This window comes from Condylostylus longicornis, unplaced genomic scaffold, assembly GCF_029603195.1.
Source record: "Condylostylus longicornis isolate FDR11 unplaced genomic scaffold, ASM2960319v2 ptg000017l, whole genome shotgun sequence".
Taxonomy (NCBI): Eukaryota; Metazoa; Arthropoda; class Insecta; order Diptera; family Dolichopodidae; genus Condylostylus; species Condylostylus longicornis.
This window is the reverse complement of record NW_026577986.1, coordinates 1,231,690-1,375,868: the sequence shown is the minus strand read 5'-3', so window position 1 is coordinate 1,375,868 and position 144,179 is coordinate 1,231,690. Positions and strand designations below refer to the sequence as shown.

The 144,179-nt window shown below is 24.5% G+C and overlaps 1 protein-coding gene and 2 non-coding genes across 3 annotated transcripts; 1 reads left to right on the top strand and 2 right to left on the bottom strand.

The window, feature by feature from the left end:
* Window positions 1–49,478: 49,478 nt before the first annotated feature.
* Window positions 49,479–137,735, bottom strand: LOC129606019 (probable serine/threonine-protein kinase DDB_G0282963). Its single transcript, XM_055516069.1, has 2 exons — window positions 134,153–137,735; window positions 49,479–49,531 (listed from the first exon to the last, which is right to left on the bottom strand). Exons 1-2 carry the CDS (start codon window positions 137,733–137,735, stop codon window positions 49,479–49,481), a joined length of 3,636 nt encoding a protein of 1,211 aa, XP_055372044.1.
* LOC129606165 (small nucleolar RNA U3) lies at window positions 110,439–110,636 on the bottom strand. Its single transcript, XR_008696753.1, has one exon. It is a non-coding gene; the product is annotated as a small nucleolar RNA U3 (small nucleolar RNA).
* LOC129606167 (U6 spliceosomal RNA) lies at window positions 112,616–112,722 on the top strand. The gene has a single exon (XR_008696755.1). It is a non-coding gene; the product is annotated as a U6 spliceosomal RNA (small nuclear RNA).
* Window positions 137,736–144,179: the final 6,444 nt, after the last annotated feature.

Here is a 144,179-nt window from a genome sequence, read left to right as displayed (position 1 = left end):
TATATGAAATAATTTTAAAAGAACAAAATAGTTAGTTGTAAGAGAGTAGTTAAGAGTGCTAGTTTTTGATACAGATTTCCAAATTCAAATGTACTAGCATGAAAACTACCCTTTTTAATTGTCCATAAATATTATCGATTCAATTTCCTTTTAAAAAATATTTCATTAATAAAATTTTTTTAGTATTTATTTAACAACACTTTATTATGCGACATCGATATGCATAAATTGCATAGCTTTTATATTGTAAATTTTACCTTCCCACTGAAAGGCTTTTCCTGTATTTGTACACAATTGCATACAAAATTATACCCATACTAATGTTGATATACGAATTAATAATAAAACAGGAATTTATTTATTCAATAAAAACAGTAATCCTGTACATTCTTTATTATTTTGTGTTTATAATATAATTTAAACAAATTTCATAATATAATGTACCGAATGTTATACAAATATAATTTATAAACTCAATTATTATTACTTTTTTTTTTATTATCCCCAAAAATTCATTTTTAAGGATAATGCACACAGGATATTGTGTACGTCAATATAAATGTGTATACAATTTGATAATTCATTCTAGTGTTGATTTACTACAAATAATATGAATACATATATATATATATGTATTTAAAACATGCACCCATACATGTATACGAGATTTACTGTTTGATTCTTATATAGATCCTTTCATACATAGTTTTCATTTCCAATCCCTTATGATGCTATTTATTTTTAACATTTTGTATTGATTTTAATCGAAAACGTGTCCTGTTTTGATATCATGATTTCTGTCATTTTGAATTGACGATGATGACGATGACAACCTTAAAATAATGTTATAATATAAAATTCATTACTTTTAGTATACGAAGAAAAAAAAATAAAAACCAAAAAGCAAAGCGTATAAAATCGTCAGACGCGTATTCTTTTTTTATTTTTTATGCTCCTTAATATATGCAATCAGCGTATACATGTGTGGAATAAGATCTAAAAAGAACTATTATTCAGGTTGCTTGTAATTTTCTCATTTTTTTTTTTATTTTTTTGGAATTATACGTAAAATTTTTGTGATTTTAAAATTATTGGCTTTTGTTCATAAGCTACTGTGACCGGATGTTCTCATGTTTGATTTTTCACATTGGATTTCTATTTGTGTTTTTTTTTTATTATTTTGTTTTCTTCCACAGGACATTATACTTTTTGGTTTTTTGTATAATATTTTTCGCACAAATATAAATACTGTAATGCATACTTTTTTGATGGGTAACGCTTTGTGGTCCTTGAACTCGAAAATTTCTTTTGGATATTTTCAAATATTTTCAAGTATTTTTTTTTAATTTTTTTTCCATATTTTCACTGAAAATAATTTTTTTTTTGTGTGTTGGTTGTTTGATTGGTGAGGGTGTGATCTGATGGATTAAATTGACTTCGATATCACGTTTCAATCCGTATTGACTATTTGTGCATATTGTGTTGAATGCCTGTACTGTATACCGTGTATATATATAAATTTATTGTTAAAGAATTACAAATGAGATAAAAATGATGGCAGTATAGTATTTTATTTCAGTTATACTCTTTTTAAGTTGACTTGTGTAAGTAGTACGGTGACGCTTGCACACATCTATGTCACGCCAGTTTATTATATATATAGAGATATTGAAATGGTGAAAAAGAGAAAAGAGGAAACTAAATCAGTGAAAAATTAAAAAATATATACAATTACTTTTGTGGGATTTTGATGGGTAATTAAGCAATTATTCCAATATGTAAAAGAATTTGAGAATGTCCTGACTAAACAAAACTAAAAAGGAAAAAATAGAAAATCCTGCTGAATGGTTTAATAAAGGTTTTTCATTTTATTCATTAGCTTCTTTATATTGAGTTTAACTTCATTCGCTTCTAATTGAAGGCTTAAGTTTTAGTTACGGTGCGATTATTTAAAACTATTGACGTTTCTACAGGAAAAAAGTTTTTTATTGTGCTACATTTTTGGTTCCAATTTTGGAAATTTAAAATTTATTGGTGAAGTTAAATTTGTTCTCTTTGTCTTACTAATTATATTGCATTTTAAATTTTATTTTAATACATGCTTAAAGTATTCTGGCAATTTGCAGTAAATGGTTTTGAATAGCCTCGCAGTAAGCCTTTCTCTCGGGAAATTATTTAATTGACTCTCGGAAAACGATCAATGAAATAAAATTTGAATTGTAAATGCATTTAACGAAAATCAATAACATTTCTTTAAAAATTTTCATAAAATGCAAGAAATTTTAGAAAAACTAGAAAAGTTTTAACATTTTTAATTTCAAATTTTTCCAATATTTACTTGCAGCATAGTAGTTTTCATTTATAGAATAAATTTCTAAATCATTTCATTTATAAAATTTTAAAATAATATGAACAATATTTTCGAAAGCGTAGTGTAATGAACATAATGTGAAAATAGCTACGAATTTCTTAAAATATTTCATTTTCAATTAGAACATTAATTTCTGGGGATTCTATATAAAACAAAAACTTAATGCTTACAGCTGTATAACTAATTTCAGTAAACTATTCTTTTAATGAACAACAATAACGAATACTTTAAGAGTTGCTCATAGCAAAATTCAATTTCCAAAAATCCAAACTGTAAAAATCAACATTTGATATAAAGCTGATTATGATAGTTACTATACGGATAATTTCGATCTCAAATTACCTAAAAATCCAACATGGGAAGACATTATCATTTTAAATAAGAATAACAAAAAAAATTCATTCATGTTTAATTTAAAAATAAATTGTACAATTAAAGAACTTCTTTTAAAAAAAATAATCAAAGAGTTAGATGTGTGTTTTTGATTTTTAACCCAGATTTCTTTTTATTGAAAGCGCCTATATATAATGTAATGAATTTGGAAAAAAATGCCTGAACATATGACAAAATTTGGTGCCATAATATAAAACCTAAATGAAATTTAGTAATAATTAGCCAAATGATTTCATTTGTGTAGTAAAACTAAAGAAATTTTATTTTAAAAGCAGATTTCAAATGATTTGACCATATCGATTGCATTATTTTGTAATTTTGAATATTTTTAAAGAAAATTGTATAGAACAGTTAAAAATTTTTGTTAGCGCTTTACCTAAGGTTTGAATAAAACATTCTAGATAATTAGATACGAACAAACTTAATAGTTTATTTGCAGTGTAAATTGTTATATTTGTAGAACAATATGGTAACAGAGAAAATTTAGTAAAGCTCTAATTTCAAAATTTTAATAAAACTATGGGATTTTGTTTGATATTTTTCACTGTTAATAATGATAACCAGAATGACAATAACAGAAAATTTCCTACTGTGAATATCAATAATCAGAATTTCTGACCAGACGCGGGCCACAAATTCAAGAAGTGGAGTATGACATTGTATAAGATGTTCACTTATGAATTGATGATATGAATTGAATAAATTAAATATATGAATAACTATGGCACGAAGAGAATCTAAGAAATTATAATTGTGCTTCAACTGTGCTTAAACTGTAATACAAGTAAATATTATCAAATTGGTAAAAAGATCTGAGTAATTACACAAGAAATGGGCAAATCCCAATTAAATTTTTACTTAAAAAATTTTGTTAATTTGCTCTTTCTATTCGATTTCTTCATTCATTTGATTTCTTTCATACTTTTTCAGTAATTAGATTTTGGATTGAATGACCTAAGTACCGCTTAATTTTTCAATATTATGGCAAAATAAACTTGACTCCGAACCACTTTAAAGGCAATTAAATTGAATTCCTTTTTCAGTAAAATTTTTTTTTACGTTTGCAGGTTGACTTACCATTTATTAAAATTTTTTACTAACCAAATTTTCAATGATCTCTAAATGAATTTCTACTTCTTTAAATGAATAAAGAGTTCTTGGATTTAGATTCTGTTACCGTTTTTCCTTGAAAAAAATTTTCTATTATCCTTGAAATACTGAAATTCCTTAAAGCGTAATAACAACAATAAAAATTTAAAAATTTATTTTTATAATACAAAAAAAAATTAAAGAAACTACTTATGCTTTTAAATCCTTTTTCAAAAATGTCCTTATACATATATGAATTTTTCGAATATTATTTTTATTATTATTTTTTTATGTTTATTGCCATTTTGAAATAGAAATCATCTGTGTGACAATTTATCTAAGAAAAAGAGAAGAAAACTAGAAAAAAAAATTTTTTATCCTTCCTTACTTTTTCTCTTTAGTTTCTACAATTTCTCCTTCATTTCTCTTTTATCATTTAAGTTTTTTTTGTTTAAAAATCCTTTAAGGCGAAAAAATATCATAATAATTTTTTTGTTTTTTGTGTCATTTTAAAAAATTTCTTCCAAAGTGTTGTTTTTTTTCTCCTTTTTTATTATTTTTTAAAAATTTCTACATATCAGAAACATCTTTTCGTTTACATACTTACATATGTTATAGAAAAACATTATCTTTCATAAAAAGGAGAGAAGTATAAGAAAAATATGGAAAAATCAGGATAAATTCTAATCATTCATAAAACTTAAAAACTTTTGGTACTAAAAATTTGAAGAAATTACAAAATTTATGGTAAAGGAAATAACCGCAGCCTTAAGCTATCATCATATACCATAAATATTATTGTTCTAAATGTAAATTTGTATAAATGCTGTGGGGGGGTTTAAAAAAATTTTAAGTAATATGGGGGGATGTTTTTTTGTCAATATACGGTTGTCTTATCAGTTTTAGTTATAATCAAAGGTATAGAGAAAGAAATAATATTTTTCTTGGCATAAGTACAAAGATAAAGTTTTAAATTGTAATTAAAATCCGACGTGATTTACAAAAAAAAAAAACTGCAATTCAAAAATTTTATTTTATGAATTTCAGATTTTTAAGTTGATCTTGCAGTTTTTATTTAATAGAAATAACAAAGAATGAACCCTGAATATTTCCGGTCTGACTATGCAGTGCTACTCTTGACTACTGTTGCTGAATTATTTTAGCATCACCGTTACAAAAGTAATCTGAGCCCCACCTTAAACATTTAAATAGAAACATATGTAAGGATGAAAATTGCGAAAATCTAATACATCAATGTAGTGAGGGTAAAATTTCCAAAATATTTGCAAAGTTAGCTTTGTAACGCAAAAAATCGAAATTTATACAGCATTTTTTCTAATCTTTCAAAATTTTGGATGGTACTTAACCACTTCACATTGTATGTAAAGTTTTTTTGAAAAACAACAATCGGAACTTTCATATTATTTTCATACTAATTTATTTTCCTCTTATATTCTTTGAAGTTGAGTTCGTTTTCTATAGAAAAATTTCAGATTTTTAAAATTTTAATAATATTCTAAAATGATTTATATTGGACAATGATATACAAGCATGCATACAAAGCTTATTAATTATATGATATCTAAATTATTTTAATATTTTCGAAAGTAAAAAGAGACTCAGAAAATAAATTTCACATTAATGTTTTAGATACTAACGAAAAGCAGCGTAAGTTCTTATTTATTTGTACTGAAGTCAAACAAACTCATTATTTTTAACTTGAACAAAGTCCAAAATAAATAATGGAAATGTAAAAATATCGGGTTATGGAAAAAAATGCCAAATCAAGACTTTGAATAGTCGTTAAAGGAAAAATGTTCAAATGCATTTATCTTCAAAATTACAAAAATCACACAAAACGTATGATCCTATTTAAGTCATTCATACTAAAAATTTTAAATTTTTGAACTTTAATTAAAATTTTACATATTTGCATAGAAAAACAAACCCCACATTCATCTAAAAGAAAAAGGTATTGCAATACCATTAAAATAATAAAAAAAGGCTTCGTTCTCTAAAATAAAATAAAAAAGGAAAATGTAAAAAAAAAATCCTATAATAGCGTGTGACAAATTTATTTATTACATGCATTCCTCTTTTAAATTTCCTAGAACTTCTTAGTCTTTGCATTTTATGTGTTTTTTTTCGTTTTTGGTTACGTTCTTCTTTTGTTACATTTTTAGGAATTCAAAAATGCTATAAATTTTCTTTTTCAATGAACAACCAAAAAATCCAAATTTACTGTCAAACTTTTAAAACTCTCACCCAAAAAAAAAATTTTATTTTTGTTTATAAGTACGGGAGTGAGTGCAAAAACACTTAAAAGAAATCTTTTTTTTTTCTCTATTTCTCGTTTTCGTTACCCTATTCTTTAATCCAAAAAAGAAGCAATTCCTTTATATTTCATGTGGCAATAAATTTTTACACTATTGATTTGCTTTCCACTTCAAGGCAAACAGCAGATCTTTTAAAATATTTGGTATAGAACTCCCCTCCAAAAAAAAAAGAAAAACTTAATTTGTCTAGGCTAAGAAGCGAAAATTCATTTGATACGTTAAAAATAGTTTACAAGTTTGAATGAATTTTCTTAGTTATTTTCAATTTCTGCTTTCTATGCATATACAAATATAATATTATGCAATTTTATCGAGTGTATTATAATCAGGATATGTAAGGATACTTAAAGTCAAACTTAAATAAAAAGAAGTCAGAAAGAAAATATGTAGACAAGGTTATAAACAGAAATTTGGTATGTCGGTTTTTTTTCTGTTTAGTTCTCCCTTTGCCTTTGAAATTTTCAAAAGTTACGGGAGTTGTTCTATAATGATCTGTGATTAAGAATAAAGAAAAGTTATTCCAGTCTAAATTGAGGTATTTCAGAACTAAAAATAAAAGTTAATACGAATAGTCACGCTGTAATTGAGGAATTTAAATTGACTCCAAGAAAATATTGTTAAAAACTTAGAATATGCAAAATTTTTAAAGCTTGCTATAAAAAAAATGCTCTAAAACATTAAACTTATTGATTGAAAATTTAAGTGAGAATAAGTTTTAAGTGTATAGAAAAAGGTTTAATAAAAGATAGTGTAATGCTCTTATTTTTTGAGATTTTCTTGTTTGAAAGAAATTCGCAAATTCCTAGAACAGTGACAAAACTTACTTTTACACAGTTTTCTCCTTTCAGCGAATTTCTCGTATCTCATAAACAATATACGAAATTTACTACACCCTTAAAAAAATTAATTTCAATATCAAATGAGAAAACTTTTAACAATAAGATTTTTGGTGTATTGGCGTAAAAGGAAATGCTTATAAGAAATAAGAGTGTTGAGTTATGGTATTAATGGTATTAAAACCACCATCTCTTTATGCACAATACATCCCTTGTATTATAAAATATATATATACAAAAATATGTTCGTATATAAATTTGTTTTGAAAATTTATTATACGAAAATTTGTACTTCACAAATTGGGGTGCCCAAAAACAAAAACTAAACAAAAGAAAAACATTACCACTCAAAGAATTAAAATATTTTACCGCTTCTTTGCGCTTTCAAATCATTTGTGAAAATTTTTTTAAGATGGAGGACTCCAAAAAAAAAAAAGAAAATCTTTATTTTCTATATGCTTTCATTGTTTTGCTTTCGTATTGTTTTTTTTTCTGTAATTTTTTTCTATTTATATATATTATTAAGGAATGAGTGTTTTTTATGAATGTGAGTATAAATGAATGGCATATACGACATTATATACAATGTAATATTTTAACCGTGTCTAATTATCGCAGTGATATACGATGAAATGTCACATAACAATGTTGTTTATAATTCGCAAAATACATATGTATGAATCTATGTATACATATTCTAAATACAATGCGAATATATTAAACATTCAACATTAATTATATTTTTAACCCTCGCATATTATATTATACAAGAAATTTCCTCATACTCATATATAATTTAACTTTATATAAAAAGAGAAGAGTTAATCGAAAGCATATGCATTTTAAGAATTTAAATGATTAGAATATTTTAAATTATTATCAACGCGGCGTCGTCTTCTAATTAAACGAAAAATATATGTATGTTATGTATTGTATTACAAGGGAAAAATTAATTGAGGATAAATTTTAATATGGTATAATGCCAAGCAACAGAAAATAAATAACATTTCAGTTCGACTGTAATTAGACATTCTTTATGCTAAATAATTTCTCTGAGAAAATTTAAATCTCTTTAAATTTATATAGGAGAATTTATTAAAAAGCTACATTTTTTTAGAAGACAAAGAGATAAAACGATTTTAGTTATTTCGTATCGTTACTATTCCTATTTACTTTACTTTTGAAATCTCTTTCTATGTAAAATTATTGTTTCTCTCAATATAATTTTCATGTTGCATAGTTTAATCAGTAAATTTAGTTTATCGGATGGTAGAGAGTTATTCAACATTATTCTCACAATTTTTACTCGAAATAATTTCCTTTTAAATTTGAGCTTTAATTCAGCCAAGTGGTTGAATAATTCGAGTTCCCAAATTAATCATAAAATAGAAGCTTAAGAACACATTTGTTTAAAATATTAATTAAATTTCTCAATTCTTTTTAAATGTTTAAAAACAAATTCAGTATCGAAAAACTTAAAACCATAAAATTTAAGACATATTCAAGTATTCGTCTAAATTTAATAAACTTCTTATATTAATGTATTCCCGTATAACATTATAAACAAAAAAAAAAGAAAATTCATGGTATAAAACCACTTTCGAAATAGCAACTTAATGCATAAAAACCGGCAAAAAAAGGTTGGTGCATAATAAAATAGAATGATACAAAATAACGTACGTTATTATAGTCCTTAAAAATGATCCCTGCAGATTTTTTTTTCGGGCTATTGTCCAGACGTATTTCCGTATTTCTTCGTATACTTTTATTTATGTTTTTCTATTTTCTACTTTTTTTGCTGTTGTTTTATTATTATTTTCGTTTCATTTCTTCATACAATAAATTTACTTTAATGGATATAATCTGAAAGACTTCTTGAATTAGAATGAACAGAAAAAAAAGAGAAAAAAAAATTTGCTACCAAATGCTAATGGTAATAAAATAACAAAATATGTTCCTTAGGTGGAGATTTCTAAGAAGCCCAATTGGAAGAGAAAACACGCGTTTATTCATTTTGTGTTTTTTTTTGTTTTATTTGTTTCTTATTTATTATTTAAATAAAAATGGTGACTTATTGTTACAATACAATCTATCTAACACCCACTAAACTATATTTGAAACATTTTGTAAATTTATTATGAGAAAGTATGAAAATAAAAGTCTGTCTTTTAAAAATAATTTTGGTACTACGATTTGATAACTAAAAGAGCTAATTCTGCATTAATGCTGCAACAGTTGAAGATTTTAATGAAATTTACTTAATACAGTTTCCTAAAAATTAAGAGAGGTTTTCATAAATTTTGCTACAAAATATTGCAATTTAAAAAATAATTAAGTGACTTGGGAAATTTAAATACAAATAAGCAATTTATTTAAAAAATTGTAAAAGCACAATATTCTGTAACAGCATAAAATTAAAAAATTGAACTGATCAAAATTAAATATGGCGATAATAAATAAAGCAATAAAGGGATTAATTATTCTTCGTTTTCGAGTTAAATTGAGAAATTCTCTTATTTCAATGAGCAAAATCAAACATTTCTCTTATTTCTAAGAAACCGGTAGAGCAGAGAGATATTTCTAAGGAGAACAGTAGATAGATAAAATATTGCTTTTATACATTTTTCTCACAATAATGTTAAGTATTTCTCTTATTTTTCTTCTGAGGTAAGATCTGTCAATTTTAATATTAAAGAGAGAGTACCAGATATGATTCAAAAATGTTGATAGAACTGTTGGTAAGGAATCTAGATATAATAAAATTTACAAATAATGTCATTGAAAATTAAATTTTATAAATAAGAATAATTAAAAATTCAATATTACTTCACAATTTTTTGAATTTATTTTAAAATTTAGCAGTTAGCACTTTAACTGTCAATAAATTATGCCTTAAAAATTCGTTTAAATGTATAGTTAAGACAACATTTCTACATTTAAATAAGGCCAGTAATCCTTCAGACGCATCACATAAAGAAATGCCCACAATTGCTCAAAATTTATCATTCATTATTAAAAATTGCATACATTCCGGGGCAAAACTCGAATATTTCTTTTAGCAACTAAATTTACAAAGAAAAATTTTTTTTCGCTACAATGAAACCTAAATTACTGTAATCATTTAAACGGTAAAAATATTTTCTTGTGTTTTTCATGAATATTTTCAGTAAATATTTATTTGTTGTATGTAAAAAAGAAGAAGAAAATTGAACGAAGCGCAAAACCCCTTCAAGGTATTTTATATCACCCCTAGCACGCTTTTGCACGAATTACAACTTAAAGGTTTAAAAAATAAAATTGGTGGAATTGTTTTTTTTTTTCATTGTTTTTCTTTTTATTGTTTTTGTTATTGTTTTATATTGCTTTTAAGTATAAAACGATACCAAGAAATACCCAAACACAAAGCTCAGCATACAAGGAGGGAAACGAGAATTCCAGGATTTTTGAACTGAAATAAAAATAATGAATTTATGGGAACAAACACACATATACATGCTTGTCATTTGATTTTGTAATACGATGGAAAAACAAAATTTAAAATCAAAACAAATTATAAGACTTTTCGTATTACTTTTGTTGTTTTACTCTTTTAGGTACTTGAACACATTTTTCTTTGTACATAAAGTGTTTGTTGCTTATTTTAATGCATAGGGATTGAAAAACCCCTTTTTTGTTTCCCTATATACATATATATATACTGGCAAACGTTAAAAATAACATGAAGAAATTTCTTCTCACTTCATAGGATTCACAAACAAAAACAAAAAAATCAAAAAAAGAAAACAAAAAACAGAAAGAGTGAAAACAGATTTACTCTTTGATTTTTTTATTCCAACAACAAAAACAACACAAGTCATTATCCTGACATTTTCACTTTGAAATTTTTGAAGTTCCTTAACATCGTGGCATATGTGTACAATTTTATGTAAAATGAATGTTAAAAAAAAAAATAAATGCAGGCAGGTAAATGAGCTTTGAAAAAGCAAAGTTAAAAGTAAAAAAAAAATTTAAGAATTCTTTAAGGATTTTTTTTTGTTTCACTTCAACAATGTTTTTATTTGTTAAAAATATTAAAACAAATTTTATATATATAGGGTGAAAAAAAAGAATAAGGAAGTGAAGATTTAAGATTTATTGTATAAAGTAGTTACGCTTTTGAAAACGAGGCATTTTTTATCCCTTTTTTAATTTATTATTCTTAAGATACACATTATATGAAGTACCCTTGAAACCGACCTTGAATTGTTTTTTTTTGTTTTTGAAAGCCTAAGAGTAAATAATTGTCATTTAGGTTTTTATTTTTCGTACATCATTAAAAATTTATATATAGAGATCATGATTCATGAACTAGAACATCATCATAATTACCAAGATTTTATACAAAATGAAATAAGGTGAAATGAGTGCGAAGATGAAAATAAAACCAACTATATGGTTATACTAAAAAATATAACAGAAGTACAAAAATATATTTGTATACTTTAATATTATAATTTCGCGAAACACACAGTGAGAGAGAGAGAGAGAGAGAGAGAGAATTTCATTTTAAATTTTAATAAAATTTAAAAACAAGAGAAAAAATGTTATTACTACTAATGCAGGTATCATTGAGGAAATGACACATTGACACATTGGAATCACCTTCTCCAAGAGATTTTAATTAAAAAAAAATTCAAAATTGAAAAAAAAGAGAGATTCTTAAGTTTGGACATTATTCTCAAAAGTTTTCATTACTTTTTTATTTTTAGTTTATTACTTGAGCTTAGTTACGCGAGCTTTTAAAGCAACAAGTTTCGAAGAATATATTCTACATACGTTTCATATAATATTCATTAACAACTAATTGAATTTTATTAAAATTAAAATACTCTCATAATACTTTCGTAATGCTCTCATAAATTTGAATGATAATATTTTGATTCTACTTATAGTAAACGGACTCATAAGAGCAGGCTTTTTGGAAACACGAATAAATTATAAGCTTATTTCCTTCACTTTACAATGTGTGGCATATGAAAAAAACATTAATGACAATGAGTTATTTTTGTGTTTAGCGCCTCTTCAGTTTAAAAATTTTTATCCAATCCTTTCATAAATACTATAGTTTCCATTTAACTATTCAAGTCCATATTAGTTTTAATTACCATAAATCATGCCGTTTTCGCTTATTAACTGATATTAAATTCAAATATTTCGAATAAATTATGCTTTATATTTACACTCAATGTCGTGATTACCAGCACTTGGTTTACGCTAATTTTATGTCAATAATAACAATTTGTTATTATTTATCTCGAAAATTAAATTTAAATTAGGTTTTTTTTTTAATTCAAAACTTTTAAAATCCAAATTCATACTGGATTCATTACGTACTAGAATTTATACTTGAATTATTGTACATTGATAGTTTAATATCAATTAAGAATTTATTATCTTAATCATTTATATTATAAACTAGAATTGTAATTTTCAATATAATTGACTTCTTTATTATTGTATAACACTTTTATCTATACGAAAGAATTGTTCTATCCATTATTCAAAGCAAAACTTAATAAAGGTTAAAAACCGTATTTCTTTCTCAAAAAATAAAATAATATAATAAAATCTCTTCTTTATACACGATATTGAAAGTCACATATTATGTAACACATTTGCTAAGAGGAGAACACATTAAATTTATACATACATACACTTCTTATTATACAAAATTTTTCAAATATATTATTTAATTGATGATACAAAAATATTTATTTTAACTTTATATTCTATTAAAACTATAACATAAAGAAAACCAAAACTGACCTTCATCATTTAATAAAAACAAAAATCATTTTAATTTAATGTAAGGACCTCTCGCCAGGCATTATTGTAAACTAGTGTTACACATTTTTACATTTAAAATGAAAATTCTTTTTTCAAAATCAGAAAATTAGTGTTTCCTGTCTGTGCATATGTATACAAAAAAAAATATTATCTTCATATTGTACGCATTATTACATAATCGGCAAAGACCAACTAAACGATTGAAGTTTTCTCTTTAAATTTCGTACAATAAAACGCAAAAACAAATATGAAAAATTAAATGCAATATACCCATTATATTGTACAGAGAAATAACATATTTGAATCCTTGAAAAATCCATTAAAAAACTATTCCTTTTTATCTTATATCTTTCTTTTATTATAATGTTCGACATCTTTTAAGATATATATAAGGTACAGTGGAGAAAAATATTCGTACACACAAATATTTATATATAAACCATAAGCTACTGAAACTTCAATATTAAATTTCTATATTTTTTATAGAAGATTTTCTTTACAATATAAGAAAAGTAAAAAAAAAAAACATTTAAAATAATGGCCAACGCACAACGAAAACTTAAGAATATGAAATAGGCATAAAGGATAGTAAAAAAAACACACACACAGTAATAAAAATTACGATTGGTTCCCTTTTCTTTTCACAAAATTGATAAATGTATTGTAAATGCTGTCCTTAACGTGCGTTGGTGATCTTGACTCACTCTCTTTTTAAAATTTTACTACAAAATAAAAAAATTGTTTCATTTTCAATTTACTTTTCTTTAGTTCTAACAAAGCATCTAAAATAAAAGTAAAAATTTGGTTCCGTTTCGGAAAATAAATAAAAGGAATTTTCTAGAAACATATGAAATTTTGATGGATAAAATTGCAACACTGTGAGAGAACTTAAATAAAATAGAAAAATTTTGAAAAAATTTAATGCTACTTGAAATATTTTAAATTTTAATAAAACCTTTTAAGACCACTTAAATTCATTTTTGGATTTTAAACTATATTTGTTGTAAAGGAATGATAATTTCTAAATCAATTGAGTTGAACTGGTGAATGTATACACGCAGAACGTCCTGCTGACATTCAAAATTGAAAATTCGGACTAAGCACATAGGAAACTCTTTACAAAATTAATTATAAAGATTCCATTTATTCGTAATTTTTTTCAATTTTAAAATAATTTGCTGCCTAAATTATTTTATTTTCTGACAAGCAAAATCTCATAACCTTTGGTTCTAAGTATTCAAATAAATCTAATGCTCGCTTTAAAAAAAATCTATTTAAATAGGCTTTAAAAAAAGTAGTCTCAATTTTCTCTCTAATAAGTTTCACACAATTCTTTTTACTTTCGCTTATAAAATTTAATTTTTCTACATTTTAATTCAATTTTTAAAAACCTCCTCTTTACATCCTCATTTCACCCTTCTAGTCCATTTGATTTTTAGAAAAGATATCAAATTTAAAGATTTCGAGAAAAAAAAAAACACATTTTTTTTCCTTACATGAAAAAAAAAATAATAAACTCGCATATTGAATTTCCACTTGAATGATTTTTAAGGATTTATACACTCACATTGTGTGAAAAGCAGAAAAATAGACCTACTGGAATACTTTTTTATGATTCTGTAAAAAACAAAAAAAAATTAAGTTTACAAAAATAACATAAAATTTACACAAAATATATACAAGGTTTGACCATCCTATAACTTTGGCCGTTATTTAAAGAGAAAGATCGCTTAAAGGCATTTCACCCATGACAGTATAGTATGGTCTTTGGTAATCCTTTTGTATATTATGTTTATAAATTTGTGTTTTTTTTTGTATTTCAATTTTTTGTTTTCGTGAACCTGAAAATACAATAAAATATAAATCTCAGATATTCTATGTAAGGTGCCGAAAATTGACTTTAAAAGTTGATATAACCACATTAACTAGATTGAAAATTGGAAAAATAATTTATATATGTATAAGGAAAGAAAATATAGGACAAAGAAAATATATATTGTGTATGCAATAGAGAAACGGAATAAGATATAAAAATAAAATTTTACGGTCTACATTATGTTAATATTAAAAAATTTTTATCCTTTTTTAAGGAATTGAATTTTTTTAGGAAGCACAAATAAAAGAAATCGTTACCTACATATAAAAGGACAAAAAATTATTAAAGTTTTTAAAGTTGTCGGAATTTTTCTTTATTTATTCTGGAAAAATTACTAGGGCAAAGTACTTACATTATTAATATTTTGAATTTCTATTGAATAATTTTGTAAATTTCCCAATAACAATTTTCAATATGTTTTTGCAAGACGCTCTTAGCAGAATTAAAATCGCTTCAATTTCCAGAAATTTTTCTGGAAATTGAAAATTCTTAATCGACTAGGAACGAATGGCGATTAAAGATCTATATTAATCAAGAGTTTACTCTTAAATATTGTTGCCGATCGCGTTGTGTATACAATTAGGTAGGTACCATCACATTGGTAACAAATTTTGCATATTCGAGTTTTCGGTGAGAATGCAATTCTTCATGGTAGGGAAGTGTAAATAAACTACTTCAAGCAAAATGTCGGTCTGTTGGGGCCCTATTTTACATTTTTTACCATATCTCCGGAACGAATTGATGGAATTTCTTGAAATTTGATATTTGAGTTTTGATTGTTACCGAAACTAACTGGCGAGTATTTCAGTGAATTCGGACGGCACAAAGCGAAACTCTACAGAGACCCAAATTTAAATTTTTCTAGGTATGATAACTAAAAGCTTAATAACGCCCAAGAAATTGGAAAGAAGTATTTAGAAGGTATTTTTATAATATTCTGTAACATTTGGCAGTACACATTGCGGTCGGTTATGTGCTGTTCACATCAGATTTTTCTTTTAATAATTTTCAAAATAAATCTCTATATAACAATATTTTAAATTTTGCAGTAAAGTTATGAAAAATCAAATAATTCTTTTGAAATATGCACTTTCTTTAATTTTAAAGCTAAAAACGGAATTATGCGTCAAATAAATTTACTTAACTTTTCTCTAAAATCATATAGCATTAAACAATCAGATATTCTCTCTCATCCTATTCAATTCTATTTATTAGAATTTAGAAATTCTTTAATTTTTTTTTTCTCAATTTCAATATAACATTTGAGTAGTAAACCTGTAACGTTCAATTAAGAATTTTCAGCACATATTCACTCTATACAAAATATTATTTTTACTATTTTTACTTTTTTAATTGAGTAACAAAATAATAATGTATGTATACATAATTACTTATATATTTAAATACATATTTAGAAATGATATTTGTAACAAGTGTTATATATATACATATATTTTATAAGTACAATTTTTTAATATCTTTTAACAGCATCACATTCAAAAATTTTAATAACCACATCATTATGACAGCAATAATATTTACAACACAATGTAGAAACATGAAAGTGGAAATGTATAATGTACTACTTAGTATAATGTACATTACACTACTTAGTATAATGTACTACTTATACTTATAACGTAGTAGCTAGCATGCAGTACTTTTTATGACGACTCTCTTACTCAAAATTATTATTTGCTATTTTCAACCATAGGTATATTTTTATCTACAATAAAATGAACTCGCGGCCATGATTAATGCCACTGAAAACAAAATGGCCATTTTTGTCTATGAAAGCCAAGTAGATAGTGTTCCTACTGCTGTACTTTATAGGACTTAATTTTCTTTTTTCAAATAAAATCGTAAACTGAGAAACTGTTACTGCAAACTGTTACTGTAAAAGTTGATTCTCATTCTTTCAATTAGGCTATTAAACATTTATATTGTGTGGAAAAATTTGCGATGGCATCTAAAATAAACGTGCAATTTTGTTTATCAAAAAAATTTATTTATAAAGCAAATACATATGCACATAACATATGTACATTATGTATATATATTTCACAAAAAAAAAGTGGCATGTACCAAAAGTAATATTTTTTTTGTGTAGGTACTTCATTCCTTTTTGTTTTTGAAAAATACTTGAGCAAGTAATAACTTTACTGTTACTTTCATTTTTTTTATACCTTTACAATTTTGTTTACTTTTTAACTGTTATACTGTAATTTAAATGTAATTTACGATTTAACACGTTTTGTCGTAAACAAAAAATTTCAAATTTTTTTTTCTTTACTTGTAGTTTTTGTGATCATATACATGCATACTTATATGGGAATTAATTTTAATACTAGAAAATAAATAAAAAAACTTTTCATTTTATTATAACAGTATAAAAAAATTTGAATTCATTTTTCATATGAGTGAAAAATAATAAAATTAAAACATTTTCTTAGAGAAACTCTCAGAGAAACCTTCAGAGTAATGTGAATTGACATGCAAAATTGTATCGATGTATGTATGGGGAAACTTCAAATAATGAACTGGAATCCTCGCAAACTTTGATTGTTATAATTTTCAATTAAAAAAAAAAAACAATAAAAAACACTTTATTTAGAACAATTTTTCTCTACAGACGTACCTATAAAGTTTATATGTACCTGTTAAAGAAGTCGGGGGGAGTCAAAGAAAAAACCAACAGAGAAGAACCATTATTCTAATGTCTGGAATCTAGTAAATGAAACTGGAAATGATTTAGAACTTAATATTCTCATATAACGGTACTTAAAGAAAATTGAATCTGTTATTGAAACTTCAACAGTCCGAATTGTTTTTAATATTTTTTTACCAACTTCATGGCATACAATAAGGGAGCTATTGTTTTCACACTAAATTTCTTATAGTATTTTTGTCGGTCTACAAGATTTCGCTCTATAAAGAATTTTGTACGGTATGTAAAATTTGCTTAGCCGAATTTCCACGAAAATTAATATTAACACATTATGAGCGGGCGGCCTAGCATGGGCAACAATGTTGCGTAGCGGGCAAATATACAATGTATACATCCGGATACATAAAAAGCGTGTGTAATTGTTATAATGTGTGTAATTGCGCTTATAATGTGTTAATATCTGAATTCACCTTCGGAATATGATTTAAAGAATTTTTGTGTCACATCAAGTTTCGTCTGGGAGTTTTCATGGAAATCAAATACCATCAAAGCCAACGCTAATTATGCAATTTTAAGTTTAATTTTTCAGTCCTATTTGCAAATGAAACTAACTGAATTTTCAGGAAAATCGGACGTCAGAATCATTACTTCTGTTAACAAACATTTCTTTTTACTTTTTTCGGCGAACATTAGCTATAAGATTTAAACTACTTATATTTTCCCTATTTAAAATACTAAATGTACAAAATACTGGAACTTGGAAAAATAATGGAAAAAGCGACCGGTTATATGTTGATCCACCTCATATTTTAAGCAAGTAATTAACTAATAAAAATAAAATGAAATGGAATTGCAAACTTCCATTTTTCTCCAATACTTTGTTATCCTTTTTAGTGTTTTTCTTTAAAGAAACATCGAATAGGTAAGTACAACTAGTTCAAAAATGTTAAAAACGTGAAAAAAACTACATACAATAATTATTACTCATTTGGAGCGAAAAAAAACTCAATAAAACTTTATTGAAAAAAAAAAAAAACAAAAAATTGTTTTATTTTTTTCTTCCTTTAAAAATTAGTATAAAAGATTTTTACTTTACTGCAATATTGCAGTATAAAAAAAATAAATAATAAAGCGTTTCGAATATTTTTATTTGGTTTTTCTTTTTTCAGTTTTTCCTTATTTATTTCTTAATTCTTCGGTTTTCATCAAATGAAAAAATTCTTTTATACACATACACACACACATTCACTTGCTTAAATCATTAAAAAAACTTTCTTCTTCTTCGTTTATTTTTAATCGTATATAATAAAGAGAATGAAACAAAAACATTATTTTACTAACCAACAACCATCAATCCAAAACCAACACATATTCTCATTAAAAGCGAAACTTTTGCAATAAGTCTTTTAAAAAAAACATAAGAAAAAAGCAAGCAAACAAACGCATCTCATCATATTATAGCTTTGAATTCATGTAGTTGTACTAGTAGACCACCATTCTGATATATTGCTTATGCATAAAACAAAAAAAACAATCGTACTACACAAAGAACAACTTGCATACTACAAAGAATTACTTGCATATAAGTAGAAATAAAAAGTATATCAAAAGTAAATGAACGTTACTAAATTTTCATAGTCGGTATAAAAATTATTATGGGAGGGTAATGTTAATAAAATAGATACACAAATAGATAGATTAAAAAAATATAGATCTAAAGATAAATAGAAATGCATGGGTAGAGTGTGTACACAAACATATATAGAATTCAGTAGAAAATTCACGTTATTTTTTTATTTGATTCTATAACAATTGAGGTTTTTTATAGCCATGAACATAAAAATCAAAATAAAAATTATGGTTTCTCATAATTCTTTCGCAATTTAACATTAAACGTTCTCGGAGTTTTTTTTTAATTTTATTGTTTTCTTACTCTATATTATATGTACGTAAAAGGAAAATAAATGTGCATATAAGTGTAATTGGGTAAATTTATATTTAAACATAATTTTTTTTATTTTAAATGTTACATGTATTGTGAACTCGCGTTTCCATTTGTAATTTTTAATTTACTTAAATATTTAAATATAAAATTTTAACTTAAAGTTTAAATTTTTAATTTAAAATTCTGCAAATTAATAGAACACTAAATATATTACTAAATTCTCATCAGTAAATTACATGAACAAAAATGGAAATGCAACAATCTAGTTATTATAATTAAAATTGTATATTCTACATGATGAAATGTAAGAGTATCACAGTAACAATGTGAATGGTGTTATAATTAAGTCACGTATAAATACTCAAACTATATTTCTAATTTTAAGTTTTAATATTGCTCCGCATTAAAATGACAACATTTATTTGCTCATTAAAAAATTTGGTAATTTTCTCTTAAAAAATATTCATTAATTTCCCTTATTAAATGATAAAGGCTACTTGTTTAATATAACACATTTTAATATTTATACTTAGACAGCAATTACATTTAAGTGAGAGCATTCTCAGAGAGAATTTAAAAGCATGAATTTACAAACTTGTTGAACAGCTAAGCAACATATTATTAACAAAATTGTGTTATGTTTGTGTCTGCTCATTTGTTTTAACATTTTCAACAAAACTTCACAATAATAATTATTATTGATTCTTATTGACGATTCAATGATTTAGTTGTTGCTTTTAATTAAAAGATCCCGATACGATAATAGTTTCTCATAATACCCTAACCTGGAATTTTCTCGTGCAACAATAAATCTCAAAAAAAAAATTATTTTGAATTCATTTTTTTTTGTCTCTTTTGTTTTTATTATTATTACTTTAATTTGTTTGATTATTTCTATTTCAATTTTCAGTACTTTTAAACTTTTATTTTTGTTTTGTTTATTTTCCTCCGAACCGTATACATACATACAATATTTAGTGTTTAAGGAAAGAAAAACAATAAAACCGCTCATGTGAATATTAACTGACATTTAATTTTTCTTTTTTATTACTCAAAAAACAAAAACAAACAAAAAAAAAATGAATGATGCCTACATAGGCTTTTATAAATCTTAAACATTAAAATATATCCACATACATACATACACATGCATATATTATATTATTTATAACAAGTATGTATTATACGTGTGCATAGCATATGCTTAAAATACCGTTATCTTTATCTATGCTCCAATTTCTTTTTTGTACCTTTTATAAAGTTTTGTTCTCATTGCATTATTATCAAATCCAAAATGCTTTTAAAGGAAAAAAAAAACAGATTTACATGATTATTCATACATCAAAACAAAACAACAAAAATGATGAAATGAAATAAGGCACTACTAGGCAGTCAGGCAGGCAGCCAGAGCGTTTATTTATTATTATTTTTCTACTCATGCAATAAATCGTACATCTATTTGTATGAGAAGAGAAATATTATACCATACAATATACAGGTATGTACATATACTCGTATACAATATTGCATTAATACTCAACAACTGCATGAGTACTTTATTATGAGCGGTGAAAACATCGGAATTGAAGAAACAATAAAACATTATAGAGAGTACAAAACATAAACTGTTATATATGTAGGTATGTGCTTAATTTGATTGAATTAAAGGTAAAATAAATGCCGCAATCTAACATTAAAATTGTAAATATATGCAATTCCAATCTGGTAAATCCCAAAAGAATTAAGTTTTAAAAGTTAAAACAAAATAAAAAAATAATTTATATAACAATTTTCTGTTCTTTTTTCACATAATTTTAGAGATCAAAAAAATTTAAAAGAGAAAATAAAGCAATCATATTTTATAATAAAAATTAAAATGTATTTATGTAATGAAATTTATATAAGGTGACCATTTGAACTAAATCCAAAAAGAAAATTCTTTATTATTCCGAAAATTTCACAACCAGCACAATAATAATTTATTAAATTCGTTTGGACAACTGTTGCCATACAGTAGCGAGTTTTCCTTTAATACTGGAATAGCTAATTGTTTTTTAAACAGACTGTGAGTAATTCAGTGAAACTCTTATAAATAAGACTTTACAATCTTTAATATTATGCACTGTTTCAATAACAAATGAATTTGCTTTCGAATATACATCAATAATTTTATGCTTGTCACTGGTTGCATAGTTTTGTTTACTACATATATTAATTTTACAGTATAACACTCAAAATTACTTTTTGATTACTTCCTAATTAACTACTTTAATTAATTCTAGATTAATGTAATGAGCAAACTCTTTAAGATATACTTAAAGACTTAATAATTTTAGAATTTGAAGAATTAAGATCGATTTTTAAATTAATTAAAATATTCTGCAATCACTATACAATCAATTTTCTGTAATCAAAATACTCACTGCAATATTTAAAGAATTAAGCTATTTTTATTAATTAAAATAAAAATAATTGACTACTGAGTTAAATAGGTTCTCGATATACTGCGTTAGTTAGTGATGATTGCTGATAGTTAGTTAGTTATTGAGCTAATCAGGTGTGATAACTAGCTTTTTTTCCTGCAACTAATGCTTCCAACTCCAAAAATTAATTAATTAATATTATTTCAAAAATACAATAATTTTTAAATTTTATTTGTGTCTAATTAATGTCTCACAACTGTTTCTATCTAATCTGGTCACTTTATGCATACTATCATTGGATATAAATTAATTTTACAAAACCTTACTTATTTTTTTGATAAACTTTGAGATTTCAAAAACTCGTTAATCATTTTATTTTAATTTTAAATCCATCATAATAATTGTGAACAAACCGTATACTTAAATATACTCGGATTCAAGCATTCATCTAACATTATAATAGAAGAGTTGGTACAAAAGAAGGAATCAAATTGAATTGAAAATCAACTCTAATATTGAAAAAGACTTATTTTTCTTTGAGTTATTTTTAAATTTTTAAATTTTTCTTTATTGCAGCAGCTTTTACTTAATGCAAGTATCAATAATGTTTCTTAAATCTTTAGATTTTCATAACTATCACAACTATGTTTTAACTGCATAGATATCGGGTATTATTTTTTAAGCGTAGGTTTAAATAAAAAATGAAAACAAGAAAACCCTAAAAAAAAATGCATTTCTACTCTTTTCTATTTAATCTTCCCGATATTTTTAAAAATAATAATAAAGAAAAAATTATAAATTGATAAATAAATCAAAAGTAATTTTTCTTAAAATAAATTATGAAATGATTTAATTGCAATTAGAGATGTCACAATAAAATTAAAGATGAGTTTCTAAAAAAAAAAATTTTAACTAGTTTATAAAACGCCTTAAGATAAGCTTGTATGAAAATGAAGAAGAATTTATGAAAATATTTACTTCAAAATATAAGCGTTATATAAAAAAAAATCTAATAAAGTAGCACTTTTTATCGATATAACAACGTTATATTAATGGTATTTAGTTGAGCGGATTAATGTAATGAAATGCAGTTTGAAAATAAAAATGAGATTAAATAAAATGAATTGAAATAGTCTTTTAACATTGGAATGAAGTTTTATGTAAATTATTATATATATATATATATATATAGGAATTTAATGTGATAATAATTATGTTAATGTTATACAGGGCAGCACTCATATGTTATATTATAATAAAGCATTATAACATTATTAACAATTTATTGAATGCTGCGATTTATGTTCTTTAGTAAAATGCATTGTCGTAAATAGCGAATTTTTTATAGCCATTAACGGAATGAACAATCAAGATCAATTCTTTACAATACAAATAGAAATATCGAACAAAGAAAAATGTTAAAAAAATTTAACATAATCTAGTGAATTTTAAATACATTTCACTTGTTTCAAACGGAATATATTGAAGTTTACTGAAAAGAGTGTAAAATTTATATTCATAAAATGGCTTGAAAATATGCACCCACGTTCTGTTAGTCGTTTCACTTGACTTGTTATTCAAAAATTTTAAGAATTTCAAAATAATATCAATTTAGAAATATGAATTTCTATATTGAAACCGAAATATTTTTCAGTAATATACCATCAACTCAGAACGGGTAATTGTCTTCATTTCCCGTGATACAATTTCATTTTCTTTAAAAAAAAAATGAGGAATCTACAGGAATACCAAAAACTTAAATAATTTTTAATACCAAAAACAAAAATCTCTACCTACAAAAAAGTTGTCGTATGAAAAAAAACAGTCCTGAAATTAAAGGGCTAACATATAACACTAAGCACTTCAGCACCCTTGATCTTATATGTACTAATCAGTTTGTGCGTTATACGGCAATTACTGAACATGTTTATTTAATTACTAACTTTTATTAAAAAAGATAGTCTAACTATATCGTCTTCAGTTTAAAATTTATGGTCACTCTGATAATTGACAAAAGTTCTAAGAGTGTATAACTTTTTTTTCGAAAAATTGGAAATGAATCGAGTTTTAAATACTTAAGGTATAAATTTCGTGTAAAATATCTTGGGAAAGGACATTGACAAAAAATGCTTGACTCTACGAATGATAAAAATAAATACATTTAAAACAAAAAGTTTTAAGCATTTACAGGAAAGTTTTTTAGAAATTTAAGAAAAAAAAAACGAATTTAAATTTAATTTAATGTTTCTTCTAGGTACTTGCCCAATGGTTTAAATTACGAGTAAGTATGTAAATGAAATTCTATAAAATCAAGTAGAATGGCCTCTAAATCTAGACCTCTAATTAAATAATTAATTATTTTTCATAATAAATTTTCAATAATTGATACGAGTGTTATTTTACGTATTTTAAATAAAAACTTTAAGCACACAGTCATTAATTTTTACAAAACATTCATTTCTAAATTAAAAAACATGGCGCGAATTCCAAACGTAAAATGGTAACAATTATTGTTTCTTTCTAAATATGCCTTATATTTAAACAACCTTAAAAACCCCATATTCCACTACATAATCGTAAAGTCAAGTGCAAAATCTCAAATTCTACATATTTTAAAAAAAATTTATTCAGTGCAATCACCTTCAATTCATACCTAATTCAGGATAATAAACATTTAGGATTCATAATCCTTATTTTCTCTTTTAATTAGCATAGAATATTTTTTAATTTAGTACATTTTATATTTTTTGTCTATTAATAATTTAAATATATAAATTAAAATTAATTATTGATGTTATATACATATATAAAAGTAACGGTGTTTTATACTGTTATCATTAAATAACCCCGTAATTTCATATTTTTAGTAAAATAGAATTAGAATTTATTAGTTTGTCCTTAAAAAAATAATATTAATTGCATAATAAATAGAAAAATGGAATAGTAATATTTAAGAATAACTGGAGCATCCTTGAATTATGCACTAAATATTCTAATATTCATGATATTCTTTATGTAATAAAAATTTTGAAAAAATATTATTCTCTCATATATAGTTTATTACATTCTGTCAAAGAAATATTCGCAATTACAAAATTTTTTTTTTTTTTTGAATAAAATTTAATCATGATAACGAAATTTTTTTAAATTTTTACCAATTTTACTGTATAGAACATAATCACATACATACATACATATCTTCAATTTGTATTTGTATGAATTCAGATATGGCGTAAATGAATACAATTTCTAAATTTGCATACCCCTTAAATGTAATAATAATTTTATTGTATACTAAAATAAATTATGAAAAAAATTGCATAGGCGAATGTTTCTAAAAAAAAAAGAAAATGTTTTTATTTCAAAATTTTTCTCCTTCTATTACCACTCCGAACTACTGTACAATATAACTGGCATGGCAATTATAATTATATTTCATTTTTTATAAACATATGTATGTGAATGTGTATATATTAAATTTTAAAAGGATAAATAATTACGCTGACAATTAACCTAATTATTTTACAATTTTTACAACATTAGACTATAATAATTATAGATTAAAATGAAATTAACATAAAAATTATATAAATAAGTTTTTTTTTTTATATTATTTTGGGATATAAAAAGAAAATTTTGCCGTTGAACAGGGAAACTATAAAAATTTTTCATTCTTATTAAAAAGGAGTAATTTAATTTCTTTCAGATGTGAACAGATTATGTGATTTCATTAGATTTTTCTTTTAAATCGAACTATAATTAGGAATAATGGATGAATAGAGATTACAATAATACGGGTATAGAAAATACCCGTATACGGGTATAGAAAATCTGTTATACAAAAGAAAAAATTGTGAATTTGAATATCACAGATTTTCGTATTATGTTTTTCATATAAATGAAAATGTACAGCCATCTACCGGTATAAAGCGTATATATTAAGTGATTCTTTATAAAACTAAGTAACTAGGAGCGGTTAGGAGATGCTCATTGCATATATGTGTAGTCTTATATATTTGAATAGGCTTATAAGCGGAAATGCAAGAATTGTTGAACATTATTTGTTATAACAATTGCAAGAATAATATTATACTGAATAGTGATGCCTAACCAAAGAAGAGCTCGGGTACATATTTTACATTTTAAGCCCTATCTACGGAACTAATGGATGGAATCTCATGACATATCAAATTTGGGTTCTGGTTGTTATCGAAACTAACTGACGAACTTTCTAATGGGTATTCGGATGGCACAAAGCAAAACTTTACCGAGTACATTAAATTTACAGTACATTTTTCAAGGAATGTTAACAAAAAGCTTATTGGTGTCCTTAAAATTTTAAAGAAATATTTAAAACGCATTTTCATAATCTTCTGTAATAATTTCACCAAAATAGACAATAATTATTGCGGTCGGTTATGTGGTGCACACTTCAGATTTTGTATAATTACTTCAATTTATAATTTATTAATTGATATAATAACGAAAGTATGTAGTAGTAGTAGTTGTATTAGTTTTTAATAAATATGTAAAACCTGAATTTTTTAAGTTGTCAAATACTCCGAAAAGAACCCAGATAATCTAACCTCTCTAAATGTATGAAAAACTTTCTTTATAAGAATTAACTAATAAAAGCATTAATAGAAATTTTATTAATAAATGCGAATTTATCATCAATTGACTATTACAGAATTAAACCATAAAATTTGTGGTTTTTATTTTTTTAATAGGGTTTTCTATTTCACATTACTCATCATGCGCAATTTTATAGCTCAAATTTTTTTAATCAATTTCAAAATATTACGAGATTGCTGAAGAAAACCACCTACTCTACAATATAACATTAAAATATTAATATGCACTAAAAATTTAACTATGTACTCATATTACTTTTCAATAAGCAAAATAAAAAACATTGTAATTTCTTAATTTATCCATAAACAAAATGCAATTTACTAATAAAGTTATGTTTTTGGCGCCTCTTTATTCTTAAATAACATGATTTTTTATATATTAAATGTTGCAATTCAAATAACACTTAAAATATTTTCCCTATATGTAAATGCACTTTTTTCAATTTTATAAAAGACAAAATACCACTTAGAATACATAGATCGTTTTGACATCAAAAAAATATTCAAATTGAAAAATTATTATTATGATTTGTTAAAAAAAAATAAACAAAATTATCTTTTAAGTTGCGTAGGTTTTCTTTTACTGTCAATAACAATTTGTATCGTAAAATTGTATCAATTTATCAAATAAATCGATTCATTTTCTCGCAGTGACAACCAAAACTACATATACATATTCATATTAAGTAGTTATTGAAAAATAACAAGAAAAAATCAAATTCAAAACTATAAAAATAGTTTTTATATTTTTATGCTTTAAAAGCAATTCACATTCCATTGCACTATCAAAAAAAAAAAAAAAACTGTTTTTTTTTCAACTTTAACTTCTATAAATTTTTATAGTTTTTATGAACCTTCCTGTACATACACACACAAGTTTTTTGCTAGCAAAAAAAAAAAACAAGAAAGAGAAGAAGTCTGCATACAAATGAATGGAATGAATGAAATTTTAACGCAATTCAATAATGAAATATCTCACAGTTATCATAAACATAACCATAAAACTGCAATTTCATTCTATTGGTTATCATACAAATATGTGATTTTAACTTTTATACCTCTATAAAAGTATGAATTATATTATAGTATTATGATTTTGTTAATTCATTAATAATATTAGGACTTAGACTGACACCCAAGTTTTAGTCCTAGTCAATTGTTTGATTGCTTACATGTGTTTCATTAATTTTTATCAAAGTGCGGACACATGCAACTGTGTGCCTGTTTAAACCTACAGTGCACAATTCAAAATTTTATTTAAAATTTAAAAAAAGATGACATTAATGAATAATTTGACAAAAAATTAACATTTTCATAATCTTAATAAATAATACTCATACTAAATCTATAAAGTCAAATTTTGTATGAATGATGTAAATAATACTCATACTAAATCTATAAAGTCAAATTTTGTATGAAAATAATTTTTATTTTTTTTTTATTAATAAAATTAAAGGCGTATATGAAATTTATAGTTTTGTAATTATTTCTTGATTGTGAATTCATTCGAAATAATCATTGTAAACATAAATACAATTAAATTGTTGCGTCACTACAAATTGACGATGTCAACTAAAAATGGAAAAACTATTTACCTTTCAAATTATTGAACTGCAAAAAAAATCTTAATCAGATGCAATTATTGAGTCGCCTACGGGAGCGGTTTTAAATTAATTAATAGAACATAAGCAATCAAACAATTGCAAAACTATAAAATTGTACAATGCGTGTTTCAGGCCTAAATAAACTGAGTACCACAGAGTTTTCACTCTCATAGTTGACACGATCAACTATATTTTCTTTAATATTTTTTTTTCATTCAAAAATAATAAATGCGTATGTATGTGTGTCACGTTCTAAATGTAAAATACGAAAATGTCATTTCATCATGAATTTGAATGAAAACATGAATAAAATTTTACGTTTTTTCTTTTTGCTTTTTTTTATTAATCAAATTGAAAGGTTTTTCAACAAAAAAAAATTTCAATAGTAAAATAAATAGAAAAAAAAACTTTTTCAACAAACTTTTCCAAATCCACCCACAATGTTGGTGGTTTTTAGGGTTAAATTAATAATCAAAAAAAAAATAAAACAAAACAAAAATTTAAATAAAAACAATAGAAATGAAATCTCATTTTCAATATTTGACAATTGCGTACTGTTGAAGAAAATTCAATTTTAATTTGTTTTGAATTATTGTCATCGAAGTAAATGTTATGTATGCAAGAAGGTACACAAATAGTTATATGTATGTATTGTCAACAAATAGAATGTTGACACAGTTTTGATAGATTTTTTACCCAAATATAATCTTCTTGTCTTTTCTATATTTGTAAATATTGACATTTAAATGAAAAAGCAAAAACAATAAAAACAGGAAAAAGAAAAAAAAAATAAAATGGTTAATTGAAAAAATTTTCTAAATTTGGATTAATTAAAAAAACAAAAAAAAAAAATTAATATAATTTTTTCCCTTTTCTTTGTGCTCTTTTTACAATTTTTACAAGGTTTGATAGGTTGAAAATATGAAGAAAACTTTTCAAATTTTAATATTGATTGTGGGCAATGACTTAAAATAAATTTCTTAATTGTGTAGGAGCTACAGTGCCTGTATGTATATGGGACCCGAATTCTGTTATTGTAAGTTGAATTCTTGAATTGTACATAGAATTCGTAAATTAATGTAATTACATGTAGAATGAAAATTTTAAAATATTCTGTAATATTACTTTTATTGTAACTAAAAAAATTCTAATTTAAACCAAGTAAACTGAATGAAAAGTTGGCTCTACAATCCAACTTAAATTAGTTAAATTAGGCTCGCTCTAACATCGAACATGCATACATGCATTCATAGGCGGCTGAAAACAATTTTTTAACGATTAATCGCATGAAATAAATTATTGTTATAGGAACTGCATGTTGAAATCGAAAGTTTACAAGAATTACAAATTATAAAAATAATAAAAATTAATTTATTTCCTTTGAAATAACCTTTAAAAGTAATAAAATCTGATAATTAGTCAAATAGATTTAAAGTGGATTGTTCTTAAAATAATAATAGAATGTAGATAGAATCCGTCTATTGAAAGCACACACGCGTTTGCCTCTGAAAGGGTAAAATTTTACCCTAGGCCATATTTAGAATCAAAAAAAATAAACATAAAAAGAATCAAAAAAATCAAATGAAAATTTGTTGATTTTAACAGAGTTTAGAAACTTAAGCAGCACCATTACAACTTTCCATTCAAACAGATTGTTTACAAGAGTTTGAATACAATATTTTCTTTTTTTGTTGAATGATTTACATATATCGTAAATATGGGGTTTTACAATGGTTTCACATTTTAAAAGAAAACCTGCTTCGAATAGCGAAGGAACATTTTGTATCAAATACGATTTCTATATATCACTTTAATCCTATTCATAAAAATTATCGATATATTTTATTAGTATATGCGGAGTATTATGTACGTAAAATCAAAAATGTAATATGCAAATAAAAAAAAAGCTCGCAATTGCAAAGATTGCCAATATGAAACTTATTTAGTTATTAATATTATTATTTTATCCTTTACATTTCCAATTAAGTTAATTCAATAGAAGTAATTATAATAGACCTTAATAAATTGAATACGCAGTGTCCAAGATTTGAAAACCACTATTAGATTATTAAAGATTCTGATTTTTTTAGAAATAACTCAAAATTGGATTTTTGAAAATACCTCACTATTATTTAGATATTTTAATATTATTTGGTGAAACTATTGATATTTTTTAGATAATTTTTAATTTTTAATATATATTTTTTTTTGCAAAGACGAAAAGCAGTTCTTTCTTTACCTACAATTACAAGTATTTAACGTAAGTCAAGCATATCAAAATTCATAAAGTGTATTTTGAACTATAGCTCTCTATTTCATTAATGAAAGGAAAATGGCTACAAATGTACATAAATAAATATATTCTTTGATCAGTCATTAGTACTGCAGAACTATATTTTCGTATTCCGGTCATTGGTTACGAATTAAACTGTTCCACTATTAACTAAAAGGCGTATCAGTAGCAGTATTAGCTGTTATACATAATTTGTCTAAAAATTACTATTTTTTTAAAAATATACAAAAAAAAATTAAAAATTGAATCTTACTTAGAAAAAGTAAATTATAAAATTGTTTGTATTTCTTCATTTTTTTTCGGTTCTTTCCAAAAAATATTTTCATATTTTACTTTATATAAATTTTAAAACAATATCTAAAAATCACAATCCGTAAATATTTATACAAAAATATTACATATTTATTATTATTTTATTTTTTTTGGTATTTGAGAACCAGGATAAAATTTTCAACCAATAAAAAGTATAAAAATTTTACTTTTGTGTATTAAAAAAAAAAAAAGCGTGTGTATCTGGCAAAAATAATAAAATTTATGCTTGAATTACTTACAAATACAAAATATTCAAATTTTTATTCTAAAAATTATTAGAAAACAAAACACACATACACAAAATATTTTAAATATTTCCATTGTGTACAAATATTCAAATATAAATGTAAAAAGTAAATCAAAAATCATCTTACTACTATACCGAATATTGTAGTTGATTTTAGTTAGTCAATTTGATTCCTTGTTGAAGAAAGTTTTTCACTCACCTGAAAATAAACAAAAAAAAAAAATTTGCATAAGTTTACTTGGAAAAAAACCGGATGTAAATATTTTTTTTTTCGTTAAAAAAATCAATATTTTATATTTTTTGTACTGTTCTTTGAATCATTTAACATAAAAAAGCACATATTTTAAATATAAATATGTACAAGAGTATGTAAAAGAAATTCGTTTTATTAACGTTTCATTAAAATAATAAAATATTTGCTTAGCATATAGCCAGTCGTTTATAAACAACAAATGTAAAATTTTAAACTAAACCACCTAAAATTGTTTTCATTTATTTCAAATGAATTCAAATTTAAAGCACAAAATATTCTAAATTTTTCTCACCAATATACTAAAAAAATAATAACGATACTTTATATTATTCCTTATAAAATATTATTGCTGTACAGGTGTATGTACATATATACATTCATGTATACTTAAAGCACAAAAAGCAAATTTAAACCAAAATATACACGTATATTGAAAAATTAAATTCCATTACCCCTAGGATGAAAAACAAAACAATAAAAATCAAGAAATTGAAAATTGAAATATAGTTATCCATAGGGAACCCAAAATTATAACTGATATTATATCCCAATTTCTTCTTTATATCTAGCTATATAAAAATTAATATCCTTTACTCTTTCCATTAAGATTTTATATTGAATGTAATGTATACAAATACAGCCAGCCCTATAGAATCAAATTACAAATTTAAAATAACTTTGTGTTTTAAACATACGAGTACATATGTATATACGTTCTTATTATAATATGTACAAATAGAATCTGTATAGAAAATAATTTAAATGAAAGGCGAGGCAAGAAAATAATAAACTAATTTAGATATTTTATTCAATGTGAGTAGTACAGATTACAGAATTAAAATTACAGAAATATTTAAAATTTTCAATAATATTTTCTCTTCTATAACGCTCTTAAATATTTTCTCTTCTTTATCTTATGTATTTCTCATTTATCGCTACGATACTCTCAAGTCAGTTTTTATTTTTTATTTCTCAATGTTAGTAGACTTTTTCTCACCATTCCATTTTGTTTTATTTTCTGTAATAGTCTTTTATATTATTTGATAATTGATATTTACCATATCTCTTATAATAACATATAATGTATAACAAACAGCAGTTATTCAATTATATTTAAAATTTATATATGTATACATATAAAAACGTACACGTGTACTATACGTTCAATTTATTATAAATTTCTTCTCTTTAATAATTCTCTTTATACTTTTATATTTTAATATTGTATTTCTCTCTTTTATTTTTTACCCCACTTCCGTCTTCTTTATATTTTCAAAACAATTACTCTTCTGCTGCTTTAATATTATTCCGCCTTTCCTATATATATAGCAATAAACTTTTATAACAAATAAACAAACCGACAAGAGAAATATGAACAAAATAATATTATAGTAAAGTTTTATGTAACACATACTTAATAAACCAACAATAACAGTAGTATACCGCCATCACAGAGAACAAGAAGAATATTATGATAACACAAATAAAACAGACAGCAACATCCACACTTATCATCAATATCATTAAATTCCTTTGCCATGCCAGATATTATTTTTTTGCTTTTCTAACTAAAACCAAGACAAAATGGTATCATTTAAAAATTCAGATCACAAAATCAAAAAAAATTTCGAAGCACCTGTTTGTATGTATGTACCATAGTATGTAAGAATGTTTTCATTTTTTCTGAAAAAAAAAATAACTTAATGGGGACAAAAACCCAATACGGTTGAAATAAAAAATGAAGTGGGTACAATAGCAATACACCAGGATTTAAAACAAAAAATAGAAATTACCAAAATATAATAATAAAAAATAAAAAACAGCCAAAAATATTCAAAATGAATTGCAAAATATTCCAACTTCAACTTGCGTTTTTATATAAAAAAAAAAATACGATAAGTTAGAAACAAACAAATAAAAGAAAAAAAAGAAATGAAAATTTACTAAAAATCTATGAGCCATGAAGGAGTAAAAAAGCCCTTGCTGGATGATGAAAAAGGTAACAATATTAAGTGATCCGTAATATAAGCACAGTGTACCGTCACATTGCGCGATTAATAACATAAAATAAAATAAAGAAATTAAATTTCTTCATATCGTATTTCTAGTTTCTACTGAAGAGTAGTTAATTAGGACTAGTAAATTATGTTACAAAACTGCCCTACAACTTATCAAAATGTACTCATTAAATACCATAATTCGTAAGGAAGCGTGATAACTAATATGTATATAATTTTTTATAATTTTTTTTTGTAACATTGTACCCTTTCTACTGGATACACTGTGAAAATGATGTAAAATTATGTATTTTTCACACCAATAGAAAAACTAATACAATATTTAAGTTGAAAATATAAAAAGTGTGGCTGCTGCCATGCTATTAACTGAATAAAATAGTAGGTAATGTCCCATAATAATAAATTTATGTAAATTAAGATAATTTTTCATTTTAAAAATATTTTTAATTTTTGTACCTGTTCTGAGTATTAAAAAAAAACATTAAATTTAAAAAAGCGAAAAGTAAATTTTCCATATGCATTCTGATTTTATTTTGGAATTTTTTTTATTTTTTAAGGTATTTAATTTTTTTCGAAAAAAACATCCTAGAGTATTTATTTTTCATCAGGAAGTGAATGTTATTCTTTAATTAAAATTGAGTAAAATATTTTATTTAACAAAATTCTTTTCAACACGATTAAGTACAAAAATTCCAATTAAATTCCGATCAATGAATAATTATTTAATTTTATTTTTCTAATATTTCAATTTAAATAACCAACTTCAGCATTTTAATTCTTTCACTATCATAATAATTGCATGAATAAAGATATTTGAATGATAGATCTATGTGAATGAATTTAGATCAGGAACGTGATGATGAACAAAAACAATAAAATAGAAGAGTAAAACAATTTAGAAAAATTAATTTAATTAGAAGAATATTTGCTAATTCAGTAAATTTAGAAAAGGATGGCATCCAAATGGTTCAATCAAGTATTATTTGGGTTTTCATCTATATTGAATGATAATTATTATAAATATATTATTTGCCATATGTTATTATGTATGTAATAATATATTAATGTAATAATTTAGATGTAATAACAAAACATGGCTTTCAGAATACTTATGTACTCTTAACACAATTTTTTTTCATTTATAGTGACAAAACACTATAAATGAAAAAAAAAATTAATTTTAAAAATCAACAGAAAATTTCTTTAAAAGCCATTAAAACTCTTGTCAACTCTTATTAAAATCCAACATTTATTTCAAAAAATAATTGAAATTTCCAAAAATTATTATCAAATACATATTATATTATTGAAAAGATTGCCTATCATTAGGCGACAAAATTTTTATAATGGTATACGAACTTGTAATGTCGATTTACATAGAATCCAGATATTAAAATAAGTCAAAAGTTGCACTATTGTTAGAATTATTTTTAATTTTTTGCTTTTTTGAGTATGAAAGTTGAAATCAATTGAGAACAAAAATTGTAACTCTATTTTTATGACAAAAGCGATTTTTATGTTGAATTATAAATCTTGTCTTAAACAAATATTTTATCGATATTTCTAAATTCTTCGACAATTATTTCAACTATGCACTAAGAAAACACAACAAACAAATTAAGTAAGAAAGATAAAAAGTGTATATTAAAATACAGATAAATTGAGACTTAGAAGTGACAAAGAGACTAAAATTTAAAAAATTATCTAGTAAAGACAATAAATAACTTTGGATTGAATCTTAGAACTTGTTTCAGCCATATTTACACCCAGATTTATTTATACCCATATTTTATCTCCTTATTTCAGCTAATATTGCTCATAGATGTTATCTTTAATAAATTCTCCATTCAAATTCACAGTAAAAATAAAAAATTGAGAGAAAAGGATCAAAAATTCTAGGCAAAAAAAAACCGTCTCCTTTCTTTCTTTAAGAAACCTACTACTAAATTTTATTTTCTTTTGCTCTAAATATTTCATTTGGTTCTACACTTGATGTTTCACTAATATTTCACATTTTTACAATATTTTTGGAACGTGATACAAAATAAAAAACCAAAAAAAAAAAACACTATGTATATGGTTTTCTTTTAAAGTTTTCTCATTCTAAAACTAAACAAGCTAAACTCATACACATTTTGTAGTTTTAACAATCTACAAGTTGTGAAGAAAACTTTAGAAATTTTTGTAAAAAAAAAAGAATAAAATCATCATCAAAAATTTATAGTAAAAATTTTTTATTTCATATTGAAAGAAAGTCTAGAACAATAAAATATTTTCATGGGACTTTAAAAGTAATTTTATACAGTAGAGAACAAGTTCACAAAATAAAATTTTACTAAGCATGTGAATGTGCCGCCGTTCACTCCGACATAGAATGTTTTTGAATTTTTTTTTTTTTGGAAAAACAAAATAAGTCTAGTTTTTCACGTTAACAATCTATACTACATACACTTTTTATTTCGATATCCTTAAAAGTTGTTCTCTGTGATGTTTCATGTTATAGTGTCTACACATACAGTGTGGCGAAAGGAACTAGAAAGCATATTATAAGACTAGAAAAGAACATAATTCTCTATTTTAAAGTGCAATAAAATAAAATTTATAATCATGTGAATTTCCATTAATATTTGATAAAATATGAAACATGATAAAAATTGGATTTTAAAGATCTTCTAAACAAATTACTGATTCGTGACCAAAGAATAGGGATTAAAATAACAAAAGTTTTTGAAATTGACTTTGTTAAACTGTTAAAAAATTATTTTTGACATTCCAGATCGTTCTTTCAAAAAATTTCTATTCCGACACAAAAACTGCTCAATTTTATGCATTTCACTTTTGCGAAGAAAGGTAAATTTTATGCGTTAATTTTATTATTCTAGTTAACTTATTATTCTATAACTTATTTATTCTAGTAATTTAGCAATGTAATTAAAAATAATATGATTCACTGGAGGAAATTCATGAAATTTTAAATTGAAAATTAAAAATGTGACAAGTACAACTTATATGAAAACGGAAAACACACATTCCGACAATATTCTAAAATTTTTCAAAAATACTTACATTAAGAATTCAAAAAATTTATAAATTTTATTTCATTGATTATTAGAATTTGATTAATTTTCTAAAAAAAATATTTATTTATGCATACTTTTAATTATTAAATTTTAAAGTGGAATAGAACAGGAATCAAAATCATATGCATAATTTTATGCATATTGGAAATTTAAATCCCATGTCCATGTCCGTACACATTTAAAACTTGTGAAAGATTTCAACTGTTAAATCAAAAATTCTTCAACTTAGTTTAAATAAGTAGAATTAAAATATTTTTAATTAAATTGCTAAAAGTGTTAATAAATTAATTGAGAAAAATTATTTAATTTCTACCTAATATTTTTCATTATTTTATTAAAATTATAAAAGGTGGGATAAAAAATACGTTTAAAAATTTCCTTTATTTGTTAAGGATACCAAAACAAATTTCCATATTAACTACAAAAAAAACGCAAAATAACGTGTTCTTTTACAAAAAAAACACATTTTTGCTTCCGTTTTAATATTTAATTTAAAAATTCATTCTTAAAAAACAAAGAAAAAAAAAATTAAATTAAAATTTAAAAAATTCACGTTAATTCCCGTAGATCATTTAAAAGTTTTCCATCCACGTATTTATAATACGTTTAATCGTTTAAGTTTTCATTTAAGTAAGTGTATATGTTAAGTATACATATATGTATATTCCTACCTATATCTGTACATACATATTCACTTATAAATTGGAATGTTTTTTAATGAATCCTGCTATCGAATATCTTTTTATGTAAGTTTTATCAGAACATTATTGTATACAAAACCAAGATAATTTCATTTTTCACTCTGTTACAGAATAACAAGCACACCTATACACTGTATATACAATGGAAATATGGAAGAGCAAACAAAAACCTCCAAAATATACTTTCATTTAAATTTGTTCTTATTTCCCTGTATAGAAATGAAAATTTTTTATTCCAAAAGAATAATTATGAAGAGAAAAATAAAAAATTTAAAACAAATTTTTTTTTTCGAGGTTTATAAGAAAAGAAAATTGAATCGTTTTTGAATTTTTAATTGTTTTTACGTCAAGTAATCAAAATGTACAACATATTCTTTATATTTCACAATTTAATTTTTACATAGGATCACGTGATTTGCGGAAAAAGTTTTTACACCATTAAAATTTTTTTAGAATTTCAAGTTTTTATGTTAGAGTTAAAATAGTTTAATTTTTTTACTCATTGTGTTCGCCCGACAGTTTTTAAAAAATGAAAAACTTTAACGAGTGTATATAGTTGAATAACAGAACAAATGTTTCATATACTTCATTAAATTACAGGGAATTTTCTATTAATCATATGTTTGCTGAAACACTGACATAACTCAAAATTTGCTAATTTGAGAAAAACGTATTTGAAAGTTTTATTTTGTTATTTATTGTATGCATAAAAAAATGATGATTAATTTCTGAATAAATAGCTCTATCACTTTAACGAGAGTAATATTGCAACTATCACTTTAACGAGAGTAAGAATCAAACATGTAACAAAAAGAAATGTGGTGAATTTGAAAAAAATTATTAAACTAAAAATTAAAATGCTGTTGTGGAAGGCAATTTACTTATTTTAATTTTTTAATTTTTCATTTTAATTATGCAGACGAATTTAATTACGAATTGTGAGTTACGATTTTTAAATTAGATTTTATTTATTTTCAATATTACATCGAAAAATATTAATTATAAATTATGGTAATCACATATTTCAGTAAAATTAACATTCAAACTGCAATAATATTGCACTTATGTACAGTTTAGATTCAGTTATTCAGTTTCACTTAACTACCAAATTGTATTTAATTATAAATTTACCATAATTTTTCACTTCTTCTTTGATTTTCTTATTCCTTATACTTTTGATATATATTTTTATTTATTCTAGATTCAAATATAGTTGAAGTACTTTCCGTGTACCATATAAAACGCTTCAATCAAGAACAATATAATACTATATATATATATATATATATATGTGTATATATATACAAAAATTGTACGCAATAGAAAGCAATGTTTAAAATTCAGTTAAAAACAACAGGTTCCAATCACATAGCAAATATCAAAATCAAAAGAACAATGCATGTACATTAAGTATAGAAGGAAATAAAGATATAAAAACTAAATATGAATAAGAAGAAGGAAATATCCTCATACTTTAACAGTAGGAAAGAAAATTCATTTTTTTTTCAAGATAACCAAAATATGTATAAGTAACTTTCAATTCTAATGTACAACCAAATAATATGGACGCACAAGTATTTCTGTAACTATACTTTATAACGTGATAAAGGTAAGAAAATAAAATAACAAGAGCAAAAAATATTTTAAAAATGTTTAAAGGTATAGGCATCACAAATGTGATGGAATTCTTTCCGTTTTATATACAATAAAATAAGTTCTAAAAATTGCGTGATAAAGATTTAATTTGGTTCTTCATTGCCTATACGTATCAGAACAAAACGAAACAAAGAAGGAAAATAATAAAAAATTTTACAACTTAATACGACGTGAATAACAGTTTTGAAAGCGTTTCCTTTATATTCCTTTTAAATTTTTTTTACTAAGAAAAGGATATAATAGCTTTCTACAATATAATTGTGTGTCTGTTTTTTAAAATATAAGGGAAAGTAATCAAGAAATTAGTGTAAGCTGACGTGTAATTCAAATATTAAATTTTCGATAGAAATCATTTTATTATCTTTTTTTTTCATAAAAAATTCATACTTACTATTCACTTACGTATTTTATTTAAGAGAACTGTTTGATCTAAACAATTCCTTTAATATCATAAAATTTCTTAAATTTTCATAGAAATTTTTATTTAAAATAATGAAATACTATACTTAATATACCACTTTAATTTGTTATTTAGGTAATTTAAAATTTTACATAACAAGAAGAAGATAAAGAGTGAAGATTTTCTTCCAGAAAATCTTGAATTATGGAAAATTTTGATGATATATTAATGCGAATGTATACCTATTGCACGCCATTCGATAATTACATTTAAAATATTCTACTTTGATTTTCATTGAAAGATAAAATGTAATTACTTATTTAACTTGAAGAGTAAGTGCGAATGGGTATCTGGTGACTTTTAAAGTTGCAGTTTAATGTACTCTATATAAAGCTGTACATGTTATTAATTTAGATAAAATAATAGAAAATTAAAAAAAAAAAAACTATTTCTTGAGATTTTTTAAAAATGGAATGCATTCCAGACGTTCTAATTCATAAAACCCGGCTTAAGGGTGAAGAAACAGGGCTTATATTAAAATATATTCTATTAATTCAGCAAAATTCCATTAGATTAGCACTTTGAGTAAATAAAATTTTGTATAGAAAATTTTTTTTAAGCTATATGAACAATCTAACTTTTAAACAACAAGTTTTAAAGTTTCCAATTTAATTAAAATCACGGAATTCTTAAATTCTTTCCAATTTCAAATTCCAATTTGTATGTGATTTTATACATTTTCTATGTGTTATGCTTCTAAAAGGCAATAACATTACCTATGTATTATAAAATTTTTAAATACTTCAATATCAAACTGAAAATCACATAATCATGCATAAAGGGCATTAATGACCAAATTACTGTTTCTGTTTAAATTTTATATTTACATTAAAAATAATGTCCTTATTTCTTGATATTGAAATACAAATTATATAAACTATTCATTTACAAATTCTTGCACAAATACTTTGGATAAATTTCTTAAAATTTTTATATAAATTTCATTTAATTTCTATTTTTTTTTTAAATTTAGTGTGAACTTATCCACTCTTCTATCTACGTATAAACAAAATCTATTTAATTCACAATTAAATTTACATAACATGAAAAATATCAATATTTTTAAATCTTCTCTTTCAAAATTTAATTTGATTTAAAATTCAAATCATTGTAAAAAATTTAAAATAATAATCAAGAATTACTTCGAAATAAATTTATATAATATGTATGGTTGTATGTAGTTAAATAGTTATGAAAATTCCTATTTTTTTGTTATATTAAAGTCAACATAGTCGAATTCGTTGTCCTATTTAATGTAAAAATAGTTAAAAAAATATAGAAAAGAATAAAAATTGTGGAGCACATCTGGTATTTGATTTGGTAAAACAAAAAAGAATGAAAATGCTTTTGGAACTGCTTATTTTTTCCTATAATATTGCAAAAAAATCAAATCCTTGAAATAATTTTAAATTGTATAAGGACTAAAAGAAATAAGTGTAGAGGAAATTTTTTCTCCAATATTCAAAACCGGAACAACAACAAAATTTATATGCAAAAAAAGTCCAAAAATAAAACAAATTTAAATCTCAATAAAGATAAAGAAAATTGAAAGTGAAATTCAATTTTACCAAAACACAAGCATCAAGAAAATTTTGGAAATTTTGTTCATTTCGCCTCTTTGTGCTTTTGGAAAATAGTTTAGATAATACAAAAATAACCAAGGATTCCAAAAAAAAAATGAAATATAAATCATGTTGAAAATAATTTTAAATTTAATATGAAATAAAATGAATAAAAATGTCATTAAGGAAATAATTTTGATTTGCAATTTTATAAATTTAAATTGTGACCTGTTGGAAAATTCACAATAATTAAGGACAATGTCATGTCGTGTGTGGATACGAGTACTAAAATCATTGTGTATTGTAAAAACTAATTTAAAAAGCTAAAATTTTTCTTTTTTATATATGTATGAATGGAATTAAAATAATTAGAGTTTTTCAAATAGTCGCAGTTTTCTTAATAATCAACTCTATTAAAAATACCCAGGAAAATACCTAAAATTTAAATTTTAATAAATATATGAAAATTTAAAGTGATAATTGTTCGACACATAGAATAAGCTATTAGAAAACTAGCAAGTTCTTAAATACTCCAATTGCAAGGTCCAAAATTTGTAAAATTAAATATGAACAAACAACAAAGATCGCAACTAAATTAGAAGTTGAAGTTCTCTATAAAATTTCCAATAGGATTTTTACATTGCAGAACTTCATAATTTTACTCATTGCATCAATTTCTGAAAAATTACAAAAATCGTATTACACTAAATAGAACGATGAATAAAAATGAAATTGTTACTTGCATGACCTTTAGGCATCTAATTTAAAAAAAATATTACTGTGAAAATTAAAGTTTTTATAAAATATTATTCTTTCAAATACAAATTTTCGAAGAATAGTGACTTTGCAAATTCATAACAATAGACAAGAAAACTTGTGATTATAAATGTTTAGAATTCTACCACACGATCTTGTAACTAATTTTTTGAAGAAAACCATCTAAGGAATTCGCGGTACAAGTTTGATTTTCTGAAAGCATTATTTTTTGTTATATCTTATTGTATTATACACATTTATATAATTATTTGCAAGTTGTTCTGGAATTAAAATTTAAAAAATTGTTCAAAATTAAAATTGAAAAGTAATTTTTCAATCTTCTTTATATAGCAATGGTTAACTCCGAAACAAATAGGAAGTATAAATTTAAAATTTAAATAAAATAAAAAGAAAAACTAAAATTGATAAAAAATTTTCTTCTCTACGAAAAAGTAAAATTTTCTCTTACTTCCGCTTCATTTTGCTTCAAATCAATATATAGAGCTATTAAAAATATCTTCAAAAATATTCATTGATAACAAAGTGAAAATAAATGGAAATTTTATAAAATGGCTTACAAATTACAAATGAAGGTCAAAATGGATTTTTTTTCTCTATTTATACAGAGAGAATAAAATTAACTTTTTTCTTATTATTTTTGAAATTATTTTTGGTAAACAAATCATAATGAATTCTTTTTGTTTATTTTTAATTTAAATACATAAGATAACTAAAAAAAAAAAAATTCCATTGAATAGTATAACAAGAAAAATTCTAATTTTTGGGTGTGAGGACTGACAATTATTTTAACAAAAATTTTCTATGTGAAAATTTAAGAAACAGTTAATTTGATGTACCGCAAATCACAAAAGTTTGTGAGTAAAATTTTTGTTTCAATTCAAATAAAATGTTTCTTATTTAAAAATTTGTCGAAGATTGTAGGCAGTGCTCGAACAATACTTAATACCGAATAAGACCGAACCTCTTCTTCTGAGCATTACCTACTTTTCCGGAGTAATACACCCAATCTATATCGCGAAAATATATCTCATTGCTTATTATTCCCTCTGTCCGTCCGTCCTTCCGTCCGTCTGTCCGTCCATCCGTACGTTTGTCCGTCCGTCCGTGGCCATTAAAAATGGCCTTAAAATTTTTCTTCTAGACCCCAGGTTGTAGGAGCCTCAAATTTTTAACAGCTTTTAGACACTAATAAATAGTTCATTTCATTCAGAAGAAAATTTTTTCTCATTTTCGCCCACTCTCAAGTTATGCCTCTTGAAATTTGTAAAATTTGAATTTTTGACACCTTATATTTCCGAAACCGCAAGCTTTTTCAAATTTCTACAAACGAAGAAAGCTAACGGTAAATTCCATGCAATTAATAAATATAATTAAATTTTTGCTTTACTTCAAAGACTACATAAATCGTTCATCCTAAATATATACAATTCTAAAAAGAGTTTCCTATATGAATGAAAATAATATTTTAATAGTGTGGTAGGTATACATAAACTACATTTAAAAGCAGAGTTTTCACTTGTTAAAGGGAAAGGTGCTACAATACAAGCCATTGGTTTGACCCAACTTTATTTGTATTCAAATTTGTTATTGGTTTGACTCAACTTTATTCTATAAAAATTAAATGTATTTATACTTATGTATAAATCCATTAGTCCCCTATTTATTTACAAATCATGTTCAAGCTCCTTAGTAATAATGTGGTGGTCAAAAGGCTTTTGAAACATTAAAAAACTTTATAAATTGAAATTCATAACTTTAACTTTAAGAATTGAAATTCAATCATAAATACAGAAATAATAATAACGCAAAAGCAAAGAACAAGATTTAATTTAAAATAAAAATTTGTTCATTTTCTTTGCTTTCATTTCTTTAGAAAAAAAAGCACTTCCAGTCTTCTGCAATTCAAAAAAATTACTTAAAATTCAACTAAAAGACTAAATCAAATAAAATAGAATTAAATAAAAAATAAAACACACAAACAAATTTTTATACATTAAGTGTTAAAAGGACATGCTTTTAATAGAGACCAATAGAAACGCGGATACGAAAAAGAAAAAAAAAAACAGAAAAATAGAGGAAATAGAAATATAGAATTTTGTAAAGAAAAAAAAAAGCAAAATTACATTAGAAGAAAAAAATGAGGAAGAAGGATTACAGTATAGGGGAGGAGATAAAAAAAATAGACAGAGTGAGAGAGAGAGAGAGTAGAAAATGTAATGAATAGAATGAAATAGCAGAAAAGCTTTTTAGTTTTTATCTAATCATTTTTTATTACCGTTATTAATATTTTCCTTTTTAAATGTTTGTTGTCCTGTAAGGATAACAAAGATAGAATCAAAAAGATAAAGAAAAGTTTAAGTTTACTCTTTTTCCTTTCTTTTTAACTTAAAAGACTAAGTACGAGTATTTTCTTTAACATTAACACCAATGAAATTTCATTAATTCTCGTCCTTTATTTTACTCTCTTACACTTTCTTGTTAAAATAAAATGATAAATAGCTTAAGACGAAGCCTTACATGAATTTTACAAAATGTAAACAGAAGTGTTTTAAATGATTTCGCTTTTAAATTTTATTTAATATTTTTAGTTTGGTATTGTTATTCTGAATAAGTTATAATTGTAAATATGTTGAGGTCAAGTACGAAACTCTTAAGTACTGCTATTATTAATGAAATATTTAAATTTTGGAAAATGGCAATTTCTATTTTTATAAAGTCACTGCCACTGTATACTACGCTAAACATTCTTTATGAATTTTGTTTGAATATGTGTAGAAATTCATAAACTTTATATGATGGAGTAAACCGTCATCCAATTTTCATCAAATTCACTCACATGAAATTTTCACTTTCAGTTCGTCATATAAATTTTAAAATTTTGATATTTTCTTATAGCTTAGGTCTGAGGCGAAATGAAACGAAAGCAACTTTAAATTTCTCGAAAAGTTTTTCTACTTCTTCAATTTATAAAAGCAGTTTTCAATACGAATATTTGTCCAATAATTTTTTCCTCACCGCAACAATTGAATTTCTATAATAACTCTCTATTTAAAACTACAAAAAATTTTCATGTTATACTCCCAGAATTTGAATGAATTTTGAAAGTTTTATACATATCTAAAGTCTAAACATCAAAAAGAAAGAAAATTTGTTGGTTCTTGCCTGAACTATTTTAAAAATTCAAATATAAAACGTAAAAATGTTAAAATAAATTTAACAAAAAAATGACCATCTATAATCAAATTATAAATTATATTTTTTATTTAAAATCGCATGATATAAAAATAAAATGTAATTTAATTTAATAGTGACAGGAAAATTAACAATTATAGCTCGACTCTGCATTAAAATCATAACCATAACCAAAATAATAACTATGTGCGTTCGAATAATCGTGCAATAACAATAAAAAAATATAAAAAAAATTTTAATAGTTTTTAGAACAAAAAAATTTAGAAAATTTTATTTTCTTAAAAAAATGGAATTCCGCCTCTTCCCTCGCTCCCTCAACAAGTGAAAACAAATTTTAATATTATAAATTTCATAATTGCGTTCTGTGAAGCTCAAGCAAAAAGAAAAATTCCATTTTCTTTTAACGAAATAAAGTAAATTTCCGTTCATTTCTTCAAAAATGATTTTTTCCTTTCACCTTTAATAAAAAAAATTTTTTTTGAATTTTCTTTTTTTACAAAAAATGTAAATATGGACGTCGAATAACAATGGTTCATAAATAGCATTAAAAATTTTCAAAAAGAATTCTAAAATGTTTTAAGTTTTTAATCTTCATTTCATAGTCTAATACAACAAGTCCTTTTTTTATTTAAATTTAAAAAAAAAAGTTTTAAAATTTTATAATCCTTGACATTAACCATATACGGATACATTCATACACACAAATAATAATTTTCAAAGTTCTGGTCATTAAAGGATACTGATGCAAAATATTTCTTGCCAATTTAAATGCTACGTTTAAAATATTCAAAGAATATTAAATAGAATATGAATATTTTAGAAATTATAATTTTATTATAAGTACGAAGTATTTTAGATCTTAAAAGTTCTTATACATTACTTAACACTCATATTATTTAATAAAGTTGGGTCAAACCAATGGTTTGTATTGTAGCACTTTTCCCTTCAACAAGTGAAAATTCTGCTTTTAAATACAGTCTATGTATACCTATCAAACTATTAAAATTATTTTCATTCATATACAAAACTATTTCTAGAATTGCATATATTTAGGATGACGCATATATGCAGTGTTTGAAATAAAGCGAAAATTAATATAAAAAGGAGTTAACATAATGCTCGATTTTAAGGGTTAATTGTGCGAGTTAAGAAAAATAATTATATTTTTTAATTTCATGGAATTTACCGTTAGCTTTTTGCGTTTATAAAAATTTGGAAAAGCTTGCGGTTTCGGAAATATAAGGTGTCAAAAATTCAAATTTTACAAACTTCAAGAAGCAATAACCTGAGAGGGGGTGGAGATGGAAAAAAATTTTCTTCTAGCGAAATGAACTATTTGTTAATATCTAAAGTTCCTAAAATTTCAAGCTTCTGCAGGTTGGGGTCTAGAAGAAAAACGACATCAAAAATTTGGAAAAAAAGGACTTTACATAACGGACTTTAGATACGTTTTGTTTTTCTATAGTTTATCTATAGTATACCGCGCTAGGGGAAGCAAGCCACTGCCTTTCTGCGTTTGCAAAATTTCAAAAATACTTATGGTTTCATAGCAATAAATAGTTAAAGAAAAGGTCATTTTTAGGGTTTTGGGCGGGTATAACTTCTAGAGGGGGGGGAGATAGGTAAAAATTTTGTTCTACAGAAATAAGTTTCTAGTAAGGATCTATGTACGTATTAAATTTCAGCTTTCTATCTTCAAGGGTTTGAAGTTTTGTAAACAAAAAAAGTGTCCACGGACGGACGGAAGGACAGAGTCAAACTAATAAGCATTTTTTTTAAAAAAATTTTTGGAAAAGTGTTAAAAAATAAGTAAAACTTTCTGGATAATATTCAAGAATTAAAAAAAGCAAAAATGAGAAAAACCAGGATTAACAGTGTCAACTTTATGATACCCAAACGAATGCTTACCAAAATTTATGTGGTAAAGGTTCACACATAGTTCCCATTAACATTTTAATTCAAGCGCAATTTGAGCGCTGCAAGCCTTTGAAATTTTGAAAGTAGTTTGGCAACATTCACAAGTATCTACGCATTCCATTACTTTCAAATAGACAAAATTTGAGTACGCAGTTAAGTTTTAGTTATATTGTTTCTAAAAATAACTTTAACAGGTCGTTTTCATATTTGAAATTCCAACTCTTTTCAGCAAAATTTTAATACTTTAGTCTTTATAGTTTCCAAGAATTTTTTAAAAAAATTATTAAGTTGTATGACAGCTATTGTAAGAAATTGTACAATCACACAACCAAATTTTATAAGAATATGCTTTACAGTTTTTAAAAAATTACTAAATTATTTTTGGAGTTTTCTGACAATTGACAACTCGAACTATCGTTCCAACCGGAAGCAAGTTAGATTTCGTGCCATAATTAGGTTAATAATTTGAGTGTTTTGCGATTTTGAGTTATCAGAACGAACAGAAAGCCCAAATGCCTAAATCGATCCGGAATCCAGTTCAGCTTGTCAAAATGTACTGATACAATTATTATGCGAACACGAATACTTTATAACTGCATCATACTTCAAAAAGAGACACAAATATAAATACAAATTTTGAATTCATGTACGTATAAAAAATATTTTCCACATTAAATTGAAAATCTCAATTTAATAGTAGTTTCAAAAAAAATTTAATATTTTTTTAAAAATTAATATATTTTTTTAAACTTACAAAAAAAAAAAAATTTTTTTTCAATAATAATGGTTGACCATCCAAAACAAAATTAAATTACAGTGAAGCACATACGAACATTGTAAAAATGAAATTCAAACAAGAAACAAATGGAATTTAAATAAGAAGAGAAAGAATAACAAGTTCTTTAATGTAAAAAATTTTATAATAAAGTCACCACTAGCACATTACACGTGCTTCAAATATTATTGAGAGGATTAAATAGAGTAAAAAAATATAATTTGAAGTGAGTATATGTGAGTATAACAATGAATGAGAAGAAAATTCAATTTGAAGAACACATTACTGACCACATTATTCTACTCATTTTATTTTATGTGAAAAATTCATAAAATAAAATGTGCAAATTTATGCCAATTAAAAATAAGTTTTTTTTTAAAATATTAAGACAGACTTATAAAATGTAAATTTCTTTTAAAAAAAAATATATAAAAATTTCATTCTTAGAGATTAGTTTTTAACAAAAGCAACAGCATTGAATTAATTAGGGAAGTAAACTCAGAAGCAGTTTTATTTCAAAAAAAAATTAAAACTGCTTTTTACCTTATAACCATGCCTACTATTAATGCAAAATGTCGCAAAAAAGAAATAAAATGGAAATAAGATATCAAAACTAGTTAACTCGTGTTTTTACGGCCGAACATTGTTGACCGGCCACGAGTAAAGTTGTGATGCGTTTTTTTCTCATTGCTGTTGTTTTCTCTGTTGACCACATAGTGCAATAGTTGATCAGTATAACACAAGCTGTTTCTCTCGCTTGTAAGATTCGCCAAATTTTATGTTGTAAAAAATATTTAATAATATAAAAAATTTAAAAAACCAATGATGGAACGTAATGAAGAATCTTTCAATGAACTACACGCGGATGTTTTATTTGATTGTCCGACTGATTATGAATCAAATTGTGATAACTGTGAAATTGATACTGTATCAGAAGAGAGCGACTCTGATATTAGGCCACCAAAATATCAAAAAAGAAATATAATAGCATCAGATAGTGACGATAATTTGGAAGAAGAGTTTAACGAACAAGATATTACACCATGATATTCGTATATAATACTGCTTATCATACAAAAAAATATTAAAAGTTAAATAATAAATAAAACTTATTTATATAAGTTTATTTTTAGTATTTTACTTCCACATCCAATTACGAAATAATAGCCGATGACATGAGATAAATTTGCAGTAAAATTACCGGTCAACAATGTGTTAAATTCTTTGACATTCTATAATTATCAAGGCTTGAAATATCTTATAATAAGATGGTATATTTAATTTGTATAACCATCTTTAATCATAGCCGTGGTAGCGTAATTTTTTCTAGGTCTAAACGTGAGCTTCCTCGTACACCATGCTCCCAATACTCACTGTGTATTACTTAAATTAAATATCAAACAAGTAAAATTGGCCTTATAACCACTCTTGTGAACTTCTTCGTGTATTGCGATCAAACATAGTTTACTGTGCAATATCTCAACAAAATTAGTGTTTACTAAGGGAAAAGTCAGTCAAACAAGCAAAACTAATACAAATGTTAGTTGAAATTTTGGGAATTTTGAATTTAGGAATTGTTTTAAGACCACAATATAATTAAATTACAAATTAATCACAAAATCAAATTAAAAATGTACTAAATTTATATGCAGTACAAGAATATTATAATATGTTTATGCAACGAGTCTCGGAACTATGATGGTTATGGATGAAAAACAGCATCTCCCATAATTTTACAAACATCTTTTAATACAATGGACTTAAGACATTTAAGAAATTAGAATAATTTACTTAGTTAACTAAAATCCTGTTAAATTTTATTAAATCTGGATTTTTAACTGTCTTTAATAAATTGAGATTTGAGATTTAAAAAATTATGACTTATTTAATACAAACAAAGATTCTTTTGCAAGAAATACGTTAAATCTTAATTTTTCAACTAAAATATTTTATTTTTTGACAAAATTTTGTTAAAATTTTATTTTTTATCTATTTATGAATTCTGCATAACCCATATATCTTAAATAAAACTTTTACAAATGACTTTCACTTAAATAAATTTTTGGTTTTTGATTTTAACTTCTCAAATAATATTGATCATATTAGTATGTACGAGTATTTATATGCAGAAACAAAAATTCCAACATTTCTAGTAGAAAATTTCACATTTTCATTATTTCCAAATCGTTACTTTAAACTTTCTTTACAAAATGAAGATTTATTCAAAAAATTATTCATGCTTTCTTTAATTCTTCTACTAAATATGACATATTCATTTCAAATGCACCTGATATTTGCATCATTTAATAAGAATACATAAGTATTACAACATATAAGAAGAAACAATAATAGAGATGACAAACAAAGAGAAGCAGGAACAAAGAATAAACAGCACGTTGAATTTTAAACTTTTATCCTTTTTACAAATAAAAAGCTTAAAATAGAATAAACAAGCAAAAGAAATAAGCAAAATGAAAAATAGGAAAAACTAAGCAATTTTTTTTTTAGCAAACAAGTGTCTCCTTTGTTTCCCATATTCACCTCAGTCTTCCTATATATGCTCTAAATTTTTTATTGATTTCCCATGTTTTTCTTGCTTTTTTTTTGTTAAGGAATTTTTATAAGAATTTTTTCCTGAAAACACAATATACAACATGTGTTTATTTAAATATGTGTGTGTGTGTATAAAACAAAAAAAAACTTAAAAATGTCCTTTTCTTGTGTTTATCGATATGTGTTTCAAGATTTTGTTTTGTAGATACAAATGCAGAAACATCCTTTAACTGCAATTAAAAAACATAAATAATAACTTGAAAACATGTGAGGTCAAAAAAAAAAAATAAGCAAAAAATGTTAAGGATAAAAGCACCTAAGAAATTTCTTTTGTTTTTTTATTCTTTATTTTTCTTATATGGTTTCCAGTAGGGCAAAGTATCTGCAGGAAAAGGATAATGTATACATTATAACTAAATCTAACAAAGAAAATTTATTTGTATTTTTTTCTTGTTTTTATTTACTTTTATATGTAGGACAAGATGGTTATCCTTTTTAAGTATAGTGTATTTTAAATGTGGTTTCATTTATGGTGTTTTACTACACTAGATTATACTTTGTATTTACTAGATACAATGTACATGTGGCTAAAAATAGTAAAAAAAATTCCACAAATATCCTTTTTTTCATATACAATAATAAAATACGGAATTTTAAATTAACATTATCTCATATTTATGCTGAATAAAACTATGAACACATGAATATTTGCATATGAGGTAGAGAGAGAAATTTGTAAAAATTCCTTTGAAAATCCTTAGATTAACATAGATTTGGAAACTCAAGTGTGAAAAGCAACAATAAATAAAGTAATTGTAAAAAATTAGGTCACTTAATTACCTACTTTGGTATTTAAAAAACGTTGTAGTCTAAAATATTCGTATAGATTATGAGAAAATTTACAAAAATTTCGACTAAATACAAGTTTTGTTTACAAATTAAATTGTCAAAATTTCAAAATTTCATCAAAAATTATAAAATATGCGTAAAATTCAAATATTTTGAATAATAATTCAAAATATTCTCAAATCCTTTTGATTAATCAAATTTACATGATTATTCAACACTCTCTAACGATTTCCAAAAAAAAATTTTGTTAATTTGAGTAACTGGGATTTTCATTAAATTCAATTGTTTTATAATATTATTCTACCCTCCCCGGGAAAACAAAAGATACAGCAAAAAAAAAATAAAACAAAAATTATTTCATTATAATTAGAACAAATTTAAAATAATTAAGGATTCACTCAACAAATAACCCAAAGGAACAAAAAAAAAAAAAAAACAACAATACAATAAATAAAACAAAATTTCTAATTGTATTCAAATAACCAGAAAAATATACAATTTCCCTTGACAAATTTTAACAAGAAAACAAGAATAACAAGAAAATTTTTTTCCAAATCTCATTTAAATTTCCTGTTTTTTTTTTATTTTTATTTTTCATACAAGATTTCCCATTCTATATTTATATTTTCTAACAAGATCAATGTCCTGGAAAATTCTCAATTCCACAATTTTTATATTATATACAATTATATATATATACAAGAAGAAATACAAAAATAAAATAAATTCTAAGGGAGGGTGGAAAAAAATTCAAATAAAAACAAAAGTCTTTTGTTTTGCTTATTATTTTGGCTTTTCAAAAAAAAAATTTATACAACTATTTGAGAACAGTAATTTAACGTTATAATAAACCTTATACAATCATAATAATACCAAATAATTTAACAAATCATGATTGTAATTTTTTCCTGAAAATTTTAAGCACCATTTAATAAAAACAATAACTTGGAAGCTGAAAAGAGGAAAGATAATTCTCTCAAAAAGACACAACTCATTTGGAAATTTCGGAAAATTCAAACAAATGTTAATTATACGTTTTTGAAAACGATTTCATTGTAAGTAAGTCTGTGTTTGAATTATTAATTGTATCTTGAAACGTGACTGATATTACAATGACAATTATGTAATTACAATAAAAATTCTAAATAACAAGTCGAAATATATAGGATATTACTAATGGCAAGAAAGTTTTAAATACCATATTTTGGGATTTGCAACTCGATGTCGAAAATGAATGAAAAATAAAAATCTAGAAGTAAAAAACTTAAAAAAGGAAAAGCAAGGAAATTGAAAATAATCAAATTTCAATATTTCTGAAGAAAATTTCAATATTACCAACAGTTTAAGAGACATAAGTGTTTAAAAAACACATAATGAAGACGTTTTCCTTCCAGAGTTCCCGTCACTAAAAATGATAGAAGTTTAAATATTATCACAGGCAAAGGTATCATAAGGTATTGATCAATTTCTGAAAACAAAATAAATCTAAACAACTCTCTCAAAAACTAATTTTGATCCAATAAAATTAATTTAAATTCAGCTCCTGCTGTATATACCTCTGCTATAAAGAACACTTATAACACATAATATACATTTCCATATATTATGCTAGAAATGTTATTGAAATAAGAACAACAATAAAAAATATGTCTTTCTTAATAAAGTCCCCAAATCTCAGAACACGAATATTAAATCTTATTACTTTCATAGCTTAATACAAAAATATTTCATACATGAAAGATACATGAATAAAATACAAGTTCTCATTCTCACACATCAATATATAAAATTATATATATACAGTACAAGAGATACTGTAAACCTTAATTTGAAGAAGGAGAGATGTATACAAGTATCATATTTAATAATGTTATACATATTACATATCTTAAGATCAATCCTAATCAGGAGAAAAATAAAATATCCTTATTACCTACATGTTGTGTTATACATAATATATGTACACCAAATATATATATGTAAAAATCTATACATAACAAAATATTATAATGACATTCTTTTGTTTCAGTCTTATTGCTATATTGCATATTAATATTAAATTACTATTATTATTTTCTGTGTATGCAATATTTCACTAAAACACTGACAAAATATATATATATTTTTTTAATAATTTATTATTATTTTATTACTTCCTATATTGGATTTTATTATACCAGCTCCACAATATTAAACTAATAATAAGAATAATGAGCAATAAATTACATACGTACATAAAAATTAATATCTTTATACATAAGGATGTATGTATGTATTTATATATTGTGTATTAAGTACTACTATTTATATTAATATTAAATTTTTTTAATTGTTTCTATTAAAGTTTCATGTTAATTTTCTTTAAAAATAATTTTTACAACAATATTGTGTAAATCGATCAAACAATATAAAGTTCAAAATAATCTTCTAATATTCTATAGCAATAAACGTAAACGAAATCGACGAAAAACAAAGCAATATGAAAAATATAAAACAAGGACAAGGAATTTTCCATTTATTTTTCTTAATTCTTCTTGATTTTACTACTGTGCTATATAATACTCAATGCTTTTATAAAAATTTACAAGTTTTCGTTAAAAATTTACATAACTAACAGTACATTAACCCGTTTTTGGTTGTACAGTATGTTACCAAACATAATATTAACGAGGCAGAATTTAAAAAGGACAATTTTCATATTAAAATAATCCTTTAGGGTTAGGGTTTATGAAAACTCCAAAAAAATTCGAAAATTCAATTTCTAGTTTTCTTAGCGATTATTTCATCAGATTCACAATAATTGTGTCCGTGTACAGGTAAAATACAAGTTTTTCCGTGTAAATATAGATTCACAAACTTTTCATGTGAAAATAAAAAAACCTTAAGGTAGTAAATTGAATTCAATTGTAAATAAATTGAAATCGGAGCATAAGCTTATAATACATTTTCAAACAACTCTATGAATTATTTATTAGTTTGAATAATTATGCTAATAACAACATTAAATTATTATAGTCATTATAATAATAATAGCAAATACAACATATGAAAGTCTCTTTTACACAATTTTTTGATTCTAATCTATAGTGTCACATTTTGCTTTTGCTGAATTTTTAAAGAGTAAATTTCAGAAAAAAAAATTTGTTGTAATTATTGGCCCACATAATTCAAATTTGATCATATTATAAGATAAAGTTAGAATTTATATACAAATCTCCAAGATCTTATAATCTTGAGTGCTTCATCTTACATTCCATATTCTCTTGATTTTAATTTAAATACACTAGAATATTTGTTTAAGTTTTTTCTTACATTGTTGCAAATCTCTTAAACTATGTTCAATTGATTTCGAAACGGAAAGAGACAACAATTATGTGCGTAAATAACTTAAGAGAAATAATTACAAATATTTTGAAGAGAAGCAAAACTGAAGAGCATTACATTTGTACTACCATACCACATATACAAAATTTCACATTTGTTAAGAATTAAAACCCTCATAATAAAAGTTTAAGCATATAATTTTAATAGGATTAAAAGCATATCAAAAAGAAAACATTCGTTTTAATTATTCCATATTATTTTTACTTAAGAGAATAATAGAAAAATCATTGCCTTTCTCTCATAGTAGTTGTTTGTCTCTTATTTAATAAAGAACCTAATTTTTTCCCCATTTATGTCAAATTTATTATATTAACCTTTCGCTTTCTTCTCTTTGTTTTTCTTTAATAATAAAATCGATTGATTTTTATTGCATAATTTTAGGAATTTTTTCTATATCTACTTTTATTTTATTTTGTTTATTTTAATTATATAAAATTAATAAATTAAGTCTAGGAGAAAAATTTAGAATTTAAGAAAAATAAAGAAAATTTTATAAGAATAAAAGTTAATTTAACTATGAAATTCAAGGATATTTTTATTCTTCTAATATTTTGTTTATTTGAAATACACAAGAATGCGTACACGAACATTTATTATGAAAGCATAAATATATGCACGTACGTATATGAGTACAAGGACTTAAAACGTTCATGAAATTAAAAGAAGATTTCCAAATAAAAATTCTGTTAGTTTTAAGATTATAATTAAGAAAAATAGAAACTCATGCACACGCATACATGTTCGTATATAAAAGAAAATTAAAAATTTTCTTTATAAAAATATTTTAGCATTGTTAAAATTTAATAAGCTTAACATTAATAATATAATTAAATATAAAAAATTCTTAGAAATTTTGTATAAATTAAGAGTTTTTAAATAAATTCCTCTATACAGTTTTTAATAAATAACAACTTAAAATAAACAATAGTGGAGTTGCCACTTTTAATTTCATTTTAATTTTAAAATCTAATATTTCCGAATAAAATTATAAATAAAGAAATATAATATATATCTAAGCGTGTCATTTGTATTAAAGAAATTTCAGATCCAAAAGTTGACAATCGAGCCGAAATTATATTTACAGAGCATGAAACGGCTTGGGGGAGTATGATACAACTTTTGTTGAATAAATTTTTAAAGATAAAAACACTTGAGTGATTTTAGGCCGAATCCATTTTCAAGACAACGACAAAATTTTGACGACATTTTCCATTGCTGAGTGTTGTAAACTATTTTTGAGATATCGGTCAGTCTGTTGCATCAAAAGCCATTTTTAAAAAAATATGTGCCCAATTTTAATTTTAACTTTGTTTGCCAATTAAATAAAGAAAAAAAATTTCGGAAAATAATTGGTTCTATATTCAAAACGTTGACTAGGAGTCGATTTTTAATGTTTTATCATTATACTATAGAGGTAATGTAATATGGATTTAAACCATGTATTTAAAAATTTTTAAATTCTTACCAGACGAGGTTTAATCAAATCAAGAAGTAAAACAATTTTTACCTGAAATTAAACAAAAAACAAAATGTATATTAATTAAACAATTTTAATTTCAATTAGTTTATAGTTAAATTTAATTTTTTGTTAAAGTTTATTGTATTCCAAAAATGTTCCAGACATACAAAAAATTATAAATAGAATTCGGACTTTTTTGAAATCTTACGACCAAATCTTTAAGACCAAAACACGACACAATATTGAAAACATACGATAACCCCAAATTAAAACGAACAAACCAAAATAACAAAATATTCAAATATAATTTATTTAAAATCTTTTATTTACTAATCATTATTTTAAAAATTTTTTGAAATTTTAATAAATATTAAAAGAAAACAAACTTATTAAGTGAACAATTCTTAAATTAAGTTGAATACAGAAAAATCCTTATTAAGTTTTCACAAATTTAAGAGAGCCAAAAATATTCATAAGAAAATTTTTTTAAAAATTTCTTGTCACGAAAATTCTGCAGAAACATTAAAATAAAAATGAGCGAACAATATTTATATAAAATTGAAACTCTTAATTATTAGAATACTCAAGAGATAAAACACTGTCCTCAATTACTTTATCCTTCGTTAATCCATTCCAAATTGGATAAAATTAGCTTATCCTATAGGTATGTCATATATTTTGTAAATTATGTATACTTATGTATATATAAATAATATATAAGTTAACATCGATTTCATAATAGATTCACGGCCAAAATAAATATTTTCTCAAAAGGGAGAAGGAAAAAAAAATTATTTTCTTAGCAAAACAAAAATTAAGTAATAACCAAGAAATAAAGAAAAGAGCGCGTTTTCAACGTAAGCGCACCAAATAAACATTTTGTCAACAAAATCGGTTTATTTTTTTGTTATTCTTTTTGTTGTTTTCGGTGCCTAGAATAAATAAGTACGTATGGATAAACAAAGGAAAAGAAACAGAAAATATTTGTCGTCCTAGAACAAAAAAAATCATAAAAATAAACAAAAATATGAAAATTATTTGCATTTGGATCAAAAAATTTTTGTGTTTTTATCATAACCAGTTGTAGATCGAATGAAGGCCTACCAAGAATTTTGTTGCATAATCTCAGTAATCGAAATTTAAGGTAATCTTAAAGTTATTGAAAAAAAAAAAAATTTGGATGAAAAAATTCAATTAAAATTTGGGTTTTTGATTGAAACAAAATTTGCTATGAATAATCACGTGTAAAAGGATTGATTATTGCTTTTCGGATTAACTCAGTTCCTTCACCATATTTTCTTACAAGCCATCTAGTATGCAAACTTTCTCTTAGAAGATGGAATAAAGATGAATATGAAAAACTACTTACAATTTTTATTTTAAATAATTACATAATTTTGAACCCACATTTATTGATTTAGAAATGTGGGTATATTTAAAGTAAATTGAAACAACGAACTTCTCCAAAGTTCCTTAACAACTCAATCTTATCAGTGTTATCAAATAGCAATTTTCGCATCATTGTATCGTGTCGATTAACAATAATTGTTTCTTTTACATTGTCCTAGTTTTCTGTATAAAAATTTTATAAAAATTGCAGCCTTTTTATTTTTGTTTGTTGTAGACAAAGACGATATCTGTAATTGATATGGGAATTGGTATTATGACAAAAAAAAAAACATTTTTAAGGTCAATGTAATATATAAATATTAATGTAGACCTGCTCCTTTTTTGGAATTACAATGAAAATTTATCGCCTTTTTAAAAATGTACTAATTCTAAAATAACACATTAACTGAAGTGTAATAAACCTATAATAAAAATTTTCAAGACAAAAAACATAAACTCTTATAGTAATAGCCAACACCATGAGTTTTAAAATTTTAGAACATAAAAAATACTTAAAAGTTTACACAAGAGATTTTCTTATTAATTTTTGTTTTAAATGTAGAATTTTTCTTTTTGCTTTTACAAGTAATTTATTGAGACAAAAATCTTCTATAATACAAGTACAGGGTTTCCAAGACATATGATATTCCTAAAAAGAAAGGATTAATGAATTGGCTTTGCTTTAATGCATTACAGGTATGTTTTCCAACAAAGCAACTTTTAGTTCTTACAATAATTTACAATTGCGGATGAACACCAAATAAAGCGAAAGTAATTAAAATTACTTAAATATTTTCGCACTTGAAAAGTAATTACCTAAAATATGAACTAGAAATAAAATATTGTGGGCAATCAATTTTTAAAATTTTTTTGGAAAATTTGGGCTTCATTCGAGAAGAAGGCGAAAAAAGTACAATATTCTCTCTCATTTTATTAAATGGGGATTAAACAACCCTATAAACAAATTTTCGCCACATAATAAATAAAATATTAATAATAACAACAACATTTATTTTATGACCTTAAAACGGATTGGTTTTAATGATTTGTCCATTGTGAAAATCCTTTTATAAAAAGTTTAAAATGACTGACAATATTTTAACAATAAATTTTCACCAAATATTTTACAACCAATTTATTATTGGATTTCATAATTTTAAATTTGTTATTTATTAATGGATTTCATTTAAATTTCAAGGATGCTCTTCGTTTAAATTTATTGAAAGTTTTAGTTTTAAAAATTTATTGATGAATGACTGTTATACAAAATGCCTGTTATTAAGTTGATAAATGCAAGGTGAAAATGTTAAACAATTCAATAAATTTTGTTATTGCTTTTTTTTTGAATTATCCTTTTAATCATAATTTTCTTTATAACTCTGTATATATTTACTGGAATCCATAAATTAATCCGGAGTCATAGTAAAGTACGTACGAACTTCTTGTTTTTCTTGAAAAGGAAATAGAATAATTACATCAGTTTTACTTCACAAATTAAATAGAAAAAATTCTTAAATATAAAAGTTGGTACCTCTCCACACATAGAAATCTTCTAATAAATTGAAGATCAAACAAAGAAGATAATCAAATTAAGGATTCATGTCACACAATAATTGGCAGAAACAAGAAAAAAAAACAAAGAAAAAAGTAAAAATATTATTTATAATTCTTCTTTATTAGTGTTATTCTATATATAACGAGCCCATGCAGAAACCATTTTGTTCAAGAAAATTTTTAAATACGAAAGGATGGCGAATTTTAAATGTCGGAGTTACAAATTCAGTAGAAAAGATTAGTTGGCTGGACGGATTTTCAAATAAAGATATTCTTAGGAAAAGCTTCTTTATTTTTCAATTCAGTTTTAATGTTCTCTAAATGATATGAAATGTTGGATAATCACCATTTACCAAATTTGAACTCTCAGATTGATTTATTATTTTTTCAACGAGAATTTTTATTTTTAAAATTAAATCTTTTGTTTTTCTCAGTGCATCGAAAAAGTTTTAAACTGTCGATTTGTCGTGTTCTAAGTAAATCATGTAATTAAAGAAATTTAACATTAGTGGAATCAACTTCTTAAATCCAATTTTTAAATTATTTACCTTGAATTCAATTAAATTTACGAATTTTCAAATATTCTGAGAAAAAATTGTTCCTAAAAGAACTACACTGAAAGTTCTACACACATTTTCGTTTCACTCTCCTTTTTTTTGTAAATTACAACTTGCCCATCTGTTTTTCTTTGAATTTATATTAAAACGAGAAAAAAAATAGAGTTGGCCTTGTCAACTCTGTGATACCCGTACGAATTTGTTATCCTATGTGCAAATAAACATGCCATAACTGACTAAGGGACACATTAATTTATGCAAAATTTCAATACTGTCTGTTTTTCAAAATACTGTGTGTGCCAAACTACTATTTAAGTTGTATGGCAGCTACCAGAAAAAGCTAAGAAATTTTAACAAATTTTATCAAACACATTGGCCCTAGTAATATATTCGCTTGTGTGAAATTTCAATACCATAGCTTTTATAGTTTCTGAGATATAGCCAAATAACTTTTGAAGTTATATGGCAGGTACCAGAAGGAGCCAAGTAATTTCAACGACTTTTATCATACACATTGGCCCTACTAGTGTATTCGTTTGTGTGAAATTTCAATACCATAGCTTATATAGTTTTTGAGATATAGCCAAATAACTTTTGAAGTTGTATGGCAGGTACCAGAAGGAGCCAAGTAATTTCAACGACTTTTATCATACACATTGGCCCTACTAATATATTCGTTTGTGTGAAATTTCAATACCACAACTTTTATAGTTTCTGAGATATAGCCAAATAAATTTTGAAGTTGTATGGCAGCTACCCGAATCGGTACCCCGATAATGTCCAATTTAAATAGGGTTCTGGCACTTAGTACAATAAATCATTTGTAAAAATTTGGTGAACTTAGCTAAATTAGTTTTTGAGTTATCGTGGGGACGGACGGACGGACGGACGGACGGACGGACAGACAAAGCTAAATCAACTCAGAATTTGACGCTGATCAAAAACATACACTTGAGTCTATATCTAAGACCGTTATTTCTTAGCGTTACAAACGGTAAGGCAAATTTAGTATACCCTTCGAACATACGTTCGTACGGGTATAAAGAGTGTGAAATGATGTGTGAAATTTTCTGCACGTTATAAATTTTAAACTTGTGAGCATATTGGGCAAAGATACGACCTATGAGAACTCAGTTTTTTTTCATCCAATGAATTAAAAAATATAAAAAACAAATTTAGAATCTCGTTGACTGTAAATATTGCATTTTTAAATATGTATAAATTTTTTGAATACTCTTCAATAATAATTACAAGATTATAAAGTTTTAGTTTAATCCTGAACAAAACTCTTGCCCCAACCAAAACTAATTTGTAACTAAGCTTAAATTAAAATTCTGTAAGTATACGGACTACTTTGAAGAAAAAAACAAATTTTAAACACAAATAAATTCCTTTGAATCTCTAAATTAACTTACATTATTTATCATTATTCCTATTTTTAAAAAAAATACACAAATAAACTAAAAACAAAGACAAAGGACCTTTTGAAACAATAACAAAACAAAAACTTTTTTAATTTTTTTCCCTATTTTTACTTACTAGAAAAATGATAAAAACATTTACTTATGACTTAAATCTAAAAAATCAAGTCACGAATTTCAAAAATAATTAAAAGAAAAAAATCCAAAAACAAAGTCTTGTATTCATTCGTAATTGTTAAATTAAATCCTTAAGGATATTTTAATAGTTAAGAGTTTAAATTCTACTTTAAACTTAAAACCCAAAACGAGAAAACTAAAAACGAAAACTTTTCTCTTTTCTCTCTCTGTTTTCATTCTTCAAATACGAAAAATCAAATTTATTTGGAGAATATTTTACAAGTTGAAAATTTCCAAGGAAACACACTAAAAAAAACGAATGAAAATTAAGAGGAAGTGAAATTGTGAATCATATGCCGTCATTCGTTCAACGTTCTCAGAAATTTTGAACAAAACTAGAAAATAAACTGACAAACTTCATGCCAATTTTACCACTCACACTCTTCTTTAACATCACAATTTTATTACTTTAATTAGCTATTTCGTTGGTGACCTAATTAAAATATAAAAAAAAAAAGTTTAATAAAAAATAGAAAAAAAAATAACAAAGTTTTTTTACCGCAATTAAATTTCGAATTTTTTTATTCAAAAAAAAAAAAAGTCTCATAAATTGCAATTAGGAAACGGAAAAACATTTGTTTAAAAAAATTCCGCTCACAATTTTTTTTTGTTTTTTTCTTTTAATCTAAATTTCATGCAAAAAATTTCAAAATTTTTTCCACATTTTTCTTTTTTTATTGAAAAAAAAAATATAAATTTTCGAGTGGTTTTTAAATTCCAATTTAATTAATATCGAAAATTTGGATTACATGTGTGTATTTATGTATGTTAGCATGTACATATAAAAAGTGAAATAGACATCGTAATTATACGATAAAACGCTAATTAGTTTTAAGTGTTCTTATGGGGAATAATGGGCAAAAGAAGGAGAAACAGTGAAATTTTAATTTAAAAAAAAAAAAACAAAAAAAACCTCAATTTTTTGAACTCACATTTCTAAATTAATTGAATAAAAATTTCAAAATAAAAACCAAGTAAAAAAAAACAACCACAAAAATTTAAATTCCAATTTAGAAAAATAAATTTTGAAAAGTACTTGAAGATAAAACCGAAAATAATTAGTGGCTGTTAATGGTACCTTTATTATCGTAAAAAATTTTATTCTTAAAAATATAAAAATATTGCATAACTTTCGGCGAAGCTAAAAATTAAAACACTTAATTATTATAGAAAAATTGCGTTATGTTTGACAAAAACTTAAGTAACTCGTAGGTTTAACTCTGATGTAAAAGTTTGAAAAATTAAATTTTGAATATTATCGTAATTTTTTATATTTTCAAAACGAGTTTAATATTATTTCAAATTTTAATTATTCAAAAATTAGAAAATATTTTCATATTGATATTTTTTGAATAATTCTGGATCTAATTAAAAATTTTACTAATTACAGAAATGTTATTTTGAATTTACATGAAATGATTGCGATTTAGAAGCAAGTTAACGATCGAACAAAAGAACTTTAATTTCAGAAATGATCAATGTGCACAAGTACAATTTTAAAAACATGAAACTCAAAAACACTTATACTGAACGTGTAGAGAATTACAATGGCACACAAATTGGTCTTGACAAACAGAAAATTTTTAAGCATTCTACTTTTATTGCTTTAGTGAATATATTTTTAGTATAACAGAGCCTTATTCAATAAAACACTCCAAGTAATTTTCAAATTTCGTGAAAATTTCAAAATTAAAAACCTCATAAACAAATTCTTTAATTGTGGCAACGTCATTCTACAATAAAAAAAAATCTTCATTTCTGTATAAAATGTTTTTTTGATTAAAAGATTTGAAATACTTCAAAATTTAAAAGTTTCAAACATTCAAATTCACAGGATATTTTGATATTTAATTCAATTAAAATTCAAGAGAGGACATTAATTCCGAAGGTATATTAAAAGAAGGGAAAAATATTATTTGCCGCGATATTGCAGAATTAAACAGAACCACTAAGTTTTTGTAGAACTCAAAATAATTTCTCGTTTTTAAAATTTAATAAAAACATAAAATTTTAATTTACGCTAAGATTTAATTAAACAAACATTTAAACCAAAATATTATGTAATAAAAGAACTCAATTCGAGTACATACAAGCAAAAATATATAGAAAATAGCAAGAATTTTTGCAATAAATTTAAAGAAAAATTGTTATTATTTTTTTTTATAAATTTTCTTTTAAATTTATTTTTATATTTGCAAAAACATTTTCTTTTCCGAAATTTATAATTTCTCATTCCTTAATATTTTAAACTCGTTATCCTTTTTTGCTGCTCTCTATATCTCTCTGTTCTTTAACGAAAAAATAAATTTTTTTGCTATCCTTTGAAAAGCTTTAACAATTTTTTGTTCCCTATCTTATTTTTTTGTTTCCTATCTTATTTTTTGGTTTGTTGTCTTTGTAAAACTACTGTCGCATCGGATTCGATATGTAGACTGATATCGAATATTTTAAAAATAATAAGAATTCACTTTTAATCTATATTATAATCCTTAAAGTATAACCTCTTGTTATAAAGAGCTTAAATCTAAATTCCATCATTCTTGAATTTTAAATCTTTGTCGTTTCTTATATATACAAAAATTGAAATACAGAGCGAAAAAGGAAAGCAAAAAAAAGGATAATATAACGAGTGATATATTGCTTTCTTTTAACCTGAAGGCCTGAACTTGACTTTTCTTGAAGTCTAAATCATTCTACGTGCCCCTTTAATATATAATGTCCTTTATTCATATATTCTTTCATATTCCTTTCACAATCATTTTATATTTATATATATATATATATATAATGTCGAATACTGTATATTTTACGATCTTAGCCACAGGGTTGAGAAGTTTATTTTTTTTATGTTTGCTGAATAACTTTGAAAATTAAAATTATAAAAAAACATATTGCACATAATACAAAAAACTAAAAAAGATTTATAAATTACTACATGAAGTTATACAATATTATATTTCGTTTATATAGGTATGTACGTACGGTATGAATACGACCATATTGAAATTTTGGTAATAAAGAAGATTCGAAAACATTTTTATTGGATAAAAATGAAATTTCGATAAAAATTTTATACATTATAAATTCCAAGAAGCAACAATGATATAAAAAGTTGAGCCGATTTGGTTGAAAAAACAATTCGTACTTTACGATTCTTACGAATATAAAATAGTTAACAAATTGCATTAAAGCTCGTATATGAAAAATGCTAGAGTATAAGAAGGTTTCCTGAAATTAAAACATTAATTATTATCCAATTGTATCAAGACAATACGGAAAATGAATTTTTTGTAAGGAATTTACCCAACAGTTTTCAAAGAAAATCTATTTGATTATATTCCAGATTAGCAGAAAATCCTTTTGAAGAGTCTAAGTAAGTAAAATGGTTTCTAATAATTTGGATGTTACCTTGAAAATTCCCCAATTGGGAAAGAAGTTGTTGTTCCCGAAAAATTGAAATTGAAGACAAAATTACTTCATTTGCTATGTACAAATAATGAATGATGCTGAATTGAAAATTTAAAATTTGATGTGAATTTTAAAAACAGCTATTGCAATACCGGAAATTTCAAAGTACATTTCTATCACGCATTTCAGTCAAAAACAGCAGGTTTTTGTCATCTTCTTCAATTAAAAAAAATTTTAGCCATTATCTATCAAACCAAAATTTCACTTTGGGAATCATCTTTCATTCAAAAGAAATTCATGTACTTACACGCACATAAAATAGAAACTTGTATAAATCTCAATTATATCAATGGCATTTTTTAATAAAATTTAAAAAAAAACGAAAAAAAAAAATAAAAATAACATCAAACAAAACGAAAACACGCTCTCTATGACAAAAAATTATATGTGACAAGGCAACCTTTAATATAATAAATCCTTTTTTGTATCCTGCTGTATCCAAAGTATTTTATGATAAAAACGTAAGAAAAAGAACACAAAAAAATCGAAATATTCGTAAAATCTTAAAATTTTTCACCAACTTACTTTTTATGTAATATCGTAATATACACATATATATTTATTTTTCTATTATCCTTGGCTCATAATGGTTGCCTCAATGATAAAATATAATTTTAAGAGAAAAAAAAATCATACATTATCTTAAGGATGAAGAAAAAAAACGTTGTTTGCGGTGACAATAAAAACAAAAAATTCATTTTTTTTCTTCTCTCCTTTTGATTTTTATTTAAGGATCTTTTTTCGACCGATTTTTTTTTGTTTTGCGTATTTTAAACCGCCTATTGTGAATACAACTGATTTCTTGTAACATTGACACTAAAATAAAAATATCACAAGTGCAGGAAATAAAAATAAAAAGCAAGGCACCCCTCTAAACATTCAACATTCCATCATTTTTTTTCACTCTTATTACTTTTCATTTTTGTTATGGATTTTATATCCTTTACAAAGACAAAAAAAAAACGAAAAAAAACACATACCTACAACATTGAAAGTGTATACGATAATGTTACGGTTTTAAACTAAATGTCCTATGTGAATTTAATCCGTTATATCACAAAGATTATTATATTATTCTGATCCCCTTTAAAAAAAGCAAAGGAAATGGCATTTTTTTCTACGCTTTTAAAATATGGCAGCAGAAAAAAAATCAAAAAAATGTCATTTTTATTTTTTAATATAAAAAATATTAAAAAAAAAGAAAATATGTAAGTATATTATATTCACAAGTACACCATAATATTGTTATAACCGCACATACACAAACACACAAACATAAATATGTCAATGTACGCGCATATTTTCAAATGCGATATGAGATAAACATTAAAATTCGATATAAAACAAAACAACCGGAAACCGAAAAAATTTTTGTTGCTCTCTCTTAAAATTTAAATTGAAAATATTTTCATAAAATTGTAAGTAAGAGAATGAGGTTTCCCTTCATTATTTTAGAGAGGAAATTTTATGTGAGTAGTTATTCCATACAAAAGAATTGTGAAAAAAACACATCCAGTGTAGCAGTTGACTGCTAATTTTTAAGAGAACGAAATGTAATTATGGTACTCGTATTGAAAGAAAGAGAATGTTATTGTTATTAATTTTTTTCTACTCAAATTGAGATAATTGAATATATAGATGAAGATATTATTACAACTGAAGTGCTAAGGGCATTAGTGGTCTACTTGGAAAAATCAGATTTCGAGTAAATTGCGATTGAAATGTTAAATATTTAATTTTTAAGAAAACTTTTAAAAGGCAAAAATAAATTTATGTGAAAATAGAGTGAAAAGAGGAGTAATATAATTATTTTGAAAATGTAGAACAATTCTTTAGGCCATTACTTATTTTTGCAAAAATTTTGGATAAGCCATTAATGCGCTGAGCGCATCAACTGTAATACACTTAAAATTTGCAACTCTTATTTTATTTATTGATAAATATTTTAATTTAATTTACTACAAAAATTCCGAAAAAATTACTCATAAATTTTAATTTTTTAAATTTCCAACTCCTCACTGAAGTACGACAAAAAAATCCTTGACACAACTAGTTTTATTTTTTTAATAAAATCATAAAAATTTAAAATACATCACACAATACAAACTTTAAGATGACAACATCTTTAAGATTTTAATCAACAACATTCCAATACATACTTTAAAATTATTTCAATAAGAATATTCTTAAATTTAAATAAAATAAAGTAACTTAAAGAAATATTATTATTATTATTATTATTAAAATTATAATAGGCATAACATTTATGCAAATCCAAAGGATATACATAAATGAAATTTAACCATTATAAAACACGCAACCATATTATGCATATATACACCTAAATATATACTCATTTCTATACATACATACTAATGTATGTAAATATAATATAAAAAATTTTATGAACATGTCTAATATAATCTGTTATAATAAAAATATTTTCATTTGTTTTCTTCGTACACCATCAAACCCATACTTTTTAAAATATATTCTATAAACGCAGGCAAACGATAAGATACGCTTACCAAAAAAAAAAAAAAATTTCATATCATAATCTGTCACATATGGAAATTCACTAGATCATCAGTTTACACATACAAACTTACATAAATTTCTTTATTTTTTACATTATAGAGACTCATAGAGAAATATAAGTTTTCCTTTTAGTTTAAAGTGATATCTTATGACATGTTATATAAATGAATATAAAAAGATATTATGATAATTTGATAAAGAGAACTTTTATTTTTACATATGTATATGTATGAAGATATGTGCAATTCAAGAGGTTCATATGACTGAAGAAAAAAATTAACATAATATAGATTTAAAAAGATCTATAAAATTAAATATTAACACAATATATGAGAAAATATGAAAATTTAATGTAGATTTAATGTGAAATATAAGAATAAAATTCAAGATAAAGATAAAAAAACATAAAAGTATAAATTATTATAGGATCAAAATTTCAAATTAAAAAAAAATGAGAGAATTTTAAAATTAAATTTGATAACCTATTTTCTATTTATGAGCGCATATTTTAAGTTTGCAACTAAAAGTTTTCAATTTCTTCAAAAAAAAAAAAGGTCATGTACTAGTTAAGATGAAATTTCGTTAAAGTTCGTTTGAAACTAAAACTTCCTTTAAAAGTTTAAAATTTTGGAATCATGTAAGCCTTTTAAGAAGCATTCAAATAAAAGCTTGTATATTAAATATTCAAGGACGTAAGAGAAATTTTAAGTTTTAAATGATTTTTTTTCTGACTTTAAAAAAGGAAATTATTGTGTGAAATTATAATTTGAAAATTTTAGAAAATTTATATTATACATTTGAATTAAATTGAATTGAATTTGGAATTCCAACAGGTTCTATTGTGTATCCTACCTACACATATCAAGGTTCTAGACTTAAGCATTCCTTCAGAATAATTTCAATTTTTTAAATTCTTATATACCGTTTTTGTCCTATTTTCTTAGAAACATTTAAAATTTATTCCTCGAACGTGGTATATGTTGAACATGTTATCAAATCGAACATTTACTGATCAAACCTATTCAAATTTATTGAGAAATGTGACAAATTTTAAAATAATTTATCGTGGTAACAAAATTTGAAACAAATCAAAATGTTTCCGTTTCTATTATTATCGAACAAATTATACCCCAAATTATAAATTAGGTTTTGACAACTCCTCGTATTTGGTAAGTCATTCCAAAAACTTCAAGGATACATCTGAACTGTAATTAGACACATGACTGCAAAATTTCCTAATGTTAGTTTTATTAATTTTGTTAAAATATTACAAGATACGCGAAAAATTTTTTCAAATAGGGATGAGAATTGGATTGATTAAGAATCATGTGTTGATTGAATAAAATTTATTGAAAGCAACTGTATGTTTGCATTGAAAGCCAACTCGAAGAACTGAAAATAAAATGCAAAATGATTTTTGGAATTTGCTCTATGAAGGATTAATTCTAAGAAATTAGCGTAAATTGGTAATATTAAAAGGCTTAAATCGCTATTTATGCTATTCCACAATTAAAATTAATTGGATATATCTGAACCTCTGATTGAGCAAAACAAAACTTCATATAATATGTACTCGCAATTTGATCAAATAAGCTTTATAATATGAAATTTTTATACAAAAACTGAAAATTACAGTTAGTCTGAAAGTTCATTCAAAATATTAAATTTCAGTAGCTGCAATAGTTAATATTGTACAAGCAACTTATGTACGAGTATTATGTACAAATACGTAAGAAAATTTTAAATTATTAAAAACTTAAATAATTTTAAAATTCTTAATGCAATATAATCTTAAACAGCAAGGCTATTTAGAAAAACTGACTGTTGATAATTTAATAACCAACTACTTACTTCATAATGCCTAATTTGTTAAATTCATATATGTTTATATATATATGTATGTATGTTTTATAATCAATAGGAAAACGAATGTATACTTGACCTAATTTCAAAGAAACAAAAATTAAAAAAAAAAACAAAATATTTTCCTTTGGATCATGTACAAAATGTTATAATCCTTATTCGACATATTTATGTTTCATAATAGAAAACTCAATGTATATAATAAAATAAAATATTTCTATTGCAACTCATCATCAGCATTCTCCCACAATTTTATTTATAACTCAAAAGAATAAATAAATAAGTATTAAGTAGTGTAAGTTTAAACCATAAAAAACTATTTATAATTTAAAAGTCAACATCCAAATGAGATGAGAGTAAGTATTATGAGCAAAGGAATTTTATGTAACCAAGTTATAAGTGTGTATTTGTAATATGAACATTTATTTATGTACAATAGTGTTGTATGAGGCGTTCTATAATATAAATTTGAAATAATTAGTATAGTTCTCATACACAAAAAAAGATTGTGTTTCTATAAAGAAATGCCTACTTTTGTTAATTAGGTTAAAAATTTAGATTTCATTTTCAAAAAAGAAATTTAATATTTATATGCGTTAACTCTATATATGTATGCATAGCTGCCCAAAACAAGAACACATTGATTGAAGAAAAGGTTTTTATGGATTTAAGAAAGTGTTAAGTTGTTGAAAGAATACAGCAGTTTATTGGGCTCTACATATCAAAATTTATTTCTTCCGCAAAGATGAAACGGAAACACATAATCTTTTCAAATTTGAAAACAAATGAAGAAACTCTTTCAAAATTTATGAATGCCCTTGAGACTCTAAATTTTTTGTTACCGATGTGTTACCCAACTATTTTATGAAATGTAAGTATATCCAGGATAAGAAATTATTTTAAATAGACCATTTCCAGTTTTGATTTTATCCAAGCGCATAATATCGCAAATTTCAGCTGAATTTTCATTCAGCCACGCAGAATTCAAATGTTGCGAGGTATACCAAATTTAACTTATCCAATTCTTGTTTTTAATCGCAGCATATTGTATGTATGTACGAAGTGTGAATACTATTTGGATGAAATTACTTGAGTAGAAAATTTCATTAGTATGAGGCTTAATGCTAACATTTTGCAGCATAGTTTATTATAAGAAATTTTCATCAACTTTTTAAGAAATAAATACTATGAAAACAGAATTGAATAGCCACAATTTGCCTCATCAATTTCATAGTTTATACACAGTTTCCATTTTCAAAAATTGTATATAATAAATTATACTTAAAGAATTATCTATTCTTGTATATTATGTACAAAATATCAAAAAATTATAAAAGAGTATACGCATACGAATAACAAACACATTGTTGAACATAAAATATTCTTCCATTATTTTCTCTTCTCAAAAAAGAATATTAATAGCGTTTTTCTTTCTGATTCTCTATGAGGAGAAAATCTGTAGACAATTTTAACAATCAAATAAATTTTAAACTATATGGAACAAAAAGTTAAAGGAAGAAAACTTTTTGCCTATAAATAAAATTTACACATTGGGAAGTGATGAAAATTTATTTGATCTAAACTTAAAAAAAAAAAACAAAAAAGCGGAAAAAAGCGAAAAAACTAAAGCAAAAACTTTAATTTTGTTTCTTGTTTTTTAAGCTGACTTAATTTTTAATACAATTTTTATACGTTCACAAATAATGATTTGGGACTATGAAAAGCTGCAAGTTTGGAATTACAAGTAGAACAAAAAAATTTTACTTTATAAAATATTTTTTTTTGAAATATTCTTTCGCTAATTTTTTGAAGAACATTATTACCAAAAAAATAGAATTACTACGCGCGCATTACTATAAACCAGGGTCCTCATTGCATCAGTTGCTTATAAAAATTTAAAAGTGTAAGTCAAAACATTAATGAACTATACTAATAACACAAAGAACTTTTTGAAAAATTTGAAAGTGTGTAAAAGCAAAAGTAAGAGTGGTTAATGCAATAAGAGCTAGGGCTCTGAACGAACATTTCTCATTACTCCAGGGTGTTAAATTTTATCTCCAAGCTCTGAAGCAATAAACACTTTTTTTATCAAAAAAAGAAAAAAATTGCATACTTTTAGGGAACATATTTATACTTTTTTGCACTATATAAAAATTGCACACTTTTAGGGGAAATGTTTATACATTCTGTACCATAGTCATTACTGTTTAGTTTTTGTTAACAAATTATGCGAGAACATAAAAAAATAAAAAACCATTAAAATATTTTAAGCACATTATGTAAGTATTTAGATCACATTATGCACATTATGGAACAGAATCCCGACAAAATAACTATACAAAAAATATTTTCAACTAAATAACTATATTTTGCCATATCTTATCTAATTTATTATCATTTCCTTAAGAAAATTCTTAACTATTTGCAATATCCAATCTTGTACTGAAAAGTATAAAAAAAGGAACCTTAATTATAGATTTTATTTTAGGAACGGAAAAGTTAATCGAATTACGAAACTAAGTACAATAGTTAACTACAAAATTATAATAAATATTGTAAGCATGTATGTATGTATACGAAAATATCAAAAGAATGCAATTTATTGTGTAAGTAACGGATGAGCAACAAACAGAGAAGGAAACTAGTAAACTAGTATTCTTATTTTAAGGATAAAGAAATAAACAAAATAGTTTTTGTTTTGCGAAAAAGTTTTTCTTCAATTTTTTTGAAATCGTAGAGAAAATAAAATGAAATAGAATATTTTTCCTATTTTATTTATTCAACATATTTTTTTTTCTATTTATTTCTATAATAATTTAAGAAAGTTTCTGTATTTTTATGTAATGCTATTTTGTACTAATTTTTCCTTACGGTATTTAAAAAATCTCAGAGATCAACTTTTTATTGTTCAATGATTTACAGAATGTGTTTAACAAAATAAAAGTACAAAGTATAAATTTAATCAATATAGAAAATAGGTTTTGAGATTTTTATACAAAATGGAATACGCAAAATGTTATACAAAAACATTGAATTATTTGAAATAATTATTATCGAAAAATCTACGAAATTTTGTAATTAAATTTTGTTGAAAAAAACAATTTTAAATGCCATTGAAGGTTGCTATTATTTTTTATACATATGTAGAGCTGTTTTGTATTTGTTACAAAATTTTCAAGCGTAAAAATATTATTAAATAATGTTAAACTATCCAAGGAACTTCAAAATGTAATGATTGAGTTGAAGTAAAACATATTTGGGAATATTAAACTGATTCTGTGCCTCTAAAATATCTGAACCTGAAATATCAGAATACAGATGCTCTAAGTGAAATTTGTATAAAACTAACCTAACTTTCATCGTTGTTAGAATAAAAGAAAATAATAATTTTTTGTTTCGTATATTTTTGCATGTTTATTTGTTTTTCTTGTGCCTATATTTTTAATTTTTTTTTGTTTTCATTATTATTATACTTTCACAATTAAAATTATATACAAATTGTTTCTTGCCCAGCAGCATTTTCTTTTCACATTTCTCTTGTTCTTCCAATAAATTCTCTTTATCTTAAAGTTTGTATTGAAAAATTAATAAATTAAATAAGACATAAAATATTGAAAAACATTAAGTGTTTCTTTAAAGAAACAACAAAAAATATATTTGGCGGGAGACAACAAAAAATTCAAAGGACATAAAGGTCATTTCTACAAAACAAGGTCAAATTAAATTTTTTTTTATGCTCTGTTTTTTTACCTTTAAGGCACCTCTATTAATAATCATCAAGACGAAAAAAAAAAAATACAAAAATAGAAAAAAAATGGCATTAGCAAATCAAAACAATTTAATTTTTCTCTTTAGGGCTTTTTTTATATAAGTTGCTCTAACAAAGTATACCCGACTATCTTTGTAAAATACATGCAACATATACAATTACGTAAATTAAATTAATATACTTATCGAAGTATATAGTAAGCAATGTTAATAAATTTGAGCACTTTTATCTGCTGGTACCTCTTATATTAAAAAGCATGAGAATCAGAGCAAACAGTTCCGTTTAAATGCAAATAATCAGATGAAATAATAAACAGAAAACAAAAACAAAAAACAATTCTCTTTAAATTTAATTACCGCCGGTCATTCATCAAGTGTGTATATAAGCTAAAATAGACGAAAAAAAAGGACAGGAAAGCAACAAATCAAAATAAAAACAAAAGAAGAGAGAAAATAAGCGAAATAATTAATCATCTTTTATCTCACTCATTTTATTTTGATCTTATGTTTCTTGATTACAGAGAAAAAAATTACAAAGATCTTATCACGATTTGAATATTAAATTAAGAGAATTGTATCAGATTCGACAGTGTCAGTGCAACATTAATAAAATCATGTTTTTGACATACATACAGGGACGGACGGTTCATATATGCAAAGTATGCATTTGCAGTGGGCGACAGAAAAGCAAGGGCGCCATTAAAAACTTTAAAAAACCATAAATTTAAAAAAAAAAAAATTTTAATACAAATTTAATTCAATTTACAGCGAAATTAACTTGATAAAATGTACCTACATACAAACATAATATTTTATTCCTAATAATACAATAATTGGGGGGGGAGGGCGCACTTTTTAGGAACCGCTTAGGGCGACGAATACGTCAGGACCGCGCCTGCATACATATACATTTAAACGTATACGTTAACATGGTAAATTACAAAATAATATTGAAATAGACTCAAAAAACAGGGCGTAACTCAAATTTTCATCGATAATCGGCAAAATGAGTGAATGAACTCACATAATGCTTGATAAGCTGTATAGATTGCAAAGTACTAAAGCTTTTATAAATTTTTAAAGAAAGAATTTTTTCGAGATTTTGAATAACAGTCAATTTAATAATATACCGGATCCGAGAGCAGAACTTTGCTTAATTTACAGCGATAACAATAGAAATTTTTTTATTTCCCATAATTTTGACAAATTGTAATAGTACAAATCTGAATGAATATAATTCTCTTTTATTCAATTTAATAACAAAATTTACAAACCACTGAACAAATTTTCAATTAATCGGGAAAATTACACGTCATTACATATATATTATTATTTTCTTCTTTTAACATATACATATTTTAATGACAAAGTCTATTCGTAAAATAAAAGAAGAGACAGAAGAAGAAAATATTATGAAAATATAAACGAATAAAAAAAAATTTCATCATTTGTCATTTTTTTACTTTTTAATCTTCAAAATTAACATTAATTTCGTCCTTTTTAATTTGTCTAAATGCCCTAAAACAAAAAACCAACTATATAGTATCCTATATCCTTTAGTTTTATATAATTTGTTTACATATATATGCTTAGTTTTATATATGTATACATGTATGTGCAATTAATTTATAAACTGTCCCCATATTTAAGACAATAAAACATAACGGAGAAAAACGCCAATTGAAAAGATTTTGAGCTAGACATAACAAAAGAATATCATTAAATTTTGTATTTAAAAATGAATATTACAAAATAGTTTTTTATTTAAAAAGGATTATCATGAAAAGTTGGATTACTCGCAAAATTCTCTCAAAACTCACAACGAAATGAAAATTTCAGGGAAAAAAACACACCATTCAGAGAGGCAAGTATATAGTATGCAAACAAAAGCAACAAAAAACAAAAATTTAATTTTAAATCATAAATCAAAAGTGTTATATTTTAAAATACTTGTTATTCCCCTTATGATTTCAATGACCGACCATTAAAATCTCAAATATTTATGCATTATTTTGTGTTAAAATAAATGTGAAAGAAAAATTAAGGTGATAAGGAGGTGGAATAAAGAAAAAACGAGATGGAAATAAAGTGGAACGGAAGAAGGGAAGTAATTTACGCATATTTTTGTTTCTTTTCATTTCGTTGAATTGAAAATCTCGTCAATTTTCCAAAACAAAAAGTATGGAAGAAAACAGAAATAAATCAACATGATTTTTGTAGCAAAAGTCATCTTTCCTCAAATTTTTCTTTTCTCATTTTCCTTTCTTTTCCTGATTATTATTTTGTTGTCTAACTTTTCTATAAGTAGAACATTCACCCACAAAATAAAAAATATCATCGTCCTTGTCGTTGTCGTCGCACTTGTCATCATCATATAAACATTGCCATTGTATACAATCCAAGACAATAAACTATAATTAAAATATCACAATAACAACACGCATACCAAATAAATTATAATATAAAAAGAGAAACAAAATAACAATTAAAACAAAATAAATGGGAATATAACACAACAATGAACATGCTCTAACGAAATTTTTCTATACATAAACAGATCATAATAAAAATATTTACATCTACACTTAAAGAAGCAGAACTGAAAAAAAAACAGTAGCTATAATGAGTGTTGAAGAAAACTGACAACAAAAAATGTGAAAAAAAAAAAACTTTTGAGTATTGTGGTTAACTTACGGTAGAAAAATATCCTTCCGGGTAAAATATTCATCAAATGTCAAAAAAATATAGAAAGTAAAAGGTAATAAGAAAATTAAATTTTGGATACAATAAAGAAAGAGAAAAAAGAAAAAATTTTTATTTTGACTCATTTTGATCTTTAAATTTGAGTATTTAACTTCTATAAAAATAGTAATGGACTAGGCCGCAATTTGAATTGTTGTAAATAATGAAATGATTAAAAGTTTGGAGAGACGAGCAGTTACAATCGACTTTCATTGTAAGTATTTCAAATAAGTTTTGAAGACAATTTTAAATGCATCAATTTTGTTATTACACTCAAAAATCTTTTATTAATAATAATCAAAACCAAAGAAAAAATTTCCTTGAACATTTGTGAGTTAAGCTTTATTTCCTTTGTTAACGAGTAATAGCAACGAAGAATGTGTAGCCGAAAAATTACGTAAAAAAAACAATCCCGAATATTTTAATTGTAAATGACTTCAATATTTTTATTTGGCCGAAGAATATTAAGCGTTCAAATTTCTACACAGCAATGAGAATGGTGTTTCATTTACAAATACTATAACTTTGAACTACTAATAAATAGTTTTTTCTTGTAAATGGAAGCTAAGGATGTGGTCATTGCCAACAGTTAACAACAAGTAAAATGCAAACTGAATTAAGAATTGAAAGTTTATAGAAATCTATCAACAGGATCTATTAACTGCAAACAATTGTTGTAATAAGTTGTATACCAATCCTTAACGTTATTTTTCATCCTACTTTTTATACAAAACCATTTCAATACCAATATACAAAATCACAAAATTCTTTTTTAAATTCTCATCGAACCTTGCTCCCTAAGAAGACTTTGTTTGATCTTAACAAACAATCATTTTTAATGAATGTCCAATTTTTTGTTAACAAATCACAAAATTCATTAACAATAAATAAATGAAAAAGAGAAATTTCCATTGTTCTACTCTTGTGAGCGTAACAGCAACAACAAAAAAAAAAATTCAAAACAAATGAACAACAGGAAATCCAATAAGCTTTGATGAGTTTTTATTTTTCCCTTTTGTTCTTTCTCTATTTTTTCTTGTATAGTTTGTTTTTCTTATTTTTTATTTTATAATTTCATTTCATGTCATTTTCATTTTATTCCTACTCATTTCTCCTCAATTCTCACAATTCGTTTTTCTTTTTTCTATTTATTATTTTTTCAATTTTGTTTTGTTCATAATTCACTAACAAATTAAAGAAAATTCTAATTTGGTGACATCAGGTGAAAAAAATACAATAATAAAATAACAAAAAATGATAATAAAAATCAGCAAAAGTAAAACTTTCTACGCTTCTGTTTTGAAGGACACTGAAACATCTTAATTTTCTGTTTTTATTTTATTCTTTTCATGTATTTCTTGATATTCTGATTGTTCTTAATGAATCCCAATATTTTCTTCAAATATAATTTCCATTCCCTATACACATCAGCTATCCCCCAGATTTAGTCCAAATTTCTAAGAATTTGGAATGAATTCAGAAAAAAAAAGAAACAAAACAAGACAAGACGTAAATTTTAATAGAAGAAAAAGAGAAAAAGAAGAGACGAGAATGTTAACAAAAGTAAGAATGAGACAACTATGAACCGTAACAAGTAACAAGAAGAATAAGGAAAAAAAATGAAAATTAAAAAAGAAAAAATTGGATTTCATTTTTTTTTTTTACTTCTTTTTTGTCGGTACTTTAACAGGAGAAATTAAATAATAGATTAATTAAATGAATTCATTTTTTTTTTTTTTTGGTTCTACTGGACCCTGCCATTTTAACTTTCACTTTTTTTTAAAAGAAAACAAAAACAACAGAAACATCTTTAACGTAGTTAACGTGTAGCGGATTAAAGTGAAACGTTAAATTAAAAAATTATGATAAAAACAAAATGTTAATAAAGAGGTGACTATAGATATTAAATAGGCTGATAATAAAATGATTTTAATGAAAGTTATTATTGTTACCTTTTTAAAATAGACCCTAATTTTTACCTTTTACAACTCATTTAAATATTTCACATTATTTTCTATTTAAAGTGGCCATATCGTATCACGTAATTTAAGAGAAGCGTCAACAAAATTATGGGCTTGCACGAGGGCTGTGAGCTCTTAAATTCTGCATTTTTGTCACTGAAAAAAACTACATAGAATTTTTGACTTTGAAAATCATTCAAAAAGAAAAAAGGTGGATTTTGACGGCGGTTAAAGCATTTTCTACAGAAAATCAAAAGTAATCAATGAACCGAACTAAAGAACTGAAATGTCATCTAACTAATTTGGTAATACAAGTTTGCATTCGGAATATTTAAGACTCAATATTAGAATAGACTAGTATAGACTATTGAGAATTAGAATAGACTAGTTCCAGTACTATTGAGAACTATACTACAACATCTCAGATATGATTTTAATAAGGATTAATTAAAAGTTTAGCAATAAATGTAGCTCAAACAAATAAAATTTCGGAAACTATTAAAGGCATAATAATAATTGCAATATTTTTAATAAAGTAAAACAAGAAGGTATAAATTTCCATTGAAATTTTTACATAATTGCAAGTATGTAACTCTGGCCTATTTAATATGACTCTCTTATAGATTTCACACAGAGTTTAGACCATTTCAAACTCATTAACAATCCGGAAATTGTAAAAAGTCACAAATTAATTTAAATTTTTAATTGACAAATTGTAGTGTTGTATTAAATCTAACATAAATTTTCAAAATGATTAAGAAATTGTCGATTGTTAAATTGAAAACATACACCCAGCTTTTTACATAATTTTATATCTTAAAACAAACACTCTCAGACATCCAAAATATAAATAAAACTTACAAGATTATGAAAACAAATCCCATACCGTTGTATAACAATATTTCATTGTATAGAGCAAAAGTAAATTTCAATATAAAAATTGAACACGTCTGTTTACAAAGCTATACGTTTTTGGAATAATTTAACCCCCAAGTTCGTAAAAATATTTCAGCAAAACTGTCTTTTTATTTTCTGTTTTCCATGATATGGTCACAACGAATAAAATTATTTGTTTAATTCAATAAAAATTTAAGGGTGGGCATTTTTATTTTATGAAAAAGTAATAAAAGGTTTTAACCTTAAATAATTTCTTTTAATGTCTATACAACAACAATAACAAAAGGTTTCTCTTTAACAAATTGGTAAAAAGGATGAAAAATTGTAAAAATACAAAAAAAAAGAAGGTATAAAATTTTATTATTATTTTCGTAAAGAACCGCGTGCCGCGTATCTATTTAAATTTTTTAAGTAAACTTTTAAATTTTATTACAAAAAATTTCGGTTGTTACTAAATTAATTATCGGCCAGACTTGACTTCTTCTTAAACAAAGTGTTGATTAAATTTTGCGTTCAGTCTAATGATTAACAATAATTTTTTGTTTTTTTTTGTTTTTTTGGAAGGAGGGAAGAATGGGGTTGAAAAACAGCAACCCAGCATACTTTTTCTCCCTTGTTCTTTATTGAAGAAGATTAATATTCGTTTTTTCTTTTTTACTTCTATTTTTTGTACTTGTTGTTTTTTTTCTAAAGGATATTCAAAGATAAATGTTATTTGTAAGTGGAACAAGAAAACAAGAAAATTCTCCATTTATGCATTTTAAATATTTTAAATAACGGAGAGAAAAAGGTTTTTTTTTTTTCGTGAACGTAAACATTTTAATTAATTTTTTTTCTCCTTTTCTTAAATTTTTAAAGGGTTAAATTAAGCGTATTTTTTTTTACAACTAATTGAACTCAAAATATTTAAAGTTAGTTAGCTGAATAGAAATTATATATGTATATTTTATAATGAAAGATCAAATTGAATTATTGAAGGGGTTTTATTAAATAATTTCAATTAATAACTTAAATTTAAAAAAAAAAGAAAATTAAATAAAATAACCATGATCCTGTTATACAAACACAAACATAATATATATTTAAATATTCATAAAAAGAATTCCAGAGGAAAATGAAAATAAATATAAGGAATGCGAATTAGTAAATTAAGCATAAGAAATCGACTAATTTATTATTATAATTATGGGGGAACCAAAGTTTTCCTACCCTTTCTTGATCAAAGATTAAAACGAATAAATATAATTTTTTCTTGAAATCTTATATAGATGGTGAAATATTGATGTAAGACTGAAATGCTTGGTTGCCTTCAATTTTTTGGTTGAAATTTTAAATAGCAAATTAAATGTGATCTTAAGTTTATAAAATTGAACCTGCATTACATTGAAAAATAAAAAAACAAAAATTAAATCAGACGAAATTAAATTTGGAAAAAAAATCATATTTTACGTTTATTTCCTGATCCACATGCAATGGTCCTCTCTACATTTGGAAGGGCTACATACTTATCTAGCACTCTAGATTGTCGAAATTTTTACAATTTAGTTTTTTTCTTATTTGTTATCCACATATCTAACAAGTCAATGATATATTCGAAAAATTAATCCGAAATCATTATTAAATTAGGGGAGCAAATAGCCCCCCCCCCTTATATAAAATGCCTATTAAGAAATAATGCTACTGTACTTTATTATTCCCAAATTAGGTGAGGTACAACCTACTTGAATTTTCCAGTTATTCAAGTATTTTATTAACATTAATTTTTTTCAAAAGTTTTTCTCATTAAACTTAAAACCAGTCAATTTTCTTTTCTCATTTTTAAGATGAACAATAAATTTAATTCTAGTCTTCTAAATTCAAATTCTTGTTAATTAAAAATTTCTGTGTTTTACCAAACCTAACGTAATATTGAAATTTTTTTCAAAGCTCTATCTTTTCACTCATATTAATGAAAATCTTTATTTTGCTAAAGAAATAAAATTCATACAACAGATTTTCAGCTAAGTTCAGCTAAGTTCTCTGCTTTTGATGTTAGTCTAAGTCTTTAATAAATTTCTAAACTATTTTGAAAAATTTATTATATAAGCATTTTTGATTTATTACTAAGAAATCATCATCAATTTGACAAATGTCCATTACATAATGATGATATTATGGTGCCATAATGATAGGCAATCAAATATTAATTCTAACACATTCAAAATATCTTGAATTTTGTCATATGTTTTCTCCTACATATCAGTTGATAATCGATTAAATCATATTTCCTAAATTTTCTTTAAGAGTACATATAATATTGTACTTGTAACGTTATGAAGACAGCTACAAAAAATCATTGTGAATGTTTTTGAAAGCATTTTTGAATTAGATGCTTGAATACATATTTCAAAATTCTATAAATAGAGAAGAAACTATTTGGAACATATACTACATGGTATGATTGTCTAACGAGTTGAAGAATGTTTAAAAAATATTTTCGCAGAATTTTTTCTGTTAAATTGGAAACACTACCAAAAAAAACTGTAAAATGCCGCTCATATATACAAGTCCTAACCAGATTTTAAAAATATATAATTTCATTTTTTATTTTTTGCATATAATGTGTGAAAATTATGTCGGCATTTATAAAGAGAGAACTGGGACCCTACTACGTAATTTGATTGTCGTGAAATGTCTTTCATACTTAATAATTTTGTATGGTACTACCTTTCCATTTCTGCAAATACGAAAATTGTTTCACGAAAATCAATTTACATAATATAGTGCGGCCCCTGGATTAAGATAATGCTATTTACACTATTACAAGGCAAAAAATAATTCATAATATTGTACGCAGAGTCTATTACTGAAACAGATTTGAAACTGAAATAAATGAGAAACTTGAGAAATTCAATCTGATTATCGTCGTATTTAAATCTCAATTTCTAATTGAAGATCTTTTTTTAGAATACATACGCAGTTTTAGAAAAAAAAAATCATAAATACGGTACGCAACTATGAACTTAATTTTACTTGGATAATCAACCTGAAGGAAAGGACAATAAATAATTGCTAATTTTCGTTTAAATTTCAAAATCCTTCATTTACAATAACTTATGAATCAAAGCAGCCTTTGAATTCTCTAATCAATTTCCCTCTGAAAATTCTTTAAACCGATGAACCCTATATTCGAACAATTCAAATAAAAAATTTGAATTATAGATTTTTTCTTTCTTATCCTTTCATCTCATTCTATAAATCCTACAAAAATCCGAATAAAAAAAACCTTAGTTTCTTTCAACTTCTTATTCTTTTCCTTATTTCTCTCTCTCTCTCTGTTTTTCTCATAATAGTATAGAAGACATAATAATCATTATATAAGGATATCTGAAAATATTTTATGATATTTTCTTTTATTATAGCCAATTTTTTTACGGATAACAATTTTTTATTCATGAATATGGCGACCACCCATAGGGTGAAATATTTCTTTAGAATATTTATACTGTTATTAAATATGTCTCTTAATATGAGTTTGTACAGTACACAAAATATACTCGGTTCACAAATTCAAAGCAATGCGAATACAATAATATTCTTAAGGGTCTGCTAAGATTAGTAGTTTTTTGGAGAAAATTAATTTTGAGCTAGTTTTCCCGAAAAAAATACTTGTAAAACCAAAAATATCCGGTTTAAAATCATAAAGCGGCATATCAACCATTTAGTTGACATCATCTACCACAAATGCTTACAATATAAAACAAAAAGATTATGAATATTTGTTCTTCAAAGTAAAAATGCTGTAGATCATAAATTTTACTTTTATTAGCTTTTATATGCCCTCAACTAAATTTTATTTTAATAATTCCATCAAAACCTTTTTTCTTGTTTTATGTTTGTAAACGGGAAAATTTTTCATCATAATTTTAAATAAATTTTTATGCTTTTGAAAGAAATATTTTTTTCTTATATTGTTGTCCTGTTAAAATTAGGTTAATGGGCGTACAGACTATCTTCCTACTTCGATAAAAATTAAGCGTTTTTTTAGCAACACATGCGATACCAATAAAATGAAAAATATACCGAAATTGTCACATAATTCCAACATCCAAAGTTCAATTTTTATACTTTATATTACTTGTAAAAATGTTGAGATCTTTATTCGCTTTGATAGTTAGAGAAATTGAAATCATTGAAACGGTTAAATTAAGGATGAAAAATATATTTGAAATATTTTTGATCTCCTAATTAAAGATGAAACCGCAAATAACCAAAACAAAAAAAAAATTAGAGGAAATAAATAAAATAAAATTTTTTACTAGATTTTTATAACAGTTATAAACATCACGAGAAACGTGAAATAATAAAAAAAAATTAGGTTTACATGTAAGAATGAAAAATATGAAGAAAGAAAATCAAAAAATTTTAGATCATTATCCTGAAAGAGAGAAAATATAACAAAAATTAATATAAAAATTTAATACAATGGCACCATCAAAAATCTCATCAACAATCAACATCATCACAACTAAGTATATTGACATCATCATCAACTTTAACATCATATTATCATCAACATTAATATTAACATTAATGTCAAATTAAAATGCATCCCTGTTAGATTTTTTATCCAATAATCATTGCGTCATCACGATATACTTAAATTAAAATTAAAATTTTACAGCTAATTTAAAAAAATTTTTAATTTTATTCGTAAATTTTGCTATTCAGAATTTTATACAAGATTTGTTATCCAATTAAGTTCTTTAACTATAAAAAATATTTCCATCCATTTAAAAAGAAACATGTGCTGATGGAAACTTTTAATATAAATAAAATGATTTCGTTTTATTTATATTAAAAGTTTAAAATCGAATTTCAGAAACGTTGCTCGAATAAGAGAATAAATTTCGTAGCTCCTCCCGCTTTTAAGATAATTACGATTGTAGATACATACATTACAATACTTTAAAATTTTACTTCAAATTATGAGGACAAGATAATTGTAAAATATCAATTACAATATAAAAATTATAAGTTCGTTAGAAAATTGAATTATGTCATGGATTCGGCCTTTAAGAATTATTTTATGAACGAAACAAAAATGCAAAATTTATTTAATTAAAAATTATAGTTAAATTCCGCTCAAATCATAATTTCAATCCCCTAATATGAGGCAGAGAAAAAAAGCTGACTGGGTTTGTTAAATAGTGAAATAAATATGTGCGAATGTCAGTCATAATAAAGACAAATCATTTTTATGTGCGCATATAGGTAAACGTTTCAAATGATGATTGAGTATAGCAAGATAAAAAAAAATGCTACTCGTATGATAGACTTACATCTAATGCTTTAAAAAAAGGTAAGCTTTGAAAATAATATAAAATGTCGTTTTGAAAAGCATACACTAAAAAAAAATATACACATATATGTATATAAAATATATTTGAAAATTTATCAAAAGGCATCAACTCAAAGCCTTAATCATCCTCCCTCCCTACATGCACATCAACCTTATAGCTCATCCTCAATTTTATACAAAATTTTTGAATCGCCCATTTTCTATGCAGATGAATTCTTTTTATATACAATTTCTAACAAAAAAACACGCACATATTGAAATCACAAAAAAGAGGAATGGGATATTAATGACTCTTTTTCTCGGTATAAGAGAGAAATCTAAACAACACAAAGGAAACACAAACGAGAGGATGAAGAATTTTTTTTCATTCCAAAAATTTGAAAACATTAAAAATACCAAGTAGGTAAATAAAACCATAAATAAAAAAAAAAGTATGAAATCTGTAATTCCTAAAATATTATGAAAAATCGAAACGTTTTGTGGTTTTGGTTCCTTTGAATTTATTACAAAAAATATGGAGGCATAAAAATATATAAAAAAAGAAAAAAATCAAGAAAAGGATTTCTTTTCGCAAATATTAAATATTTTATATTAAAATCCTTATGACAAGGGCACAAAATATTAAAAATACAAAATAAATAAGGAAAATAAAGAAGAGACAGTTTTTTTTCCTTTTTATGAATTTCAAAACTTTTAGTAGGCCTCCATGGCCCCGCAGTTTTACTATAATATAAAAAATTCCTATGATTTCAACAAAAGCGTTCTCTTCACATTCATCCTCAAATTATAAAAATTTTTAAATGTAAGTAAAAACGAAAGGAAATTTTTTTTCACTACGCTTGAAAATTATCTAGTCATCCCTTTCATTCCATGTCACTTTGTTCACACCGCACAAAACCATATCAGACATGTTGTAGGTTAGATTTTATTATGTTATTCTACATATTTTTGTCCTTAAATTTTTCTTCTTTGAAATAGAAATGAAAATAAGTAGAACAAAAAAAAAAAAATAGCAGAAAAGGGGGTTGCAATACGACACCATGAAAATTTTACAATCATACATGTATACATTATGTACGTACGGAAAAATAATAATGTGTGCATATTTTGTATGACTTAGATTCATTTTTATTTTTTACTTTCAATTTCTTTTGAAAATATCACACCATGCATGTATGCGGTTGACATCAAGCTGGGATATTTTTTGCTTGGCTAAGTATATGTATATATGTATATATAATAATAAAAATGAGATGACTGATGAGGTGAAAATTTTTTGTATGTAAACTTGTGTATAAATATTCTGTGTTTGTTTGCAAATATGGCTCGAGTTTTCCTTTGAATTAAACTTTTATTTGATATCAACCCTAAGACAAATACAAGCAATCTTTAATATAGAGTTTTTATGGAATAAAATTAATTAATTCTACAGAAATTTGGAAGAATATTTGAATCAAGACACTATTGATGAAATTTTAATGAAACCAAAGAAAAACTTTATAGTTTCTTAAAGTTTGCAGACCGCATTAAATTAAGTTTTCATACAAATGTGATATTAAACTATCCACTGCAGTAAAAGACAAATTATTTTCATTTATACACATTCAAATACGAGTACGTATTTTTATACAATTGAATACATATACATACAGCTAGTAAGGATACAAATTCAAAATTTACATAAATACAAAACAAAAATTTTTATTCGACAAATATTTCAGCAATTTATAAATTTATAAATGTTGCGTATTTGAAAGGATTTTCGGTAAAATCCGGGGTACTTGCTAGGGTAAAATTAATTTAAGTCTGATTAAAGTTGTCTATGTAAACTCTTAACTTTGTCTAACTGAAAAATAATAATAATTTAACTATTCTCATCAGATTTACTATCACATTTTCGAAAATTAAAATGATGACAATTGACAAATGACATGGCTGGCTTTTAATTTGGTTATAATTTTTGTTAAAAAATGATTAGGTTTTGGCATAAAACCTGAAATAAATCAGAAAATATCAGTCTGATATGCTATAACTTTTGTCGTATGTTTAATCTTAAATTTTGTCGAGTATGTAAATGGGACGACAATTGACAAATGACATGGCTGACTTTTAATTTGGTTATAATTTTTGTTAAAAAATGATTAGGTTTTGGCATAAAACCTGAAATAAATCAGAAAATATCAGTCTGATATGCTATAACTTTTGTCGTATGTTTAATCTTAAATTTTGTCGAGTATGTAAATGGGATCCTTGGCAATTGAAGTTCTACTGGTGAAAAAAGGCAAGTTGAATTTAATAGATCACATAAGACAGCGGCTTAGAGCATTTTATGCATTTAGGTAATATATACATATGTATATACAAACATACGACGAAAATTTTGGAAAATTTTTTAAATTAAAATTACCGTCGATTCTGACAATATAAGTGCATCACAGCGGAACTAGAATAATTTTATGAAATATATAAGTATGTTTTTCTTTGTCTAAATTTTGTCAGTCCTCAATGCTTGTAATACAAACAACATGGAAAGTAACTTGTAATAAATTAATATGAATAATTTAATCTAACACACCTTTACTCTCCTTTTTCGTTAGCGTCTTCGTACTCATGCTGAAGATCAGTCAACTTTGAAAACTTCATTTGGATATGTAAAGTTGCATTTTTAATTTCTTTTAATTTCTTTGGATAGCATAAAGGATAACCATATTGAATTCATATAGCCATACTTATACATCAGTGTATAAGTGAACATTGAAATAAAATTTGCCACTATAATGAAACTGCACCATAATTATATATACTTATGTATGTATGTATGTAAATATATATCATTTTTCGAAAAATCCTTTCTTACTCCAACTTTTTAGAATTTAATTCAAATAAATATTAAATATTCTTCTTGACTTAAAGACATTGTAATAATTTACCCATTTTATGCTTCCAAAATTATAAATTTCGAGATTCTTGACAAATTTGATTTAGAAAATATGCAATTATGTAACAAAAATTACCCGTATGACTCCTTATACTTTTTAATTCTCCTTATATTTTTTAGTTGTTTACTTGAAAAAAAGATTGATAGAGTTTTTAATTTTCAAATTTCTGGTTATCCTATTGCTATTATTTTGCAAATAAATATTAATAAACTATTTATTCTAATATTTCTCAATCTCTTCCAAATAATTTTAATTTTTAAATAATTTAATAAAATTTTCATAAAACGATTAAGAATTCAAAGGCATATTGATTTTTATTTCAAAGAATAATTTTTAAATTAGAACATAAAAATATCATTGTAATTTTAACACACAAATATTTGAATTTACTGTACTTATTAAAGATTTTATCAGTTGTACTTACTTACAAACATGAAAAATTTCTTCGTGCAATTTATGAAGATGAAAAATTTTTAAACATTATAAAACTTAAGCTTAAATAATTTGGTACATGTTATATATATTTCGAATGTCCTACAATATGCAGGAAAAACTGATGTTCATCAAAAATTCCATTAAAGCCGCAGGCAGACAAGCAATTTTTTGTTTTGCAATTCCTGCTTGACTGTAGAATTGTTACGCGTACATCCAACCAACTAAACTATTTCTTTAATTTAAATCAGATTGCAAAAAATTACAAAATAATTTGGTTGCTTAATTTTATGCGACCATACAGTTGTATTTGTGAGCGCTTGACTATAAGCCTGCGCAATACAAATTAGCAGTCAAACAGTTGCAAAACTAGAAATTGCATATCTATTTGCGCCCTGATTGCGATAGAATTTAAGTAATGAAAATTGCATACTTTTAGGAGTCCCCTTCTTTTGAACATCTGCAATGCAAAATTTAAAAAATTTAAAACAATAACCTCAAATTTTTAAATTTGCAAACAAAAATATTTTATTCACAATTTCAATTTTGAAATCCAAAACTCCATGTCATATTGAATTTAGGCATATGGTTACAGCGTAATGCTGTAATAAATTTTAAAGTCAACCAACGAAAAACATTTTTTCACAAAAATTTAATTAAAGCTATTCAATATTTACATTAAAATTTATAAACACCATAAACGAAAGAAACCTTTTAAAAAGCATATTCAATTTATCCGATTGAACCCTTAAACAATTACACAAAATGGCTACATAGCTATACCTTCACAAATATAAAATAAAAAATTTAAAATTTTAATTACTTTTTAATCTAGTATACGAGTATATGTTTGTCTTCCCTTTTTGTTTATTTAAAGTCAAGTTTAATTAAATTCAGATTATCTCACCTTTTATAAATTGATAATTTCACTTAGTTAAAAATGTTTTTGTTCCATTTTATTTTAATTATTTTACACTTCACATTCTACTAATTAACTTGTTGAATGATAGGAAAGGTTGAAAACAAAAAAGAAAATTTTCCATTATTTTTCGTTTTAAACGTTATAGGATTAAAAATGTTCTTGAAACCTTAAACTTTTCGAATATGTGAAATGAATTTTTGTTTTCCATTTTTTCCTATTTATTTTTTTTTTTGTCTATTACGAAAAAAAATCCTTTTTTTTTATAATTAATGAAACAAACACCTATCTTGAATTTAAAATTCAATTTTGCGAGGGATATGAAATTAAACTTCATGTACCTCTAGACATTAAAATTACACAGAAGGCATTAAAGAAGAAGTAAAAAAGAATCCTTTCAAAAAATTTGTTCGGTTTCATGTTTGTTTTCCTTGTATAAGGCATTAAAATAAATCATAAGTAATTTATTAACTTTTTATTATTTTAATTTCTCTTTAGAAACAAAAAGAGAACAATTTCTGCAATCTTTTTTATACTCTAAGAGTGTGTGTACGTAGTAGCACAAGTAGAAGTAAAGAAGTATCATAACAGCAGCTGTTATAATGTCAACTTTTACTCAAAAACGTGTATTTAATAAATTCTTATTTTTTTATGGTTTTTTATTTTTGTTTCAGATATTTTCATTTTTTTTACTATAGCTACAAAAATATTAAAGATAAAAATACGGAAAAAAAAAATTAATGGAACACCTGGGTACTTTTATTAAGAGAATTGAAGCTGTAAATAACAATTCTCATAATAATCATAATAATAACAATAAAAGTTATGAAAATTACAATCATAAGAGTAGCAAAAAAAAAATAAACTTTAAAATAAAAGTTGCCACTGTTGCATTTTAAATTTATTGGCGATCCTTATAAGAATACAGAAAAAGCTTTAAGTAAGATTTCGTAAAATTTCTAAAGCTCAGAAAAATTTTGTATTGAACTTATTTGTTTGTTACCCTCGCCTATAAGTTGCTTACGTTAATTAATCTTGTAATTTTTCACAAAATTATGAGTAACAATTTGGGATTTATCACAGTTTTAGCACCATCTTATCAACGTCTTAACTAAATTCAGATTATTCAATTAGATTGTGTGTTACATATGAAATAATCTAATTCGGACTGCTTTATTAAAATATGAAATTTCGATTATTATTCGAAATTAATTTAAAATTTTGAATCAATCGAACTGCCACGGCATAAATTCTCGTCCAATATAATGAGAAGACAAAAACATTGATGGTTGTTAATGAAATTTTAAATTAGAATTTTCTAATCGTAAATTTTGGAAATATGACAATATAATTAGTTCTCTAGTGAGACCGATATAATATAAAAGCTGCCTTTTATGAAAAAAAAATTATCTCTATGCAATTGAACTTCTATCATACATTTGGAATATTGGCAAGCTTTATATCTGCAATATATAGGCAAAATATATAGGAGAAGAATAGAAACATGAAATATATGTGACTTTTGTTCTATGATGCTACTATTGAATGTTAACAAAATATACATTACGATGTATTGACATAAAAAACATGAAAACTGTCAGGATATTTTTTCTCTTTCTTTCTTTGTGTCGCTTGTATACGCACATTATATTTAAGCCGTTTAAGATTTTTTTGTTTATTTTTATTGTATATAAAATTATGACATTAATACGTGTTCTTCATTAATTTTTTAAGGTTAGAAAATATTTTAGTATAAGATTAGAATATAAATTGTAATTTTTATTTTTCTTATTGTGTTTCTTTTTTCTCTTTATAAGAAGTTTATTAATCATACAGTACAGTGAATCAATTATTTAAGAATCAATTTTAATTATGGAAATATTCCTTCAATATTGAGTTTTCTTTAAACAATTCAAACTTTCTTTTTGAATATTAAAATTTAAATTAAAATTTCTACCAATAGTAGCTGGATTGAGCTTATTGAGAGTATTTCGCTCAAGATTGTTAAATTATAAATTAATATTCACTTAATTTTGTATGAGATGACTGCAATGATTAAAAAAAACTAAGACAGAAAGTATTTTGCCTTAAATTTAATATCAAATTAACTGACAATTATCAATTGTTATTTTGATCTGTTATTATTACAAATTTTAGTCTATCACTGTATATAATCACGCATATACTCAAGGTTAATGTTAATAATGTTATATTTTAATAATTCATTTCTCTAGTCATACAGCAAACAGTAAAAACTCTTTCTTTTCACTTATTGTTGTTTTTCTGGAAGGTTTGTTTTTCTTTTGTTTTTGTTTTTTGCTTAAAGGATATTTGTAATTTTATTTATGAAATTATGTTAAACTCAATTAATTTTTCATTTCGTTGATGGTAGTTGTTGTTGATGGTAGCATGGTAGAGTAACAAATTACTTAGTCAAAAATTAAAGAGTGAAAATTATAAAATATGAATAATTAAATTCTTTTGTAATTTATTATTTAGCTAAAAATTTTAAATACAATGAGGTTAAAGGGAAGCGTATACAAGAAGAATTTTTTATTTAAAATTTAAATGTATAGCTGTGGCAATTTTAAACGTGACTAATTCAGTAAAAACAAAATGAATAATTAAAATATTGAGACTTTTTTAATAATGTACAAAAATTTATAATAATTTAAAAAAATTTTGTAAAAATTTATGGTAATGTTTATAATTTATAAAAAATTAATTAATGTTGTAAAAACTTTGCGGTTGGAATATTTTGGCTTTAATTTTGAAAAGTATCCGAATAAATGTGAGGTGTGTTGTTTACGATTTTTTCTTACTGGAAATTAACGATTCTATAATAACCCACACTACTACGACATGTGCGCCGTTTTTCAATCAGATTTTCCCATAAATAAAATGAGGCTGCTAAAAATTTTCCCTTCCACTGCGTGAGCAAAAAATGTGCATCAAGCACTGATGCCCTCAAATTTATAGAAATTCACAATTGACATTTTATCAAACGCTTATTTAAAAAATTCCCAAAGAACACAAGCACTGTAATGTAATTCAAAACTCAATTTCTTATAACACTAGGTATAAATATTTAAAAGAATAATAAAGTCGCTAGCTTGAAACGAATTTTTAAAATATAATTGTTAAATTCCAAATGTTAATTTAGAGAGTTCGAGCAGTCAAAAGGTAGAATATGATAATATAACTACATAGTCTAAAAAAATCTAAAATTCCAAGAAGAAAAAGAAAGCTTTATTAAAATTCAGATTTATTAATAAATTAAGCTGACAACAGAAAAAATTCTAAAATCAAAAGTAATAAAAATTAAAATTTTAAATGAATTTCATTCTTTTTTTTTTTTTGAGGAAATTAACAGTCACGCAAAATAACACAAAAAAAAATTTTTAAATCAAAACAAAATTATATACAACATTGTACTTTATCTTTTTTTTACTTTAAAAAATTTACCCACCGAATTTAATATGTACAAAATATAAAGAAAGTTTTCTTTACAAAGACGAAGTGGAAGGGCATGCTTTTCTTTTCGTTTTATTATATTTTATTTGGGGAAATGAAAATTACAGCATAAGATCATAAGAAGAAAAAACTTCTTAAATAAAACGAGGTGGAAAAAAAAATCCAAAAAAAAAAGCTCGACATTTTCATTTCCCAACTGTATAGCAAGTAACAACATTGAATACCTCATTATTTAGAAGTAAATTAACTGTTTTTTTTCTTGTAGCTATGCGAGTACATGTATATGTATAAAAAATGCTTAAATTTAAAAAAAAATTTTTGGAATTAAAGAATAAAATAACTGTTGCAAATTTGTAATTTCATTTATAATATGTTTTTAAAAGTAATGTCACACGTTAATTATAGATAAGGCCACGTTAGTGTTTACCATATTTTTACTTAAAAATTATTACTGAAATGTTAATCAATGTATCTCCAAAATCTATATCCACCAATAAAATCTGTAAAGCTCACATTACTATTAATATTTATACTTGTATTTTTAAAAGAAATGCTTTAAATCGCTTACATTACACCTCGAACAAAATAAATAAGAGAGTTAATTTAAACTCTTTAAAATGCTGTTACCACACCATAACATTTTGCGAACAACATGTAATAAAATTCACAAAAATTGTTTTAATAAATAGTCCGTAGCTTACGAATGATTACTCTCAAACTATGTAGCAAGACATTATCGCTACAATTGTGATAATGTCTTGCTACAGTAACAACAAAATTTCTAAATAAATGCAAAAAATTGGATGAACACAATTTTGCATTATGACTGACATTCTAACTACACAAAAATACATAAATTATATTGGTGTATATAGGCACATTGTCTATATTTGAACATCAAATTACTTTCGAGCTACAAATTTTTGTTTTTCTTTTATTGATTTAAGTCTGACTTTTTGTTTATTTTTTTTCTCTTCGCTTGCACTCAAATCAAATCATTACTTAAAATTTGATACTTTCTCTTTCACATTTTATATCTCATCATTTTATATTATGTTTTGATGGATTTCAATTTAACATGAACTGTAATAATCTCTTGTTTTTGTTATTGTGTTGATGTGTTTTTCTCTTACATTTTACGACTGAAAATCCCTAACAAAAGAAAATCTTTGTTTTATTATCAATACCTTTCTCATCTGTTTTCTTTTTTTGTCTTTTATCTTAATAGAAAGCTTGCAAATATTTTGTATATACTCTGCATTATATCTATGTGTTTTATGGAGAAGAAAAGAAAAAACAAGCAAATAATTGAACATAAATTTTGGTTGGTTTTAAAAAACATTCATGTAAACCTACATATACATACATATACTATATGCATTCATATAATTTACTTTTACATTTTATAAGTATGAATATGAGATTGTAAATTTTATTTTGGTACTTAGGCTTATATTCTTTTCTTCTATTTCACTCGCTTTTCATTCGCATCCTATTTCGCCGGAATTTAAAACATTAGAACAAAATAAAGGCATAAAAGAATGCTGTAAATAGCAGTAACGTTACTCTTTTTTTTTTGTTTTGAGTTGATATTTTTTCATTATTTTTGTTTTATTTATTTTTATTGCTTTTAACATATATGATTTTCATACTCAAAATCCCAAGATTCCGTATAATATAGAAGTTAAGTACTAAGAAAAATAAATTCTTATATACTTACATTCAAAAATTACAAAGAAAACACTTAAAAACATTTATAGTTGAATTTTTTTCTTTTTAAAACGAAAAAATTCTCAATTTTCTCTAAATATACAACCAAAAAAAAAGTAGTCCAAGAAAGTAGTAATTTTGTAATACGAGCGCCAATTATTTGCTTGAAAATTTTATATATGAGAACATAAATTTTTTTCAAAATTTCTTAAGAAAGATCTCTTTTGGCATTTTAAGTACATACTCTCATTGTACTCATTTGTTATTTGAATTAGTTCAAAAATATAATTTTACGTACAAATAGAGAATAAGGATATTTTTTAAATGTTCTCTTTAACGAAAAAATTGGCATAATTTTTATTTTTACCTTCAAACAAAGAAAACAAAAATTTATAAGTGATATTTTACAGAAACATTTATAAGACATAATTAGCACTTAAAATTTTTGTGAAAATAGTATTAATTTTAATCTCCAAATTTTGTTAGTGCCAAAGAAGAAATGAATGAAAAAAATATGTTGGCATGAATGTTGAATAACAAAATAAGTAATTTCTTAAACTTAGAAGGAGGAAATTTATTTGTTTGTATTGACACAACTTTGAAATTATTTTAAAAAGCATTTCCTTTTGTTTTCTTTGTAGAAAATTTCACAATTTTAATATTATACATTACATGTTAATCCTTGTTTCCTATCAGAAATAGGAGAAAAAATGCAATTAATTCAAATTTAAAAAGCTATCTACATTTTGATAGCTTTTTACTACATTTTGAAAATAAGGTACAAATAATTCTACATATTTCCTTTAATTTTAGTAATACTTGTATATGAATCTAGAATTCAAACAAATTATAATTATGATAAACAAAGATCTGTTAACGGGATGTTATGTTATTTTTTTTTCTTGTTGTAATTCTTATAAAAAGAATCACACGTTCATGAAAAAATTTAAAAAAAATTTTAACACTTGAACGCTAGCATGCATACCTGCGTCATCATCGTATTCAACACAAGTCTTAATGATAATACAAAAGAACGTTAAGAAAATTTCTTTAAAAAAATAAAGAATTTTCATTTTAGAATTGAAAAATAATCTCCGAGTCAACCAAAGCAGTACATTTCATATTATAACTTATTTAAAAAAAATAACATTTTAGAAAACAAGAATTTTTAGATTATTAAAAAATTTTATTTTGCTACTGGGACCATGTTCTACCCTACCTGGGTAGGGTACCATACCAGAACAAGTTAACCGCATTGCTTCCATAAAACTTTAACAAAAAATAAGAAAACGTGATTTTGTGAAGCTTGTGATTTGTAATTTAAAAAATCCTATTTTTAAAACACACAAAGAAGCTGCAAACTTTAATATGACTTTTTGGTCAACACGTGATAACGGACAAACAAAGTGATAGTGAGTGAAAAGAATTTTTTTTTGTAAAACGCAAAAACAACAAAAAAATATTTTCTATTTTGAGACACAAGCATTCTATTTTATAATATTTTTATGTTTTTCCATTCTTACATACTTTTTTTCTATAGCAAATATACTTGACCTCCTTATAATGTTCTATACATACAATCATATTATTGTATAATAATACATACATCTATCATGTACACATGTATACACATATGCGTATACACATTTATAGGTGAGCAAAAACAAATAAATAAAAGGTTGAAAGCATTAAAATTATTTTAAATAGAAAGTTCATTAAAATTATCGAACTTCATCAGTTCCATTACTGTTCTTTAACTTTCAGTCATATTTTCATTCAGAAGAAATTTGTTCTGTGAATTAAATAAATAACCTTTCTTAGAAAATTTAAAATTTAATGATTTTTCTAATTTGACTTGCTATGCTACCGTAATTATGAAACACAATCCCTTAGTATCAAAAAATTGACGTATTCTCAAAATATTTAAAAATAAAATTGACTGAAATTTTCGAAATAGATACATATTAATAATTACAAGCTTCAAATCCAATTTAGAGCCGATCTTTTTGATTTGAATGCAATCCAAGAGTTTTGAACCACTATAAAAAGAACCCTGCCAGTTTTCCTTTATACCTTATAGGTTATTATAAATTTAGAATATTGTTCGTAAAGCTGAAAAAATATATATCTTTGTTTGGACTACAATCGCAATACTACCCAATAAATAAAAAACACAATCGTTCAATTGACACACAACTTCATATTTCGAATTTCGACAAATATAATATGATAATTGGACTACTATTTATATTAAAAGAAGATATAATTATACGAACTTTTACATTTACAGCAATGAGTCGATGTGGTATAAATCTTAAAAACTCTTCCCTTGTATCACATTATAAGTCATTTATTCGTACGAGTATCACAGAGTTGACACGATCAACTCAATACTCATATTTATGATTGTTTTATTTTTCGATTCTTTTAAAATTTGAGCAAATGACATATGAATTATTATTATAGAGCACAAAACTAAAACGGAAGAAAGGGAGCACAAAATAAAGGCATATTATACAGAATAGAAGGCGTGTTAAATAGAGTTAAGTAATAATAAATAAAAAAAAAAAAGAAAAATGAATTGTTTTTTAACACGTTATGCCCCTTTCCTAGATTTTTCATTTTTATTCTTTTCCGCTCTTTTTTATACACCTCCGCAATCGTCACCTTTCATACCGTAAAATTTTTTTTTCTTGTGCTTTTTTTTTATACACTAAAAATGTGTCAATTTAACATTATTTTTAAAAAAATTTAGTTATTTTTTTTTTTCTTTTTTTGTAATCCTTATTTTTACTTATTTAGTAAAACAAATGGATCCTTTCTTTTCTTGAATACAAAAACAAAAAAAAACAGAAAATAAAAAGGAAAACTGAGAACAGAAAAAAAATTTACTCTTTTGTTTTAAGAAAATACAAAGAAATTCTAGAGGAAACATTAGTGCATGCACCTTCCCAAGTATCTCGATTTAAACATCTACATATTATGTACATATATAAATATATACAAATACGAGTACAATAAAACATTGCAGTGTAAAGGGTGTTCTCCGACCACTCTACGTCACCATTAATTTCATTATAAAAAAAAAAGTAAAATACCAGCAATTTCTTTATATTGAGCAATCAAGAGAAAAAGGATTAAAAATAAATGGATTAATTTTTAAGAGGACAAGATTTAAGAAAAAAATTGATTCTATTTAACTTGAAAATTGAATTGCATATACTATTACACATCCGACTCTACATATGTCTACATATGTATGTAGAATAAGGCTTGATTGAATAGATTTTTCAAAATAATGGAATACTGTAGAAAGATATCATATTGAATTTCTATATACGCTTGAAAACTTTGTATTTTTATTGAATTAAAACTAAAGTAAATAAAGGTATATAATACATAAGTTGTTGGCCCAGTTAATCTAGCCTAGCTACAATATAGTGTATTATAGAAATCACAAAGGTTGAAAGATTTTTAAAAGAATAAAATTTTTCTTAAGTGTAAAAGTTATTTAGCACAACTTAAAAAACCGTAACTCTATTATTATTAAAGGATATTAGAATAAAATAGCGTTTCTATTCAATTTTTTTTTCCAACTAAGAAACTTACTTTTCACAATATGGTGAACTAGAATGGTACTTCACAATATTATATTTCTTTTTTTTATATTATGTACGTGGTAACAAAATTATTAATAGAATTTCCTTATCTATCCGAATTTCAAAGAGATTTCATGTTGAAAAAAAAAAAAACAAATGAAAGCAAAAAAAAAGGATGAAAAAGATTTTGAAGTGCAATAGCTTTTTTTTTCTCACGAATTTTTTGTTAACATATTATATGGATAAGCTAAAGACCTACATAAATATTTTTAGACCAAAGGTCATATTTTTAACATTTTGTTTTTTTTTTTTAATTTTTAAGTGTTTACTTTTATATATATATATGAATTTTTATTGCAATAAAGTATCACCTGTTCGTATTTATGTTACTTTACGAGTTTGTACATAGTTATCATCCCATGTTCAGAATGGTTGTTATTGTGGTATGAATTCTTTGAAATGAATAACTGCATATCATGTGCACATAAAGTTTAACAAGCGTAATATATATAAGTAGTAGTTGGTTTACTTATGAATTGCAACTATGAAATTCTTTTCCTTCTTAAGTATAACTTTATCATAACTTTAATAACGAACGAGTTTACGAGTTAACGAACCTGGTATTCATTCTTTTATACAAACACACATTTGATATTTTCAACAAAACTCACCTGAAAAGAAAGAAAAAATTTGAGAATATTAGAATAAATTAATTACTTTAAGATTCAAAATGATTTTAAAAAAAAATTTTAAGAACAATTATTTATGAAACTCCGTTGGTGCTGGAATCGTCAACTGTATACCATTAAATGACAACAACGTTGAAATATTTGATATAAGATTTGGTATAAGAAAGAACATATCTACGACTCCAGTGCTTATTAGTTTCACTTTGCCCGTCCGTTAGTCCTACCTTGAACATGTTTACAAAAATTTTACACCCTTGAAGATAGAAAGCTGAACTTTTATATGTACATAGATTTTTACTAGAAACTTATTTTCGTAGAAGAAAATTTTTACCCCAAAAATGCCATTTTTTAAGTATTTATTGCAGTGAAACCATATGCATTTTGCAAACGCAGAAAAGCAGTGAGATGCTTCTTCTATCACGACTTACTATACTTGAACTTTAAAAAATTAAAATGACCGCTAAAATTTACGGTTACATAAAATCCGTTTTTTTTTTCAAATTTTTGATGTAGTTTTTCATCTAGACCCCAGGTTATGGGAACCTGAAATTTTAGTAACTTTTAAGCACCAAAAAACAGTTAATTTTGTTAGAAGGCAATTTTTTTCCATCTCCATCCCCTCTCAAGTTATCGCCTCTTGAAATTTGTGAGATTTGAAATTTTGACGCCATATGTTTCCGAAACCTCAAGCTTTTTCAAATTTCTATAAACGCAGAAAGATAATGGTAAATACCATGACATTAAAAAATATAATTATTTTTCTTAACTCACGCACTTAACTATTAAAAGCGATCATTATGTTAACCCCTCTTTATTTTAATTTTTGCTCTATTTCAAAGAGTGCATAAATCGTTCATCCTAAATATATGCAATCCTAGAAAGAGTTTCGTTTATGAATGAAAAAAATTTTAATAGTGTGGTAGGTATACATAGACTGTATTTAACAGCAGTTTTTTCACTTGTTTAAGGGAAAAGTGCTACAATACAAACCATTGGTTTGACCCAACTTTAGTTCTAAAGGTTTTAATATTATTGATTTTACTGGGATAGTTTCTTTTAGAATGTTGTTTGCTTTTTTTTTTGAACGTTAAAAAACTTAAGTCAACTATCAAAAAGAGTTTTAACGTATCTACGCAGACTCAAGCATGTAAGTTTTACGAATAATTATATTGTTCACTTCAATTTACATGTGTTCATTTTTTTTTCATAGAAAGTGATTAAAGTGATAATGTAGACCGATAGAGAATTAGAAATCAATGACAATACTGTAAAAAAAATCTTTCTTTTTGGAATTTTGACTTCAGTACTTTTCCTCTGAGGCCGTTGCTACCTCACCATATTCATGAATATACTTAGAAGTTAAAAATACAATTGAATTTAGGATTTTTTCAGGTAATCAATAAATCTCAATATTAATTATGACACTTACTTAGAACTAAATATTTTTAAAGATTGAACTTTTTATAACAACTTAAAATTTTTACAGAAAAATTCTACCTTCCACAAACAAAGAAAACAAAAGTAAAATTTTTGAATTTTAAACTTCGAATGAAAATTGTACTAACACTGAATTTTATAGCTAATAAAAACTATTAATAAAACTATCAAAAATTCAAGTTTAATTATTAAAGCCAACAAAACTAATTCAAGGTAAATTTTTGTACATACTTAAAAATTTGTGCTGTATATGCACAGTGTTCATAAGAATTCTTGAATATTTTGTAGCTACGTACATACGTCACTTGAACACACGCATGTTACGTGTTTTTATTAAGGGTACATGTTTTGGAATAATATATTAAAATAATCAAGTATGTGTGTATAACATAATATACAATTAAATAAATAAAGAGTAAAGTTAAACACGTTAAGATTTAAAATGGTAATAAATTTGAGTTATTGTTTGCCTACGTTATATAAATAGTTTCCCATAATATTTGACATTCATACGTTTGTGGGTAAGAAGTGATGTTAAAAATTTATTTAATTGTTGTGTTTTAGTTTTGATTTGAAAATCACAAAGTTATTTTATTAAACCATTAATTTGTTCAACAATTTAATTTGAAATGTTGATAAGATACGATAACTTTATATACGTTAAATCATTGATAAAATCATAAGTTGGAAGTTGAAATCAATTAAAAAATGTTGAACTTTAAGAAATTTAATCATATTATGTAATTGAAGTAGTGCAAATTAGAATAATAAACTTTAAGTCCTCAACACTATTCTAAATCCTGATATACTATAAAGATATGAAATAAAACATTGTTTAATATATGCCTGCTGGTAATTTCCAATTCAAAATTACACGACGAAAAAATTATCGTATATCTGCCCTAATTAATTGCAACTACTGAATTTTGAGTAAAATTTACAAGAATCTCATTCCAAATTGTTGAGCTGTCGCATTATAAATTTAGGAATCCAGCAATAAAAACTTAAACATTCAAAAAGTTACCAAGTCATATCAAAAGTTAAGTGAAATAAAAATAAATAATAAAAGCGACAGAAGGTATGGAAAAAGGTGCGTTTATCATTTATAATTTTTTTTTCCATATTTTTATTAAGATTGTGAATGACTTCTTATATTGCGTGAGCTATGCAAGTTTATTTCGAATATCAAGTTTACATTTCTTTTTAATTATGTGCCCATTTTTTTTTTCGTCTTTTTTTTTTTATTCTTACTACATGGTTATATAATGAAAATGGAAATTCTATTGTGTGGTCTAGCCTCCATTTAAGTTCTGTGTTTTTTTTTTTACCATTTTATTTCACAAACAAATTAACACAGAAAATTTTCGATTCTTAACCATGTTATTCCATTTGTTTATTTTATTCTCTGTGTTTTGTGGAATTTATTACCGTCCCATTAAAAGTCAATGAGTTTTTATATTCGAATATAATTGATTCTTAAATAGAAATTAAGAAAAACAAAAAAAAAATGAAAAAGAAAATAAAAACGAAATTTAACCATCACACTCTCAATATTTTTCCGGGTTTTTTCATATAATTTTTATAGCTTTTTTCCGACTTTTCAGTTTTTATGATTCTATTGAACACGATATAATTTTACGCCTATATTGACGTGTCAATTTCTTTTATATTATTTGTGACAGCATAATAATAAATACAATATTAGAAATTCTACAAGTATTGAAAATTATAATTATAATGTTATACGTATGTATATAAGAAATAAAATAAAAATTTATTCATTTGACAATTCAATTTTCGATTTATAATTCTTACAAGGTATAAAGAATTTGTCAAGCACAAAACAATGAAACGAGTTATAAAAACCTTACAAAATAAGGTTTGTATAAAAATTTTGAGGGAAGGAAGGGAAAATCATGAGGAAGTTTAAGAGAAATTAAATTAAATAACAGCTTTTAGAAAAAAATTAAAAGAAATATCATAAAATGAAATAAAATCATTTTTTCAGTTAACATGTTATTATTCAAGGAACCTGAGGAATAAATAATGTAATAAAAATGGAGTAAAGCTCAGCCTAAGGCGACATTTATAGATAAAAGATGGATCCAAATAATAGCTTTGTGATTCACCCTATGTTTTTATACCCTATGTTAAAACAAGAAACTTTCATTCCACCACTTTTGGCGAAAATGTTCTTAAGGAGCAAAAGATAAAGGTTGTAAGATTTTTAACATTTTTTCACCAATGAATTTGGCAAGATAAATCAAAGATCAAATTAAAGGTTGGAAAGTCATCTTTCATGTTTTTCTTGAAAAAATTAATATTTAATTTGCGAAATAAAAAGGTTTTTGTTTTGTAAAGTACCGATAATATTTTTCTTTTTATTTATTTGAACAGCTTCCTTCCCTTATCTGGTATGGTTAGGGTACTATAAAGGTTTATGCATTCCAAAAATCACTTTTTTAAGATTTAATTATAGAAAAATTTTTAATTTATCTAAATTTTTAATATAAAAATAATAGCGTTCAGTACTCGTCCTCAAAACTGAACAATTGTCTGGCTCATTAATTATAGTTTAATGATTTTAAATCAGCATAAAAAAAATCTGGTGACGTCAAACTACAGTTTAGTGGATGTCAACTATAATGAGGTAATTTAACAGGCAAACATTATGAATTTTAGGCAGTTTTATATTAAGTACAATTTTTTGAATGAAATTTTACTTTTTAAAACAAATTTTGTTGTTCTATTCTCAAACTAGAATGCATTCAAATTAAAATCTCAAGTTAAATTAAAAAGATAAAAATTACTATTGTAACAAAATATTAATTTTAAAATAAATTAAATGCATTCCTATTTAAATTCGAATGGCTCTAACTTATATATATGCAAAATAACTTAATCGTGAAATATTTAATTATGTAATTGGTCAACTTTCAAATTTATCAACATCTCTACTTAACCCATTTTACTTAATTTCTTAATCTATAAAAATTATCTACATTTAGTCTTAAGCAAATTAATGAAATTTGATAAATTTTTCTGAATCCAACATTTTTATTATCCAATTACCCAAGAATTCTAATCGAAATTATTGATAATTAACTTACGTGATCTTTATTTTGTGTACATATAATAATATCCTACAATACTCTTTTTATATAATTAATTGCCCAACAGTTGAATTTACAAATGTGTAATTATAAAAATTCACCAATCTTGGAACACAAGAAAATACACTTCCATGTATGTACATACCTTATTTATATAAATATTCATATGTACATAGAAGAGCATAACACATGCTGTTCCCTTACATAAAAAACACCTAAACAATCTTTAATTTGTTCTTCCTTTAAAAATCAAAAAAAAAATAAGAAGAGCAAGAATCCATTTTACAGAATGAACACGTTCAACATTTATGTAACTCATTTTCAAAAAAAAAAAAAAATTAAAATAAAATAACTCTTTAAATATCCAAAAAAAAGGGAAAACCAATCTTCCTTTTTTTTTCACTTTAAAGGACATCAAAACAAAAACAAGAAATTATTCAAAAAAAAATGCAAAATAAATTAAAGAAACACAAACAAAACCATTAAACAAACCAACAACAATACAAAAGAAAAAGGAAGCAACGCAAGTATGCACACAGTGGGTTTTTTGGGTACATACCATAAAACAATATTCAACAAACAGGTTTTCTTTTTTTTTTGTTTTGTTTTTTTGCTTGTTTCAATTTAAAATATCCATGAATGCCATACCTTAATTTAAACCCATTTATAAAAACAAATATAAATATGTACATGATTTCTTTTTTTTTTATTTTAATTACATGCACACATAAGTATTTACATTACATACGCACATGTGGGCATTGCCAAACCTCGAAAATTGCTAAAAATATGATCCCTTACTTAAAGATTTTTTAAGGTTTATTTTTATTATTTTTTTTGCTACATTATTTTATATAAATAACAATATCTCTTTAAAATGTAAGATCCTAAAAAACAAAAATAAAACAATTTCATTTATACAAAACATACTACGAATTCATGTATGAGAGGAATATGGGAGAATGTACAGAATTATGGAGAATATAAAATCGTTGTATCCGTATGGTTTTTTTTTTCATCTTTACATTTGAACATTTTTCATAATAATAATAATAATCCTAAAAACCTCTTTAAATATACCCTCAAAAACCCAAATACATAAATGAAATCCTATTTAAAATTCAAAAACAACAAAAAATACGAATACATTCATATGAGCATATAAGCAACAAGAATAAAGAGACTACACGATAATACAGTCAGAAGGAGGAAAACAAGAAAAAAAAATAAAGAGAAAAAGAAAAGGATGTTACCCCTGAATCAAATTAGGCATCCTTAAAAATAAAAAATAAATATTATAAAAATAAATATAGAAAAAAAATAATAAAAAAAATTGAGAATTTGAGAGTTTTTGAGAAAATCATACTGAAAACGCACAACGTCCCACCCTATACCCTAAAAATATCGAAGTAAAAATAAACGAAAAATTTTTATTTATAGAATTTTAATCAGTTTAACTCTAGGTTTAAATATATAAGAGACTGTGAAACAGCGGGAAAAAGGTAAAACAGAACTTGATATTTTTAAGCATTTACCACGTAATAATTCAGAATCGAGAGCATGCGAGAATTAATAAATAATAATTTTGAATTAAAGTTTTTGTATTTGATATGAGGAAAAACAAAAGTTTCATACTCCTGCTCATCCTGTGCACCATAATTTAGATTGCGAAAGCTAGACGAATGCAAGAATTTTTTCTAATCTCGTACAAACTGTTTGAATGAGTTTCTTTAAGTTTGATTTTTATTTATTTTATAAAAAAATTTGAATAAGCAATTAAAAATATTAAGAACAATGCTAACCTTCATTTTAGAGACCAAATATTATAAAAATCTATTATATGGCAAAAAAATCAATATTAAATATTTTTTATTCTAAAATAATTAAATAATGAAAAATTGCAGCAAACAGTAATATCAATTAAATTTCAAAATGAAATTAAATAATTTATTTCAATATCCCAAACACGCAAAATAATATATGAAAATTTAAATGCTGCTATTAAATTATTTGAGCTCTATAGGCTAGAGCCTGGTTGCCATAAATGTCCATTCAAACATTCAATAAATATTATAAACGGAATATTACTCGTTAAATACTTAAAGAAATTCCATAAATATAATGTACGTACTATCAACTAAAAAATAAAAGAAATTTTTTTACATTTAAAATATATAAAAAGAAACAAATCTGATGTGGTCAGCACGTAACCGACCGCAATGTGTACTGTCTAGTTAAGTGAAAGTGTTACAGAATATTATAAAACTGCCAATTAAATATTTCTTTCCAATTTTTGGGGAATTAGGAAGCTTATAGTTAACATACCTAGAAAAATGTAAATTTGGCTCTTAGTACAGTTTCGCTTTGTGTTACTCGAATTCCGTGAAACGGACGCCAGTTAGTTTCGGTAGCAACCAGTCCGTCAGTCTGTCAGGCCGACAAACTAACAGACCAACAGACTAATGGACCGACAGACGGACAGGTTGCTAAAAATAGTTTATTTACACTTCTCTACCATGGAGAAGTGCGTTCCCACCGAAAACTCGACATGCAAAATTTGTTGCCATCACTTAACCTACCTATTGTATACATAATGCGGCCGGTAAAAAGGAAAACAAAAAGGATATTAGAGGACAGAATAATAAAAATGAATTTATAAAATGTTTAAGTTTAAATTCTGATTTTCATTTTCATTCATTTTTTTTTGTTATTTTAAATTAGTTATTATGGAACACACATGCTTATACCAATAGATTTCATTTACATATATTTACATAAATTTTAATTTTCTTCATTTTATATCTATGTATATACATGTACTTGCCTCACCTATCTATATACTTGCGGTTACTTTAAATATACACACACACATACAATTTGCTGTTAAATTTTATATATCTACTTGCATGTAATTATATTCTGTCAGACCCATTTCATATTATGGTTCTTTATTTCAGTCTCTTAATTTCTCTTTTGGTCGGACTTAAATAGGTTACACATCAGTGCGCCCATTCAAATGCTATAAACATTTCTCCAAAAAAATTTGGAAAAAAATGTTCGTCTGTCCTTGGACCCGTTTACAACACTCCTACATCCTTTAAGATAGAAAGCTGAAATTTTAAATATAAATACAGGTTTAGTAGAAATTTATTTCCGTAGAAGAAAATCTTCTTCCCTCTAAAAGTTACAGCCCCTCAAACTTCTAAAAATGCAACGAAAACACAAACATTTTTTGGATTTTGCAAACGAAAAAAGTAGAAGTCGGGATTTTCTAACGCGACATAGCATAGTTGAACTTTAAAAAAACAAAATGGCCGCTAAAATTAAACGTTATTTAAAATTATTTTTTGTCAAATTTTTGATTTTTAGTTTTTCTTCTAGACGACTACATGTAGAAGCTTAATTCAAATAATGTAATGTATTGTTTTTAATAGCGGTTGCTGAAGGGAAAAGTGCTTCTTTATAAAGCATTAGTTTGACCAAACTTTATTTTATGTGTTTTAGCAAATACCTCCATATACATACATCAAGGTAATACGTGTTTGTATAATGGTAGCATAAAATAATAAAGAATTTAAAAAAAGAAAAAAACTTATAGTCTCGGAAAACTTTTCTTTTTTTAACTGACCTAAACTTTTTTATACGTGTATAAAAAATATTATCTGATAATAAAATATGAAGAAAAAAAAAAACAAGATTCTCATCCGTAAATCCAATACGAACGTCCTTGTAAGAAGAATAAGTATAAGAATAAAAATATAACAAAAAAAAATATTCAGCAATAAATTTTGGATGCTTATTTATTTTTTCTCTTCATTTCCCTCTCTTGAACAATCTTGCTCTTACTCTCTTAATCATTTTTTCATATTTGTAGAATGGGAATTTTTTTTGCTCATTTTATATAAACCTGATCCTTTTGATACCTATACCACATACTCATTTTTATAACTAAATTTTGTGTAATGGTATAAAAAAGTTTTTCTTTTTCATTCTGACTTAATTTGCAGATTTTTATCCAATTATGATAAAACATAAGAACTCACAAATAATCTCGAAAAATATTTTGCCAATTCCTTAAACTATTCACATAAAATGTAACCTATACTTATACAATTGAAAAAAAAAAACTAAATATTTTAAGGACATTAACATTCTAAATATGGATGTGTGCTTGAAAGGATACTTTCTTACAATGTATTGCTTATCTTTTTAACATATTTACACATCACCGATATGCTAATTTTATCACTCTTATTGTTTTATTTTCTTTATTTTATTTTTGAAGGAGAAATGATCTTTAATTCACTTACATGTTTTAACATTTTTTTTAAAAGAGAAGTAAGGTTACAAAAATTATTTAAATGCAAATTTTTTAACTCAAAATTTTTAACTATATTTTACATATCGCACCCGTAGCATTAGCACAATGAAGAAAAAATTTCAGTTATGAAATGTATAAATTAAATTTTTTCGAAATCTTGAAAAATATGCGAAATTTTAAGCTTAGATCGTTAATTAATCAAAAATATGAACTTTTAATAAACAAAGACTGCAATGATTTAAAATGGGAAATTAAACATAATAAATTCCGGACGAAAAATAGCTGAAGAAGTCATTTTATATACAATCTACAAATAATTATAGGAAAATTAATATATTTTACTTTTTTTAATATATACTCTACTGATTACTGATATACTACACTTTTTTAATATATCAGTAATTCTTTATATGACAAAATTGTTCTATTGGTGTAATATAAAGATCCTCGATAATACACAGCTATATATATGTATATATGTAAAGACAAGGGTAACCAAAATAAAAAATTCAACAAAAAAGTTAATTTTATCATTTTGAAATTAAGGATATAGAATCATAAGAAATATGAAAACCATTCATTTTTAAATGGTCGTTCAAAGTCCAAATGAATTTAAAAAATTTAAAATTTAAATTAATTACTCTATTCATACCTTCACTAAAATCAAAGTTTGATTGTATTTTGTCATTTAAATACATCAAAAAAAATTTTATTTTAAAAATTTCAAAATTTTCGTTTTAGAAAATAATTTTTAATATTAGTTTTTTGCAAATTCAAAAATTTCATTATCATAAAAATTTTATTTCATTAAAAATTTTTTAAAAGACAATATGAGAAAATTCATGCAATTTTGAATTTTCACCATATTTCAATTAAAAAAATCACAAACTAAATGCAAAAAGAGCTCATACATAAAAAAAAAAAATAAATATAATAAATTAATATTTTAAAATTTTCTGTCATAGAATATCAATATGTGTCAGAGTTAGAAAATCATTAAATTATACTGTCGCTGAAGGTAGGTATCAGCAGGGGAGCACAAAAACTTTTTTATGAAAATTTGATTAAGTTTTTTAAAAAAGTGAAACAGCGGAGTATTTTTTATATAATTATTATATTTCAATGGTTAATCACAATTATTAGTGGATCGATATTAATGAATTTAATTGAAATTTTCGATTAAAAATAGAATAAAACTGGACAGTATATTCTTTTGTAGAAAATTTACATAGAAGATAATTTAATAATTTAATGGCTTTTAAGTGTTTGTATAAAAAAAATGGTTAATGGTTTTAAGTTTAATACACTTTTTTCCGAAAATATTTATTTATAACTAAAAATAACTTTGACCTATAGCCATGACTTTTCCATTAAATAGTCAATTATTTATACGGAATTTCATAAAAAATAAAGAAAGTTTTCATGACTTTCTTTCTATTCTTCTAATGAATCACGATAAAGTGATGAGACCAAATAATTTAAGTTAATTAAGACCAGCTAGTTTAAAGGAGGAACAATATTAATTGATTATTAATTTTTTTAAATTAAAAATCCATTTGACTAACGCAATATTCTTCTTGATTATTTACTAATAATATACTTGTAATTTATTATTTAAATTATTAGCACTGTTCTTAACAAAAATTTTAATAAATGGAACCCATACAAAGAAATTCACATTAATTTAATTATAGTTAAGAATACTCTTTTCAATCATTCGTTCTTAAAAACTATCCGTGAAAATACACCGGTAGTTTGTGAAAATATTTCACAATATCATGACTTACAAATTTTAAACTTCTCCCTATTTAACAACCCCTACACATTAAATATGTGTAAAACCTTAAAAAATAAAAAAATCTCCATTTCACTATTTTTAAGGTAGGCCTTTCTACATTAAACACATGATGCGAGAATTTACAAACTATTTTATCCTTATTAAGAAACATTAAAATATCAAAAGTATCATAAAAGAAAATGTCATCACAACCTGTTAAAAAAATCTTTCAATTTAATTTTCATCTTTGTACTTTTCACAACATAAAATAAAAATATTCCAGTAGACAAACACACAAAATAAAATATAATTCATTAAAAATGACAGGTAAAAGGACGTGTAAAAACAAAACCCAAAAAGAAAAAATAAACAACGTCGCCTTATTATAAAAATACAAGGACCCCAAATGTAAAAGAATAGCAAATGTGTTACAGGAAAAGTAGGTTAGAAGCAACATAAAAGAAAAAGGACAATATTAAAATGATAATCAAGAAAAATTCAAAGAAGTATGAAGAAGACAAAAATTATAACTAGTCTTAGACATAAAAAAGACGTAATGTGGCACAAAAAAAAATTTATATCAAAATAGAAAGAAGAGGCGGAACCACAAAACATTTGTAATGAAAAATAAGAAACTACATATTTTGCAAGGAAGAACGGTAAACTTAGAACAACTTTATTAAGCAAAAAAAAAATTACTACAAGTTTTTCTATCCACCTTATTTAATACATGTTACTTAATAATTCAATTCTAGTAAAGAACTCCAATCCATTTTTAAGATTGTCCGATCACCCGTTTTTCATTCAAGGGATACAAGATTCTAATCTCATAGAATTGTTGTTAAAAATCTAAAATTATTAATATTTGTTTTAATAATAAATAGGAGCTATCCAAATTCATTAGCATTAAGAATGCTGAAAATAGAACAGTAGAATGAAACAGAAATTGTTGTCAAAATATCAAAATTCCTTAATTTATTCTTGCTAAATAAAATAATAATTCTTGCTAAATTTTATTATGAATTGTCCAAAGTAAGATGAAAATAGACCGTCTTTTTATGAAAATTTAATCACTTAGCATGCAGTAGATCGTTTACACAAAAATATTTCCACATTTTTATGCTATATAAAATAATTATGAATTTCTTCTATTTTTTTCTCTTTGGCTTCGGTCACAATTATTATGGCGGCATTACTATAAAAAAAAACCTTAAATTGCTTTGTAAAATTCCATTGAATAAATAAATACGTAATGAAAATATTGACGCCAAATGCGTATAACTTAAAAAATTATTATTTTTTTGCCCTTGGAAACATGAAATTTCATGGTTATCTTTAAATCATATACAACATCATTATAAATTTAAGAAAATAACACAAAACAATATTAAAAAATTTAAGAAGGAAAAGAATCCTTGGGATCCATATGTAAAAATAAAAACGTTCTTGCTGAATGTTTCTTATTGTATTTTAAAAGCTTTCGACGATTGTAATAAGTTCCCAATTGTTTGGAAACCGTTTTTAATACACAGAAAAGACCAGACTCGAAAAATTTTATAAATTTTGCAAAGACCGCCTAAATTTATTAAAATGTTTCTGTTTTTGAATATTTATCAAAAATTTTTTTTTGGCAATCTAGCAAAAACAAAAGTTCCAGTTAAAGGCGGTTTGAAAACTGTTGGTTTTTTTCTACAATATTAAAGTTCGATTTACAAAATTTTATAAGAACAGTTTTATCTTTCTAATTGCAAATCGTAAGTAACTATTTTGAATTTATTCGAAATTTTTAAATTCTCTGATAATATTACTCTTGAATCAAGAGTCTTGATCCTATCCTAAATGTACAGTATGAAGTTTAAAAAGAAAGAGTAAAAAAAATGCGGATAATTCATTTGCTGCACACTAATGTAAATATTATTTATATACTGTTTAATCAATAAGTAATGATAGGTTACACGTGTACACCTGAATTTTTGGTTTATATAACACATGTAACCATCTCTCTTAACCCTAAATTGTACGGTTGTATGGATCGGCGAGGCTACACAATTCATTCCTACCGAAGATAATCAAATCAAACAGCGTTCCCACTTGGATACAATTGTATCCATTTGGATACATTTTTGCTTTAAATTTGAGCTTGGATACAAAGATACTCAAATCTGCTAAAATGCCGAAATTGGCTACATTTTAAAATTTTGCTGAAATATGGATACATTTTTTTTCAAACACTAAATAAATATTACAAAACAGCTAAATGCTGCTAATATTAAATCGCGAAGTTGCTTTATCATCAATAAATGTTATTTGCTGGCTATTCTAAGCAGGTTTCCGAATTTTTTACAAGAAAGTAAAAAAGATACTTTATTAACTGCCTCTTCCTGTATTCAAATTTAGAAAATTCATACAAGAACGTACCAAAAATATTTTAGTGTTAGCTAGATGTAATAGAAAATGCATTGGATGTACATATTTTTTAAAATTTGTCCGTTTTCATGGTCAATCGTCTTCACCGCATAGTTCAACAACTACAGAAGGCATATATGCATAGGTTTTTTCTGACCTTAACTTTCACATTTAAAATATGATAGAAGTTGTATGTGATTTCTTAAAGAATTTAGTATAAATAACAAAACTCATATTGTGGAATAAAGCAAATTAATATTAATTATGGGTTAATTTGTACAAAATAAGACGACTTATTATAATAATGCTATTTTACGAGGTTGGATACATTTTTAATACATTTTTTTCTTGAAATTGGATACATTTTGTTTTTTCTGAGTGGGAACACTGAAATCAAATCAAATCTGACCGAAGATCCCTAAATGTTTTTGAAATTATTTAAAGTTTAATTTTCACAACTACTCTGAATTCGTCTTATCTGTTTTTAACAAGCGATCATCGACAAATTAATTTCACAATAAATTGCGAACTTAACTCAAACCTCACGCTCCAGAAAAGACGATTTAACTCTTCCTCATAGTTGTGTAAAAATTCCAATTTTCATCGGAAAGTAATGAAGACTTACTACAGAAATGATCCTGTGAAGTATAGTCTTAAATTTTCATAACTAATTCTAATACCTTTATTCATACTTTGCCAACTTTCGCCTGTGATTTTTAAAAATGAAATGAAATTTTCTTTCTCATAAAAGCAAATTTTATTTTTATATTATTCAAAGAAAAAAAATCAAATTGAATCACACAATGTGAAGATAACGAAAACGAAACAACAACAAACTATACTGAAAACATTTTATTTTGTTTTTAGTGAATCATTTTTCATTTCATACAGATTTGAATATGAAATAATAATAATATATGTACGTTTTATGTACATGCCTTACTTTTTTCTTATAATAAAAATACACATACGCAAGTACATGTATACTATTATACCTTCTTAAAATAGAAGTGACATTTTTTTATAATATCCAGATAGTGTGTAATATACAGTACCTAACAAAAGTAGTACTGTGCTTTAGACAAACTTATAATTTCTAAGCCATTTAATACAGAAGGAATGTAAATTTCATTATACTTAGAACTTTATTGTTTTTAGGCATTGATATTTTAAAACCAAATTCACAATTTATTGAAAAAATACAAAAACAACAGAAGTAGTTAACAAAAAAATTTAAATTCTATAGAGTAATATAAATTAATAAGAAAAAAATTGAACACCATCTGATTCCCATCAAACAAAATCCATGACTAATAGTTGATGTTCAAACCTAGCCTAACAACGAACATACAAGTATGATGTCATACAAATGGAAATATAAAAAATTAAACAAATGCGAGTATGTATAATAATTCAAATGTGTCGTTCAAGTTAATGCGAAAAATTTGTGTACATGAAAAATATTAGTCTTTTGAACAAGCAGGCTGATATAAATACAAAATTAAAATTGTGTAAATTGTTAGTAAATTTTTTTCAAATTCAAACGACAACACTTTTTTTGTTTTAGTTTGTTCCGATTCCGACGTGTCGTTCTATTATATAAAAATAGTTATCCGAGAATATTACAACATTGAATTTAATGGGATATTTGATTTTGGGTTTCTAATTTTTTGATTTAAATAAAGTAAAAGGTTTCAAAAAATTTTCGTTGCATAAATGTATGTACATTTATACATTGTTCATACATGTTTTAAACAAGGAAGAGATATCAAAATTTATAATGAAATTCGAGCGTTTTATGCAATATTTTTTATCATTTCACCTAAAAAGGAATACTAACGTGTTTAAGAACGTTGATAGGAACTTAGAAATTAAAATTTTAATATTGAATATGCATTGGCCCTTCAAAAAACCAAATTTCTCTTCTAATTGAGCTTAAATTATTTTTACTAGCTGTAATATTAAAATCATACCTTCTCGAATGTATATGAATGTCTGTACTTAGCATACATATGTATGTATATGTATGTATGAGCATATTATAAAACAATGCTATTGTACGTAAGTATATTTCATACAATATAATATTGCTTATAACATGTCGGTATTGAAATCAACCATGTACCCAGTAACTAGACACAAAATTCAATATAGAATAATCATACCTAAAATACGAAATAAATGAAATACGTGCATACATATATTATAATTATACGCATCCATAAATACACAATTTATGTAAGTAAAAAAAAATTTTACCAATTCAGGTAATTTTAAATAAAAAAAGAGAACAATTTTTTTTTACAACTACAATTTTATGTGTACATATGCATATATACATATGTATGTATGATATATTGTTATGAAGAAGGCATGCATATTATATACATATTTCTAAAATATTCACTTCTCAACACATATATATATATGCATATATATGCATGTATATACGGATTAGTTTATGACTTAGGAAATTCCAAAGCAATTTACCAAGGATTGTATGTATGTATGAATATATTTATTATTATTATATGACGTGTATTTGAAACTACAATTTTTCATTTATATTAAAACTCACAGATATAAAATTCATTCCGTATTCAGTATATATAAAAGATTAATTTTTGTATATTTGTTCTTGCTTCGGCAGAACATATACTAAAATTGGAACGATACAGAGAAGATTAGCATGGCCCCTGCGCAAGGATGACACGCAAAATCGTGAAGCGTTCCACATTTTTTGGTGAATTTGAGATTCTAAATTTTATACAGCTTTCATGATATAAAAATTATTTGAATAATTTATTCTTTTTATGGAATCGTCACGACCAAATTTATTTTTGGTAGCCTACAAGATTTCTTTTTGTAAATTCAAACAATTAAATTGAAAAATCTTTCATATTAAAGGTTTAAATTTTTGAACTTCTTAAATTTAATTTAAATATTCAAAAAAAAAATTAAGCCAAATCCAACCTAACTTGCAAAAATATTTATTCTTTAACAGAAGTAAAAACTTTGGCGTTCGCAAGTTTTATCTTAAATTAACCGATGAAAAGAAAAAAAATTTCATTGGCATGAAACGGAGATTTTTTTAATATTCATCACTTGCAATTCTTATTTATACCTTTTTCCCATAAACTGAAAAAACGTTGTAGTGTTTTTGAAATCGATGAACTCAAAAAAAAAAAAAAAATTTCTAGTCTTTATTAATTCAAAAACTTGTGAAGAAAAATACAACATTTTCTTAAATACCATCTCATCAGACGGTTTTAATCCTTCAACCATTAACAAAAAAAAATAAAATACAGGGGAAACAAAACAAAAAGAAAAAGGTGTGAAAATAAAATTCAAAAAACAAACACTTTGACAAAAAATGCTATCAAAGAAAAAAAAAGTCACTTAAAATAATAAGAAAAAAGAACTAAAATCGAAGTTTTTATAAAGACCAGACGCATAAATCATGCATAGTCCCTACGTGAATAGCAAATATTTCTTCTTAAAAAGGATATTTTTTTTCTTTATCACAAGAATTTATTCCCATTTTCCCCAAATTTGGAAATGTATAGTAAGGAGCGTCATCCTTTCTTTTCTTTTATCAAAAATATCTTACCCATTCTACCATAAAACGCCATTAACTATAATTTCAATATAGCTAATTCTAAATATTTTAAAGGAAAATTGTAATTTATCGATGATAATAAATAATTTCCTTGATCTTTTACATTTTTCATTGTTAAAAATTTCTTCTTATAATTGAAGAAGAATAAAAGATTTTTTGAGACAGATAACACCAAAAGAAAAATATTAAAAATTTAAGATACTTTCACATTAAATGAAAAATTTAATCTACAATCAGATAAAATGAAAAACTATAAAATAACACTTCGATTTATTTCAAATGGCATTTCGTATACTTAATGAGAAAAACTACATATAATAAAAATGACAAGTCAAAGTTTAAGAACACTAAAATGAAAACGTTCTTAATTTGATCATAAAATCAATATAAGAAAGGATGACTTTTAAGATTACAAGCATAAAATATTTAAATAAAAATAATTTATTTCACTTAAAATCAATAAAGAATGTTTTTTTAATGGGAAATTCGATTAGTGATTCCCCTTTGCACATAATATTCAAATTTTCCTAATAAATTCTCAATTCTTTGGTAAATGTGATATACTTGTATAATTACAGGGATTAAGGGCAATAAAATAATAATTAGATTGTTTTCTTCTAAATAATTTATTTTAAATTCTAAGATAATTATAATTCAATGGCGTAATTATAATTTAATTTTAATATTCAAAACGATTGAAAAATTGCAATTAAAAATTTTAATTCCTTTTGTATACGTAGGTAATTCTTTCTAAATTTTAAAGTCAAATACAGAGTAAAACAAGAAAGGGCTGCAAATAATGTTAACATTATTATTTAATTGGACATAAGTTATAAAGAAAACAATAAACATTCGATACTGGTAATTACTACTTAAGTAAATTAAAGTGTTGCATGGGATGATCTAAAAAATGTGAAATTTCTATGTAGTCTGGAATTTTATGTAGCACCATTTATCAATATTCCCATTAAAAGCCGATAATTTTAAATTAACAAAGCTCAAAAATATTTAAAATTAACATTTACTCTGTACGAAACGAAGAACAAATAAGTTGGAAAAATGACATTATTCAGAAGAGATTTATGAAAAGAGATCATGTTGATAAGCATCTTACGAAAAGAGAGCGATTTTACGAAAAGAGAGCGATTTTTAATAAAAATAACAACATCGAATTTCCATACAGAAATAAACTAAAAGGCACTTGACCAGACCACATCATACAGAGCAAATGTACGTCAAAACCGCCAAAAACAGGAAAAGGCGATCAGACTTGGCAAAGATTTTTAACAGTAAATGAATCAGGAAATTACCATTGCCTACCTTTTGTCAGTGAAAATTCCATATGCTTTGAATTTGTTTAAATTTGTAAATCATTGTCTCAAAAATTCATTCATTTAAAAATTTAATTTGACTAGAATAGCAATTAAATGCGGCCAAACGCATTTATAAATATTTGTATTGAAAAACTCAAATTTAAAAAAAAAAAGTATTTATTTCGAAAAATTAATTTTGAATTTGAATACAAAATTACAACGAATACATTTAAAATAAAAATTCGTTTGTTTGAGTTTTTTGAGTTGCAAAGAACAATTAAATAAAATTTCAATAAGATAAAATGAATTGAATAAAAAATTTATAAAATGATAACAAGTACAAGTACAATTTCACCAATTGAAATTCATTTTAATTTATTATTTTATTTCAAATTCAAATCATGAAGAACATAATTAAGTATTTTAAAGAAGAATGTATTCCAATTTACAAAAAAAAATCTATTCGAATACAGACAATTAATTTCAACTAGAGTTTCTGATTTCTCGGTGTTTTTTATTTCTCGAGATTCAAGAATTCTCAATTTCCTAAAAATTTTCCTTCTCGAGATTCGAGAATTCTCGAGAAATTAATCAAGAGAATTCTCGAGAAATCGAGATTACCTTTTCCGTTCGTTTTAAATATTTTAGATGCACTTGGTGATGGTGCTAACGATAAGTCGTCTTTAAATTTTCTCTTCATTTTGTGCAGTCCAGTGAGATGTCGGTGTAAACCAGTTGTTGATGATGATTTACATGAAATTGTTTTAGCACAAAACTTGCAAATTGCCAAGTCCCAATTTCTGGCGAAATTTTTCCAAACATCATCGTTTTCGTACTCATTCATTTTCTTGTTATTTTTTCATATAATATCAATTTATTTTAAAAAAAACTAAAAATTCAATTTAGAAAAAAAGTTTTTAAAATGAAAGGTTTTATTCAATTTTCAATTTTATAACTGACAGCCTACTGATAGTCAACCAATGACAAGTAGCGCTTCACAAAGCGGCAAAATCAAAAATTTTAAAAGTTTAGCTGCAACTTCATCTGCAAGCTGCATGGTAATAAAACTGTTTGAGAATTTTCTCGACAAATTCTCGAAAAAAATTCTCGAGAAATGAGAATTCCCGAAAATTCTTTAAAATAAGTTCTCGAGAAAAAATCACAATTTTTTCAGTGTTTTTCTCGAGATTTCCCGAGACAGAAACTCTAATTTCAACTTTTAAATTTATCATTGAAATTTATTCCTATATTTCTGAAATTTACTGAATGCAAATATGCAACTTTTATGTCATATAATAAAATGTCCGTTTTTTCAAGGATAATTAATTATTTAATTATACAGAAAGTACAATCCTTTTTCTATTATACAGAGAATTTTAGTAGTTTTTTCTTCAAAAGTTTACAGGCTGATTAAATAAAATTTTGATTGATTTGTGTATCAATCAAAGTAGATCTTTTGAAAGAAATAAAAAAAAATTAAATTTTACATACAAAAATACAAAACATTTAAAATGAAAAAAAGACCTTGAACTAGTCTAAAACTATACTCTTTAACATAAAAGTCTATTATTCTTTTGAATTCTGTGTAGTCTAACCTAAATTTTAAAATACAAAATGAATAAAAATTCAAACATTCTCAAAGGGACAATAGCTGATTTAACAAAAATCTTTGTTTCTCCCAACTTGTAAAAATTACGATGTTATTAATAATTTTATATTAACCCTAAAGCGACTGAATTGCACATAGCCTTTCCTCAAGCCAGTTTATCGGAGAGTTTTAATTTTTAATCAATTTTAATTTTACATCACTAATTTCGGTCACTAACTTTAAGAAATATAAATAGAATAGAAGCAATAATAACTTTTAGCATAATTTGTCAAGTTTTCTGCCATTTTTCTTAAAGCTTTAAAAAAAAATCCCAAAAATATAGCTTAAATGGCCTTACTCCTTTGATGTACAATATGAAAACGATTTTCTAAAACTTTCCAATTTAAATTTGCTCAAAACCAAATATTTTACTAAAACGATTGTTAAATCCTTACTCCAGGTGTTGATAATTCATACGAAATTTAATATTGTTTTATTTTAAAACAAAAATTGTCTAAGTCCAAAGAAACACTAAAATCAAATAAACTAAATTTAAAGTTCAGCCAGAATTTTTCACGATTGCAGATTTTTATTTTTGGTTCAAGAAGTACACAATTTGCTCTTCAAATTAAATTTTGCACAATACGAGTATATTGATTATTCACTATTGTTTGAAGTTAATTTGTGAAGAAAGTTTTAACTCTTAACAACTCTGTCCAATAATTGGCATTTCATTGAGATAAGTTAATCAAATTTTGAATGAACGTATAAATTAAATAACTATAAAATTTCAAAGTTATGCACTTTTTTGTCTCTATTACATACTACATAAATGTTTTGAAACCATATGCACATCTATATGTACTTATAGACGCATATAAAGAAAATAAACATTCTCTGGAGCAATATAACTTATAAATTATCCGTAAATATTTCAGTTTTCAATTAAATCTCAAATCTAAAATTGATTAAGTATTAAAATTTAGAAAAAAAAATTTAGTCTTTTATTTGTTGCATTTCTAGAATTAAATATAAACTGTTCCCAGATGATTACTTCAATCAATAAAGTTAAACTATTCTTAAATGTTTTCTATGAATGGAAAAATATAACTAGTTGGGTAATTAAAAATGATTCACATGAGAAAATTTCAAAAGCAAAAAATAAAAAAAAAAAAACTTTAACTCTAATTGAAATCCATTTCCGGTTCATTTTTTTTTTATTGTTTTTTTTTTTTTTTTTTTTTTAGAATGGTTCTGTACCGTATTTGTATTTGTGTAGAACGTTTTATATATAGGGCAGATTGATTCATTAACTAATGAATAATAGTATAAATTTTGATTGATCTGAAATCAATTCAAAAGAAAAGAAAATAAAAAAACAAAAATTCGATTTCAAGGCTTTTTCAAAACTGCTATTATAAATTGTTTATCTGTCCATGTACAACGAACAATACATTGTGCACACATAGTTATGGATAGTTTCAATTAGATTGTATATGTATGTAATTTGAAAACTAATCAAAATTTTTAGATCATAAAATGATGAATTGTATGATTTGTTTTATTATTTCTACAAAAAAAATTTTAATACGAGTACGTGTTGTAAAGAAACTATACAAAAATAGAAACTGAAACCTTGAATTTTGAATCAATCTTTTGAAATTAATATAGGTTACTTGCTAATACCTTGTTTTTTTAATGTTCAATGAGAGAATAAAATTTTTATTGCAAAATTTTTCTCCACACTAAAATTGTGTGCTGTTTTAATTTAAAATATAATTTAATTTGAGAAATCTTATCACATTTGGTTTGGATTAAAAATTATATGAAGATATTAGAATTCAAAAGGATTCACTAAAGCCTCTGCCATTAAAAATCATATAAAATTGTACGAGGAGTTTTCATATGGAAGCTGCTATGCAATTTCAGAAGTATTTCTAATACTACCTTAGAAAGTAATTGCATTACGCGACTCCCATTTAACAAGAAATCAATAATGCTTCAATATTCATGTACGAAATTACAAGAAATAATATTCAAATTTTGTCCTTAATTGAATTCTCGTGAATCTCATTTCAATTAATTGGTAATATTAAAGAAATATTTATTCGTACAAGTACCACACGAGTTGATCAGGTACACTGTTTGCCAATTTCCCTTTTCACATATTTTTAATTTTCATTTTCATATTCTTTTGGTTCATTTTTAATACCCATATGTTACAAATAGAGAAACTATGAATGAAAATACATAAGGAATCTGGAATATTTTTTAAACACTGTAAATCAGATCTTAATTAAATTTTATTTTGTGGACAATTCTAACTTTTTCGAATTCAATTTTCTCTCTTAAAAAGTTTGTTTTAATTTTTACTACAATTCACTCTTTCAGTGAATTAAAATTCATATAATATTGACTTCTGCAGTGATAATACTGACTAGGCCCGAGTGAGCAAGTCTGCTTTGTAAATGTGCACACATCATTCACAATTTTCTTTGTTATGTAAGAAATTCACATATTATTTATTCACTACCTCGTTAATATGGTAATAAAATAAGCTGGAATTGCAGTAACAAAATCTAAAAATATTATGGCCCTCACAAAATGTACAGATAATTATGCAGATTAATGTACAGATTATCAATAATTTTACATAAATTTTCTTTTATTTGGTGTAAAGTAATTTTCTTTTGCCAATATTTTTTACTAGAGTTAACCGTTTTTATATTTTTAACAAATTTTTTTTCACGAAATCATTCGTAAAATATTGTTTCACGAAGTAGAAATAAATTTGCTTTAAATGCTAATTCTTTTATGGTTTTAATAGATTTTTAATGCACAAATATACTTATAACGTATAAGTTACATGAATATAAATTTTTTTCCACTCGAAAATGAATATCCTTTGAAAATTTATTAAAACAAATAACCAAAAATATAAAATAAAAAACAACGTTTCTTTTTTAATATACACAAAAATGAAATTAAATTGATATTTATAGTCTCTAAAAATATTTCTATATCGAATTAAAATCGATTAATCGATTATTTAAATATGTATTTGTTTATACAGATATATATATATGAGTATAATCTATGAACGTGTGTAACAGTTGATCATAGAGCGATTCAGTTGTATAACCTTTTCAATATAGAGAAATCGTAAAAATTCACAGAAAATGCTATCGTTTTTTGTATAGGGTAATAAAAAAGAGTAAAAAGAAGGTTATACAACCTAAAAATATCGATACATTTATTTACATATTTATGTATATGTATGTAAAGGAAATTGTAAAGAATTTTAAATGAATTTTAATATTTTCTATTTTCATAATCAAAATATTTCCTTAAAAAGGCTTATATGCTTTGTAAAATAATCATTCTTGAGCATTACTTTGCTCTTCCACTCATTTCTTCAACTTGAGGCACATAATATGGACTATGTGCTGTTTATTTCAAGCAATCATTTTGAAAGAAATGTAGAATTTTAATAAAATGTGTAATAAATACTCTAACCTAGTATCATTAAGCTCTACATTCTTATAAAGATTTTTTCTTATCAAAAATACTTTTAGCTTCTTACACATTTTAATAGCCAAAAACTTCGAATACAAATATTTTATATCCCATAATCTCAACTAAACTTAATTCAACAAAACTCAACTCAAGTCCACACTCAACTCAATGCAGTTTAAATGACTGAAAATTTTGTGTTGAATGTGTTCTTTTATAATCGCCTAATTCCTGAGATTCTTAATGTAAAATTAAGTAGGCTATGTAGAACAAAAAACAAACATCATTGAAAAAGAAAAATACAAAAAATGGGTAATAAATTTTTTTAATCATTGGCTTCGAATAACATTTATTAAACATTAATGGCCGCCTCCTTTTTCTTGAAAAAAAAAATAAATAAATAAAATATAAGAAATAAATAAAAAATTCCAAGATTACCGCAAAATTCCGTTTAGTTTTTTGCAAAATAAAAATCTCAAAATCATTTTGTAGATTTTAGAATTTTTTTTTTCTGTTCTTTTTGAGTGTGTTTGTAAATGTGTAAAACATTTTCCTTTCATTTTGTATTTTTTCCTTTTAATGTCCGATCTGGTTTCTTAATCTAGTTCCAATTTATTGACTTTAAAGAAAAAATCAATTTAAAGAAGAACTTAAAAAAACTTAAGTTAGAATTTTAAGCTTTGTAAAGTCTAGTTGTGCGACTAGCAGTTTATGAATAAATTTTTTCCAGGAAGCGTAACTTAATTCGAGGAAATAGGAAGGGTGTAAATACATATGTAAGTTCGTATCGCTTATACAATATGTAAAATACATAGTTGCTAATCAAAACAAAGAAATTGAAAATTAAATAATAATTGTTTTTTATAATTGTATGTCTGCTTTTAAAAGGATACTCCCATGATTATAGCTTATTCATCAACAGCTTCAGTATTATAGCTTCAGTAACTGAATTTTTACCGTAAATATGAAAATGGCATCGCCAAAAATTGTTTACATAAATTACAACAAAATTATAAAAGGAAAGTCCAAATTTATAAAAAGAAAACTTGGAATTAAAGCGCAATTTTTCCTGTGCCTCATATTATATAAACTATTCTCAATGGACCAATGCCATTCAACGCCAAAAGCTTTTACACATGGAATCCATCACATTATATAAGCAGAGACAAAAACTGGTTTAAAAATATAATTGAAATGAAATGCCCTTGTATACAATTACATCAATGTAGACGAATTTCAATGTTCTTAAGCCATCGTTTTGTGCCCAAATTTAGAACAAACTACAGAACGATTTATGGTAATTAAAAAATATTGATTATTATAAATTTTATTTTTGTTTTAAAATGAATCAATAATAATGAGTAAATATTGAGGAGGTTATTAATTTTAATATTATTATTAAAAAAAAAAAAAAAATCTTAAGTGTCCTATAGAAGGATACCTTTAGGAGGAGGAGAGAAGGAAATTTATCCTAACAAAAAAAAAAATCCATAATAAATTTTAAGTTTCTTTTAAGAACAATATAGATTAAGAATTGTTTATAACAATGCGTACGCATCCATTCCGTAATTATAAAAATAATGCTTAGATTTATTGAAAATTAAACTCGAACCTTCCTTATAGGTATACTGACTATAAAAAGCCCGTATGTCTTTATTGTCGTCAAACTTACTAAATATATTCGAAAATATACTCTTCTACATTATGTCGCAGTTTACAAATCATAAATATAAAAAAACAATTAAAACCACACAGGTTTTAAAGTCAAATACATTACTATATAAAAAAAATACTTAAAAATAGATCTCGATTAATGTGCATACGACGAGATCAAATTATAAAAAAATGCCTATAACTCCAACCAACCTTCATGTTCTTCTCATCTTTTCCGTAATATGTTGTTCCTATTTAATAACAAAATACCATAGTATCATAATAAAATCATTATTGAGCTTAATAAGGAAAAAAAGCAGAAGAACTCAATATTATATTTAAAAAAAAAAATAATAATAAAAAGTTTAACGAACTATAAAAAATTGGGCCTCATTAAGAATTGAGGAGGTGAAACTAAAAAAAGAAAAAAAAATAGGTACTTGGAGAGGCGTACAAGTATATATAGTTAGGGTACTTTGATAGGAGTATACAAAATATAATAAAAATTATAACAACAACAAGAGAACTAGACCAAATCCTTGAGTACATAAATTTTATGCTTTTTCCTTTCTGTTAGTTATAGTTTTAGTATAGTTTTTTTGCTTCCATAATTTGAAAACATTATAATCATCCAGTTGACTGTGTTCTATACATTATAAATATGTATATCCTTGTGCTTATTCAATATTATTACTAATATCCTTTTCTTTTCTATTTTTTTCCCCTTTTTTTTTCTATTATACTTATTTTTTTTGTATAACATTTAAAGCTTGAATTCAAATGACGATGATGTTAATTTAATATGATTTTTTTTTTCTTTTTCCTGCTTTTTACGTTTAATAGTAAAAGTATCGCTTATTTACTTGGCTTATTTGATAGTATTTCTACACTAACCGATATAATAATAATTGTAGTTTTAAGGATGAACATTGAATAGAAGCTATTGCTCCTATATTTTTATTATATTTTTCCTTTCTCTTGTTTTTCTTCAAATTCTAAATATAGAATTTTACTTTTTTTCTATATATAATATAAATTTACATAAAATACCCCTTTTCCTTTATGATTTTCAATATAATGTTAATATATAGCAAAAAAAAGGACTTCTTTTTTTTCCTAATGTAATAAAGTTATACAAAACGGTAGGCAATATAACGATGAATAAAGGGAAAATAGATGATATCTCATAAGAATCATTGTTAGATAGAAAGATTTTCGTTTTTTTTTGTTTTTAAATTAAATTACATATATAGGATACAAAAAAAAAGATGGAAAAAAGAAAGCTTAAAGGGAGAAAGAAAATATACCACGAATATAATTGGGTGTTGAAAATTTTTTTTTATACAAAATCCTTTAAGGCATATGTACTATAAGGCATCCCATTTCAACACAGCAAACTGTTAGTTTTTGTTATAAAAATATAAAGAATTTGAGAACCTCTAGGATAGTAGTTTAATGCTAACAAACTTTATAAAAATTATTTTCATGTATTTTTTGCATTATAGTATTTAAATATTAGGATTTTTTAGCCTATAAACAATATATAAAATAAAAACCAAACAATTTTTCAAACAAATTATTTTGTAAATCCTTGCCAGATTTTCTTTTTTTCTAAATCGACAGCTGTTCTACAACTATACTCAGTTACTCTACTCAATCCAATCAATTAATCTTGTATATTTTTCTTTCTCGATACTGTAAAAAAAATGTTAAAAATTTCTATAATAAATTCTATAAAAAAAGTGCTTCAACAGCAAACAGAATAAAATGATAGACAACCAGTTATTTTGTTTGAAAATAGAAAAATATTAATGTGTATATAACAAACGTACAATCATTTAAAATATAAAAGTGGAATTTACTGTGCGAAAATGATTTTACTTGTGCTCTGCATGAAGATTACTTTCATCAAAACTCAAAACATTTTTTCTCTCAAATAACATTTTTACAATAAATTTACTTTAAAAAGTTAACGAAAAATTTTCTCAAATTTTCTAATATTACTCAATCATGTAACCTTAAACTTCATGTGGAAGTTATTCAAAAATTTCTTTAAGTTTTTGTAGAAATCTTACGCATAAATATTTTAGCCACATTTTTTTTTGTGTTTGAAATGATGACAAAATATGTTGTGTAAAACAAATATGATTCATACTTGTCTGTATAGTATAGGACTATAGGCTATGTTCGTACACAGTGTTTACTTTCAATTTTTCTCTGTATTGATTCCAATATCTACCTGTATTGACCGTATCATCTATTTTACTATATCTCTCGTGATATGTCAAAGTTTGGTTTCAATATTGATATACACAGAAGCTTCTATACAATTTATGAAATTTACACTTCATCTCTTTACAATATTTTAATTATGTACATTAGATGGCATCACAAATGGACCAGCACACTTAGAATTGGCTTGTTTCTTTCTGAATTTTCTATATTCTATATAATTTTTAATAGAGTTATTGTTGTCTTCTTTATTCTCTTATATCTAAAATCCTATTATTTCATTTATATGAGATTTGTATTTCTATACAAAATACTTATAAACAGCTAAAGTTTTAAAAAATCTACTTTTACTTTTTGAAAAACAAAACATTTTTTTTATGCCTTAATCGAACACGTTCGTTTCTATAACAAAATAAATTGCCTATTATTCCTTTAATCCTTAATTTTTCATTCTTTTTCTTTTTTTTATGTGTTTCTTAAAATAATGAGAAAAAAAAACAAGGAGAAAAAGTCTATTAATACAAATAATGCCTTCAAGGAACAATAAGAAAAATGATTTCTGCATTTTTTTTTCTAGTTAATTTTATTTTCCTATTGAATCCTTTTCTTTTTGTAATGTTTATGTGTATACATGTAATTCCGGAAAGATGAAACTAAAAATATTATAAAAATTATAAAAAGAATAGCGAAATTGTTAACCGAATTTTAATAAATAAAAAATTCTTTTTCATTTTGTTTTTTTTTTTTTTCATTCTTAATACGGAAGTTATTATTTTTACAGGTTCCGGTTTCATTTTATCACAATTACAATGAATGCAATGAGGATATTTTTTTGTATTTTTGTTTTTTTTTTGAATATAAAAGAAAAAACTTTAAACTTTCGAAATGATTGTAAAGTGTAAAACATCTTATGAGTCTAAAGGAAAAGGAAATGAATGTTTTCTTTTTTAAAATTGTTATTTTGCTGTTTGTTTTAAAGAATTATTTAAGTGTCCTAGTTTTAAATAAAAAATAAAAAGAGCTGAGCCAAAAGAATTTTTTAAGAAAAACTTAAACTGAAGAAGGAAGTTGTAAAATTAAATTTTCTTTTTAAAATTTTTTTCAATTTTTTTTTCCCTTTTATCTTCCATTATTTTGTGTTATCCTTAACATTCAATGGTATATAATAATATGAAATATAATATCCTTACTTTAAAGAGAAATATATACACAAGTATGAGTACAAAGTTATTATGACGAGCATAACAATGTTGTTAAGAGCTTAATTGAGAACAAAAATAATAAAAGATTATCAACTTTAAAATTTGAATATAAAAATAATTAAGTAAGATTATCCTTAAAGATAGTTAAGATGGTATAGTTCTTGTTTCTGTTTAAAAAAAAAAAAAAACAGAAAAACTTTTACTTATTAATTCCTTCTTGGTTTTATTTTTCATTTTACAATTCATATCTGAGAACATATGCAGAAACTTATCATTGTAATTTAAGTAATTTCTTTGTTATTTTAACGTGACAAGAAGGATCAAGAAGAAAGCATAAGATTTTGATTTCATGCACTTTTGTGGAATTATGCAAGGCAAACAGAATGGGAACAAAACGAAAACATTTCTTAAAATTTGTCCGAAATTGGAATTTCAAAAACTGCAGGTTAAATATAGAGCTGATCCCTTCAAAGCTTATTAAACATTAAGATACTCGTATTATGCATAATCAAGAGTCAAATTATTTATAGATCCACACAATGGATCTATAAATATAGAATATTTATAGATCCATTGTGTGGATCTATTTGATTAATCTGGCTTTATTTAAATATATATATTATGTATACATACAAAGTAACTTGAAAATAAAAGATTTTCGATAAGTTTTATAGCACGCCAACATAGAAGAATTTGCTTAAGCCTTTAAATTTTTTAATGCTATTTCGCCACTCTATGCCATTTGAACCTCTTTAAAAAGTATTTTGTTTTATATAAAATTAAAGACCTATTTTTTCTCATATAAAAATTAAATGAAAATCTCGCTTTGAGTAATTTGGCTCAAAGTTCGAAATTTTCTTAAAACTCTTACAATATTACTCATATACGAATTGAAATAACAATGATGAATTGAAAGATAAAAATGGAAAAATTTCTTGATTTTTAATTAATTATTCACAATAATTTTGAAATTGAAAATTTGCCAACTACTTTCATCAAATTACTTCAATTCTATATACACGGTTCCGTAGTGTTATTTTCCACCATTAATGTCTTCTCAATAATTACTTATTGTGTCAAAGTCATAATGGAAGCAAACCACAAAATACAAATTCATCATCAGTATTACAAATTTGTACCAATAATGCAAAACTTCATATGCTCATTTAGTATAAAATTGGGATACAATTAAGATTATTAACCAAGAAATGTACGAAGTTGATTTTAGTTAGCTTTCATCAGAATATTTTATTTTTTCTAATTATACACATATAACCTTCATATTTCAAAAAACATATTTACAAAATTACAAGAATTTTAAAATCTGTGCAACTTACAATAAACTCAAATTTTAAATTTCTCTTTTAAAGAACTTCTAATTCTTGTACAAAATTTTTAAAATTCTTTTACGACAAAATTTTAATAAATAAGAAAATAAGAAAGGATTTTTAGATTTTCTTTTAAAATTAGGCAAATTTTTTTTCAATAGAGAAGAAATTTCTTGACAAAAACTTCCATTGTTATTTTGCAAAGTTAATTTTTTTTTGTTTGCTAACTATTTGCCATACATCACTCCCCGATCAGCTATCCAAAGTAATTTTCATTTAATATAGTTTTCAAATTTTAAATTTGAATTTTTATTGCTGGTAACCTAGTTTTGTTATTTTTTTTTGTTTTTGGCTTTTCTAGTTATTCTAAACTCAAATGCATATAAGATAACCAATCAAGTAGTTTTTCCCCCTGCATACAAATAAAATATTTTATGAAGAAAAAAGTTCAAAAAAGTTTTTTTGGTTCGTTTGTCACTAATTACTTCAGTAAACTCTATTCCTAACCTAGGAACTGAAAGGGAATTAAATAAAAGTATAAGAAAACAAAAAAAAATCATGGTGTAGTAAAAGGATATGATAGTTTTAATTAGAAAATATCAAGCTCATAAAGGTAATATCTATAGATAGCAGTTAGGGATAGTGAATATAAAGTTTCTTAGTTTATTAGAAATCGGTTGCAAGTTAAGCGTATATAAATATTAAGGCAACACTGCTAATCTTGTATGGTGCATTTGCATAAATGTAAATTTTATGAAAATAATTATTGTAGGAAGCTAACAAACACAACTACAACATTTGAAAGAACACTCGGTAAATATTCATTAGGGTAGCTTCAACTCCTGTAATATTGTTTACTATATTGTATGATACATTCCTCCAAGTACGAGACAAAAAATTTGAAATAGCTTATGGTCAAACTGGAATCAAAACAGGTGATAATTACTTTTAAAAAACATATGAAAAATTAGTGCATGTGTCTTTTGCTCTTATTATGTAAACTACATAAGATCGTTATGCGAAATATTCTACTTCATTAAAGCTTAAAAATTTTGCTTTTTAAGGACAAGAAAAAAATTTTTATGATAATTGCTTTTATAACAAGAGCAAAACCTAATTATTTGAAATAGAATCGCAGTAAATCAGTAATTATGACACAAAAGGGAACCATATACATACCTATACAAAGTATAGAGAAATTTTTCCTCAAACTTTCGTGTGTACACGTTCGTGTAGCTTTACTTTACTATGGAAATGTACAAATTTTCTTCATTAGAAAATTTTCCACATAAACGAAAACTGAAATTTAACATAAAGTTCCTTTACTTGCTTCTATTTTTTAATCGAGTTGAAATAATTTTATAATAAATTTTAACTCGTTTAAAATTGGTTCTATACCTTCTTATTCCTCTTTTATAAAATTTTAATAATTTCATTTACCAGGAAAAAAGAAAATAATTTCAAATCCAATTGTTCGTAAAGTTTCTTAACAAAAAAAAAGAATAAAAATATTAAGGAAAAGTTTAAGAAAATAAATAGCATGTGCATGTACCCGAATGGAACAAAGTTTTACAGTCATTTGATATCCGCAGTTGTAAATTTTTCAAGAAAAATTCTAAGGAATTACAAATCGAAAAGAATTTCATTGCAAAAATATTATATAATTATATAATTATAATTAAACTTACGTTTCTATCTTTTCCAATTTTAGTTAAGAAAACTAACAAAGAATGGCACTCACCTGTAATGAAAAAAAAATAATGAAAAAGTTAAAATTAGTTTAAATTCGTAATTATTTATTTATTTGAAATTTTAAATTTAATTAGTTAAAAAGTTGACATTTATTAGAAAATTTATATAAAATAGAGTTACGTGACAGAGTATTGTCCTCATTTCCACCAGTTGTGGAAAAGAATTTAAGTATGAAGGTGTTCATGGAAGAAGTATGATTGAACCCAGAACAGAAGCTGATATTATACGGAAAATTGCGTTATAAAACTTATTGGAAACTTGGGAAATCGCATTTTAAATAAAAATAGGTTTCAAAAATTCATTTTTGTAACCTTTATTTTCGACTTCAGAAATATAATTGCTTCATTAACCAAATTTCAACGGCACGAGAATGAAGCCACGAAAACTTATAATTGAAAATAAAATGAAATAATCCGGAAATCCATTTATGGGCAGTTTTTGCCTTTAACCTCCCCAAATTTATCTTAAGCTCAAACATATTTTTGATCAATATTAGTGGTAAATTTAGTATGAATGATGTAAAAATTGTAAAAAAAAATTAAATAAAAAAAAAGTGTTGCCGTATTTTTTTCATATTCACTTTTATTCTCCTGTTTCGCTGAAAATTTATTCAAACTTCAAAACAATTCTGGTCAGGTCAACATGAATTTCATATATAAATGACAACAAAATTTTCTGACTCGTTAAAGTTCATCTCAACTCTTCCTGTTTAAAAAATTTTAATTTTTAATTATTAGTATCTAACTACTCTTACTTCATCCTTTTGTGATAATGCTTATAACGAAATTTAGAAGAAAACAACAAAATTTTTTTTCCAAAACAATATTTATTACTAAAATTTATTGGCAGAATTTCGACTGCGAAACAAATAAAAATACTATTACATCATTTTTCCAAAAATTCAATTTTAAATAAGTTTTAGTCAAAACTTCAGAAAAGTACACTAAATAAACATATTTAATGATAAATTGGATACAATATAATTTTGAAGAAAACAAAAACCTTGAAACTAAATAAAGTATATAGCTAAAACCTCCTTATAGAAGTAGCGAAACAATATGCGAGTAAATCAAGAAGTCAAGTGAAAAAAAAATAAAACTGAGAACTTGATGAAAAACGTTTCCAATATCAAAAATTTCACAAAATACATACAAAATATTTTTTTTAATAACAAAAACAAAAAATAGTCTTCCCATCATTTTATAAAGTGTTTTTAAGTTTGTACACTACTGGAATAGCTTTAGCAAAAAAAGTAGAAAATAAAAGTCGATATTTCCCAAAAGTTTTATACAACAAAGAAAAAAATTAAAATTCACAAAAACAAAAACAGATAACAAAATTTTGTTTTTCTTTCTTTTTAATTAAAGCTTAAAAGTGCCCAAAATACGAAAATTATATTTATTATCCTTAAAGCATAACTAAATATAATTTTTGAACAAAGAATGAATATAATACGTAATATTAGCGTAAGTATGTATGTATGTATTTAAATGTACAATGGTTTACTGCGATAGATATTGGTGTATGTAAATTGTGTAACGCAAACTGTACAGTCATTTTTTTTTTTGTTATTTTAATTAAAAAATCTTTACCATAAATTTTTTAACTACTTTATCGCATTAGCTTCTATATCCTAAATAACTTTTTTTTTTTTTCGTAAAAGCAAAAATTTTTAAGAATATAAATACATTTACACGAGTACGTATAGAGGATGTAATATATACACACGTATAGAGGATTTTTCATAGTTAAAAACGACTCCATAACCAAGCGAATATATTTAAGTTTTAAATAAATATCAAGAATATTTTTAACGGCGCTGGAACAGATCGTAATGAGGTTTTGACTATTTCTTTTATTATTCGTCATATTTTGAAATTACATTTTTCATGATAAAAAAATTAAAGATATTCTCTATTATGCTTCACCATTTGAAACAAGAAATTATTTTTCTTTTAAGAGGTAACCGCTGGATCCTTTGAAAATAGTTTGCCGGTTTCGAAAGAAATAAGAGAAATTTCAAAAAGAAATATGCTTTATCGTTGGAAAAAGTTTTTGTCGTATCATTTTGTGAACAAATTTGAGCATTTCATTTTGAAATCCTATTCACATTGAGCAAAAATCAAATAACTAGCATTAAACTAGAATAACAGTTTCATTTCAGTAAAAAAAAGCCACCCTTTACGCTACAATTTTTAATTATTATTTAATAGAATTTTAACATTACATAAAAATCTACTTCCTCCCACTCAATAAATTTTATTGCAAGTAATCACACCACTATAATACAGCTTTATGCAAAAAGTTAAATGCAAGCTAAAAAAATTCAACTTACTCGTACAGTAAACATTTCGTTTATTCATACTTAGAATTCATTGTATTTGTGGTTTGGAAAGTGAAGAGAAGAGTCCTAATACGAAAATAACAAATTATAAGGAAGTAAATCAGGATGCCTCCCTAAATATTTAGATTTTTTCGTGTTTTTCCAATTATATTTTAAAAACTTTACAATATCAGTAAAAAAACACGACTAAATTTTTTGAATTAATAAAAGTGAAGACTGAAAATTCAAATTCAAATATTGGTATTTGACATTTCGGGTTTGTTCCTGGGCAAGGTGGTAAAAATATAAATTAGTCTTTTTAACTTCATATTCAATAACAAAATATCAAACTCAATATGTACAAATAAATTTGAAATTTCATATTTTCATTTAGTCTATATAACAAAAACGGAAAAATCAAAAAGACACAGAAAAGTAAAATTTGATATTGTCCCAAGGGGTGAATAACCTGTCAAACATTCCCATTCCATCTTTTTTCCCCTTATTTTAATTAATTTAATAACAAAAGCCACTTTTTTTTATCGTTATGCCTAGTTATGCTTTTTTTATTATTTTATGGTAATATAGCGGAATGCGAGAATCTCAACTTTATTTTTATAAATTGGTTGCGTTTTTATTTCATTTTTATTTCTACTTTTTTTTTTATTTTACATTATTTTAAGTTATTATTATTTGGTGAAGGCATAAAACCAAAAGACTTAAAGACTATATAGAGAGGATTAATTGGAATTATTATAGGACTAATAGGCTTATAATTGTAATTTATACAAAACTGTAATGGAGGGTTAAAATAAAATTGGAAAAAAAAATTTATAATTCTGACTGAATTCGCAATATTGATGAGACTAGATATGGAAAAATGAAATAATAAAAAATTATTCTGATAGGGAGTTTTATTTAGTGATTTAAACTTTCAATCTAATTTATTGTCTGTTAAAAATAAAATTGTAAGAAATGGGGAAAATATTCTTTGAATATCTTCCTATAGCCAGACAATGTTGTAGCCAGTCAGTATTTTTAATAAATAATTTTAAATCCTACCGCTTCCTATACATATTTGTAATATTATTGATCTGAATTTTTATGGCTATACATATTTGTAATATTATTGATTTGAATTTTTATGGAATCATTGATTTTTTACTTAATTAATATGAAATTTAATAGCTGCTTTAAAAATTTAAATATTTAAGAGCTTAAAATTATAAAAAATATTGCATTCTTAAATTTCATAATGGTTTAGAATATACAAATTTAATTTACGGAATACAAAAAACTAAAGTAATTTATTTTCATTCCATTAGAAAATAAAATTTTACTAGGAAATTAAAAAAAAAATTATAAATTTTAATTTATTTTTCTCATAGCATGTTTCTTTTACCGATTACTTCTCCGAGTACTGCACCGGAAAACTGCAAACTGAATTAGTAAATTATCCTGTATTTCAAATCAGTTTAAAATTAGTTATAGATCATTTAGAAAAATATTTATTAAGTATAACACTTTAGTAGGATTCGCCTATTAAAATGTTTACACTTTAATAGGAGAAAAAGCAGTAGCAAGATTACATTCAACATTCAAAATTCTGAAAATATTCCTAATTGACTGATCATAATTTGTTGAAAAATCACAAAATTAACACCCGCAATAATACTTAGTGATGACAATATAAGGAATAATATTTGTAATGAAATACAGGCCTTGTTAACTCGATATACAAATATCTGGAAAAAATTAAATAGATTTGTACTAAAATTTTTCAGTAGTTAGGAGGAAAATTCTTGATATTTACAATCTAAACTTTATTTTCCCAACTATACCCAAATCAATTCAATTTTGCGGAAATATTCATAAGACAAAATAATACATAAACGTTTAATATTTTTTTAACTTTCGTACGCAATGAAAATTTTTTGAATTCGTAAATTTTGCATTTCCCTCCGAGATTTGTTTTACTTCTCTTTTTTTCCAAAATATGTATAAAGTTTCAATTGACTTAAGTGTAAAAATTCAATGTATTCACATAAAGAAAATTAAAGAAATGAAAAAAAAAAAATAAACTTCAGTGGAAAGATAATAAAGATGGGACGACTTAAAAAAAAAAAGACAAAAACTTTTTATAACTAAAAGGAAGAAACGCAATCATTTTCAATTAATGTAAATGAGAGAGAAGCAGGATACGCTGAAAAATCAATTTAATATTTTTATGTTACTATATGAATGTGCATATACAAGTATATTCTGTTCTTGCATACGTAGATGTAATTTTTTTAAAGCGTAAAAATCCCTGAACAATTTGATTTTTAATGAACAACGCACATGCTTATACGTATGCCCGTACATATCTGAGATGCTCCGTATACATATCTAACTTTTTCTTCCGTTTTTCTTTTTTTGTAAATAATCGTGATATAAAATAAATAATGAAGTAAATACAAAAACTTATGTAATTTAAATATTCAAGTATAGGGGATTTAGGAATTTTAATCGCCATAATATACACCATATTCATAAACTCAATAAACTCCTATACGTAAATTGCTTAAGTTTATGATTTTCGTAAAAGGAATTAAATTTTTTTAAATATAAAGAACAACTTTAATAATTTCAAAAAATTTATTTCAATTACTTTAATTCGAATTTAACTTCAGTATCCAAAAATAAAGTGGAAAAGCAAATTATTTTTTATTAAAATGTAATTAAATAATTTATTTTTAAAATATTTTCAAATCATACTTATAAAATATTCTATAGGGAATTAACAAATTAATTTTTGCCTAAAAGCAAGTGACCTAGTTGTAGTAACAAAAAAAATTTAAATATATCAAGCTTATTATGCCCTTCATGAACAAGTGTTTTAATAATATTAATTTAAAGGTATGAAAATATTTGACAGAACGAAATTTTTTAGAAGAAAACTCAGGAGATGCCCTTACAATATGATCTGTTAAGATAAGAAAAGCTTCAAATGCAAATAATCAACTTTGAAATCTGCTCAAGAATCAATTGTTTATGGGACTTTTATTAATTATCGTTTGATAAGGACATTAATTTCAGTAGATTTAAAAAATTAATGCGAATTCATCAACTGTAAGTAATTTGACGACAATAGAAAATATTTTTTAATCCTATATGAAAACTAATTTAATTGTTAAGCATAAAATCTGTTATAATTTTTAAATTGAATAACTATTACTAGTAGTATTAACATTTTTCTTAATTTAATAATAAGAATTCTCGAGGAATCAGTCAAGATATATGTAAGATTGCTTTAAAAAATTTGCTTAAACCACCTTAAAATTTTGCTTAAAATTTCATTTAATAAATTTCTACCACGAAAATCATTTTTAATTAATAAGTTAACAAAAATTTTCAAATTATTTAATTTATAAAATTTAAAACTTACCTGTAAAAATTGCCGAATATATTCATTTCCATGTTCTACTAGAAATAGTTGTACAGCATTCATAACATGAGATGGTATTTTACATTGATTTTGATTACCAAATATAATAATACTACCACCATTATTACCAATATTATTTATTGAACAACTACCACCACAGTTAGCACTATTTAATATACTATTACATATATTTTTATTACTACTATTAATATTATTATTACTGTTACTGCTGTTATGACAATTACTAATATTATTATTATTATGGTTATTATTATTAACACTTATGTCATTATTACCATTAAAACGAAAGTTTGATGTAATTGAGGAAGGTGTCGTTGTTGTTCCAGTTGCACTTGTTAAAATACCACCTGATGAAAATATACCACCTCCAGTAATGCCATTACAAATATTTGTACCAAATTGTGTTGCATTACTATTCAATTCTGGTGTTTCAACAATTGAATCAGATAATATATCATTAAATGTACTACCAGTACCACCTAAAATACCATCTAAACGAATAGTATTATCATCAATTTCAACATTACATCCAACTGTTAATGTATTTGATGATGTTAACAATGAAGAACTATTTATTTCTGATAAATTTTTTATATGATTTTCATAATTATTATAGTTATTGCTATTAATATTCGATAGATCTAATGAATCAGGTGGTGTTGGATGCTGTTGCAGTTGTTGTTTATTCTTTTTTGTTAAAGTATGGTAAAGTGCATTTGCTGATGACTCTAGTTGAATTTTTTTTCGTATATCTTCTGAACTCATAAGAGGACTGCCGCTATTATTAAAAGTTTTAGTACGGTTTGGATCAAAATTACTCTGTTGTATTAATGACGGCGATGATGAGATTGATGATGAAACAGAAACAGAAGAAACTGTCGATGATGATGCCAGTTTTCTAAGATCAGGATATTTTTCAACTGCTGTTAAATTTGAGTGCGACGGATATCTTAATGTTTGCCCTAAATTATTAAATGGGTTACGGCTTGATGCAGAATAAAATTCATCATCTTCATCAATATCAACATTAGTATTATTATTGTTGTTACAATTAGTAATGTTACCACTTCCAATCACTGTATTAGTTGAAATTGGAGTAGTTGGGCTATCCGTTAATATGTCTTCCTCTTCAATATCTGGTAAATCTGTTGTTGACGCTATTATATAACTAATAAATGATGATGTCTGTTGTTGCTGCTGTGGTTGACCACTTGGCGCTGGTGGTGGAGGTGGTGTTGTTGTATAATTATTATTTTCTATGCTCGTATTAACTTGTTTTAACATTTGACTACTTAAATTACGTTGTTGTTGTGTTGTTGAACACAAATTTGATGATGATTTCCTTAATTTAGCTATTGGATTACTTGAAATATCATCAACCGTTTCAACAATTTTTAAGCATGCAACTTCCGATGATATCGCACTTGACACCTTTTCCTCGAGTTCATTAATATCTGAACAACTTAAGGTAGCACTTTTCGTTATAGTTGTTGTAAAATTGTACGGACTTACAGTGGCAGTTTGATGGTGTTGATGTTGTTGCTGCTGTTGTTGTGATAATAATATTGATGGTGGGTTTTTCAGACTTTGATATTGCTGAAATTGTTGTAAAGCAATTGAATTAGACGTTATCGGTTGCTGTTGTTGTGGACGGTTTAAATCATTCGTTGGGGACAGAAATCTACTCATTAATGGTGAATCTGTATTATTAACAATACTATTTCCACCTAATCTTGCTGAATTTTCCATTGCTGCTAAGACTTCTTCAACACGATCAATTGTTTGTTCAACTTCATGATCATTATCAAAATTAATACTATTATCATTTAAATCGGACGATATCGTTTGTGGCAATATAATTGACATATCTAATGGACTTTTATATTTTGATCTGAAATCACTTGTTTTCTGTTGCTGCTGCTGTTGTTCAGATGAAGGTGATTTTTTATTATGAAAAGTATATGATCCACTATTACCAGTTTTATCATTTAATTTAACTAAAGTTTTTGATGTATTTATCGGTATTCCACTTGGTGAAAGTTCATTCAGTTGAGTTTTATTGATATGTAAACTTTTCACTCCCTGTACATTTCCATTATTCATTGTTAGAGATAGTGTTGACGAAGATGATGCAGATGATGTAAGTTGTTGTGGTTGTGTTACTGTTGTTGAATTATTATTATCAATTCTTTTAATCGCTTGTGTGATTGGTTTAAAAAATGGTGAAGCAGATTTACTATTATTATTTTGAACAATACTCTTACTGTTTATATTGTTATCTTTAGAGATTTTCTGTCCGGGATAACCATTTGGTATTATTAAATTAGTATTATTTGTTGTTACTGTTGATGATGCAACGGTTGAAGTGATAATAACATTTTTGCTATCAGTATTCTTACTATTTATATTTGCAGTTGTTGATGTTACTTTTGTAATTGATGTTCCAGATGATGATGACACTGAATGAGATTTTTTTGAACGCTTACCAACTAAATCACCGACCGTTTTAAACATATCACTAGCTGAAGAGATTCTTATCAAATCATTACCCGAAGATTTTGATTTTGTTGACGATTTTATTGTTGATGGTATTGATGTTGCTGACGACGATGATGATATTGTGTCCTTTTTGGGTATACTGCCATTTCTTGTTAAATTTGTTGTATTAGATGTTGTAATCGATTTAGAATTTGTTGTTGTATTTGTAGAAAAATTTGCTTGTTGAGATTTTGTATTTGATGCTAATGACGATGATGTTGTTAGTTTTTTATCTTCGGGTGATAAAATACCAGTACCAGTTTTTTTTATAGTTTTGAAAATATTTTCTGAATTTTTATGACCAATGCTATTACTTAAACTATTATTTAAATCTTTTGAGTTTTTAGATTTAAGAGATTCATTAGAATCATTACCACTATCGCCATTATCAACGACAATACTACTATTGTTATTGCTACTATTACTGAAAGCTTTTAAAAATGTTGAAGATTTTTGGCTTGATTGGTGTGTTTGTAGCCGTTCATTTTGTATTTTTATTGCTGAGTGAGTGTTTGATATTGCTAATGGAGCTGCTTTAGAATTATTATTAGAGAAGGTTGCTGTAGTTGTGCCTGATATTGTATTTGTGGTTGATGTTGTAGATACTTTCGAAGATGATATATTTTTTGTTGTAGGTACAGATTTATTATTAATAATTTCGTTGTTTGATAATGTTTGTGAATTTGCTGTCGAATTCGATGTGGTTTTGTTATTGCTAGGGCTATTGCTGTTGCTATTGCTATTACTACTGTTGCTGCTATTACTATAACTAGATATATTAAATGGATTTTGTACAAATGATGCTGAACTTTTAAAAATTCTAGTAAAACTTCCAGAACTAAAATATGATAAACCTCCACCACTACTACTGCTGTTACTATTACTGCTATTATTGCTGGCATTAGAGCTTTTTTGATCACTTGAGTTACATTTATCAGATGATAATTTTGATGGTGATGATTTTGTGTTATTACCCGATACAGATTCAATAGAATTTTTTCTAACATTTTCTGATGATAACGATAATTTGGTTGTACCACCACCACTGCTATTGCTGCCACTATTATTTTTACAAATTGTTGAATCATCTGATTTATGGTTACTATTAGTTGTATTGTTACCAAAATTGCTATTAAGATTTGGGCTACTACCACTAATAACATTATTTGCGTTACCGCTGATGCTATTACTATTACTACCAGATGTTGATAGTAAGCGAATTTGTTTTGATTTTGATGAGAACATATTCTTTTAAAGGCACTTAATTCATTGCATATGAGCATTTTTTTCTAATTTCTTTTTTTTTATTTTATTTATTTTCTATTGTTATTGCTTTCTCTTTTCAACTTAGATATTTTATAATAGTTTTTTCATTTTTTTTTCCAAAAAAATATGGTATGTATGTGTTATATAACTTAAATTTATTATTTTTTTTTCTAGTTATTTTTAAGGGTAATAGTTATTTCTTGATAAAAAAAGGGACCCAAAAATAAAAAATGAATATTTGATATGAAAAATTTAAATAAAAGCGAAATAAAAATTTATTTTGATGGATTTTTAAGGATAATTTTTGTGATTCATTTTTGCTGCACTTTTTGAATAGAAAAATTGGGTTTCCTCAAGAAATTATTATTCGCAATCAAAAGAGGTTTGAATGTTTTTAGTATACTGAAATGTTTTTTATTATTAATAGAAGTTAGATACAATTACTTCACAAAACACGAGAAGAAGCAGCGCGTTTAAGAAACTTTTATAAATTGTGGTGGAAACATCATCAATTATCAAAAATAATTTTTTTTCCGTCGAGCGTTAGTTCAAATTCCTATTTGGTCTACTTATCTTTTATGTAAAATTATAAAAATAACGTAATGTTTTTGCCAGTATTCGATTAATTTTATATTCCTCTCAAATTTTGTATATACAGTAGAATAGTTACATAGCGAATTCAACGAGAATCTCTATTTAAGCAACAGTTTCTTTGGAATTAGCACTTGTTTTTGGTTTTAAAGACACTTGATATGTTACGAAATTTTTGTATTATAAACAAAATTGCTGAATTTCGCTGATTGGTTAAAAAGAAATTGCTTTGCATTAGACAAGTCAAAGTAATAATGCTTTAAAATTTTTTAAGTATATAGTATTAAAAGTATAGTATATTAAAAACTTAATTGGTAAAATTAAGAAGTTTTTTTAAGTTGTAATAAAAAAGATTTTCCAAAATAGAATTTAATACTCGCACCCCTATATTCTAATGGTTTTTTCTCAAAATGACAACGTTTTTTCAAAAATATAAAACATCTTCACATACTACTAAAACCTTTGAAGACAACTGTTCGAATAAGTAGACTATATCGATTTGGAAGGTAAAAACAGGGCTGTCTAATTAGCTAAAAAATAATTTTCATTAGATGGATCCTTCTTTTTACCATGACTATAAAACTTTTTGCTTGCAAATTAGTTGTATGCCTCATTCACGGTCATACATCTTTCACAATGTACATTTACAATTACATGTACGTATGATACTTACTTTAAGGAGTTTTATGATCACGTTCAGACAGAAATGAAAAAAAATGAAAATGTTTTAAAATTGAAAAAAGTTTTTTTTTTTTGGGAAATTTTATTTCAGAAATAATAAAAGAAAAATTTTATGCGTTTTTTTCTCTACCATTTTTATTTTTTTTTTTCTTTATTATGTATTTGACAGTAACCGTAATTGGATTGGATTTTTATTAAATGTCATGATAGATAAAGAAAATTATTTTAAAAGAAGACGGAAACAAAAAAATACATAGAAAAAAGGCGAATAATTGTAATAGAAAATGTAATAAAGTCTAATCTAAGAATCATTTTATAAGTCTTTCAAAAGATAAAGGGAACAAAAAAGGATTGTACTTACTATTTTCATTGAAGATAAAAAATTGAGGCGCGTAAATAATTGAAAAATAAAATTTATGTCCTTTAATTTTTTTTTTTTAAATAATTTTAATGAGAAGTCATTTAGTTCAATTGAATAAAAACGATATATATATATATGTATTTTGTTCGAATACGTTCTCTTTAAATATTTTTTAAAGAATATCATTACAGAAATCAAGAAAAATTATTTTTACATCATAAAATTTAAAAAAGTAAACATTTAAAATTATTGGATAGCGTTAATAGATGAACTTTTTTTCAAATATTATGATGGTATCCTTGGTAGCAAATTATTAAAAGACTAAAATTTTATTAAAGTCTTTATTCTTTGGTGGTTTCATTAAAACTAACTGAATTAATATATAATATGATGTAGAATATTGAACGAAATAATGCTATTGAGGTGAATATGGTGTTGTACCGTTAGATAACAAGAGAATTCTCATATTTATTTTTTCGTTAAATTATGTTGAGTTCTTATAATATTATACCGGGTGTATCATCTTATTGCGTATAAAACATTCAATATTTCACTTGTTAATATGAAAGTGAAAATTCTACAAACAACAAAGTGAGAACAGCAAGCTTCGTAGAGAAGCTTGAGAACAAATATGAAAATAGTAAAATGCAATTTAATCAATAAATATATAAAAATTTACTAACGTCAGAATCTTAAAGAGTAAAAAAAATTTAATCCAATGTACTCGTATTAAATAAAATTTGTGCAAAAATAAATCTAAAATTTTAATTATTTCTAAAAAATTGTCAGTTTCTGCTTATTATATAAAATTAAAAGTTAAAATTTAATTCTGGAATGAAGTTATAATTATCCGGAATTTGTTGTAGTAAAAAGTTATAATTATAACAAATTTTGTAGTAAGAACTACTAGTGCGCTTAGACAAGTTTTACTTGTTGTAACAACACAATAGTGAATTTCTCATTTTGTCTAGCAAATAATTAGATTTTCCCAAGAAAATGGGTTCCAGTATTTGCTTTTTCCAAAATGCAAGAACTTTGATATAACTTGAAATATGTTAAAATTTGGTGATTAAATGAAGAATTTATGTTCAATTTCAAAAGGCAATTAAAATGTCACTAATTTAATACCGACATTCAATAAATTCGACACCACAGAGCCCCTTTATTTAATACTGCAATTTTAATTTTAATTTGTGTTCAACCAATTGTTCGCAAAATTCTACATTAATCCAAAGATACAAAAAAAAATTCTTAATTACCTTGTGTCCCAAAAACAAAACTATCAAATGAGAACTAAAGATTCTCAATCAGCCATCAAATACATAAAAATGGAATGAACAACTAAAGCAAAAAAAAAAGAAATCTGTGTGTCGTTTTAATTTTATACAATTTAATTTCAAAATGAAATTTTTTAAATTTTCTTTTTAATTTTTATTCTTTATTAAAACGAAAATTTAAACTGATTCATTTATTTTACCTATGCAATTTATTGTTGCAATATATGCGAAAATTTTAAATTTATTTGAGAATTAAATTTAAAATGCAGAAAAAGAAACATTTGAAAGGAAAGAAAAAGGAAGAGCGACAGTAGCAATGAAGTTTAACGTTCTTGTCCCATTTTTTAACCTACTTGACCCAATTCAACCTTTTTTTTTTGTCAAGGTGTCAATAAATTTTTTGTTTGAATCAAATAGAAGTTGTCTTGCTTCACTTCCAAAAGATTCTGAAATTAAAAACATTACGTTTGATTCTAATTAAAACACAACTTTTTACTCTTCTTATGAAAATTTGAAATGGCTATAAATTAAATGTCGTTTAAAGTAAAATTTATAAAATCCGACACATTTCTGATTTTAATTTTCAAAACAACTAATCTTATTTTCATAAAGTGTGAGTTTTTGTATAGAAAAAGACTTATGACGCAATGATTCCCAAAGTAGGCCAAAATGACCAAGAAATTTTGAAAAACTAAAATAATTTAAATCGAAGATTTTAGTCCAGCAGTGAATCTGGCTTAAAACTTCTAGAATACATTTGTATATTTTTGGCAAATTTGTTCCAGAAACAAATAAAACCTTCCCAAAATTTTTTATAAGCGGGGAAGAAAAAAAAGAATTTTGTGACCCGCAAAATTTCACGTGAAATTTCCGGAATAAATTATTCAGAAAACAAATTAAAAGTTTAATTCCTAACAAATTTAAACACCCATTCATTAGGAGTAAAATTTTCAATTTACTTTTAAAATCTATTTTCAAACTTTTAAAGTCATTTAATTATTCATTTTTGAGGGCATTATTCAAAATTATTTAAAATTTGCTTTTAAAAATTGTCTTAAATAGAGATCTCCCTATAAATTTTACGTGAATTAAAAATTTCGTGATTTTTAATGCCAAAGTCTATTGAGTTGTCTGAGATTAATCTCTAAAATACTTCGAAGGATGAAATCCTCTATTCTCCTTAATTTTGCTTAAAGTTTTTTAAGGGTTACAAATATCTGTTCCAATTATTACCGCTCATAATGCTCATTAAAATGTGAACTAATAACAATTTGAATAACATAATAATATCCTATTTCATCCACCAACGCAAACTTTTTTTCACAAACATTCTATCAACAAACAACTTTCAGAAATAAGATTCATTAGTGACGTGGCATATCAATAAACCAAAAAAAAAATCTAAATGATATTAAACAAATATTTTAAAAATTTTTAAAGAGAGTCAAAATAAAAGAATTTCCACATTAACGATTCGCAATACTCACAGTTCCACATTAACAATTTCTTATGATACATGAAAAATAAAACACGAAATTTCAATTTGAATCAGACAATTTTTAAAAAACACATCCAATCAAATGTGTACATTTGTATATGCATACGTTAACCTCACATCACAAATAATATATTTATGAATAAATCGATGTATTTATTTATTTTTTGTCCTTTATTGTCCTTTTTATTATGCAAAAGAATGAGTTATTGTACCAGTTTTTACGTGTTTTGTTTTCTCTTCTGTTTTATTTTGTTTTGGTCTTATCATTATAGAATTTTATTATGATATGGAACACAAAATTTTGACGAAAGTATTATATTACATACTTAAATATCCTTCATACATACATATGCTATTGTACAGGATAATGATATGTCTAATAAAAGTGTGATAACTTCAACGAAAGTCAATTTCAAAAGTATAAATAAATAAATTTAAGAATAATTTAATCATCATAACAAAAGGATACTTATGTGACTATAAAATAAGTTGAAAAATGTTGCCACTTTTCACGAAATAATTTAATCTATACGAGTAAGATAAGCCTTATGATCGCAGTAAAAAATAAACTTTCTCTTATTAAAATTACATATTTGAAAGAACCTTAAGGTCTTGGCCACAGAAACTACATTTGAAATTTTGAAATTCCGATATCCTTGGCTATTCATGAAATAGAAAATCTAAAATTTAATTTCAAACCGAAATTTATTCCTAAACCGAGCCTAAAATGTGCTTTTCAACTGAAAAATATATGTTAGCTCTTCCAAAACTCTTATAAATAAGTTATTTACAAAAATAGAATCACCAACGCCTACTCAATTCTCAATTTTAGAGTTTCTTTTTAAATAAAAGCCGAATTATCATCATACCGAAAACATATTCTGCTGTTTTAAATTTTCGAAAGTTTTGGAAAATTTATATAAATTTTCCTTAAAAATATAACTTAGGTTAAATGATAGTGTTTTGGAAGAAGTTATCGGAAAACTGCTAAAATTCCATAATATATGTGTGTGTGCCAAAATACTTTTGCAAGCTTTTCTAAAGTTGCTAACTTTTTCGAAATTGAAACTTAAACCACCACTTTTTGTAAATTTTTATTCAGTTTCACTTTTGTTTATTGATTGCTATAATAGAAAACACAATAAAAATAGATGACTATCCTTCAATTGTCCTTTGTAATAATCCAAAAAAAATACGTAATTTTATATTTCTGCATATTTTCAATATTTTGGCATGTTTCGGTTCTAATACAAAAATTTTGTTTTAATAATAAAAGGATTCGATTTAGACATATTATTTTATATTAAGGTTCCATAATATTTATTTATTTTATTTTTTAATATAGACAAAATTGCTCTACACTTTTTAGGAATTGCGAACAATGCCAAGTTCATAGATATTAAATTACTGTACAATGCTGATCAGAAACAAGAATGTATTCGAGGGTAAAACATTTTAAAATTTATTAATAAGTTTTTTTTTTGATATAACAGTAAATAAAATAACTTTTGAGAACCATTTGGTTGAGTCCATAAAACCATAAAATTTTGAGATCAATTTACAATGAATAAAAATAAAAGTTGAAGAAAAAAAATTTTTTTTTTTATACATTTTGAAAATTTAATAAATTTTTTTTTTGCAAAAATAATCTTAAAATATTTTTTATTTTTCTTTAGAATTTTTGATTAGCAGCTGCTTTTTATTGATTCTAAGACCATTTATTTATACAATAAATGCATATATTTGCCATTTTTACATTAAAAAGGTCTAGTCTATTTTATTAGTGTTGAAAAAGAAGAAATTGAAATGATGAAAGCTTCAGAAAAAAAATTATTCTTTAAAATTGTGAATAAAATTGGTATTTCATATTGGCTCTTCTATCTCACAATATTCTATTACATAGAGAACACAATCATACATACGATATACATACATATACCCACATACGAGTTAAGGATAATTTGATTGTAATAATTTTCTCATAAAATGAAATGAAGGACATACAACAAAAAAAA

Excerpts from the sequence above, each read along its gene's own strand:
- LOC129606019 (XM_055516069.1), bottom strand. The coding sequence starts at position 137,735 with ATGTTCTCATCAAAATCAAAACAAATTCGCTTACTATCAACATCTGGT. Across the intron at positions 49,532-134,152 it reads TTGTCATAACAGCAGTAACA|GTGCATTTGAAATGAATATG; the intron begins GTAATAATAATA and ends TGCAAATATCAG.